The sequence below is a fragment of the Lycorma delicatula genome, chromosome 7, assembly GCF_047948215.1.
Source record: "Lycorma delicatula isolate Av1 chromosome 7, ASM4794821v1, whole genome shotgun sequence".
NCBI lineage: Eukaryota > Metazoa > Arthropoda > Insecta > Hemiptera > Fulgoridae > Lycorma > Lycorma delicatula.
The window spans coordinates 8,543,473-8,687,651 of record NC_134461.1 but is presented as its reverse complement, the minus strand read 5'-3'; the positions used below and the strand labels follow the sequence as shown (position 1 = coordinate 8,687,651).

The 144,179-nt window shown below is 31.1% G+C and overlaps 2 protein-coding genes across 2 annotated transcripts; both read left to right on the top strand.

Annotated features, from left to right (window-relative positions):
- The first annotated feature begins 38,467 nt into the window (after positions 1 to 38,467).
- Polr2G (DNA-directed RNA polymerase II subunit Rpb7) lies at positions 38,468 to 58,465 on the top strand. The gene is made up of 8 exons (XM_075370457.1): positions 38,468 to 38,662; positions 43,403 to 43,512; positions 44,997 to 45,156; positions 48,117 to 48,167; positions 50,258 to 50,323; positions 52,727 to 52,798; positions 56,039 to 56,072; positions 58,345 to 58,465. Exons 1-8 carry the CDS (start codon positions 38,651 to 38,653, stop codon positions 58,356 to 58,358), a joined length of 519 nt encoding a protein of 172 aa, XP_075226572.1. The 5' UTR covers positions 38,468 to 38,650; the 3' UTR covers positions 58,359 to 58,465.
- An 8,719-nt stretch (positions 58,466 to 67,184) lies between these two features.
- On the top strand, positions 67,185 to 137,308 carry trx (histone lysine N-methyltransferase trithorax). The gene is made up of 20 exons (XM_075371707.1): positions 67,185 to 67,481; positions 69,150 to 70,125; positions 73,130 to 73,306; positions 73,757 to 73,977; positions 78,060 to 78,176; positions 80,064 to 80,165; positions 86,661 to 86,786; positions 87,176 to 87,352; positions 89,145 to 89,712; positions 91,403 to 91,597; positions 93,982 to 94,066; positions 104,236 to 104,485; positions 104,827 to 105,036; positions 110,952 to 111,200; positions 114,052 to 114,213; positions 116,582 to 116,694; positions 118,731 to 124,868; positions 129,328 to 129,493; positions 131,591 to 131,737; positions 136,687 to 137,308. Exons 1-20 carry the CDS (start codon positions 67,311 to 67,313, stop codon positions 136,858 to 136,860), a joined length of 10,524 nt encoding a protein of 3,507 aa, XP_075227822.1. The 5' UTR covers positions 67,185 to 67,310; the 3' UTR covers positions 136,861 to 137,308.
- Positions 137,309 to 144,179: the final 6,871 nt, after the last annotated feature.

Below are 144,179 nucleotides of genomic sequence, written 5' to 3'. Positions count from 1 at the left end.
TGATAAAATAAAAATGTTGTAACAGTTTAAATAAATTCTTTTGACAGCTGAAAGGACCTGTCACGTTACCCCCAAATACCAGATAATAATTAATTATAACGTTTATTCATTATTTAATTGCAATTTTTTGAATTTTACGTGTCAATTTTGTAATGTAACGTTCTTATTTTACGAGTTTATATCCTTATATTTAAATTTTGTTACATAAATGTTATTTATTTGTGTTAATTGTTCAGTAACTACCAAACTTATCGTGACAATTCAGTGCACACTAACGTCTACATCTCATGACAAAAAATTCCTTTCGACACGCCGGAAGACGGTGGTAGATTTAATCGGTGCTAAGTAGGGGATAAAAAAGATTTCTACCTTAAAGTTAAGAAAAACTTCGAATTTATTCAATACGACAATGGTTAGGTGTGAAAAACGTTTCACATGTTTAGCATACGGCAAGCTCCATCTTCTTACAATTCCAGCAATATTTTGATCATCCCTTGCCGTAAGGGTAGATCAAAAGTTGTTTCAGACAAAAGTTTTAGGTACGTTTAGACGACTAATTACAACTTAAACCGATTCGATACTGCGCCTATTAAGGAAGGTATGATTTGTTTTTATCTTCGAAACCCAATTTTTTTCCACTCCCTGGGCCAACGGTTGGTGATATCAAAAGACTTTACTTAGATAAGTTTTAAGCCCTTATCCAAAGAATAGTAGAAACTTTAAACGAATTCGATATTTTACTAAATAAGAAAGGTATAGTATTTTTTTCAAAAAGCGCCCCCATTTCCAGTTCCATGATCCGAGAGTTTGGGTGATTATATTTTATGTATCAATTTCAAAGTGATGGGCGCAAAATTACGGAAATTATCGTGTCCAGAAGAAAGTGAAATGTGAGAATGTGTGTGTGTGTGTGTGTGTGTGTGTGTGTGTGTGTGTGTGTGTGTGTGTGTGTGTGTGTGTGTGTGTGTGTGTGTGTGTGTGTGTGTGTGTGTGTGTGTGTGTGTGTGTGTGTGTGTGTGTGTGTGTGTGTGTGTGTGTGTGTGTGTGTGTGTGTGTGTGTGTGTAACATTTTGAACTGGGTGGTTTTGGAGTCTGGAGAATGTGAAACGCGAAGATATGTCGAAATTTTCCGGAAGTCGAATCATGATACCTATTACAATACGTAGCTTTCTTATGAAATCTACCGAAAAAACTCATTGACAGATCTCTGTTCTTCCTTCTGCTGGAAAAAACTAATCGTACAATATTCGTAACGGTTGACGGGAGTGCACGACAAGTTTCAGCGTTTATCACCCGATGCTTTATCGACACCCCACAGAACGGATGATGGCAGACATTGCTGGCCGTTATGCTTGCACTTAGTCGAAATAATCTGCAAAACATTTTCAACAGTTAGAAGGCAATTTTAGTGTGTATTTTGTTTCGTTTGTTTGTTAGTATTATTATATTAACATAGAATCAATGCAATATATAAATTAAAAATTTATTTGCAACGCGATCGATTGAGATACGTGCTATTTCATTCTCTGCTCTGAGCATACTCTACGACAGAAAAATTAAAATTAAAATAGATCTAACAGTAACACGATTTTTTTTTTATTACTATTTAATTACCTCCACGATGTGGAAACCACTATGAAAATAATACCTCCTGTTCAAATAATATACATCAATACTATACTAATGTTTTTACCGAAGAGTAAAACGTTTTGATATTTCATCCGAGTCTACTCTTCCATTTAAAATATACGAAAGGAACAAGCTACTTTAACATATTTAAAATAAACTATACCCGAGCTTATAGCATGCGATCTTACGTTTATGATTCAGCGATCAGTCTTCTTTTACTAAAAAAAGAAATTCTAATAAAATCCACTTTAATCGTCTAATTTATTTATTTCAGACTAAATAAAAAGAAGTTTATAAAAAAATTTTTTTTACTATTTTTAAAATAATACAAAACTGACCGAGCTGTTTTAAACAAAGTTGAGACAAAATAAGAAGACGTAAATGTAAACACGGTTGAAAAAATAAAGCGTGACAATATTTTGAACAAACTGTTATTTTACAGAAATTGTTATTTTACTGTTGTTTTAGTAGAAGAAATTTATTTTATACGCATCGATTGTAAAAGCAACTAATGCTAAAACCGCAAGTAAATCTTTCTAAATGGAAATAATTGTTTCCCGATGAGGAAAAATTAATCGAGGATAATTTTCCAATTTCGTATCGATGATAATATCCGAAACCTTTCTGTTAGAAACCTTATCGACCGGTGATTCCCAAACCTGGCTCCGCGGCGCCCTGGGGAGCCGCGGCCTCTTCGAAATATTGTAAAAGCTTCATAATTAATTGAACCAAGATATTTATAATTATTAATTTAACGTTAATAAAGTAAAAAGAAAATATTAACTGATGAAGATACACGAGTTTAATTTATTTTTATCTCTTACTCACGAGTAGTCATTATTTTACTTAGGGTAGGGCGCCATGAAAGAGTTTTAATTGAAAAAGGGCGCCGTAATTCGGCAAAATTTGGGAACCACTGCTTATCAACAAATTTGTAATAAATTTATAGTATAAAATTAAAGAATCTTTTTACAGGCAACGGCTGTTTTCACACTTACCGACACGATGTCGGCGGTCGTAAGAATTAACTTAAACTTAGGAATAGCTTTCACATTCACCGACATGTCGGCGTCGGTACTGTGTCGCCTCAGTTCGTTGTTTTGTACCGGTTGCGTCTCTACTGCAAGTTTCCAATTTATAAAATAATATTTGGATTTGTAAAAAAGAGTTTTTTTCTGTAAGATACGGCTAAATATGATATTTTTTTTGTCTTCAGTCATTTGACTGGTTTGATGCAGCTCTCCAAGATTCCCTATCTAGTGCTAGTCGTTTCATTTTAGTATACCCTCTACATCCTACATCCCCAACAATTTGTTTTACATACTCCAAACGTGGCCTGCCTACACAATTTTTTCCTTCTACCTGTCCTTCCAATATTAAAGCGACTATTCCAGGATGCCTTAGTATGTGGCCTATAAGTCTGTCTCTTCTTTTAACTATATTTTTCCAAATGCTTCTTTCTTCATCTATTTGCCGCAATACCTCTTCATTTGTCACTTTATCCACCCATCTGATTGTCCAAGTTTCACTTCTATATAAAGCGACACTCCAAACATACACTTTCAAAAATCTTTTCCTGACATTTAAATTAATTTTTGATGTAAACAAATTATATTTCTTACTGAAGGCTCGTTTAGCTTGTGCTATTCGGCGTTTTATATCGCTCCTGCTTCGTCCATCTTTAGTAATTTTACTTCCCAAATAACAAAATTCTTCTACCTCCATAATCTTTTCTCCTCCTATTTTCACATTCAGCGGTCCATCTTTGTTATTTCTACTACATTTCATTACTTTTGTTTTGTTCTTGTTTATTTTCATGCGATAGTTCTTGCGTAGGACTTCATCTATGCCGTTCATTGTTTCTTGTAAATCCTTTTTACTCTCGGCTAGAATTACTATATCATCAGCAAATCGTAGCATCTTTATCTTTTCACCTTGTACTGTTACTCCGAATCTAAATCGTTCTTTAACATCATTAACTGCTATTCCCATGTAAAGATTAAAAAGTAACGGAGATAGGGAACATCCTTGTCGGACTCCCTTTCTTATTATGGCTTCTTTCTTATGTTCTTCAATTGTTATTGTTGCTGTTTGGTTCCTGTACATGTTAGCAATTGTTGTTTTAGCAAATATGATATAGTAACATTAATTGAACTAATAGAAATTAAGTCCTGCTTGTGGGATAAGTTTAATGATAAATAGAAAGAAATTATAATTAAAAAAAATATATCGGATAGTAAAGCACAAGGCAAAAATCAGTGAAACCGGTAGACAACAACTAAATTAAAACTTGTAACGTGAAAATATTCTTGTCGATGTCGGTACTGCGCCGTGTCGGCTTCGGTGTCTTGTCGGAAAGTGTTAAAACAGTCATTCACTCTTGTAGAGCGGTAGCTTAATCAAATTATTTAAATTGTTTCATGTGCAAAATCAAAATAATAAAAGTAATTAAAACTATAGAGCCTAATTTAAATATTTAATTTAATTTAATTTAATTAAATATTAATCTAATTTAATTAAAACTATATTTTTCTACTTTATTAAAAATTTATTTGATATCGCAAAATTAAAATAATTTTAAGTATTGCTCTTTTTAACTCATCGGGAAGGTATCGGGTTCAAATCCCACAAAAAATTGTGGCATTTTTGATGCACTGTAAATTTTCATACCATTCTTTCTCGATGAGGAACAATCCTATTTTATTATTTATTATTATTTTTATTATTACTATTAACGATAATAATTTCGTAACGATGACTTATATTGTTTGCGATATATGTTGTAAGTATCTTTTTTAGTATGCTCTCTGGTTCTCTCAAGAATGTCAAAATTAACAGTTACAAAATTGTTATTTAGTGTATAAGTAGAACTGATTGTAAGATACCGATGAATAACTTTAAATAAACTATAATAGAATATAAATAATTAACAAATTCATGCAAATATAATTCATGCTTGTCTGCTCTTGACAATATTAGGGATAAAAAATATTTATTAATGATAAAGACTGAGTTTGCTGCCGCCATATTGCCGTATTTGTTTTTTTTTATTGATGTTCTAGGATTAATTTAATATTATGATCGACGATATTTCTCGCGTTCACAACTAAATACGTATCGCAATTACGAAACGTAATCTGGAATTTTGGAATCGGTTTCCTGCACGTTACCTAACCGATAAGTACGTGGCGGGCAGATAACCGATAAGAGCAATATATTCGTCAATTCATTGAACTGATAATAGCTTTGACGTTTTAAAGTTTTATAACGATAAGATTTTCGTATCGGACGATATGAATATAAATATTTTAAACGGTAAACTGACTAATGAATATTTAACTGCCTCGGACATAAACGGTTTTAAATCGTATATAAATAAATACACTACGGTTCAAATTGAAAATATTTCATGTATCGACCGTATTTTCCTTAAAAGTGAGAACGTAAATACTATTTTGAAAATGGGAATAACAGATCGCAGGTCGTTAGTGCAGAAATACTGCGCTAATACAATCACACACGCTGCAGTAAAATTCACTGCTACAAAAAACAGCTACGATACCTGATACCCCGAACACAGTATAACGATAAATTTTTAACCGTTGACGTAACTTGCATTTCGAATAGTAAGCGTTTTATGCAGTATTTCTCTACTAGTGGAGCGCGCCCCCTCTAGGAGGGCGTGATAACACTAAACGAGGGTGCGAGCATATCGAAAAGAAAATATTAAAAAAATCTATTAATTTACTGAAAGGAAAGCAAAACAAAATACATTCTGACATAATAAATAATACAGCTAGAATTTGTAGAAAGTATTGTAATGTGTCCGATTTCGGCATATGCGGTTTTCACCGGATGTTGATGTTTTGACGCCTAGGAACCCAAAAAACCGAATGGTAATTTTCCGGACGTTAACGTTCGTATAAACACGTGTCCGGTGTTGGTATATAAATCACCTTATATCTCCAGAACTACTGGATCGATTCAGACCAAACTTGGTCTGATTTCTGATTCCTTCTTCATATGAGGCATATGCCATTAAATTTTCAACTTAAAAGGTCAAGGGGATGAAGCTGTAAAGCAAGGTCACTTTCAGTCTCGACATTTCGCCTAATTAAGGTCATATTTTACTTAGGCGCATTTGTTAACAAATAAAAAATAACGATATCTGCAAAAATAATTTTTTGTAAACCAAAAAAACAACAGCAACAAACAAACAGAGCGACAAAAATTGCTCTAGTTTACTGCTATGTTCTGACGTCACAGGTGAGCGGTAGAATTAAATAAATGAATAATATTTAAAGTGTTAAAGTTAACTCGGTCTGGTGGGGGTGTCTAAATCGATCGCCCGGTCGACTCGGTACCTGGTGCGTTAAGCCTCATGGATACACCAGTCTGCCGACCGTCAGGTGAAATTTTTTCTATGTAAGTTGTGAAATTACATTAGTTACATAATAACTACATTTGGTGATTCTGAGTAATTATTCCCCCAAATTCAATTTTTCCCATATTACAATATGTTATATTGGAGGTCAACATGAAGACGAAATAAGAGACACAGTTTGCCCGAAAGTTCGTAGATAACGTGAATGTGCAGTTGAAGATAACAAAAAGGGTAGTATCCGTGTTCGGTTATGAGATAACCAAATATATATATATATATATATATAAATTTAAAAGCATAAATATAATCTAACCAAACCTAACCTACGCTCACTAACCTTTCGGTAGTCAAAGTTAGCGGTTAAGTTTGGTTAAATTATATTTATATTTGTAATGTTTCGGAAATTTGTTTTGCTTGTTTCATCTTCTTGTTCACATAACATATTGCAATATGGAAAAAATTGAGGTTGGGGAATAATTTCTCAGAATTGCTTATAATTTTAATATTATATTAGCATAAGATGATAAATATTTTAAATAAAATAGTGTGTATGTGTACATCGTAAACAACCACAGTTAGCCGCGTGTCGGGACAACTATTGTCAGCCTGTACTACATACACGAGTGACATAGTGCGTAAAATAAGAGGGGAGGTATATATCATTTTTTTTTTTTTTACGTTATATAGAAAAACCAAAATTTTAAACAATGAAGGTTTTTTTTTAAGTCGATTCATACCTCCAAAGTTTGATAAGAAAAAAATAATTTTTATGTTTTATAATTGACAACCGGTAGACTGAAAAATATATTATAATTAGTGTGTTAAGATAGGCTTGATTTATGAAAAAAAAGTCAAAATCAATTCGTTTAACATTCAGTTAGAAGAATAAATTAAATACATACACATACACAGATGTGTGCAAACTCGCACATAAATACAAACAAACAATCAAAAAAAAATAAATTGATGATTATAAAGGATTTAAAGCAATAAAGGACACACACACACACACACACACACACACACACACACACACACACACACACATACACACACACACACACACACACACACACATACACATACACACACATACACACACACTACAAGCAGGTTTGAAACAAGTTATTCAATACTACTTTTTTTACAAATGGTAATACACTACCATTCTACATTAAGTATATAATTAAAAGCGAAACTAATTAAAACATAAAGATTTTAATTAAAAAATTAAAATCCTTATGTTTTAATAATTATCTATTAAATAGAACAAATAAAATATGTAAAAACATACATATCAAGATGTTAAAATAATGACGTTAATTTTGTATAAATAAAACAATACTCGCTGATGGTACGTGAATTTAAACCTAGTTTATCTAGCTAAGGGATTGAATCGAGTGAGTTAGGCTGTATAAATGTTCGTCCATCTCCGCGTACAGTCGGTGATCTTCGGTGTATCACGTCTTCATAACTTGTACAATATAGATAAATGTTACGGTTGTTGTTTACAGTGCGCGTCACCCTCACATATACACACTCAAGATCTAGTTAAACATAATTTAAAATTAATTCTATACATAAATATTTTTCAATATTATCAAAAGTTAAATAGCTACATAAAGGTTTATTTTTAAAAAGAATAGATTAACATCAAAAAATTAAATTAAAAAACCATTTAGAAATCGAACCCAGGTTTTAGAAAATATACTGATATAAACTAAGCGTACCACTCTTCTGATCACCGTGGCGGAGTGGTAGCGTCTCGACATTTCATCTGGAGGTCTCAGATTCGAATACCGGTCAGGCGTAATACTTTCCGAACGCTTAAAATGTCCATTTTCACATTCCTTTATAATAACTTCTTTGTAAGCGTCTATGGTGAATCATTCATCAGTTTCAGAAAAAAGAATCGATATAACTAAATCGCATTGAATTTCAATTAAATTTTTATCTTTCCGATAATGTATTACCAATTACATATACAATTATTTATTACATATACAAAGCGTATAACGAATTTCTCCCGGGATTTTCACAACCTATTCTACTCGCTAAGATAATGGAAAAAATTCATAATAAAAATTTGTCCTAAAATGCTTCGTTTGCGAGTTACGTCGGATTTCAGCTATCCCTGTGAAATGTCACTGAAATTTTTAAAATGTTAATTAAGGGACAAAATTAGTGAATTGTTTTGTTTTTGACCTGAAAAATCGAATAAAATATATCCCAGAACCGTATCTGCAGTAGTTATAGAGAAATCTGGTGTGAAATTCAATAAATCGTGCTAAAAACCCTGTTTTTTATGTTAGACGTACAATAATTTTGTTAAATAACTTTTAAACAAAACTTGTAGAGGATTTAATTCTGAACAAAATGGTATAGAGTAAGTTGAATCAAACAAAGAAAAACTTTATCACGGCTCTTTCATTAGCCGTAAATCGCAAACGAAGCGTTTTAGGACGTACGTTTAAATGAAATTTTTCCATTATTTTTACGAGTATAAAAGGTTATGAAAGGGCCTGGGAGAACTTTGTGATACAATCTGTGTAAATATATAGTAATTTTTACGAGGCTGTTATTCTTTCACGCAAAATCTACTCGGCCGATCGAGGTGAAATTTTGGACTAACATAGATTTTATAACCGGAAAGAATTTACGACTATTGTTGTAACGAAATATTCCACCGTTTCATGATGGCGGTCGTTTAAATTGCTTGCGGTAACAACCGGATTATGTTCCTTTCCTATATTTAAATTTACTATGGCCAAACCGTCGATCAAATCAAATTCTGACACCATTTACAATTATTAAAATTAAATTTTCTATTAAAAAAAATCTCTCTCTTTTGCGATACTCATTGGATTATCGGTAAATGTACGTTTAAAGGTGCGATGGTGTTCGGCGTACATTCGTTTAGACTTGCCCTTTACATTCAAACACCTCCAGTTTTCAAATAAAGTCGCTTGCTTTATGAAAATGAATAAGTAAAACGAACAGACACTTCAACTGGCCGGTCCCCTTTTGCAGGGTTAATGCTTCTCGCACGGGCAGCTGTATGTGGCTTGACCTAGAGTCTCATGTAGAAACAATGTATGTATGCATATTCCACAGAGAAGAGCTGTAACTCTGTATGCAATTTCAGTGTTTAGATTATGATGTTCGCAAACTTTTTCGCAAAGAAAATTGTTAAAAAGAAAACCGGTCATGTTCTTGTGGTGTTTGTCGGATAACGCTATGAATCGTGCAAAATACATTTTTACCCGTAAGAAAGACGGGTAAAAAAAAAATACCTAACCGAGGATTTAAAATAACATTTCTTTATTTATTCATATATATATATATATATATATAAGGATTTGTCACTATAAACTATCGTTACTGATTTCTTACTGTAACTTATCTGATTTTGTTACGACGACAAACCGATTTGTTGTCGTAAGTAAATTAATTCTGTTACTATAACAAAATCATTTTTCTTCGTGTGAGAATAGTGTGGGAAAAAAATGATGAAAGGAGTACAAAACAAAAAAAACTGCAACACAACATAAAATACGGTTGAAGAAATAACATGAAGAGCGAGCGAATGAAAGCAAAAAGGCGAAGCGGGCAAGATTTGACGAGTTGATTTTTAGCGGGCGAAAGTTGAGTTTTTATTTTATTTTTTTACGCGGCGCTACTAAAGCAAGAAAGAATGAGAAAAAATTATAAACCGATGTGAATGAATCGATAGCGTTTGAACGAACAAGCGAGGGCGGGAGACTAAAAAGTAAAAATAAATAAATTTAAAAAATGGTGTTCTTTTAAAACAAAATTTCTCTAAAAAGTAGGAAATAATTTTTCAGTAATTGTAATATAATCAAAGTAATTTTCAATATTTGTAAAAAAGTAAACCGTTGTGGCTCGTAAAATATTACTGAAGAATTGGAATAGGTGTTCTGCGAGAATTAATAAAATGTACATATAATGTAATAATGTAATAAAATTACATATAATGTAAAAATGTACATTAATTAAACTGCTAAGACAAAGTAATGATTTATGAGCGCAGAATTTTTAAAATGTTGAAAATTTTTTTGAATAACTTAGGAAATGATTATCTTAGATAGAAAAATTATTTTCTACTTCCTAGAGCAATTTCATTTTAAAAGAAACCCGTTGTTTTAGAAGTTTTTTTATTTAGTTTTTTTACGTAAATATATCAAAAATAAGATATAAACCCTTTTGGGGCATAATTCTATATTCCTGTAGAAGTAATTTTTAAAATGTAATCAATATATTTTTATGAAAAATTGACATACACGCGCGCGCGCACACACACACCCACTGTTAAGATTTAGTAAGTAGCATATGTAAGCATTATTAGTGGTATGTATTCCTGGTTGAAGTCTGTTACGTATGTTATTTTATTCAGTTATATTAAAAAATCACTGTTAGCATTTACACTTAACATTGGCTAATATAATATAATTCAGGAAGAATATTTATATGTGAAATAATTATTTTATACATATAACAAAATAAAACTTTGTTTTTAAAAAACTTTTTATCGTTAAGAAATAACTTGTGTGTGTTATTTCTTAATAACACACAAGAAATGACTTAGATGATAATTAGATGTACAGTTAAACCTGAAAAATGTTCGACATAATATTGATATTTTTATTTGATGATGTATTTTAACAGTTTGTTAGTTATAAAGTTTAAGTTTGTGCAAATATCGTTTTATGGAATGGAATGGAATGCAAAGTTGGCAGGAGTCTATTACTCCCTACTTTATCGCAGAACCTGGACAGAGTCCCTTGCTGCTGGATCATTCTAATCGGGCTTGTTTTTAAAAGGGTTATTTTTTTAATCTTGGATCTAATTTTTCAAGTTTTGTCTATTATTAATTTAGTGAATTTAAGACGGATTTAATTGCATTCCAATCCGTTGTTAAACCAGCGTTATCGAACCCATTTCATGGGCCGACCGCGGAAGGCTAGGCTTATAAAGCCTGTCCTCCCGACGTAATTCCCCTTCAGACCGTCCACTGAAGTCCTTTCGGTGCTAACTCTTTAATAGGCTAGCAGGAATACGCCACAACGGGGCACTAGCTATAAGGAGGGAGCAATGCGTCCCCTTTTCCGGAGTAGTCGCGATTGCTGGGATATTTTGTTTTACTGTAAGTTTTTTTAAATTTAGACCGCGTTTTTGTTTTATGCGCGACTTACCGTGTTTGACGTCTTCAAACTATATAACTCGCGAAAACTTTTCACTCGCGACCCCGGAAACGCGTCTGACGCACTATTCCGTTTATGGCTCATGCGATATGGAGGCCCCTAAGCCTGGTTTGTCGATTTTCGGCTACCGCACCGCACCATCACGGTGGTTCGTCCAGTACGGCGTGAGGCCGCTTCCTTACAACTGTCGGAGTTGGGTCCTCTCGGCAGATGTCCCGAAGATGACTGTGTTCGGACACAGCCGCTCTCCCGAACAGTCTGCGCGCCTGCGCCACCCCCACCTCGGACACGGATTGAAATCTCGCATCAGATCGGAGAGTGGCGTTCCTGACGAACCACGGAGCTCCAAAGATCGTCCGCAACGCGATGTTTTGGACGGCCTCGATCTTCTTTTGAAGCGAGGAGCTCAACACTGCCCCCCATGCCGGGTAAGCATATGTTAGAATCGGCAGTACGTACAGCCGAAAAATGAGGAGCTTAGTTGCCAGTGGGTACGGGCTGGCACTGTTCAGCACTGGGTATAGCGAGGCTCTGGCGGCCTTAGCCCTCCGGTTCGCATAATTTACATGTTCGCCGAAGGTAAGCCGCCTGTCCAACACCACCCCCAGGTACTTAACTGTTTTCTCAAAAGGGATTTTCTCCCCTGAGATTTCCAGCTCTCTGGTCGGTTTTCGTGTCTTGCATGTGAACATCACGGCCACCGATTTTTCACCGTTGACCCTGATTCTCCACATGTCGAGCCACGGTTCCACTAAGTCCAGCTGCCTTTGGAGCCTCCGGATCGCGTAATCCACATTTGCGGATTCGTAGAAATATGCCGTGTCGTCTGCGTAAAGGGCCGTTTTGACCCCTTCCGACAGCGGCATATCGTTCACGTACAAAGTGTACAAGAACGGGGAAAGTACTGCTCCTTGGGGAACCCCAGCGGCTATTTCTCTGGTAGAGGAAATCGTGTCCCCTACGCGCACGACAAAATGTCGGTCTAGCAGATATGACCGCATCAGTCTGACATAGCGGTACGGGATCGCCGATCGCGCTAGCTTATAAAGCAGCCCACTATGCCAAACTTTGTCAAAGGCCTTGGCCACATCCAGAAAAACGGCTGCAGTCACCCGTTTCCTGTTCAGGCCTCCGACAAGGTCGTCTATTATTTTTACCAGTTGGAGGGTGGTTGAGTGACCCTCCCTGAACCCAAATTGCTCGGGCCGCACTTCTCCCTCCATGTATCGCCTCAGTTTTTCGAGAAAAATCCTCTCGAACAACTTAGACAATACCGGTAACAGGGAGATTGGCCTATAATTCCGTGGGAAAAGTAAACTTTTCCCCGGTTTGGGTAAACATACGACTTTGGCCGTTTTCCAACAATTCGGGAAATATCCAACGTACAAAATGGACGTGAATATCACCGAAATTGCTGTAATCACGGAGGCCGGTATGTTCCGGAATGCACGGGCGCTGATCCCGTCGACACCCGGGGCCTTGTCGGGGCTTGTGGCCTTAATGGCTGCGGAAACTTCCGCTTCAGTGACTTGGTCAATCTCTAGAGGGGCGTCCTCCACCTGTGAGAAATAATCTACAAGAAAGGATTCCACCTCGGTTGTGTGCTCGTCGTTCGGGGAGGGAGGGGGGTTTGGAGTGAACTGCTCCTCCAAGGTATCGGCGAATACCTCGGCCCTCTCCGCCTCCGAGTATGCAAGAAAACCTCGCTGCCCCACAACCGGATGGCGAGGCTTCTTCCCTTCTCGCAGTCTCCTGTTCAACCTGAACACCGAGGAGATGTCGTCAGAGACCGAGGCGAGGTATTCGTTCCACAAATCCTCTCGATGGCTTGTCAGCAGTTGTTTTACCCTGTCCGTTTGATTATAAAAGACCCGCTTATCAGCGGGGGACAGGGTGATTCGATATCTCCTCCTCAGTCGTCGTTTCTCCGTTATGGCTTCGGAGATATGAGGAGGGAGGTCGTTTCGAACAACTGCTCGAGTTTTGGCCGATGAGCTGCCTGCCAGGGCCTCGGTCATTGACGACGTGACGCGCCCGACAGTGTCGTCGATTTCCTCCGGGGTGTTCAGGAGCTCAGGATTTACCGGCCTGTACTCCCGCTGGAGGGTCTCGTAGAACCTTTTCCAGTTGACTGACCTTCGGGGTATAGGCGGGGGATCTCGGCCACCCCCTGCCTGACCTAGTTCCAACAGGACAGGGGAATGGTCCGAGCTGAGGTCTTCTATCGTTTCAATCATGAATGGGAGGGTACCCCCCTTCATGACTGCGATATCCAGCACGTCAGGCCTAGATCTGCCTGAGCGATGCACGAACGTGGGCACCTCAGGGCCTACGACGACCAAGCGGCGGGCTCTCGCCCTTTCGTACAGCAATCTGCCATTCGGATTTGTCAGAATGCTGTTCCATGACACGTGTTTGGCATTGAGGTCGCCCATGAGTATCACGGGCCCATCCCAATTTTCCAGCACGGCATCCGGTTACCGCGCCGGTTACCGCGTCGTTCGGCTTGCTATAAGCCGAAACCAGCCGATACACCGTGCCCAGATGCTCCACATGCACACACGTTTGCTCCATCACGTTTGTATGAAGAACAACGCGCGTATGCATGTGGCGTCTGTGGACTAAAACCGCAGTTCCACCAGAGGTGCGAGATCCGGGTCGAACTGGCCTATCCGTCCTATATATAAAATAGTTCCGAAGGGTCAGTTGCTTGTTTGGGTTCAAGCACGTCTCAGACAACAGTATCACGTCTATCAGTAGATCCTCGGCCAGACGGCATAGTTCCTCCGTCCGGCCTACTACTGAGTTGGCGTTCCACTGCAAGAGTCTGAGGGTGGGCCTAACCATACCTGGACAGTACAGCCATGAGGCACTCTATTAAGGACTGAATACAGTCCTTGAGAGATTTTGCCTGGAGCAGGCGTGGCAAAACCATCATGATATCTGGCAGGATATCCTTCACTGTCATCTGCGATAGGAAGTCCATGCCAGTGGTCTCCAGCGGGGTAGCCGGTTTCGGATTGCCGCTGGGGGTGCCTTTTGGCGCGGCCGCGCTTTTGGTGGGGCGCGGGGCCACAGGGGCCGCGGTGTTTTTAACAGCCTGCTTGGCCTTCCCAGCCGGAGCAGGCTTTGCCTATCCCGTCGAGGAAGGCTTGGCCTTCTTCGCCGGGGCCGGCTTTGCCTTTCCCGTCGAGGAAGGCTTGGCCTTCTTCGCCGGGGCCGGATTTGTCGCCGCCTTTTGTTTCACCACCTTCTTGGTGGTTGCCGCCGGTTTTGGCTTGGCGGGTGTTGGGGAGGGTACCTCCCCTTTTTTCACGACCGCTTTGGCCACGGGTGCCGGCACCTCCGGTTTGGGGACTGTTTTTCCCCCACCGGCAACACGGGCCCAGCTGCGGCCGTCCAAAGTCGCGGGCTTTTTAAGTCCCTTGACTTTGTTTGTCTGCTCCTTATAATAGGGGCAGCCCCTGTAATTGGCCGGATGTGGCCCCTTACAGTTGACGCATGAGGCTGGTTCCTCACGCGGCTTGACGCAGGCAGAAGTGTCGTGGTTTCCACCACACTTTACGCATTGCTGGGCCCTCTGGCAGTAATTGGACGAGTGTCCAAATTTCTGGCATCTGTGGCACTGGGGTGGCCCCCCTCGTGACACAAATGCAGTCACTGCGACCTTGCAGTAAAAAATACTGCCAAGGTCATAAATGGCCCGGGCCAAAGGGGTCCTCTTAAGGGCCACTAGGCAGGTCGGGGTTTCCCGACCGTCCCTTGTGAGGAGCTTCTTAACCGAAACCACCTCATAGCCAAGGGAGGTCAGTTCCTCCCTTACTTCCTCCGGGGCAGCCCCATAGGGGATCCCCCGTATAACCACCTTCAGCTCCCTGTCCTTCGGGAGCTGAAAGGAGTGAAAGGCGATTCCCTTCGAGTGCAGAAAACTCTGCACCGCCCGGTAATCCGCCTCGCTGCCCAGCTGCAGCCTTATCGAGAGCCCGGTGCTTTTAGCCACCAGGCGCCCCCCAATCCTCGACTTTATGTCCCTCGCCAATGCTGGCCACTCTTTCGGGCAGTCCAGCATTATCGGCGGGATTTTCTCCCGCCTGACGGTAGCAGGCTGTGATGGGGCCCCATCATCAGCCTGCGAGTTGGCGGCTGCTGCAGCCTTGCTGCAGCCCGCTACGGGCTCCGCCTCCATAGGAGGCGCGGATATCGTTTTAATATTATTTTTCATTATCCATCATAATTACTCCCTCCGTTATTTTTACTATACTTTTATCAGTGCTTTCTTGATGAGTATTTAAAATCATAATCCATACATAGTTATACCTGAAACAATATTACCCTAAAATATGTAACTGGTTTTTATACTGCAAGATAAAAATTATTAAAAAAACCCGACTACTCGTGATTGTACACATCTACCTAGAATAAACAATAAAAAATAGTCGAGCGAGTTTTTCTTTATTTTATCGGCATTTTTTCAGATACATTAATATAGTCTTTTTTTTCTTTTTTTTTGTCTTCAGTCATTTGACTGGTTTGATGCAGCTCTCCAAGATTCCCTATCTAGTGCTAGTCGTTTCATTTCGGTATACCCTCTACATCCTACATCCCTATTTTAACTATATTTTTCCAAATGCTTCTTTCTTCATCTATTTGCCGCAATACCTCTTCATTTGTCACTTTATCCACCCATCTGATTTTTAACATTCTCCTATAGCACCGCATTTCAAAAGCTTCTAATCTTTTCTTCTCAGATACTCCGAACGTCCAAGTTTCACTTCCATATAAAGCGACGCTCCAAACATACACTTTCAAAAATCTTTTCCTGACATTTAAATTAATTTTTGATGTAAACAAATTATATTTCTTACTGAAGGCTCGTTTAGCTTGTTCTATTCGGCGTTTTATATCGCTCCTGGTTCGTCCATCTTTAGTAATTCTACTTCCCAAATAACAAAATTCTTCTACCTCCATGATCTTTTCTCCTCCTATTTTCACATTCAGCGGTCCATCTTTGTTATTTCTACTAGATTTCATTACTTTTGTTTTGTTCTTGTTTATTTTCACGCGATAGTTGTTGCGTAGGACTTCATCTATGCCGTTCATTGTTTCTTCTAAATCCTTTTTACTCTCGGCTAGAATTACTATATCATCGGCAAATCGTAGCATCTTTATCTTTTCACTTTGTACTGTTACTCCGAATCTAAATTGTTCTTTAACATCATTAACTCCTAGTTCCATGTAAAGATTAAAAAGTAACGGAGATAGGAAACATCCTTGTCGGCCTCCCTTTCTTATTACGGCTTCTTTCTTATGTTCTTTGATTATAACTGTTGCTGTTTGGCTCCTTTACATGTTAACAATCGTTCTTCTATCTCTGTATTTGAACCCTAATTTTTTTTAAATGCTGAACATTTTATTCCAGTCTACGTTATCGAATGCCTTTTCTAGGTCTATAAACGCCAAGTATGTCGGTTTGTTTTTCTTTAATCTTCCTTCTACTATTAATCTGAGGCCTAAAATTGCTTCCCTTGTCCCTATACTTTTCCTGAAACCAAATCGGTTTTCTCCTAACACTTCTTCCACTTTCCTCTCGATTCTTCTGTATAGAATTCTAGTTAAGATTTTTGATGCGTGACTAGTTAAACTAATTGTTCTGTATTCTTCACATTTATGCCCCTGCTTTCTTTGGTATCATGACTATAACACTTTTTTTGAAGTCTGACGGAAATTCCCCTTTTTCATAAATATGAAATATATATATATATAATATAGTCAGCGATATGAAATTTAATATTACTTTTATGTGTTATCTTGTACTCGGGTATCAGTCTAAAAGTGGAGCCCATTAGAGCCACCACCTCATATAGCCTACACAGGCATCTGACTACATCAAATATAGAAATAATATTAAATTTCACATCGCTAACTTACTATATCCTGAAAAAGTGCTTATAAGAAAAGAAAGAAAAACAATTATTTTTTTTGTCATTTTTCATAATTATTCTGGCTAGATTTGTACAGTTAGAGTAATCAGAATTATTTTATTTAGGACTTTTTTGTTGTTTACATATCTTTACCTGGCGTACATTTTTTGTTTTTATCTCGAGAATGAAGAATTTTTCTTTTTTTATCGTTTTATTCAATACTATCATTATAATTTGAAAATAGCAAAATTTTTAAATCTTGTTCCCTGATATAGATAAAACAATTTAAGATCTGTCTGTATTACTTCTAAGATACAAGTCCTGTTACTACCCAAAAAGTTGGTTGTTGTAATTGTTTGGATCTGTAAAACAGGTACAGAAGGTAACAAACATACATAACAATTAAATATATTTATATAAACTTTTGAACTGACGATGGGGGATGTGAAACGCGAAGATATGTCAATTTTCCGGAAGTTGAATCACGGTACCCATTACATAGGTAGCTTTCTTATGAAATCTAGCTAAAATATTAGGTTGTCCAAGAATGTAATGAAATAAAGTATTTTCTAATTTGGGAGGATTTTACCCATTTACAACCCCTTAAAATTGGATAATTCATTCTGCAAGAAAAATAATTTTACGTGAAAATAAAAACAATAATTTATTTTTAATTATTAAAGATCTTTAACTGATTTTGAATAAAAGTTCATTTTAAACCACGACCTCTTTATACTAAACATCGGACCTTTATTTATTAAATATCCAGTGAATTATTTTCAAGTAATTTAAATATAAAGTGATGCGTTTATATTAAATTGTAAGCTTTCCTATCCTATTCGTATTGTATTATAATAAAATATTAAATTTAACTTGTTCTTCATATTATAATTTATTATAAGCATGTCATTACACGTGTATTATTCATCTTTTTTTTTTAAATAAATTTTGTTTTTATAAGATCGACATTTTTAATATTTATTACGTTCTATTAAACGAAATGTTTAATTATAGACCGGAACACTCGTGTACATGTAACCTTTTACTTCAGGGTTATTATTTTTTTTCTCTTTAGTCTCCGGAACTACCGTAAGGTATTACTTCACAGAATAAGTGAGAATGATATGAGTGAATGTAAATGAAGTGTAGTCTTGTACAGTCTCAGGTTGATCATTCTGAGATGTGTGGTTAATTGAATCCCAACCACCAAAGAACACCGGTATCCACTATCTAGTATTCAAATCCGTAAAGACGTTATTCTTACCTTCGCCAGGACACTCATTCATCCTCTGAAGTAATATATTATGTGGTTCCGGAGGCTAAACAGAAAAAGAAAATAACAATTTTAATGTTTTTTTTTTAATATAAAAAAATTAAAAAAATAGGTTGCGTTTCAATCGCTACCGAGATACATATTATTCGATAAGACTGTCTACTATTCCTTCCTGTAATAATCCGAATGGATTTGAATTCACCTTTGATAAACATGTACATGTACAGTCTGAATTCACATTTATATTATACAATTTTTATAAAATTTCCAATTTTTTATTACTATTTTCATCTAAAATATTTACTTTTTTGACTATTTCCAAATTATATTCTAAACTAGTTATATCATTATTATTTATCAAATGGTCAGCAACATTTGAGAAACACAGATCATTTAAGAATAGAAAGAAGTTTCTCGTAAACGTGAATTCAACCTTATGAATCTGTAAAAAGAATTTGATCCATTCTTATTAAAATTATTTAAGTTGGTATACAAGATAAGATATGATAAATTAATAATTATTGTAATACTTTTTCATTTCTGACTGAACAAATATTTTTTCTAGATTTTAAATGTTTTTAAAATCTTTTATTTTTAAACAAACAATTTTTACAAAATGTAAAACGCTAAAATATTTTTTGTGTGAATGTAAACAGTTTTAAAAATTATAAAAAACCATCACTGAGGATGGGCTTAGGTCCGAAAGAGCTTTGGTGGAATAAAAGATTAAAGGTAAGAATGTTTCTCTAATTCTGTGCTTTGCAGAGGCTGAAAGAATATTACATTGTATATATAGATTCTTATCTATTTATGTATAGAGAAAGAAAAAATGGACTATAAAAAGTTTAACCTACATAAATTAATAATATTTTTATGGGTAAGAGACATTTTGTATTAGCAATTTTCTTTTTATTTTATTTTTAAAATAAAAAGAAAATTGCTAATACAAAATGTCTCTTTTCTTTTTATTTTATTTTTAAAACAAAAAGAGAATGTTACAGTAAAAATAAATATTTTTTTATATGCCCTATAAAGGGTTAAAGAAATGAATGAATCTCAATCATTCAATTCTTGGGTAGAGATATAATGATGATCAAAATGAAAAAAAAAATGATGCGATTGGAAAATCCGTAAAATAAATTTACGTCAGTGAAAATGATTCTGACAAGATGACATCAATTTTGAGCCTTAAAGACTCGTTACAAGTCTTATTAAAGATCTTGTGCGGCTACTCTTGATTTAAAAGTTAAAAATCTTGCGGTAATAAATTGTTAATTAATGATGCATCAAAAAATTTGCGGATATTTCAAATAACTTTTCATTTGTTAAAAATAAATATTTTGTTAATTGTCTATTAATTATGATTCTGGCCATCTAAAAAAACTCTGCTGTTGCCTGCTGTAAGGTACTCCTATGCAATTTATTCAAATTATCAATTTATATTGTTCAAGCTGTAACTTTCTTCTACCCACAATAAAAATATATAAATGACTTGTGTATTTATTGTTTTTTCATAATTAGTTTTAGTGTTCTCTTATAATATCTTATAATAACATGCTGTACGTTCAAATTATCTATGTTCCGATTAGTTTCAGTTTTTAATGTTTAATTATGTATAATCTTTTGTTTTTAATTAAACGTGAATGTTTTTTCTTTTTCCATTTTTTGAAAGCGTTATGTATTATTTTTTAATTTATCCATTAGGTTGAATCGATTACATTTATTACCAAATTACAGTTGAATTCATAACAAAAGGGCTTCTGTAAAAATAAAAATATAAATAAAATTATTGAAAATAATAAATGCTGTAATAAAAGATAATGTTAATTCCTGAATTTAAAAATCGTAAAATCTGTTTACAAACAAAAAATATGTAATTATTATTCAGAAGTGATCCATTAGTAAAAAAAACTGTATAGAATTTTCAGATTTCTTAGTTCTAGTTTGTAAGACTGGAAATGAAATTCTAATGTTGCAAAGGAAGAAAGAGAAGGATAGTACAAAATATGGAACAAATAAACTAAAATTTGAAAGAATTCAGAAAAAATTTCTAACTTGCTTCCTAAGTGATTATTACCCTGAGCAATAAATATAATTCATGCAATTGAGTTTATTCATTTCTTACAGCTTATAATGACTTCTAGTTAAAAATATAAATATGTATTTCTTTAATTTTTTTGTCAGAATTATGAAAAATCATTTTAGGCTTAGATAGGTGAAAATAAATTATATTATTATTATAACAAAGAATCTTCTATTTGAAAAGTTATGTTTTACAAACCAGTAGTACATAATAGTTAATCTGTGATTTAATACATTGTACTTTTTCTTTTGTGCATATTTTTTGTTGTTAAAGTTTGAAGAGAATCTTTAGGAATTTTGAAAATTCAAATTCATAATTATTATATAAACATTTAGAGTCATACATAACTGCATGATTTCAATTAAAGTAAAGATGAAAAATGATTGTAAATCTAACAAGAATTTACACTACAACTGTTGGCAGTCTTGGTCATCACTTCATAATTCTGGGCAGAAAAAAGATTTCTACTAATAAGCATAATGTTTCTAGTGTACAACTATTCTACACAAACAATGAGAGACTACTTATTTTTAACTGATGACTGAGATTGAGAAGGGTTTCTAAGAAAAGCTTTCTCTTTTCCAATACTCTTGAAAAATTTTACTGAAAAATAAAACATTTCTGCTACTAAAATGTAACTAATAATGCACTTACTTATGATCGCAGAACAGTGCACTTGTCTTGTACAAGAACTCATATAATATTAAATAATTTTGCTGTAATCTGATGAAAATTTCTCAAGATTCCTCTCTCTAAAGTTAATGAATAAGAAAAGCTAGAATCATGGCAAACAGGGCTGTAAATAAAAAAAAAGTATATAAACCCCTTAGCATAACTGACAAAAGTTAATCAATTTTATCAGAATAAATTATATCTTAATATTGTGAAATTTAATAATAGATATCTATCACCTTACCTGACAGTCAAATAATCAATACAAAAAAAAATCACACATTTGGTTTAAATAAGCAGAGAGTTTTATATTTACACTTCCTGATAAAAAAAAAAACAAAAAAAAAAACAAATTGCTTTCTTTACCATTATGTAGAGTAAAAAATATTACCATGAATTACACTACAGAAAAATGGTTTTAATACCATGTGTTTTTTGTGCAATTCAAATAATTTTTATCCTAGCTTTCAATAAAGGTGTTACAGACTTGATTTTATATGAAATTTACTTCTATAAATCATTTAAATACATATACTCCTCTTCTAGTGGCAGAGTATTTAGTAACGCAAATTTAAAGAAAACCTGATTTACGAATTATGTAGCCTAAAGTATGAAATTACCTTATCTAATATCTGTTTTTCTTTAGTTTTCTTCTGAATCATGCTCAGGAATATCCGTTTCATTCTGCAGCAGTAATTGGCAAGCATCTTTAAGCATCATTTTCCCTGGAAGCATGTTTCCATCACTGACACATCCTGAGGAAAGTGTCTGTTGTACTTGACAGTTACATCGCTAAAGGTAAGTGGAAAAAATTTCATACGTGAATGTAAAGTATGTAATCTTCTTTCGACATATTTGAAGTGACTTTCTTGCTTATAATTATTTCCTCTGTAAATTTTATCTATCCATTTTTGCAAAATCTGTTTTGTAATAGGTTATGATCTTATGTTTGTCCCAATTTTTATTTAATATTTTTTTTTTTTGGTCTTTATTATCCCATTTTTTCTTTGTTATCTGTACCTCACCTTACATTTAGATACAACTGTATTGTAGTAAGAATTGATGCCTTTTCCTGGATGTAATTTATAATCCATAATTTAGTTTGGAGATCTCTAATAATAATTATAATAATCTTGTTGTAGATGGATTTCACTAATATATAAAACTTCTTTTATGAATTTTAAAAAGAAATCCTCATGATTACCAGTTTACTTTTCTTTTTTTTGTGCAGGAAACAAGACCGTTGCAGCTTGCATTACTGGATGTGTGAGGTTTCCCATCAGAGATGAGGACTCTCTAACAACCTTCTCCTAAGACAACATGCCTCGATACCCGCCTGTTGGCATTTCTCAGGGCATGCTATTTTTCCCGCAGGACACGCAGGGCGGAGTTGGGAGTCCTACACATATCACCAGTGACAGCGACCCAAGGGCCCCTAACCACCCTCCATGCATAGGCTATCCCTATCCTGCTCACCCCGCATGCTCCGGCAAAACACATGGTCATTGGAGCCTCCATTCACAGTGGAACTTCTTCCTCTCTATGTCTAATTCACCCGTGGAGCAACTGGTCCAGTAGGGGTCCGGAGTTTGATCTTCACCACCACAGTGAGAGGGTGAGTCGCTGTCTATATCCAATGTTAGCAATGCTACAGATCTGCTGAAAACAAGCACAGGTCATCGTCGGCCCCAAGCTGATGAGTTGGAGAATCCTGCACACATTGACAATAGTAACGACCCTAAAGGGTCCCCCAACCACCTTCTTGTACAGGCTGTCCCCTCACCATCCGCCATGTGAAGGCTAGCCCTCACGCAATAATTCCTCTGTCATCTTGGTTTTGAGGATGTCATCTGTCAAGGTGCTCACTTTTTACCATGATGTTTTGCTGGTCAACATCGTCTCCAGCAGATTATCTTCATCAACCTTACCAGCAGCAGCAAAGCATCAGGCTCTCTTTCTATCACCAGTTTCTACTTGGCTACTAAAAATACCGAAGGTTCAGTTCTTTAATTTTTTTAATCTAGTTCATACTATCTTCACTATTTTTTCATCTCTTTATTATAAAATTAATACATATAATAAACCTTTGTCAATCGGATAGTCTTGTTTAATTTCCCTCCATATTTGAAATCTGGTTTTTTTAAGTTTATTGGTAAGCTGTAATGAAATCTCACTTATGTTTTACAGTGGTAGTTCAATGTATATTTGAATGCATTTTTGCATTTTATTGTATGACCAAATGAAAATCACTCTTTTGATCCATTTTTGTTCTAAACATGTTTGTTAATTATCAAATCAGTTTATTTTGAAACTTTCAGCCACTTTTAACTTTAAATGTTTATTGTTAAGATTTCAGCCACTTTCGAACTGTTAAACTCACTTGTAAAAATTGCACGATTAAAAACTTTATCACTTACTTAATAAGGTGGTTTTTACACCCTTTAAAACATTAATTTTATCGCTGAATTTTTTTATTAAAAAATGCACTTTTCAAGAAGACTTATTGAATAATTATGATTTATAGATACAAGAGTACTTATTATTCACAGTTTTAACTGTTTACACAGATGCTCTGTCATTTTTCTTCTTTTTTTTTATTTGCAAATGTACTGACTGAGGACCAGACAGACCCACTTTTGAAGCATTACTCAGTCACCACCCAGTGAGAGGTCACCACCTCTGCAAAACAGCCTTACTGACAAAATCGGCCACACAATTGCAATTAATTGCTCAACGCAGTTTCATATACTGAAGCAATCTTACACTCCACACTATATTTTAAGCTATATATGTATATATATATATATATTTTTTTTTTTTAAATATAGCTACTAAACTTACTTCCTAAAGTAATTTCTTACATATAAAAATTGGAAATACCCTTTTAGAGAATTGTACATAATAGTATTGAAAACTACTATGAAAAACTCATGCAACAATAAAATTCACAACAATACTACATAAGCCCCAACCTGAATACTCACCTACATAATGCATGAAGATAAGGTTAATAAAGTACATGTAATACATACATAAAAACTGACAATGCAACATCATCTATATACATAAAAATTAGTACAATTAATACATACAGAAACTAATCTTGCCCAACTACATACATACAGTAGAATAATAATGAAATACACAACAATAAAACACAAGCCCTGACCGAAAAAGAGCACTTCATTAACTGTGACCCGTGCAAGGTATTCCTACTCGCCATCCTCTGCCTCTCTTCCATACACAACAGCTTCAACCAAGGCAGTTATACCCTGCTACGCTGCTTCTGAGGCAAGCATCTTAGGGACTACATTCCCGACCCTAACTCCCCAAACTCATCCACTGCTGTATGTCTTACATCTTGTCATCGACCACATCATGGCACATGTTCTGGAGAGTCAATGACCTGACAATGCTGGTATAGGGGAGAAGCCCTCTTCCCAATCCTATGAAGATATGCCCCAAAGCAGCCATGGCCACTCAAAGACTGTGTCAGCTTCTAAGAAAGATTTCTGAACTTCCTCCTCATCCAGACATTAATTTCTGGGATGAGGGATCTGGTCTATTCACCTGTCCTCGACTCTCCCCATCGCTCCTGCCAGTGGTTGATAAGCCATGTATGTGCGTCACCAGCCGCTACACCCTGCTATCTCTTAGCCCACTCCTCTGCTATGAGACTCACTGGATACAGTCCTGTATGTACAAGCAATTCGCAAGGCAGAAGCTCAAACCAGAGCTCTGTACAAACATACTTGATCACGCCACAGAGACGAGTGTTCTCTTGCTGGTAAATGGGCTGCCACAATTCCTCATTAGCTTGGCTAGGGTACTAAGTGTCCTCTTTGCCTTGCTAACCCCCTCTCGAATGTGCTTAAGAAAAGTCCTCCGCGTGTCCAATCAACACCAAGTTACTTAGCCTTAAGTGGTGGAAATTACAACATCAGTTTCACCGACCCGTAAAACGACGGGGTCAAGCCTTCTTCTGCCAGCCATGACCACTGCCACTTTCTTCTGTTCTGCCAGTTTAAGGATATTTGACTCAAGCCACTCCTTTGTCATGCGAATTGCTGCATTGCCCCGTTCAGTTACTTCGTGTTCTGTATTGCCAACTAGATGACCAGGGTCATCTGCAAAACCTACAGCTGTGACCCCTTCCAGATATCTGATCCTTATTAACCATCATACGTAATGTTCTACAGCAGAGGGCTAAGAACCGAGCCCTGTAGCATACCACACTCCACTTCGTGGGTAATTTGAATTTTTTCCGAGTTGGCGAATACATATGTACAGGATTGGTACTGATTTACGATCAGCCAGAGGAATGCACTCACACCACGTCCCTCCAGTTCATCATGAATCACTTGCCAGGGCAGGCCATTGAAAGCGTTTACAATGTCCAGGAGGATAACAACTGGAATCCTTCTGGTACGCCAGGAATCACAGGCAAAGTCATGACCAGCTTCATTACTCTGTCAATAGCATGGCCACCGTGGACCTATCTTTGCAAAACCTATACTGGTTATCGCTTAAATCTACCCCAGCATCCAACTTAGTTGTCAATCTACCCAGGAAAAGACACTCGAATAAATTGTCCAGGTACTCAGTAGGCACAAAGGTAGCCAGTGATATTCATTACCTTCCTGGTCTCTACCCTTTTCCATTAGTGCCAACCGAGCAACCTTCCAAGCATCTGGCACAAACTCATGTGTTAAGCAGTAGTTGGCAGCATCTTGAAGCTTCTGCGGGACCATGTGGGCCAGGCCTGCACTGCAACACCGATGATGCCATCCAGTCCAGGGCTCTTCCTCAGGCTAACACGCATAGCGGCTGCTGTTAGTTCATCCCGGTTAAACAGAGGCACTGTACCTTCCACAGCGATTTCCTGCCAAGGCACCCAATCAGCCTTTGGGAGTAGTTTTTCGAAACAATCCACCAGGCACTCTCTTGGTAGAATGGGGAGGGAACGAACAAACTTCTTCATCACTATCTTGTAGCTGCTCCCGCACACGCCAACCACTCTGACTGCCTTCAACACCTTAGTGTCAGATTCATACCCCATAGGAGCCACCATCTTCTTCCCCAAATGCTGACTCCTGAAATCAATTAGACCACCCTCCTTAGCGGGTACCTCTGCAACTTGACCACAAACGGGGGACCTAGACAGGCTTGCACGTAGCTTAAAGCCATCATCCTGTGACATTCTGTAAAATACCCAGTGGTCACACGCGAACCATCCGCTGACCACAATCACATTGAAGAACTGGCCAAGATAACCAACCTGACCTCAACTAAGAACACACATCTATTTAGATATATTTTTAACTAAAGGTGTTTGTCTCTTTATATTGAACAATTCTTTATTATAATTCACTGTATTTCTTACTCTTAATTTATAATATTTATATAAAGTATGATGTCAAAAAAATGCCTCCTCTATGAATCATGAAACCTTGCCGTTGGTGAGGGGGCTTGAGTGCTCAGGGATACAGAGTAGCTGGACCGAAGGTGCAACCATATCGGAGAGGTATCTGTTGAGAGCCAGACTAAGGAATGATTCCTGAAAGAGGGCAGCAGCTCTTTCAGTAGTAGTTAAGGGCGTGAGTCAGAATGATTTAAACGGCCATATCAACATCACTCAGTCCTCTGAGTACTGCGCAGCTGAAAGCAATGGAAAACTACAGTTGCTTTTTTTCCAAGAAAATGTGGCTCTGCATTTTCATATAGCAATGATGGAGTTGCCTTCCTTGGTAAAATATTCCGGAGGTAAACTAGTCCCCCGTTCGGATCTCCGGGTGGGGACTACTAAGGAAGGGGTCACCAGAAAATTAAAAAATAACATTCTACGAGTCGGAGCGTGGAATGTTAGAAGTTTAAAAAAGGTTGGTAGGCTAGAAAATTTAAAAAGGGAAATGGATAGGATAAATGTGGATGTAGTAGGAATTAGTGAGGTTCGGTGGGAAGAGGAAGGCGACTTTTGGTCAGGTGATTTTAGAATAATTAACTCAGCTTCAAATAATGGGCAGGCAGGAGTAGGTTTCATAATGAACAAGAATATAAGGAAGAGAGTAGAGTATTTCAAAACGCATAGCGATAGAATCATTGTAATAAGGATAAAATCAAAACCTAAACCGACAACGATTGTTAACCTCTATATGCCTACAAGCGCCCATGATGATGATGAGGTAGAGTGTTTATACGAAGAGATTGATGAAGCAATTAAACACGTAAAAGGAGATGAAAATTTAATAATAGTTGGAGATTGGAATGCAAACATTGGAAAAGGCAAGGAAGGAAATATAGTGGGGAATACGGGCTGGGCAAAAGGAATGAAAGAGGGGACCGACTTATAGAGTTTTGCACGAAGTATAATTTAGTAATTGCCAACACCCAATTTAAAAATCATAATAGAAGAATATACACTTGGAAAAAGCCAGGCGATACTGCAAGGTATCAGATAGATTATATCATGGTTAAGCAAAGATTTAGAAATCAACTCGTTGACTGCAAAACTTACCCTGGAGCAGACATTGATAGCGACCATAATTTGGTGATAATGAAATGTAGATTGGGGTTTAAAAACCTGAAGAAAAGGTGTCAGATGAATCGGTGGAATTTAGAGAAGCTTGAGGAAGAGAAGGTAAAGAAGATTTTTGAGGAGGACATCGCAAGAGGTCTGAGTAAAAAAGATAAGGTAGAAAATGTAGAAGTAGAATGGGAGAATGTTAAAAAGGAAATTCTTAAATCAGCAGAAGCGAACTTAGGCGGAATAAAGAGAACTGGTAGAAAACCTTGGGTTTCAGACGATATATTGCAGCTGATGGATGAACGTAGAAAATATAAGAATGCTAGTGATGAAGAAAATAAAAGGAACTATCGGCAATTAAGAAATGCTATAAACAGGAAGTGCAAACTGGCGAAAGAAGAGTGGATTAAAGAAAAGTGTTCAGAAGTGGAAAGAGAAATGAACATTGGTAAAATAGACGGAGCATACAGGAAAGTTAAGGAAAATTTTGGGGAACATAAATTAAAATCTAATAATGTGTTAAACAAAGATGGTACACTGATATATAATACAAAAGGTAAAGTCGAGAGATGAGTGGAATATATTGAAGAGTTACGGAGGAAATGAATTAGAAAATGGTGTTATAGAGGAAGAAGAGGAAGTTGAGGAGGATGAAATGGGAGAAACAATACTGAGATCTGAATTTAAGAGAGCATTAAAAGATTTAAATGCCAGAAAGGCTCCTGGAATAGACGGAATACATGTAGAATTACTGCGCAGTGCAGATGAGGAAGCGATTGATAGATTATACAAACTGGTGTGTAATATTTATGAAAAAGGGGAATTTCCATCAGACTTCAAAAAAAGTGTTATAGTCATGATACCAAAGAAAGCAGGGGCAGATAAATGTGAAGAATACAGAACAATTAGTTTAACTAGTCGTGCATCAAAAATCTTAACTAGAATTCTATACAGAAGAATTGAGAGGAGAGTGGAAGAAGTGTTAGGAGAAGACCAATTTGGTTTCAGGAAAAGTATAGGGACAAGGGAAGCAATTTTAGGCCTCAGATTAATAGTAGAAGAAAGATTAAAGAAAAACAAACCAACATACTTGGCGTTTATAGACCTAGAAAAGGCATTCGATAATGTAGACTAGAATAAAATGTTCATCATTTTAAAAAAATTAGGGTTCAAATACAGAGATAGAAGAACAATTGCTAACATGTACAGGAACCAAACAGCAACAGTAATAATTGAAGAACATAAGAAAGAAGCCGTAATAAGAAAGGTAGTCCAACAAGGATGTTCCCTATCTCCGTTACTTTTTAATCTTTACATGGAACTAGCAGTTAATGATGTTAAAGAACAATTTAGATTCGGAGTAACAGTGCAAGGTGAAAAGATAAAGATGCTACGATTTGCTGATGATATAGTAATTCTAGCCGAGAGTAAAAAGGATTTAGAAGAAACAATGAACGGCATAGATGAAGTCCTACGCAAGAACTATCGCGTGAAAATAAACAAGAACAAAACAAAAGTAATGAAATGTTGTAGAAATAACAAAGATGGACCACTGAATGTGAAAATAGGAGGAGAAAAGATTATGGAGGTTGAAGAATTTTGTTATTTGGGAAGTAGAATTACTAAAGATGGACGAAGCAGGAGCGATATAAAATGCTGAATAGCACAAGCTAAACGAACCTTCAGTAAGAAATATAATTTGTTTACATCAAAAATTAATTTAAATGTCAGGAAAAGATTTTTGAAAGTGTATGTTTGGAGTGTCAGTTTACATGGAAGTGAAACTTGGACGATTGGAGTATCTGAGAAGAAAAGATTAGAAGCTTTTGAAATGCGGTGCTATAGGAGAATGTTAAAAATCAGATGGGTAGATAAAGTGACAAATGAAGAGGAATTGCGGAAAATAGATGAAGAAAGAAGCATTTGGAAAAATATAGTTAAAAGAAGAGACAGACTTATAGGCCACATACTAAGGCATCCTGAAATAGTCGCTTTAATATTGGAAGGACAGGTAGAAGGAAAAAATTGTCTTGGCAGGCCACGTTTGGAATGTGTAAAACAAATTGTTAGGGATGTAGGATGTAGAGGGTATACTTAAATGAAATGACTAGCACTAGATAGGGAATCTTGGAGAGCTGCATCAAACCAGTCAAATGACTGAAGACAAAAAAAAAATGTCAATAACGAAAAAAAAAAAATTGTTTGGCTGCTTCTTCCTAAGTTTTGTTTATCTACACTATTCCTTTTTTTTCTCTCATGCGATCTTTGTTCTTTGGTATATTGCATTTTACCATCATAGTATATTTTTTCAAATTACAAAAGAATTCTTCATTAAGTTTAAATAACCTTCATTGAGAAATACTGAATTGATTATATAAAATATTATAATCCAGTTAATTAAAATTCTAAAAAAAGGAGAAATTTTTGGATTATTATGATTTTTTTTTTTAATAAATTACAGTAATAAATGTTCTATGTAGAATTCAAAGTTTATTATTATTATTATTCTGTTTCAAAGGATTTGAAATAATTTAGTAAAAAAAAAAAATGCTTCATAGTATTTTGGAAGAGAGAAAAATACAAAATTAAATTTTGATGTTGCCAGGGGAATCCAACAACCTGGTAGATTTTCCAGGTCAATGTGGGGTAAGGCAGGTAAGGAAAATTTCTTTAATGGATATTGAATGCACAGTTGATGCTAAATTAAGTTTGTTTCCATCGAGAGAATATCTTTTAGACTACTTTGAGTCAATAAACAAACAGTGTGTTGATCAAAAGTTACATATTTCTAGATGACCAACAGATCAAGACAAGGGATCTGCTGAACAATTAGAATTTTTCTTGTTATCTCTGTATCAGTAAAATTTCACCAATAAACTAGAATATTTTTCCATTCAATATTGATCCTAAAAGTTTATTAATTTCTTTAGTAAGACCAAAATTGTGAACAAAATCCTTCATCTTTGGGTGGCTATAGATTCTAATCTTCAAAGGCCAGTGAAGAAATTGTATCAATTTTTTCTATATGCTAGGTGGATGAAATTTTATTGCTTGGTAACACAGATTGAATTCTTAAAATAGAAGTATCCTGTCCATGAAGCACAAGTCTTAATGTCAGTGGCAGATTAATGAAATGAATAGCAACTTTTTTTTAACTGCACATATTTTGCAAACAAAAAATTGAAATGATTTTGTTTTTCACACTATACCATTCGAATACTAAACAACATAGATGAATGAATTACTCTATTACTGTATTAAATTTTCTGCTCAAGATATACAGAAGACATGCAAAGCCCATATTTTTTTTTATAAGTTAATTTTAAAATATGCCAATCTAAAATTCATAACAAGAGGGACAATGTTATTTGTCTTTTGCTTTACCTCTGGTATAAGTTTGTTACACTGTCCAAAGTATTTACTTAGCCTTCTGTTCAGATTAGCAATTTTTAATGTCATACAAACAAAACTCGTGTAACGTAATGCAAACAGAAACCGATTACTTATAAGAGGAGGTCCAGTGAGTTTACTAAATAACAGTTAACTTAACAGGTTAGCAGTGCTGTTTGCAAAAAGCAGCCCATCTTTAATAGCCCACCGGGCTGGTCTAGTGGTTAATTTATTATTGCAAATCAGTTGATTTCAAAGTCGAGAATTCTAAGATTCAAATTCTAGTAAAGGGAGTTACTTTTATACGGATTTGAATACTAGATTGTGGGTACCGATGTCCTTCGGTGGTTGGGTCTCAATTAACCGTACATCTTAGGAATAATGGTTGACATGAGACTGTACCAGACTACAACAATTTATATGCATACATATCCTCATTCATCCTCTGAAGTAATGCCTCAAAATGGTTCCAAAAGTTAAACAGAAAAAGAGAGTACCCATCTTTAATGTGACGTAAAATAAAACTGCAAATGCAGATTTATAATGCTTACATTATTAATATAATGTGTCTACAGTGAATGCAGCAACTCTTTTACTACTAAAAATCATCTTTAAACTATTTAAACTCAAATGCATCATTCCATGAAATGTTTTACCATTTATGAAGTCAAACATTAAAAGTTTCTTTTACAAAAAAATCTTCACTTTTTTTGTAAAAGAAATCTGATCATGAGGTTTTACATTGTTTTCCTATAATCTAATTAAATTTAAAATTATACTCACTTATGTCATCTAGATATTGACTGTCTTATTCTTAATCTGATCATCATCTTGACTCTTTTCAAATTGGCCTTTTCATCTTATTTTTTGTTATACATTCATCATCACATGTACAATTTTCTAAGCATCACTTAATTGTGTTCCAGTATTAATTACTTAAAATACCACAATTTTCTGTACCTGAAACAAACTTGAAACACTCAAACAAACATTAATAACACAAATTATTAATATTTCAATTCTTTTGGAATCCATTTTTCCTTTTTTATTTTAGGTGAGCCCCTCATTGTGAGGATTTACCATTACCACATCCTCCAACATATTTAACTTTAAAAGATGAATCTGAATATGAGGTAGCCACTGAAGTCCTTGACTGTGACCTTTTTCAGGATTTGAATTTGTGAAAGAAACAAGTTGAGCTTTTGGGATTTAGGCTGAAAGGCTGGAATCTTCTCCAAACTGACATGAAAGGTATTTCTTTTTATTTTCAGGAAGAGTTCAAGTTTCAAGTTCTGAAAAAAATAGTTTAGTGTTCCGTAACAATATTTTTGCCATGATGGATGCACTGCATAATGAACATAACTTTACAAAAAGAAGAATGTTCATCAATTTTTTGAAAATTAGTTTAAAAACTGTCCTTTTGCGTAACGGCAAAAAATTTCGTTCTGTGTCTTTAGCAGATGCAACTAACATGAAAGAAATATATGAATATGTGAAAATCCCATTAAAAAAAAATTCAGTACAAGTACTAGTGAACTGCCATTTACACAGAGGTAGGAGATTCCAAGTACCACTGAACTATATGTTACAGTTTAATTTATTGTGTTATTAATGGTTTGCAATTTAGCTACATTAAATTTTATTGCTTTCTGTGCAAATGGGGCAGCAGGAGCAAGATAAATCGTTATAAATGAGAAATTAATAACCAAAGCGTGAAGCATTTATGCCTGGACAGAAAAGTGTTGTACATCCCTTACTAGTTAACTTGAAAATGATTTTCTACATCCATTTCACATAAAATTAGGGCTTTTCAAAGGCTTTGTACAGGCAATGGATAAAAGTGGTACTGGATTTCATTATTCGAAACAAAAATTTCTTCGCTTTAGCGACACTTAAATCAAGGAAGGAATTTTTGTGGGTTTCTGATAAAGAACTCTGATTAGAGATGGACAATTTAAAGAACTGTTAAGTGAAGTCAAAAAGTCTATGTGGAGATCAGTTAAAAGTGTCGTCCAAAACCTTTTACAAAAATTATAAATTTCTGAACTACTTTGAACATAGTGGGTGAATTACTACAATCATAAAACATATGTGTAATATGTACCTAAAATTTATTGGATTCACATCTGGATTTCTTTTCGTACAGTCTCTGCACCATCAGTGACAAGCACAGGGTATGCTTCCACCATCAAATTTAAGTCATTGAAAACAGGTACCGGTTAATTTAAGAGGTTATAGGTAAGCGGTACTAGATAAGAACACAAATTCTTATGAGAATACACAAGGATGATATTTTTTGAAAACGAATGCCACTGAAAATACTATTACAAAACATAAAGGTGGCCAGTATGTAATAAACTGGTTAAATCGCTACCGATGAAGACTTTCCATTCACTCAGGTCGATATTAAACTAAGAAAGCAGGCTCGATCAAAGAAATTAGAAAAAAATAATACACGAATTGAATGTAATAAACTATTTAAAGAAAAAATATTTTAGCATATATCCTTTGTTGGAATCTACAGGTTGGATTCCAAATTTAAAAAGATAGTTGGGTTAGGAAGACCTGCCAATTAGCCATGCATTTTTTAAAAAAATATCAACGCCACAAAAATTAAAATAATGAATAATCAACCATCTTATGAGCAAAGGAAAGAAGACAGAATATTAAAATGGACATTTTTTAATGAAAAGAAATAAAATAGTATTCTTTATCACGTCATTTTATGTTTATTATTTTGAATTAACAGAATAGAATTTTCATGTTTTAATATTTAATTATGTTTATTAATAACTTTTTATACATTTTTAGATTAATATTAATAAATTAAAAGAAAAGTTTTCATTACTAAAAGATAAATAAATTAATTAATTTGGTTCTTTATGTTCTGAGTATTTTTGTTTAAATAATTTTAATAATGATAAAAATTAAAGTATTTTTGTAATAAAAAATAGTAACAACAAATTAATGTGTGTGTGTATATATATATATATACACACACACACACACACACACACACACACACACACACACACACACACTTACACCCCCCCCCCCACACACACACACACTTGTTATAATAACTTTATGAATAACATACCCAGATAAAAATCTATTTATTTTAAAAATGATGAAACTTCTCTTACAAAAAAAAGTTATGGTTAACTTACACCATTATGCTTATTTCTCAGCTTGTCTCCACCCCCCAAATTATAATAGTTATATAAATTACCTTGATTTTATTGCCCTGTGGTGGTAGAGGCCTTCAATTGCAGCCACTTTGATAACAACCAGGTTGATTTGTTTTCTTTCTTCTAATTATTCAAACATGATGAATCAGCACTTTTATGAATCATCCGGACATCAAGGTGTAGACTTGCAGGTATCCACCAGTTTAGACTTGCAGTGGTGAATACGAAGCTGAAGAACTGCAAAGAAGACCACTGTACTGCCGAAGTGGATAATGATGCCTTCTTAAAACTAAAATTTCAAGTCAGGGTTTGCTCTTTTTTTACGATCATAGGCAATCCATTTTCATGAAACAACTTGAAAATAATTAGAGGTATGAAAACATAACAGATTTATTGTGAACATATTAAATAATTCAAATTGAAATTATTTTGTTCGTATAGTAATCTTATTTAAAGAAAAAGAAAAGAATTATAAAACAATTTTTCATATACTTTAAATAAATTTTAATATCTTATTTATCGATTTAATTACTGATTTTGAGCTTGCCCTGATTCAAACAAAACAAATAATAAAAACAAAATAATGTTGCAGAAGTACATAGATGATGACTCAAGATCTCTGAAAGGATAAGGGCCAGGGTGGACTATATCCCCCTTAATGAAAAAGTATATAGTAAAAGTTAAAAAGAAATTAAATAATTTTCATTAATTATTAAATTAATCATTAAATTATTTTCTAACTACCACACAATAAACTAATCTGCAAAATCTAAATTAAAAAATCTTTAAAAAAGCAAACTTTATAATTAATTTTACTGTTAAATTTTAATTCGCTTAATAAAATTAGATTAATATAACAAAAAATGAGCTTTTATTAAAATTAAAATAAAAATGTTAAATGTAAATTAAGTTCTAGTGAAAAGAAAAATTAAATGAACAGTCTAAATATTAAAAAATATTACATATCAGCAGATTAAATTAATTACATGCAGAACATGTATAGCAATATTTGTAAGACCATAATTGTGTAATATATTGTAGAGATATATACATTTGTATTCTGTAATCAGAGCACATTTGTGTATTATAAATAATACTGATATGTATTATTCCCTGCAAAGGCAGGAAACATTCAGTTGTCCATTGACATTGTACACTGTACACTGCAAAGCAGAGCATAAAATCAGATACCTGATTTATGTTACATACTCAAGTACCAAACATTTATGCTGGTTACTTTTAATTCAACATTAAATTGTTATCTTATTCACACTGACTGGAGCATAAGACCAGAACAATATTTTCATTTAAGTGGCAGATATGAATGCTTTCACACAGAAGAATGTTGAGTTATAATGAAGATAATTAAATTTAATGCCATGTATTTATCAAATTCATTACAGTAAAGAGTAATAGATATTATTATTACTGTCACATTTTGTGACACTCATAAGAATATATTACACAGAGAGTTCCTAATCAAAAATAAATTTATGTTTCAACATTTCCAGTCACTCTAGAAGCTTTCACTTACTGCTTCATGCTTTGCCACCCTAACCATTTCAACCTTGTCCTCAAATAACAATCTATACAATATATTTTAAGAACAAATGAATTTTTATTAGAATATAATCTATCTATATAATCTAAAATAAGAAAACTAATACTATAAGAATGAAAGCATATTCTCTTCTGAAAATTACTAGGCAAGCAAAGATAAAGGGCAATATAATGTTTTACAGAGAGTCAGTTTACTGGGTTAGAACAGTTGTAGCTCAATGTTATTATTTAAATATCTATAAGAAAAACAAAACCCATACAATCTATAAGAGGGAACAGTAAAACGATAATGTAGTAATAAAATGGCATGAAACAAAAAAGATTTAAAAAAATTATAAAAGTTTACTGAATTTACCCTCAGGATAAACATTTTTGGAAAATACTTTCCTAAAGATTTGGAATCGATTGATTCCAGAACATAAATTCATTAAATTGACTTAAAAAAGAATGAAAGGTAAAACTTTTGAGCTGCAACAGAGTGAAGTTAATAAATTATTAATAAATCAATATATTTAAATTTAAAAAAAGGGCTCTTTGATTGCCAAATCTGTCCAAAACCACGCTGGAAGGGCGAAAGAGAAGGTAATTAGTAAAAACTAATTATGTATTTGTTACTGTGTAAATAGAAATTTAAATTAAGTACCGTTGTTTTAAAGCAAACATTTTATTATGTTATTTAATAATACTAAAAAATATTATCTATAATGGCGTTCTAATATTCAGTTAAACCAAATACGGTTTTCTTGAATGTGATAAAATGTAGAATTAGATTATTATCCTGCCTTCAACAATTCTATTTGTTTCCTCTTTTTTTTCGGTTCTTTTATTTTACAAAAAACTTTAACCACGGCCTTGAAAAGGCCCAAAAAAAATTTCTGGAGGAGGACTCCCACTAATTTTAGTTACGAGCCACCACTGTACAGCATACTATACTTCTTGTCTCAAGCACTACACTTTCTCATGCTAAGCTCAGTACTGCAGGTCTTAAAGAATACTTTCTGTGTAAAATACTCAGGTCTGAGGAGAATAAGTACAGTTACAAAAAATAGGGTTAGCTGTCAGTGCTCCACTTGAAAAGGGTATTCCACTAGCTTATCAAATATCTTAAAAATAACAACGAAAGACTGGTAGGTCTGTAACCTGCAGGATAATAATTATTTGATTTCCAGAAGAATAAATTTATAATTTAATATTAAATATTTTTCTTCATTTCAATGAATCTGATCATGGTTTTTTGTTCATACATAAATATTTCATATAAGGAAACCTGTGTAAAAATAAGATCATAAAACATTGGTGTACTCTATACCCCATTGTACTTGAATTTTTTTTATTAATATTGTATTTAATTAAAATATTCTAATTTAATATTTTTGTTACATGAAAAAATCTAGATTATATGTTTATATACCTTTAATAAGAAAATCTTAAAGATTGCTTAAATCTTGAAAATAATCAGTAAAAAAAATTGAAATAGATCCTAGTAAATAAGTTAAAATTTGTTAAAAGGTAACAAAATTACAGAAATTGATTAAATTTAGAGCTTTTTTTTAATGATAATGAAAAATGACTAGGAAAGAATAAAGTTGCTGGCTAACTTGATCTTTTTCAGACCTATTCCCACCTAATTCTTATTGGGTATTAAAAATACATTTATTTTTGGTGGATTAGTTAAAAAATTAAGTTTTTTTTTGAGGGGAGAATTCCGAAAAGGATATGTAAACTTTTTCGTAAAATCACTAAATAGTGTCTTATAATTAAATATAATTACTAAACATTCATTAGTGTCCCTGTTATCTATAAAAGGAAATACTCCAACTGTACAATGGATGAAGGCAGCGTTAAAGTGAAAAGTAATAAATACTTAAAATCATTTTAATCAACAATATCTGTCATATCAATGACTGCAACTATCTCATTTTGCAAACTGCAGATCCACAAACATTAACAATTATGTTTATATTTTAAACACACACAAAGAAAAGGATCACTTTTCTTAACACACTGAACATCATAAAATATTCAAACAAATAAAAACGATACATTAAATGAACTGACAAAATTTTAATCGAACACTTTCAAGGATATTTACTTGTTTCCCTAATTCAAAAAATACCCGCCATAATAACATCAGCTGACCGCATGGAACAATAGCTCCAATCACTAAAGATAGCAAAAAAGGGAGAATTTAAGACGTTATAAGCTAATACTATTTGATAAATTTAGCTCGCTTTGTTGATAGTTTACATTACTTTTTCTGTAGACCATTACTGATAAAAATATGTTATATTTTTTTAAAAAAAAGGAATATACTGTCCATAATATAATATTTCCCTGACTTCGAGAATTTTACCAAAATTATTTATAGTCTTAAATAAAAAGAGCTTGAATCAGTTTCATCAGCCTTATTTAAAGGTAGTTTTCCGCTACAATTCTTTCGATAACTGCTGTTTTTATTATTTTCTGATAAATTTAATGATTATTTTAGATAAGAAAAGTTTTTAAAAATTGCTATAATTATTCTTTTACCAATTTCAAGCAGAATTTTGTTTCTCTTAAATTAATAGACGATTTACGAATAATCATAAATAAATGTGATTTGTTCATGAGGTAATTCGGTATGTCCGTTCGCAGGGAGTCCCAACAGCCAAATTCAAAACGGAGTTTGAAGTTTAATGTGTGATTGTGTGTTGTTGGTTATGTTTGATGGTGCCAAAATAATAACTTAAGTTATTTGCCTAGTCTAGTATTGGGATGTTTATGTTTTTAATTTAATTGGTTACTCGCAGATTACTCTATATCATGTTTTACCACGTAAGTTTTCTTTTTAATAATGTTCATGCATATCTCAGAATGGAATCTGTTCACTATTATGTTGAACGTCTGTTTTATATTTATATATGCGAATTAATCGCTGATGGCAAAATTGTTTCTAGCGTGATGTCCTGAATATTCTGTCGTGTTAAATGGTTTACACTCACCGTCTTGTTGTATCTATTTCGATTAATTTATTAAGTCGAAGTGCTGTTTAATGTAAAAAAAAAATGTAGTTAATCTGCAGACTATAATGCTTTTAATAGAGCATGTTTCCCGTTACAAAACACACAATATGTATAGGTTAGAGTATCCCGTTACTGTGCGAAATTTTTAATATAAAATGTTTTTAAAAACCGTTATATTATGTGAAATATATACTGAATTGGGTAATTTTTATTTTTGTACCATAAATTTATTTGTTGAATATTTACAGTACAATTTTTTTTTTTAATAACCGCAGTATTGCCTGTTTGTAATATTTTTTTACTTTTTATTTGTAAATTGCATCATAAGCCCCATCTTTGATAATTTTTCTCCTTTAGCACTATCTTGATTGAGACATCTACTAAAACATGAAATACTATTTCAGTAAGTTAAAGAGCTGTAAACATCCTTTCAGGCATATGTTTTGTTCACCTTCTTCATTGGGACTTTTCTCTTACAGATATTAATTTATTAATTCTTCAACATGCAAACCTGGACGCGATTGTCACAACGATAATCTTCATTACCTTTCTGGAGAAGAGTAAAATGATAATGGCTATATGCATCATTGCTAGACCATCTAAATGAATAAATAAAGAAGAAAAAAGTAATTTTATATAATTAGGGATCTCCTTCAACTTTGAGAAATTTTATATATACTGCATTTAGGACCTAAGTTTTTCATTAGAATTATTTGTTTGAAACACCTTTCACCTGAATTATGTCCCTCATAAGATACACAATATCATCACCAAAAGTTTTGTAATTCAGCACTGTACAAGTGCAATATAATTTAATTCAATTAAATCTATTTTCACTATTCTACACAAAAATTACAAATATTTAAGTATATAATAGTTAAGTACTGATGTTATAATATACATAATAATTGTAAAATAAGCGAAATTAAATTTTTTATACAATAAATGGAAAGGTGATTAGGTATCTCATTAAAAGTTTAAATCTTCGTATTGAGATACATCACAACAAATAAAGGAATAAACACTGTGGCAATGCTTAGGCGTAATGATTTGAACTAAATTAAACAGATTATATTACAACATATCAATTTAATACAATCTGTAACCATCATTATAAACCATTAAGATTTTGGGTGCACAACACATGTAAAACACCAGAATGCTTCATTATTGGCTTAAATTTGAGTGACACAGTTTTGTTACCTTAATCTACTAAAATGAACATTTAAATTACATTAAATGCCCACTCACAATATAAAAGGTTCTTGGTACTACTTTATATACATATAAAAGTGTAAAAGGAAGAATGTTAAATTGTAAAATGAAAGGGAATACATGTTTAGATCTTTTAACACCAACTATTACCTGCACTACCTTCTTTTTGAGCAATTATAATTGATTTGACATTGGAGTAATAAGTTGCTCCCCAGCTACAAATATGCATACTGAAGTTTTGAGTGAACAATTGAAAAGTATAAAGTTCATTACCTCTCTCTTTCTTCCTGTTTAGCCTCTGGTAACTACCATTAAGATAATTCTTCAGAGGATAAATGAGGATGATATGTATGAGTGTAAATGAAGTGTAGTCTTGTACATTCTCAGTTCGACCATTCCTGAGATGTGTGGTTAATTGAAACCCAACCACCAAAGAACACCGGTATCCACGATCTAGTTTTCAAATCCGTGTAAAAATATGGCTTTACTAGGACTTGAACGCTGGAACTCTCGACTTCCAAATCAGCTGATTTGGGAAGACGCGAAAGTTCTTTACCTAAGGTGAATTGATACTTTTCATCTAATAAAAATTTCTTAAAACTGTAATCATGTAATTTTTCAGATTATATGTAATTTCCAAGAACAATTTTTATCAATTAATATACTATGAAGTATTATCAGTGCGCTCAGTAACCATACATTTATTACATGTAGAATTTACTAATAGAAGACAACTGACACACTTATAATATAATCCCTCAACATAAAAAGATCTGCCTCTCGAAGAAAGATGAATGTATTTAATTTTCAAGCTTTAATTTAAATTTAATAAAAGTAAACCATATTTTTAATGATTCAAAATCATTTTGCATATCTTGTTTTAATTGTTCAGAAGTTTTAGAGTTATAGCACAGAGCCATATCATCAGCAAAACAGTTTAAAAACCTAGAAAGTACTGAAACATAAATTAACAAATACTAGAAAAAGAATAGGTCCAGGGACAGACCTTGAACTCAAGTTACTGATGTAAAAACAGTATAATGATCTTTGATTTTTACATATTGAACTCTTTCTGTTAAGTAACTTCTAAACCATTCTAAAGTTATTCCCCTAAAACCTGCTTCTGACAAATAAGATAGCAAAATATTATGGTCTACGGCATCAAATGTTTTAGTGATGTCTATGAATATACCACCTACAGAATGTTTTTCATTTAGAACTTTATATATGCCGGATATAAATTTTAATAATGCATCATCTGTTGATTTGCTTTCAGTGAAGTCAAATTGATTTAGTGAAAAAACTTTTTTTTCACTAACAAAAAACATTTTTTTTTCATTATTTTCTCAACTATCTTTGAATAAACTGAAAGCAATGATATCAGAGAGAGAGTAAGTTACAGAGAAATTGACCTTAATCACATCTCCTGTATTCATCCAAACTGACTCTGAAATAGCTGAGTACAGTTTAGGCACAAAAACTAATATTCTATATTAGTTTTTATTTAGTTTCATTGGTTTTACCAAACTGAAAGTAACCATTTATATTAAATCTGTATAGTTCACATTATTTTATCCACATTTCAGATAGTATAAAATCGGCCAGTTTATTTAATGAATTAATGATAATTAAAAAGGAAACAAATGTTTTCTCATAAATTATTTATATTCTGTTGCATTATCACAAACACAAAAATCATTAAGTGAAAATGAACTATTTAATTTACTGCCATTCAGATTGTAGAAAAGAAGTATCTGCTAATAAAAATAAATTATATTATGGCCTATTTATTATCAGTTTCCATGTTAGATTGATTAGTTTATCTAGCTTATAAGCAAGATTAATCATCACTAGTATCTTGCATACTCTTTCATCTTGATGTGTACGACAGACAGTGCCAGATTTGATTTTAAGTAGAAATATAATCCAAATCCTACTTAGTCACGTTGAATCAAATGTGGTGGCAACACTGTTTACTTCACTGAATAAAACTTTGTTACACGTCGAAACTGATTTATTACATATTTTTGTAAGTTGACAGAAACAAATTGCACCAAAAAACAGTGTGGCAAATAAACTTGGATTATTAACACAATGATTCCCACAAGATAGTGCACAAATATATATAGTTTAGCACAAGATTAGACCGGTTACTGATAATGGAGCACCAGGCATTTGCGTCTGCTCACAACAACGTCTTACTTATAACTCATTTACTTATTTATTTTCCGAGTAAATAGTTGGTTATTGTGTATAATTATGGATTCAATCGAACAAAATACCAATTTCATGTTTAAGGTTAATTAGATGATCGTTAGGTTATGTCGATATTGCATGAAGTTCAGTTCACTGGATCATAACCTTAACCTTAGGTTATGTTACCTAACATAATCTTAGCCTTGACCTAAACCTAACTGAACACATTTAAAACTTGGTTTTAAATGTGGCATAAATAATGTATATTACATTTAATATAACATGATTAACTTGCACCTAACCTGCTTATTCTTAAGTGAATCTAATCTCATTGAGATTAGATTCCTAGCCTAATTGATAAACTTTGCCAAATTGTTTTGTCCAAAAATAATATGTATTACACTTGTACAGTACTGATACAAAATTTTTGGTGATGTCACCTGTAACTTATTAGGATGTTAGTTGAGTTAAAGCCATTTCCGGTGAATAATTTCAATTGTAATAAATAACTTAAGTCCCAAACAAGGTACATTCCAAATTTCATCAAATCTGAGGTGAATCGCCAATTTTTTATAATTACCAAGAAAAAGACATGTTTGATGAAAAAGAAGGTTTTTTTTTTCACTAAGACGATTCATCACCTCACTCTTCTCTGATTGTGATTGGAAAATTGTTTGATTATGTTGCAAAGTCTTACTGCATCTTCTCTACTTGCTAGATTTAACACTTTTCGACTATTATCTGTTTACAAATACGAAAATGTGGCTTGCTGGAAAGAGATTTACACAAAATTATGAGGTTATTACCAACATATTTCCCTACTTTGAAGACTTGGATAAATCATACTATAAGGACAGGTTCAAAAAAGTTGAGTATCGTTGGACTAAGAGTATAAACTGGAGAGGAGAAAAAATAATTTTATTTTTTTTTATTTTGCCAGGCTTATTAAACACCTCTTGCATGATGCTTGGCGGATTCTTTCTATGTGAAAACTAATTCCAAATAGATCAGTTTCAGAACCGTGACTGATCTTAATTCAGTTACAGCACAATACAAATGAATACCTTTTTATGATTAGTATACAATTTATACTACAATTAATTATATTGTATTATATTACGGTAAATACAATTTGTTTCAGATATCATTAGAACATGAGATTTTACTTCACCCTCGATATTTTGGAAGACATTTACATGAAACTGTTAAACAAAAATTGTACACTGAAGTGGAAGGAACTTGTACAGGAAAGTATGTAAATTAATTATTTGTGATGCAATAAAGCAAAATTATTTGAAATAATCGTAATAGAAATTATTTTGTAAACCGCTAGAAAGCTGTTTAATTTTTATTCCACATTTTGTTTAGTGATGAAAAGACAGATAAACAGGTTGTTGAAATTTCATCTTCTGATAAGAATACGCATATAAAATGTAGTTCCTCTGTTCAAGATACAAAACACGGAATTCACATGGAAGTGTCCTCTGGCCTTTGGTTTTCTTATGGTTTATTAATGATCTCCCTCAATATTTTTAATCGGTCGCTTACTCTTTTCACAGATGATACATCTGTAATATTGCTAATCGTGTAGATAGAATTCCAATTACGATAACAATAGTACTTATTTTTCTTTTGCCCATAAAGTGAGATTTCCAGGCAATTTATTAGATGACAAATTCAATTGGAATGGTCAAATTGAATATGTTAGTAACAAAATCAAACCGTATGTAGCGCCTTAATAAAACAAGCTTGTCATCATTAAATATATATCTTTAGTATGCTTATGTATTCCCATATAATATCATTTCTTGCAGCTTCCTCAGAAAGAGAGAACAATTTCAAGATGCAGAAATAGATTTGTCACAATTTTTTGGCCATAAATATGAATCATATAGAACAATATTTAGAAAATTAAAAACTTTAGATTATCTTTGTGTTTATATTTATGAATGTTCAATATTTTTTAAAAAGAAAAATCACTTATTATTGAAATATAACAATATTTACCTCTACCAAACCAGCCAACAGAACTGATTTTTTGTTAACTCAGCATAGTACTATAGCTTACGAGAAGTGCCGTATTATGCTTCCGTTGTCATTTTTAATAAATTTCTAAAACACTTCAAAAAATTTTGTATAAAACAGTTAAATTTGAAAATAATGCTGATTAATTATTCCTGAATTTTCTGCATCGTTTCAACCTTTCCAGATATTTGTAAAAATAATTTTTATTGACATCTGAATTGTGAATTATGTTGTAATTATTTGTTCTTATACTTACTTTCTATGTATTTACCTTATTTTAACATTATGTTTTTATATTTTAAATAATCAGCATGGAAATAATCCTACCTATTTTTTTTTTTTTTTATTATTTCAGAATTAATTGTTTATTCTGTGATGCTAGGTTTTATCAACTCTGATCAAGGTTTTATCACAGTTTCCCTTGATCCATTCAGGCAAATAGGTTGGAGCAGATTCTTTTATTATACCTGAAGTATTACATCTATCTATTTCTAATTTGATCTAAATAATGTATTATTACATACCAATCAGAATAAAAGATTTATTTTATCAGTGAATTTGTATAAATGACAAATTTTGGTTTAATAAAACTTGCAAATGAATGAATTTTAATCAGACAATTGATCGCTTAACTATATATTCTATTTCTTCATTTGAAATCTTTACTATTTTACGCTGCCCCATGATAAAAAATTAATTTTTGTTTTCAGATATGGATTTGTAGTGGCTGTTACAACTATTGATAATATTGGAGCTGGAATTATTCAACCAGGACAAGGTTTTGTGGTATATCCTGTTAAATTTAAAGCTGTTGTATTTCGTCCATTCAAAGGAGAAGTATTAGATGCAGTTGTAACTCAAGTTAACAAGGTATTATAGATAGTAGGATATTTTTTTAACTGTTATTAATAGTTTATATACTAAATAACATGTGCTAGCATAAATTCATCTTACGTTAAATATATATTTCATTTAAAAAAAAACAATGACTAATTCTCAGAAAACATTTTAAGATGTACTTTATTTTAATTTACCTGTTTTTTCTCCCAAAATTTAATTTTTTTTTTTTCAATTTGTTGCTCTGCGTGCTTTATTATAAACATGTAATTCAATTTAATTTTTTGTACATTTTATTATCACTATAAAATTAAAAATCTTATATCATATTTACCTAATTGATGTTGATATAAAATAAAAGAGTAACCTGGGGTTGTTGACTCTTATTCAAAATCATCATAGAGTTATAGTAATAAAGAAGATATTGGTGTAATGATGATTGTTGTATAATAATTGAATGACACATTTTGTTTTCTAAAATGTGTTAGTTTTCTGTTGGTTTTATTTACATCAGTTCTCACAGAATTTAATTCTTCACAAATTTTATTAAACATTTTTATTTATTTGTTAGTAATTTAATAAAGTTAATTTAAGCAAATATAAAAACAGGTTTTCTTCTGTTATAGTTTTTTGGGCTTTGCAAAAATCCTCTTACAAATTACTAGAAATACACTGCTGGGAACTATTTCATTTTTTTTTTACACCAAGAAAAATGTAAAACCATCATCAGATTTACCCCTTAATTTGAATCTCAAGAATTTCAGTACGGCTTAATTTTAGCTCTTGGATAAAAAATCAGTGTGAAACATTTCAGTATCCTAAATTTGAAAACAAAGTGTTGATGTATAAGGAACTTTTTTTTACTAATCTGCTCAAATTATTGGCATGGAAGTTTGAATTATCTGTATGTTTTATTTTATAAATTAAATTGTATAATTTTTTTTTTATATAAAGAATGTCCAAAAAAAGACCAAACTTATGTAATAAAAACTTTGTTAATATATATTTACAATTTTATATAGACTTACCCCCTTCAAAGTCATATGCTGCCAATAAACTGCTTCTTCCATTTTTAGAATGTTACCTATAATATGTTTTAGGTGACGGTATGCAGTTGTTCTATACTATTAACATAGATTTGTTTTCTTAATTATAAAACATCCTCAGAAGTTTACCTTCTATTTGTGAAACAAAAAAACTCTGCTGAGGCCAAATCTGGAGATGCCTGAGCAGTGGGAAAACATAACCCAGGCCTCATTCTGGTTGCAGCACCCTTCCAAAAACACAAAACTTCTGTGTAGAATCCTTTTTAATGTTTAACATTGAACAAGTAGCTTATGAAACAAATTCATTATGGACCAAACTTCTTTTCCAAGCAAAAACTATTTGTTTGAGTTTTCTAGTGATCGTAGATCTAGTGGATCTAAACATAATTTACAATCAAATAGTAATATTAACACTTTTTTTTATAAATGCAACAAATACAGCTGCTATTAGTGATAAGCGGCAGAAACATTAGAAATAATTTTTATAACTGCAACAATAATACTCAAAATAAAACTGTTATTGGTGATTCAAATAATCCATACTACAAAAAGAATTTTATACTTCTGAGTTGAAGTGCACGTTCATCATGTGTTATTAAACTAAACAAAAGATCTTTAAATAGAGGTTATGATGTTAGTGTTGGTGCCAATTGCAACAGTAGTAGCAGTGTAGCTGGTAGTTATGATTGCAATGAACATCTTGGCAATGACCAAACTTTGGCTTCAACCAGTTGCAAAAGTTAAACGTTTGTTTTAAATAAATAAATTTTTCAATAATTGGTTTTCATTAAAACTGAAAAAAAACCATGGCTTTTACTTAGTCCCAGTCAGGATGAGCTTAATTTTACTTCGTCTTTCTAGCCAAAAAAAATCCACAAATAATACCATCTTCATGTTTCATCAACTCATGTGGGTTTTTTGGATTTGGAGTGATCCTTTCCTTACGCTTGTGTCTTGGTTTCCATATTGTACCAAAACCAAGGTCTCATCAATTTTAATGAAAACATTTTGAATAAAAAAATGTTTTCATTAAAATTGGCATAGTACTTAACTGATGTTAACAAGATTCATTTTCTTATCATCAGTTAAAAAATGCAGGACAAATTTTGTGAAGATGCGATGTATGTTAAGTTTCCTGTTAAAATTGAATGCATCAACGTTACCATTGTTCATTGAATGTGAAAGATCATTTAGGTTCTTCATCTGTCAGTGTTTTGCCCCATTTAAATCAATTGAACCTCTGTAGTGTTCTTGTAATCCTAGAATTGATTTGCAGCAGTGTACCTTCTCCAGGAAGTTCTATCATGTGCTAATCTCTTTGTTTCTACGTACATTTTACACTCATGATCCCATGTGGTTTGTTCGATGTACCCTAGTCTTGGTTTTTCCTCTTGCATTATTTCCTTCAATTGTGCCCTCTATTATGGTGTGCAACATTACAATCTGCTTATATATTTCCCCAAATGCTTGGTAAAGTATTTTAATATATATACATGGATGTTTTCATCAAGTTTGAGGAAAAATGTAATACATTGTCCTTCCAACATTATTCATTTTCACATTGTTAAAAATCTAATAAGAGGTTTGTATATATGTTATCTCAGATGTTGTAGCTGAAAAATTAATAGTGGTAGTCGATGCATAAAATGGTATTGTGTTTCTGAAAGTTGCCACTAGCCAGCACCAGTTGATGGAACACGCTGCATGCTCTGGTTAGCATTGTATTACAAAAGTTCAGTTTTTTAACTAAATAAATATAAAGTTCAGTTAATAGATCATCTGCTAACTCCCACGATGTAAACTATCAGATATCTTTGACAAAGTTTGTTTCAAACCTGCCATTTTGAGTTGTTTATTTTTTTTGTCTTTGGTATATTATTGATTTTAAAGATATTTTATTTTTCTGCACTTTAGTTTGTACTTTTGACTTAATATTTCTTATTTTAGGTTGGAATGTTTGCAGAAATTGGCCCACTGGCTTGCTTCATATCAAATCATGTAAGTTTTTTTTTGGAAAATTCTGTTACCTTATTTTAATAATTTACTATTTAAATTTTGCTATTTTTTTATTTCCTATGGACATTTGAACTTTTTTGATCTGATGCAGATATATGTATTTTATTTTTATTGGCACGCCTCTGGATTTGCAACTCAAGAATGGAATTGTGCAGCTGCAAGAGTTGAAAACAAGGAAAAGCAGACTGTAATAAAGAAAGGAATTAAAGGATATAACTTTTAACAATTGTTCTTTGTTTGTACATGAAAGGAATAAGTTAACTAAAAAAAAATTTTAGGCAGGAGCAATTTGCCAGGCATGAAAAATAACAATCTACACTGAATCCTCACTACTTCATTAATTCAAAAGAAAGCAATTTTTGACTTACTGAAATCTCAACTTTTTAAGGATTGTAGTGCTGTACAGTGATAAGTACTGTTTCATAAGCCTGATGTATAATGAGAAAAGATTAAACTTTTTTTTTATGGATTCTTTACATAACCTCAAATTTTATGTCATAGGGATACAAAATGGAAATTTTGTAGCATATGAAAATTACCACACCTAACCAGTTCAAACCTGGGACCTCCATGTGAAAAACCAAAATGCTACCAATCCACCATGGAAATTGGTGAACTGGCAATCTGTTATTAGTGCTTCAGAGAAGGAAAGATCCCTCTACCCTTATACATACAACTAATAAAATAAGAAAAACAAGCAGAAGAATAGACTATCTCAGAAATTATGAAACATTTCCTTGCTAGTTTATTGATAATTACCTATACTTTGATATTTAGATTGAAATAAATTAATTTAAGTAAATTAATTATTGAAATAATGTTAGTTACATCTCCAAAAATTTCAGTTTTCTATTTAAATATATGTTACTTCATGAAGAGAACAAGAAATAAAAAATTGAATAGTCAAGTGTTTGAATTAACAAGAGTGGCTATTTAATATAATTTTGTTTTCATATAATTTAAATATATAATCATATATATATGTGTGTATAATATTTAATTATATGAAACAGAAACTCTCATGTAAAAGAACTAAAGATGCTAGATAAATAAAATTTATCGACTTATAAAAGTTACTTTTATATGAGGAGAAATTGATGACCAGTTGTTTTATGAAAATAGAAGGAATTCACCCTCAGATCAGAAAATCCCTTTCAGCACACCGAAGATGGAAAGGTAGATTTCACTAATGCTGAGTAGAGGATAAAAAAGATTTCCACCTTAACGTTAAGAAAAACTTCAAATTTACTCAACACGGCAATGGTTGCATGTGAAAAATTGTTTCAGACAAAAGTTTTAGGTAATGTTTAGAGGACTGATGACGAAGCTGAATCATGATACCCATTACAATAGGTAGCTTTCTTATGAAATCTACCTAATTTCACCCACAACCAGACGTACAGAGAGATCATAAATTGTTCAGTGCATTTTAGGTGTAACAAAGTAAAGTACTTACATGCCTGTTTTATTGTTGAATAAGGCGTTTTAAAAAGTTTTGTTTACGTTTAGGCGCTTGTGTAGACTTTCACAATTGTTGATTGCGGTATTCCCAGCTCTAAACGCACTCGAGTCGATTAACCTGGGCTTCTCTGAAAAGTTTCTCTTACTCAACCTACAACTTCCTTAGAGAGGAGAAGTCTGCTAGCACCTTTTTTGTGAACTATACTTACTGTATCCTTAAACTGCTGATAACAATAAAAACGTACTATGAATGGTACTAACATAATACCCACACATTGTTTTCTCCTCCACGGTAGCCATCGCTCACCTTATGATCTCCCTGTCATTACCTCATGTTGTGATGTTCATTCAAGTTCATTAGTAACTAGTACCTACACTAACGTTTGAAAAAAATCAACTCGTGATACATTGCTTTGTTCATTTTTTATTAACCTTTAAAATGTGGTGAATAATTTGTTTGCTCTGTATATCGGTAAATACCTGTGGTTGGTAAGATTTTAAAATATTTCACAAGTAATTTGAAATTCTGAATCTTAACCATCGACTAAAATCTTACAATTTCTTTGAGTAAATAGAAAGTAGTTTATTTATATTGTTTTCTTTTTTTTCAGTCAATTCCAGCTGATATGCAGTTTTGTCCAAATTTTAACCCACCTTGTTATAAGTCAAAAGATGAGGTAAGAATTTTGCTTATTTCATTTTGTTGTGCATTATATTTTAAGAATTTTAGCTTTTATATGTCGTAAAAACAGTAATGTGTTATTATTTACTAAGATGAAAAATTGTGTTACTTAATTCATTAACACCTATTTATTTTTTTATCAAATCCAGATATATTAGCCAATAAAAAGATTTTTAAAGTGATACAAAAGTTCAGCAGCCTGTTGTGTAAGTTAGCTAGCTGTGAGTATAAATTAAATTTTTGTGCTGTTAATTTCTTGTGTTCTGGTACCAACCATCATTTATTATCTAGTTCTGATTAGTAACACATTCCAAACTGGAGAAACTTAGGCTAAATTTACTTGCAGACTGTCACTTCACTTCAAAGGAATGCAGTAATAACTTTTTTCTATTCATTTTTCATCACGACCAGTTTTTCTTCAACTGGAATACTTTGTTGTTTATTGACTGAAAAATAATAAAGTTTATTGTGATTGTACTGCCTTACAATTATCCCAATTATCATTTTAGCAACTTTAATTGAACCTTAAGGTTATGCACAAAAATGCATTAAAATATATTTTGTAAGATTTCATCCAGGTCACCGAAGAAGCATTGAAAAGCTGATCAGTCTCTCACCTGCACAACTTGTTGGATGAACGGTTAACTTATATTAACTGTTAAAGCTTTTTTTTTAGCAAATTCTAGAGACTCCTTATCACATATGGAGTCCTATAACTCTTAAAATCCACTTTGATCTTAGCTTGAAGATTTTATATGAGACCTGATCAATTATAGTTCAACATTATCAACTCTGCTGTTTGTTTATTATCCAGGGATATGTCAGGCTACAGGTACATGTACTACATAAAATGTATTTACAGAACCAAATACAATAAGGCTGCACAAGATCCTAAAAAACTTTCATAATATCTAAAGAATAGATCAATAAAAATTAATAATAAAAAATGAAAATATAGTATTTATACTAATACTAAAAAATCTGATCTGGACACTACATGACTTCCTTGTACACCTATTTATGACAAATTACATACACACACATATATATATACACACATATATGTTTAATTACATATACACAATTTTGCTGCACTTCACTTAAACTTATTTCATTTGAAGTGAGAAATGATCCTTCAATTCTTCAATAAAGTGGACAGTTACATAATTGCATTGTGGCGCACACCACATTATATCTTTCTTTTTTGTGATGTCATATCAGCATTTTATGTGGTGTAAGTAAGAATGTGTCAGATCCGTAACCATTGACATATCAGTTCGAATTCAACTTCATATACATATTTTTTTTTTTAATATAAATAGATTAATTAAGAGGTTAGTAAATCAATATATTTAATTTTTTTTTAAAATGGAGATGAAGTCTGATTCAAACTGATATACCTTCTGTAAGATCCAAATATTTCATTAATTAAAATTTTATTTGGCTATAACTCGGAACCAATGAAAATAATACCACTTATGATATATTGTTGAAAAGCTCTCAATGAGGGTAATTGTTTTTGAGTTATGCGAGATACATATGTACAGACATGCTGAACCTAGTCAAAATGGATTGAGGGATGGTCAAAATATTTCATGATTTTTGTTTTTTTACTTCGTTCAAGGAAGTAAAAAGAGAGAGAGAGAGAGAGAGAGTAATTCATTTGTAGATTCAAATGAAATTATCGCTTAAAAATATATCTAAAGATGATAATTTATTCACTCTTACAACTTGATTATTCCATAACACCTGGAAAATACTGGGAAGCAACAATCAAGAGATTGAAACATTTGTAAAACAATATCTTTAACAATTATTTAAATTCATTTTCATTTTTTTTACTATATTTGTGAGTTTGTTGTTTTAATTTAGGTCTGTTAAAATAACTGAAATATGTTTATGATTCTTGTCTTATTTCTTATGTTATGATATAGATATATTTATTGATTTTTAAGACCAGAGATTTTATATATAAATGTATATATAAATGCCTGAGTAAAATACAAAAAAATATTTTAACCTGATTAATTTATTTTTTATTTTCTCCACCGAATAACACATTTTCAGAGGTATTTCCTTCATCAATTTCTTTTGTAACAGACACTTCATTTGTTATAAAAAATAATGTTTAAACTTAAAGAAGCACTGAATTTCTTTTATAAATTCTTCCATATAATGTAATTTTTGTTTATTAATATTTGTAATAAAGAATGGAGCAAGCATGATAATCTAAGCTCCATTACCCTTTCTCTATTGATTTAAATAAAATCAAGAAGAAGATATCTAAATTAAGAAGATATCGTAATTGGTATCTCATGTATGCCCAGAAAAGTATAGGAACTGGTGATTTGTCTTGAGAAAACAAGAAATATTTATTACAGATGTGGTTGTTTTTTAGGATGTTGTTATTCAGACTGATGATGAGATCAGACTTAAAATTGTTGGTACAAGAGTCGACGCATCAGGAATTGTAAGTTACTTTTGTATTGTCTTAAATTTACAAAAATAGAAATTAAATTTCCCTCAATTATAGAATGTATGTTTCCTGCCCAGCTTGATCCTAATCCACCAGCATTTTTTTATTTTTTATTTAGTACTGTGTAAATTAATTGGGAAAGTTAATTAGAAAAAGTCATTTTATATGAGATCGGTTACCTGAAAGCAGTTTTTGTTCAACAACCACTTTATCTTGGTTTAGGACTAGATTTTGTAGGAGTTGTATATGTTTACTATATACATTTAGTTATTATTTGTGTTAATAAAAATTTATATTATATTTAAAAAGTGCAAAGATTGTTTGTTGCTTTTAGTGAGTGTACATCTATGACTATTAGAGACATTACTTCTGCAGTTAGTATTGGAAAATATAGTGTATCCAGAATAATTAGTAAACAATGATTATGGGAAAAAAGGGAAAATCTAAGTTAAAATGTAAACCTGCTTGATGGATAGAATTCCACTGCTGAATTGTAAAATTCATTCACATGAGTCAATTAAGGACTTTCAAAGAAATTTATTGGTTACTGGTCTCAACATTGATTCATACAGAATTGTGTAGGCATTTGAAGCAGGGCAAAAGTCCAGAAAGCCAGTTGAAACCAGTTACTAACACTGCCAGTGGAAGTAGTGACAAATTCCTTCATGGTTAATATAAGTGAAATACATAGTTTCTATGTATATAATTTCATTGAAATTATATATATAGAAATTATGTAAAGAAAAACTACCTTTTCAAGCAAATATTCACTGACAACTGCGGTAGTTTTCAATGTGATATTGCTCCATGACATAATTGAAAACTAGTTGAAAAAGTTTTGCAAAAAGATAATATAAATATCCTTGATTAGGCTAGAAATTCTCTAGCTTTAAACCAAATCGAAAATTTGTGTTATATATTGAAGAGGCACTAAGGGTATAGTTTTCATATCTCAGACAAAATTGATGTTAAAACTACTTTTACAAGCGGTCCACAGTGTTTAATTGTCATACTATGTCTTTAAATGCAATTCAAAAAAGTACAGTTTATAATATAGATCACTGCAGAGAGCAGTGATCTATATTATAAATCTATCAGAGATTATAGATCTATCAGAGAGCAGTTGCTTGGGTAAATATAAATAAATTGCCCTTAAATCTTGGCAAAACAGTCGTTGGAATCTGCTCTCCCATAAGACAAGTATTTCCATCTTCAAGTATAAGTTAGATCCAACCCACCGGGTTGATCCAGTGATGAACTCGTCATTGCAAATAAGCTGATTTTGAAGTCAAGAGTTCTAAGGTTGAAATCCTAGTAAAAGCAATTATTTTTATATGGATTTGAGTACTAGATCGTAAATACCGATGTTCTTTGATGGTTGGGTTTCAGTTAACCACACATCTCAGGAAGGGTCAGCCTATGACTGTAAAAAACTACATTATCATCCTCTGAAGTAATACCTTAAAGTGGTCCCAGATGCTAAAAAGAAAAGAAAGATTAAAGTAGATCCATGATATTTAAACAAGGGAAAAAACCATTAAGGATCTTGGTGTATTATTCAATTCAAAGTTTCTCTTCACAGAATCCATAATCCATAAGGTTTCACAGAAACCATAATTTGATTAATTGATTAGGTCATCCCTCAGGAATTATTAACAGTTACAACATTGTTGTACAAGTTGCTTGTTCAAAATCATCTTGAACATGCCTTTGTTATTTGCAACTGTGAGAAAGCATGCAGTACAGAAATAATTTAAATAGAGTATAAAGATTCACAAGAAGTTTCTCAATGATATAAGAATGAAAATTATGAACTTACATGCAGCGACTTAAAAATGTCAACATTGTAAAAACAGAGAATATTTAATGCTTCAGAAGAATTTAATTGTAGGTATTGACCTGAAAACACCCGGCTTGGTTTTAGGATTTATAAGCTTAAGTGTAACATTATAAGTGACTGCACACTTGTTTCTAGATGTACCAGAGAATCTATTATTGCACGTTTCGGCTTGACCAAGATAAGAGACTAACAAACTAAAATCTCTTATAACTACAATATAATTTATTACTCGAAAAACATAGAAAATAATAATAATGAATATATGACATAAAAAATGAAATTCAAGTAAGGATAAGATTTGTTTAAAGACAGTTAAATTGTAAAAACCAGAATTCATTGCAATTTACAAAAAGTGTTATGACTGCTGATGTTAATATCTAATATCGCTTTAACAACAAGATAACACTAGAAAAGTCTAAAGTTTGAACAATTCAATTTCTATAAATATTACTCTTTACTTGTTACCACATGCTTACTGATATCACCTTCACTGCAACCATGTCGAATTCGGGCTTGCAAAATTACTCTGTCATCGCTTGTTTTCACAACTGCACTAAACATGGCCTCGCAGAACTAATGATTATCTCCGTCGGTCTGTGGCAGTATTTATATCTCCTGGCCTGCAGAACCAGTATCCGCCTCATCCCTTAACTGTTAAAGAATAATAATTTTCATTGTCCACACCCTTGCATTTTCCTATAAACTTTTATTCCAGTCTGGTAACCAATCTGGTTGAACAACAGCTTTTGGAGGTGCCATTGTCTATATTACAAAGAACAGATTGTTAAACGGACCTGTTAGTTTGAGAAAAGATTCCCTTTTAGTTCCTTCTGAATTCTTTTCATTATTTTCTCTCTCTTCTTCATCAGAAGAAATCCGTTCCCTGGTCTGTTATACTGGTCCTGTTACATTATTATTATATTGAATAATATTAATCCCTTTTGTTCATCAGCCGAATTTAAAAGTAGTACCTTTCTGTTGAATAATTAGTAACTATTTTTTGCTTGCCATTTTTCAAAACCGTGCATTATTTGTTTAAATATTAGGTTTACATTTTCTTTTTTTATTTCTGTTGTGTTTTACTTCTTTTTTTTAATTATGATTTTCTGTTCTGACATGGACAATATGTTAAAGGTTTTCTCACTATTCTACCCGCTATTTTAACTAGAAAATTAGATAGCAGCTTTTCAATCTGCTGTGAAAGGATCAGTTGGCTGAAAGGGGAATTGGGAGACCATAAAACAAAATTAAACATGTTTTAAATCTATTTAAAACATATTTTAATTATAATATTCAATTCTTAAATTTCCATTTTCTCTGAGACATTTATTTATTATTAAAGTATTTTTATATACATATTGTTTAATATTATTTATGTTTATATTTCTTTCTAGTTTGCAATTGGAACATTGATGGATGATTATTTAGGTAAGAAATTTTCACTTTATTTTTGTAACTCTGAACATTGCATTTATTTGTAGCATCATTGCAATTTTATAACGCTTCATGTAAATAGTTAAATATCAATATGCTTCTCTCATTGAATGTGGATAGACTGCCTTAGTGAAGATTTAAAAAGATGACTATGTTAATAATAGTTGATTCCAGAAATTAATTTTTGTCTGTAAATAATAGTAGTCAGTAATACATGGAAAGAGTTATGTTAAATGGTTATTGGAATAAAATAACTTAGAATGTGCTTAAAAAAAAAAATTTGCTAAAATAAAAACAACTACTAAATGTATGCTTCAGCTTTGTCACTGTTATTAAACAATGAAACGAGTAAATATAACTAAAATTCAGAAATACAATTTTAAAAAATCATTAAGACATTTTTACAAAGCAATATTGCCATGTATAATTTCCAGCCACTAACTGGATCCGCTTGATGAATGAGCCTTCCCCTTCCTATGTTGCCACAACTTCTGTTCCATGACCTTCCAATCTTATCTCCTCCTGTACTCCCTTCACCGCATCTCTCCTTTTTTTTCCAAATTTTTAAGTTCCATGATACCGCTAAGAAACACATATTGCAAGCTTGCATTCTGTCAGTGTCCCTTCTTTTCCTAATTGGTGTCTCAACCGGTTATGTAAATATTATTACTATTATTCTGGATGATTAATTTGTTGTATAAGCTTTCAAAGCTTGCGACAAGGGAATATAAAATGTAAATTTGTAGCGTATGAAAAATGGCATGCCTAACTGGGATTCAAACCCAGAACCTCTGGATGAAAGGCCAAGACGCTACCACTCCATCACAGAGATCACAATACAGTATGCTTGTATATCTTATTCTTCCTTTTCTAGGGTACATCCTAGCTCCTTATCAGATTATCCCACCGTGTTCAAAATTTAATTTAATTGTGTAGCTTTCTCACTGATTTCTTTTTCTATTTACTCCAACCATGATTCTGCTTATTGGTCTTTACTTCCTGGTCATGATTACCACGTCGTCTGATACTTAACACATTAAAACTTTACCTCATACTACTTTACAGTTTTTCTCCACTCGTACACCTTTCCTTACTTATTGCTTTGTATTTTTACGTAGTATCAGGCCATTTGCTAACTCCATTGTTCTATTAATTTTAAAAAAAGTAACACTTTAATTGAACAGTTTATTCAGATGATCATTCAATGTATGATGTGGCATATGCCTTTAAATTAAATGAATTTCATAAATTGAGAATATTTCATTTCTGCTGAAATTTGCCTTTGTGAATAAATCTAGGAGCGAAAATGTTTTCCCAAATCTATGGTAATTATCCACTTAAAAAACATTTATCCACTAAGACAAAAAGGTGATTGTTTTAATACCAGTTTGTTTAACTTCGTAATGAAAACACATTTTGCAAAAAAATTTTAAGATTAAACAAAATACATGTTGAATAATACATTTCATTAAAAATAAGTTTTTGTTAAACCTGTTTTGAGATTCAGTCACTTTTTGATAAACATCATTAAACTCAGAAAATTATGCGTTATAAAAAAAAAATAAGATCATAATGCTAGACCAAAAGTAAAATTATACAGACTTCAAAAACATTTTAAATTACGGTAAAAAACTGGTTCATAATCCCTCATAATATAGTTCACCGATAATGAATTAGAATCAAAATTATCTGTAAACTCCATGAAATCAAAAATTTTATAGCTTTTCTTAGCGGATGTTGAAACCAGTATTAAATAGAAAAGGGTAAGATAAGAAATATTATCAAATGTGTAGACAGGAGAATCAATTTGCTAAACAACTGGGTAACAAAATCCTAGCTTCTTCATTCCATAAGAATTTACTTAAGAAGTAAATTATTTTTTGTCTGGTTGTGCCAAAAAAAAACTAGAAATCAATGCTATTGTTAGTTTCTGGAATAAATTTGCCAACTTATTTACAAAGATGGCAATTGAAAAACATTTTAGTATCTATGCTACCACCTATTGCATATTCTAATTCAGTAGATTGTAGTAGTTGATCGCCCAATCTAATGAGTTTTGTTTGAATATATATATATGATTGATAGGATTACATACGAAATAAAAATACTTTCCAATTTGATGATTGATAATATAAAAAACTGAGATTACCAATGAGTAATCTCCTTTGAATGCCTAGTTGATTTATTAGTGGATAAACTAAAATTGAAAGCATATATTGACTTCAAGTATTTTTAATAACATATTTGTTTTGTTTATTTGTTTCAGGTTTGGTTCTCTAAATCATCTGGTTAATTTAATTTTTATATTAATGTTAAATGATTATTCACAAAATAATAATTATATTTATTTACTTTAAATAAAAATATCATATTTTCATTTTTATTTATACCTCGCCTTTTAATTCAGTATCATTTTGTTCACAATAAACGCCTTAATTTATCTAATAAAACATTATTTGATAAAAGTAATATTTATGAAACTATTAACGATTAAAAAAATTTTAGTGGCTACCATTGGAATTTTCAGATTTATTTATTTTGTAGATATTTCATTAAAATATCTCAGTCTGTTCTCTTTAAACTTATATTTTTATTGAAAAAATAGAAGAGGGTGAGTAGAAGGAAAATGGAGCGAGTTAGGACATTTGTCCAAATGAATTTTTTTGTTTATTTTGATGTTGTGATTAGTCCTTTAGGTTTGGCTATCACCTCAGGAAAAAAATCCTGTAGGGAAAAAAGTTTTAAAAAATATGGATACTGTGAAAATAAAAAATTTTCTTAGTTTTTAAAATTTTTAAGTCTGATCTCATACAAACACCTTTTTTTTAAAATAAAGAAAGTTCCCACGCCGTCTATATTAATTATAGATAGATTTTGATTTTCAATCTTGAAAATTGAGTTTAACAAAATTTTATTTTCAAGTACAGCTTCCACTTAGTCCTTGATTTTTAGCGCTTAAAAGTTTATTTATTGGAGTAATTCAATAAGTCAGCCCAGTTTTGTCCAATGTTATTTACAAGGCTAAAAAATCTTAGTTTACCAAAAAAAAAAGAAAATATACCTATATACCTTTATGCTCTCTTTTCCAACGGAGTCGAGAATTAGACCAAAACTAGGTTATATTTTTATATAGAGCTAAATTTCAATAGTTTATTTTACGGGATTTTGAAATTAGAGGAGAAAACTGTTTACAAATAATGTTGAATATGCTACCACTTCTATTCCTGTATACTCAAAATTTTGAAATTTTAAATATTGTAATAAATACTTAAATCATACTAAAGTTTAATTTTCTACGATCACTTTATAAGAATTCAAAGTAGCAAAACTACCCCATCCCCTTTTTATTTTTTCTGAAAATTTAATGCTGCAGTGTCCCACATATAGAGCTTTTTGAGCCATTTTCAAAGAATTTATATTGAGCCAGTCTGCAGTGTTAATAAAAATACATAAGATTTTCCAGAGATTTCTTTGGTTACATTATTTGAAGTCAAGATCATAAAATGATGATTTTGAAGTCAACAGTTCTAAGGTTCAAATCCTAGTAAAGTCTTACTTTTATATGGATTTGAATATTAGATTACGGATACCAGTGTTCATTGGATTTCAATAAACTACACATCTCAGGAACGGTCAACCTGTGACTGTACAAGACTACACTTCATTTACATTCATACGTATCATCCTCTGAAGTAATAGCTTGTGGTGGTTACGGAGGCAAAACAGAGAAAGAGAGAGAGGATCATGAAATGTTGATATTCATAAATAAAAAAAAATCCAAAAAAATTTTGGACTGATTACATATCTTCCCTTTATAGCTGTAATATGTATACAGCAGCAATAGAGCAATAGCTGGGTAAGTAAAAATGAAACTACTTTGCTAAAATGAATAAGTAACTTAAGTCTACAAAAGAAAGACTATTCAACTCATGTTGAACGTCACATCCATTCAGCGAAGTGTAGACCAGAAATAAAAAATATAAACAAAATGCTGCATTACAGTGATGACAAATCAAGTAAGTCTTCATTTGTATAATAATTCTAAACCTCTATTAGAAAAATGAGCTGGAAAATATGTGTACTCCCTAGTATTGCAGGTATCGATGATTAGTCAGCACACCATATAGAAATTTTTGGAACGCTTTAATGTCCAAATTGCTTGATCAGAACCAGAGGACAAAAAATAAGGTGCATCATTAAAAAATAAATTATGATCAAAAATCAAGGGTTACCTAACACTTTTTTTGCATCTTTATATTGTATAAAGATTTAAAAAGTTAATTTAAATTAGCTTTACGTGATAATTTATTTTGTATTCCAATCGGGGACCAATTTTTTGTCACTTCCTACGTTCTGTAAATAAATAGATTTTTGAATAAATTAACAATTAATATAATCCACCTTATCAGTACATTGATATGTACTCGAGATCTTTCGGCTTAGTTGGAAGCCATCATCAGGAGTTAAAATTAATAAATGTTTAAAAAATCGTTGTTAAAATTTAAAACAGTCATGACTGTCCTGGTCCTACTAGAATACTATTCCAAGTTAGCCGAAAGAGCTAGAGTACATATCAGCGTGCTGGTATGGTGGATTATATTAATTGTTTATTCATTTAATATATCAGCAGTACCATGTTTGAGAAATTAAATAAGATTTTTATTTCAATTTATACATAATAATACATACATAATTATCACAGCCTTATAAGATAAAATGTAAATATAAAAAACAGATTATAAGAAAAAATAGGTAAAAATAAGTCCATTAACTATTTTAATATAAACGCATGAAAAAGATATTAAAGTAAATACATTAAATTTAACAATTACTATAAAATAACTCACAATTCAGAAGCCACTGTTGAAAATTATGCAATAAAACAGATGTAATTTTTTTATATATTGTCTGTAAACTGTATCTAATAGTAATCTTAAATAAATCGTAATAACTTGTTATAAAGATGTTATTTGAAGTGTAGCTAATAATTTTTAATTTTTTTTATGACAATCAGAAAATTATATTGATTTAATTTTTTGTTCACTTGATGTTGGTATCATTTATTATAAATTATTTATTTATTTTTTACTTAAATGCCATATGTTTTTTGTTGTTATTTATTTAATTGTTTTTAATATAAACATTAATTTATTGTTATTAATTAATCTATTTCATATTATCTGAGAGGGTTGATTTACTTTTCCCATTTCATTCATATTTTTGATTAATTTTTTTTATGAACATGTTTATTAATTCTCACATTACTATTAATGTATTATAAATTTCTTAACTTTTATTTTCAATAATTGATAAAGAATTATGCTGATGGATTATTTAATTCTGGTAAGAAGTAAATTTGACCTATATCTACATGTTTTATTCTAATAGAATTATTTTAAAGTTTTAATTTTTTTTTAACACGTTAATATCTTTTCAGTATCGTTTATGTTTATAGTTATATATTGTCATTTTATATAGACAAAAAAAATTACTTCTTGTGTGTTTAACTTCACATCTGTGTTTAACAGGAGAACATAGTCGCTTCCTGAGTTTTTTTATTTTGCTTTATTAATAAAAACATTTTGCATTTTATTTTAAGTATATATATTTTAATTTTTCAATTTATTTATAATTGTTTTATTATAAACATAATTTTTTTTTTGTTGGAGTCATCTGTCTTGACAAAAGTTTTTTATAATCGGTACCATGTATACTTTATTTAGTCACCCTGTTTAAAAATTAAATCATATCAGAAACTGTTCAGTTCAAAAAATTATAATAAATAAACCTTTTTAAGTAAAAAAAAAAATATAATATTTTTTCTGGATGAGCTATTAAGTGCCTTTATAGATTTATGTCAAATATATGAAACATAAAAAGCATTCATATTTTCATTAAACATAACCGATATGTACATGAGAACTACTACGGCATTATATCGTACAATAAGGTAGGAATTCAGGTTTTTTAAAAATAAACTAGTTTTGTATTAATATTACATTTGAAATATTAAAAATTCTTATGAACCATTTAAAATTGAAAAATAAACAATTAAATGACAAGATTTATTATTAAATTCATATTATAATTCTTATTTACATATTTTAATTCACACATATTTTACATATGTGTGTGAAATTTGTTGCGGTTAATTTTTTAAATGTTATTTGATTATCCAGTTGATTTGGAACATAATATATAAGATACATAAAACAATTAATATTTTTCTCTTAATTTTAACATAAAAGTGGAGCTAGCCATTCAAATGTTTCCAGTATACACTAATTTTGTCAAAAAATGAATGATTATGGCTATAAACATTGACAAGATGATACAAAGCATTTCATTTTAGAAATTGATCATTAAAATGAAGATTTTAATGAAAAATCATCTTTATTAGGTCCATTTTAATGTTATAAAATTTCCAAAAGAAAAAAAAATAATGGCTGATTTACCAAGTCGGCTATTTTTTGCATCCTTATGGTACTTTTTCTTCATTCAAATTCCATTTATCCATACCATCTCCAATATAAATGTTAGTGTTTTAGGTCTTTTTCGCTACAATATTTCTGTAGTAGTCTTTTTCAAAGATTTCATTCTTTGAATAATGATCGTCTCTGTTAGTTTTTGAAAAATTAAGAAAGTTCTGTTTCAACAGAATTTGTTGCTGTTTGAAAGCCACCCATCATCTCTCCCTAATGTTATTATTGACTACTTGATTAAGCAAAGTTGATTGTCAGCTTTTCCAAAACATCAGCTGCATCAGTTTATTTACCACCTATTCTTCTGACCTATATAAAATACTACTCTCAATCATAATTATATGTGTGTATATTATATATATATCACTTTATTAGATTCTATATAGTTTTATTTATGTGAACACATATTTACTGGTATTTGTTTTAAGACTCATTCCTCATCTTTAATCACTGCAAGCTAATCATCAGAAAATATAAACAGTCACCTTCTATTTTCACACCCTTTATTTTTCAACTTATTTATTTAAATATAGGGAATAAATAAAATGCAAAAATTGTTTTAAACAAAGAATATAAAAAACACAAAAATATTATAGACATATGGGCTATTAAATGCTAAAGTGATCTATGAATATTGAAGAAATTGTCTGAATTAAAATTTGTCGCATATGTAAAATATCCCCAGATCTAAGGAAAATTTGTCATATTTTTACTAAAATGTATAAGGAAAGAAAATATGCTAGATAAGCTAACATATAATGTACTGTATGTAAATAAACTAATGTGTCCATGATGCAAAACATCTTAAGACACCTGAACTACATGAGATCCAAACTAATCGGTTGACTATATAATGGAAAGTTGACTTTAAAATAAGTAAATATAATTTAAAGAAACAATTATTTAGCTATATGTGGACAAAAATCTTACTGATTACTAAATTTTAAATCATTGACAGTGTACAATAAAATAAAAAGCACAAAATTCCTTCTTTCCACAGCTCAAAGCCTCTCACGGTGAAGAGAGTAAAACATTTCTTAATATTGTGTTCTTGATGATTTTAAAAGAAATACACGAGATAGTTATAATACATTCAATTTTTATAGTACCCACAAGTATTTACATTGTCATAAAATTTGAATCGTTCATTCAAATAAGTATTAAAGTTTAATTACAATTTGGGCTATATCTTTCAGTAAATTTAAAACATTGAGTTTTTTAACTTTATTTAAGTTTATCAACAAAACATGTCCCTTTACCTCAGCTTTATGTTTACAAATGCTGTTGAACTACTGTTCAAAACTAAGTAGAAGAAAAATCATACTTATGCCTATAAATGATAAGTATCCAAAAAGTTAACAGACGTTCATCTACCTTCTAATATGTTCACAATTGTATGTCAATATTTTACACATCTGGTTGCTGTGACGATGTCCAAAGATGACTGTAATAAATGACAATAGACCACTTCTAATTTGAAAGTTACACAACAATATAATTCATTAGAAATGTGAAATTATTTTAAAAATTAAATAGATATGATGAAATTTTTCACACAATATAAAAATTCATATTTCATCAGTGGCCAAAATTGGACAGTTGGGTGTTAGATGGGTATAGGTGGGTAGTTGCTTGAAAAAGGGAATAAAATAAATAATTTAATTATTATTAAATACATTTCCGCATTTAAAAATGTAATATTTTTATATTTATTTTTCATATCTCAATTTTCATGGAATTACCTTTTTTCTATCAGATAAATTAACTTGCAATTGCAATTGATGTATTCTTCAATGAGCGAGATGTTTAAACTTGTTTTCCTAGTTTGATAAAAAACTGGAAGAGCAGAAATTAATTGAGAAACAAAAAAATTAAATACAAACTGCATGTACCCAATCAAAACCTTAACATTTAGTCATTACACGAGGTAGTGCTAGTTTATATACTATCATTATTTTGGGGTGAATCTTTCTTTCTGTTCAACAATCTTTCAGCTGGCTAAATTTTAAAACATCTTTTATAGTGACAGATAGCTTTCAAACTATTAGGGAAGTGAATAGCTACATTAGCTTACACAAGAAATATATTTATGGTTATCTTAAATTTAGAAATTTAAGTTTTAACAAATATCCTTAAATAAATGTTTTTTATATGTAACAGATTGTTTACTTTTTCTTTGTCACTATTAATTTCTTTATTTAAAAGAAAAAACCTTCTTGTGCGTAATATAATTTGCATCTCTTATTAATCACTAAAACTACCAAAGTAAAAATGGACAAATAATAATAGTAAGTTGTCCCAATTTAACAAAACATAAACATATGCAAGTCAGATATAAAAAATAATGTGAAAATAAAGAAAAATAAATATATTATAAAAATTTTAAATATGAAATACAGATTTGGTTTAATAATAATTAGACATTTGATTGCTAAGTACTGATGTATAAGTTAGCAGAATTGTTGAAATAGATTTATCATGATAAAGAAGTGGTTCTTAATTATTACATTTGACCCAACATTTTTTTTTTTAAAGATTGTTAGTTGATGACAGATACTGCTCAGCTATTATCAGTAAGTATTCTGATAAATTTTATTTAATTCTTGGTTTTATAATTGTAAAAAGTTATTAATCTAAGAAAAATTATTTCTACATAATGGCACTGTAATTTAATTAAGGATTTTAATATAGTTTGAAATTTTGGGACCAAGGCTAGTTAGAAGACATATTTATGGATTGTGAAAAAAATTTAAACCCGTTACCCACTCAGTTTATTTTCTTGAGGTTTATTACTAATAAAGGTCTTGTTGGATATTTTCATAAGGCACCTAAAAGTTTGTTCTTGCAGAAAACTAGGCTCTCATATTATCCCCCTACCATTCACTCCCTCTCTCTCTCTGAAAATATTAACAAAACTATGCCAAAGAACACAAGATGGCAAACAGACAGTCATGTTGAGGTGTTTTTCATCATTTTTACCTAGTAATACATGTAAAACTATTATACTTCAATATATTTAGTCATGTTATAACAAAGTAATTATTGAAGCTTTAGCCTGTTTTACCCAAAACCATTTTGTTTTTTTTACAATGTTGATGCAAATAGTCAAAAGAATATACAATTATATTCTGCATATTACAATTTTGAATTTAGGAAGATAAATTAACAATGAAGTTAATATTAACTTTTGTTTATAGATAAAAATTATAGGAATTGATAGTTTTTCTTTTACTTTGTTAGAAAACTACATGTAAAAAAATAATTTATTTAAAATTTCTTTTTCTTCCTCACAAGTAAAGTAACATTTTTTACTCTCTAGTGTTTACAACAAATCAAAAGTTACACAGGTAGTAGCACCAATCAATCTTAAATTTTGATAACTAGTTAATATATTAAGTGTGTTTTAATAATAATAATATTCAAAGTCTGTTGTAAATATACTGTTATAGAAATATTTCATCCAATTAAAAGGAGTTGAAAATCTAGTATTAGTCCAAAGAAGTTAATATTTTCACTTTCAAGTTATGAAAGAATGAGTTTAAATCAGTTATTGAGAGATTAGTGTTTTATTTTACTTAAGAAGTACATTAATCCCAATAATTAGCTGGATCACCTTATTCACAGAAGCTAAACTTCAAAGTTAATAGAAGTTATTATAAAAGAATCATTTTTGCATTTTTAATGTAACATTGTATTTTTTTTCTCCTTGGAAGTAAACCTCTCTGCCTATATGCTGAATAAAAAAGTAAATACAAATCTTAATTGCATTGATCATTAAATTCGTCATTATTTAGATGTCAAAAATTCCGAAATTTAATTTAATCTTTAATTCAAAATGTTATTTACGTGAACAACCTTTAACATATTCATCACATGAAGTTTTTGCAAGTTCTAGTTGCATTTTAAAGGGATAATTAATCATGATATTTTTTTAAGGTTAGATTTCATATTGTCGTTTGATCGCTTAGCAGTACATTAAAATTCAACCTGTTTAAAACATCATATTTTGTTATTCGTAAAAATCGAAATGTTATTTTTATGAAGGCCGAATTCAGAAATTATTTCTTTCTCAGACCGTGTTACATAATGGCATTATGGAAATTCCCAATGAGAGGAGATACTGATATCATTGATTTTAAAATGTGATTTGTGTAATATTCTTTTATTACTGGAAATTGATTTTACCTTATATATATACCCTTTTTGCTGATAACCTTATAGGAACATGATTACTACTATGAGTTTTCAAATTGCTAAACAGGTTGTCTAACGTACTCTGTGAAATTTTTTTGCAGTCTTATTAGACCAGCTGAAATGGAACATTTGGAGCTGGGATTAATGAAATACACATTCATACAGATTTCATTTCATTCATTCAGTTTTTTAAATAATTAGTCTTATCGTAATAATAACTGTTAACTTCAAATATCCGGCCTTCCGTAATATAAGTGAGTGTGTCTAATAAACATTTCCAGTAGCACAGTGTTGAAGTAATAATTATTATTCTAGTTATCAAACATATTATACCAATAAATAATCATGAATACTTAATGTCTTTCCCGCGATTTTCGTTTGTTTGTATTGGCAACTCTGATGTTTTAGACTCGTTAACTGGAATATCTGTTACTTTCCTCTGTCCTTGTCCGAGAAAACATAAGCGATGTTTGGTTATTTTGTTAGTTGTGAATGCATATCAATAGAAATGGTCGTGACACTTAATAAGTTAAACGATGAGTAGTGACTTTTAAACATGGTGAAATCTAAGTTTCCTGGAAAGCCATCAAAGTTTAACAACAGGAAATTAGTGAATGTTTCTAATGCTGCTAATTCAACTCAAGAAAATGAATCTGCCAGAGCCGCAGAATTCATTTGTTATGGTTTGTCGGTTTTCAATGAAACTTTCGGACCAGATGATGACGAGGTCTGTAAACAATATTAAATTATTTATTTTATTATTTTGTATTATTTTGATGTAAATTGATGGCTGACACACTTAGTCAACTGAGCGGTTTGTTGGTGTTTTTTTTTGGGGGAAGTGCGTAATACACTAACAGTAGTGTTATTCATCTTGCATGGTTTTGTTGTTTCGGGAGTTCGAAATTAATTAAATTTTATTTCCCGAATACAAAACAACGCGTTAGTGATTTTTTACTCATTTTTTTTAAAGTCCAGTTGAATTCGGACGTTAGCTGTCGTCTTTGAAGTAAAGCACTCATAACCTATACGCAGCCAGACATGTTTGGTATTCAGTTGGTCTACTCATGTTTACCCGTTTGGTCCAATGATTACAATTTATGCTTATTCCTAAGTGAAGTTATTTTAATTATAAATTACAATGTTCTTTTTTTGTCGTAATTAGTAATGTTTTAAGATCCATTAATCACAATGTTTTTGTGTAATTTTAGTTGCCTTCTATACTTACCGTACCTGACAATTAGGCTATTTAGCCTAATAAATTGATTCAGTTTCATTTATTGTCGTTTTTTTTTTTTTAATATTGTGGACTTTGAAAAAAAAAGTTTTTTTATAAAATATATTTTTAGAATGTATGTTGTAGTTAAAATACTAACTAGAGGATTTGTGTATGGCTAAATTTTATGTTTATCAATAATGAAAAAAATATAATTTTCTTAGAATATCATCTTGTGTATTTGTTGATGAAGTAATCTTAATTGAAAATTAAGTAGAAAAATGAACAGTATAAAAATTATTTCTTTTTTAACTAGTACTATCACTTTTCAGTAGGCATTCATCACCTAAACAATATTGGGTTTAAATTAACTGTCTATAATAGTAAAAAGAATTTACAGATGTAGAAATAATTCTTACAGTTCATGATATACTGCACAAAAATGGTCAGGGTTTATTTACATTATATATATAAGTGATACAAGTTAATATTTCATGAAAACATTTTTGTAAATTGCAAATATAAAAATTATTTTTAATTGAGAACATTTGCATTTTAATTGTCAGATTGCAGCTTTATCTATTCTCTGTTTGATCTTAATTTACAGAAAATGTTCTCGATTAAAAATAATTTTTATATTTGCAATTTACAAAAATACTTTTGTGAAAGATAACTTACATCAATTAACTGACCGATAACCCACAACAAAACTTATTATTTAAATAGGCTTAAGAAAAGTTAGGTATAATTTTTTAACTTTAATTTCATGTTTTTAACTGCATTATTATTTTGCAAACAAATTGCAATAATTATAAAATAAATTTTACAGTAATTATAGTAAGTACACTGTGAAAATAATAAATAATACTCGTAAAATTGTTTTACTTTCTAGATCTATGTATATAATTTTTACTTATATATGTATTGTGGGAAAAAAAGCAAAAACATTTACAATTTGTTCAGAGTATTTGACTCCACTTTTGTAGTACTACTTTGTATTGTGTTTTGTATATGCAAATGTCACATAATGTTTATTTTGATTTGATTATAAAGAGTTTAAAAAAAAATTTAGTTTGCCGTTAAAATTATTTTTTATTAATTTTACTTTGTTTACTTAGTGTTTAAATTATATTTGAATTAACATGTTAAATTATTTTTAGTTCTTTTGTTTTGTTTTAGTCTGCACCATTCCATGGATTCAGTCCATATGACATTGCAAGATCTAAAGAATTGGCAGAAACACGTCTTGCTGAAATTGAAAAAGAATATAAAAGTAGAGGTGTTGCATTTTTGCCTCTCAATAAAAAAATACAAAATAAATCATTGTTATTACCAGAAAGTTTTGTTAATAGTAGTACTAATGAATGTAATTTTGAGTGTGATGAAAGTCATATCGACAGGCCATTTACTCCAATAAAACACGTTGCAGGGAGCAATTTAAAAAAGAATCGAACTGTTACTTCTTCAGTTCTCGTCAAAAACAATTTCTTTGAGTTTTCTAGTGATAGTAGATCTAGTGGTGGCATTAGTAATTTACAGTCAAATAGTGATGATAAACGTTTTTTTATAAATTCAAACAATACAGCTGCTAGTAGTGATGGCAGAAACATTAGAAATAATTTTTATAACAGTAACAATAATACTCAAGATAAAACTGTTATTGGTGTTTCAAATAATCCATATTACAAAAAGAATTTTATACTTCCGAGTCGAAGCGCACGCTCATCACGTGTTATTAAACCGAACAAAAGATTTTTAGATAGAGATAGTGATGTTAGTATTTGTGCGAGTGGTGGCAGTGGCAGCAGTAGTAGCAGTGTAGCTAGTGGTTATGATTGCAATGAACAGCTTGGCAGTGATCAGACTTTGGCTACGACCAGTTGCGGAATAAAATTGAAAAAACCGAGGCTTGTACTCGGCCCCGGTCAGGATGATCCTAATTTTACTTGGTCACGATCGAGAAGAGATGATTCTACTATTGTTTCTGATGTTGAAAGTGAAACGTCATCATTGAAAAGTTCATCTGTCTCTTCAACTAGCGGCTCAAGTACTAGTGGACAAACAAAACGACAACCACCTCCTAAAACTAAAATAGTGTTACGTAAATCTAGGCTTAATATTGAAACTCCTCTATTACCAGATGTGTCAAGACCAAGTAAGTCCTATCGTATATAAACATTTATTTAGTATTACTGTATTTATTAATAGGCTAGTCACGGCTAGATATTTAACTGAAATGTTTGAATAATTCTTCTCTTGTCTAAAGTTTCAATATTTTGTTTTGTTATCAGTCTGAGAATTGTATCACCAATAACAGTTCGCGCTACTTTTTCCAAATGGAGGTTTCTGCATTTGTTTGTAACACAGTGTTTGTGTATTATATACAAAAAAAAATATTTTAATTATAGTCTGTTGTTTGCATCATATTTTAAAATAGAATTTATCACTTATTTTGTTTACTTTTAATTTTTTATAAGGTAACTGTAATTGAGTGTAATTCTGTTGGTTGCTTTGAGAATAAACAAATAAATATTATCACAAACTTAACAGTTGGTATCTTAGAATTGTTAAAATGGTTTCAAGTATAGTTATTTATTTTTAAAAGAACATCAATTAAATTCTTTCAGTTTAAAAAGCTTATGCTACGTTAAATAAAAAGTATAAGAAATGGACCAGTTGATAAACTAAAATCATTGCAGATTTTTGATGGGATATATGAGGGTAAGGTGAAAAGTTCTGGATCTGGATAAGAAAAAAATATTTTTTTGGGTATATTTTGATTTATTTTTCAACATTGTTACCGTTAAGCATACACATAGTCATCAGTGTTCTACAAGAGTGCTTATGTCAGTTCAGTACGTCAGTTTATTAAACTCCTTAAAATAACCATCTATGGCAGCAATAACTTCATTAGTTGAAAATTTCTTCCCTTCAAGCCAATTTTTTAGGTTAAGAAACAAGTGATCAGTGGGAACCAGATTAGGTGAATGGAGAATGTTAGGGCAATCAAGACCGAAATTTATTGATTTTTGCCATTACAATGACTGATGTGCGAGCTGCAGCATTATCTTGATGGAAAAAGCACTTTTTTTTGCCAAATGCAAAAAAAATTTTTAATTTTTTTTTTGTTGTCTTCAGTCATTTGACTGGTTTGATGCAGCTCTCCAAGATTCCCTAATCTAATTAATTAATTGATTAATTAATTAATTAATTTTAATATATAATATTAAAATTATAATATTTTAACTCCTGATGATGGTTTGAAAAAACTGAAAGATCTCGAGGACTTAACACCTATTTGCTGGTAAGGTGGATATATCACTTATTAATTACTTTTAATTATTTTATTAAAATATACTAACAGAACCATGTTCAAGAAATTTATAATAACTGATTATTATTTTGTCTGAAAATTATTTTGCACTTTTAGAGTGCTGAATTACAAAATTTTTGGTGATGTGTAACTTGGTTGAAAGGCATTTACAATGAATAATTTCAATTGTAAGGATAACTTGGTTCTTAAATAAGGTATTTCAAATTTATCAAAATCTGAGGCAAGAGTCTGTAATTGTATACAATTACAATTTTTTCAAACTAAATATAATTCAAGTAATTAATAAACTTTATATCATTGTTAAAATAATAAAAATAGTAACGAAAATAATAATGTTTATAATAATATTTATAAAATGACATTAGGCTTGTAACTGAAAATATTTATTTTTATCTTATAAATTGTTAATTTTTATCTTATAAATACCCTAATCTGAAGCAGTTCTTCCATGGGTTGATGCCTGCTTCCTCCTTACTTTGCTTAAAGTTTAATTTTTCTTCCTTGGATGAGAGCCATGGCAATTAAGTCGCTTACCACCCTAGTTCCATCTATGTCCGCAGCATGCAGACTCTTAATAGTTAGCAAAGTTGCCATTTCTTTAATGGGGCTGTGACCCTCTATGTCTGTATTGTACCAGGGCTTTATATCTGTCTAGGGTCACATAAAAAGCCAAAACTATGACTGAAATTTGTTCTGTATCCAGTAATTCTTGTTTAAAATAAAATCTAATTTAGCTGTTTTGTATCATTGGAATAGTGGAAAGAAGTACAATAATAAAATTGGAATTTTTTCACATGCTACAAAATTCATTTCTCACCATAAAAAAGAACACATTTTGAATTGAATTTGGTTAAATTATTTCTTATAATTAAAAGTAAATATATTTAGTTTATAATGGTTGAATTGTTTTTTATTAATGTTCATATCTCTTGAAGTATCTGAATACCACCAATGTCTTCTTTACCTTACAATAATGAAATTCATTCATTTGTATAATATTTTAAGTGTGAAAATTAGTGAAATAACTACATATGCTTGTTAATCTTAAAAATGAACATTAAGCGGTTTGTCAAAGAGTGTAAACTTGATGATGAAGTGCTATGATCCTATAATTGTTTATCGGTTTAAAAAGTTTTCATAAATTAACTCTGGTACTGTACCCAAATTTAGTTAATCTGCTTCTAATTCAGGAACTTTATACTTCTTAAGTTTTTTTTTAAATCTAGATTTATAAATATGACATCTCACAGTTATTGTTACATGTTAAAATTTAAATCTTAGAATTTAAGTTTAAATTGTTTAATAATAATTTAAAGAAAATATGAAAAGTTTTAATATAATCTGTTAGTCTATAATAAGCTTTCTAGAATATTGTTTTGAAGGGGTAGGTTGGCAGAAGTTGTTAGATGTTGTAGGGAAAAAGCTACATTAAAGGTAGTGTGTGTGTTATCATGGAAGCGCTTGATAGTTGCCATGAAAACTTGTGTTTGCATTTAAGATGTGGGATACAGGTTAACATTTCTAAAATTGGAAGTAACCTTAAATTGTGCATTTCATTAATTTTCACAGACATTCTCACAATTTGAGATCATTATAACAAATGCCAAGAACATTTTTGAAAAACAAACTAATAAACTTAATAAAAATCAATTATTCAATCGACATGGTTTCAAATTATTATTTTTATTATGTTCTTATTATATTTTTTAGCACAACAATAAAGTTATTAGGTATTTTTATTTTATTGAATATTGTAGTAGTATTATGTTAGTAGTAGTTTATTTAGTAGAACTTTTTTTTGTAGCAGTTTTGACTTTTTTTCCAGAGAGTGGTGCTGTTAGAGGTAAAGTTGTATGTGGAGTGTGTGGTGCTACGAGATTTTATCGTTTTGTAAGACAAGCAAGGAAGTTTGGTATTTACAGCTGTGAATCTTGTAGGAAATTCATATCAAAAATGATTAACACTCATGATAAAACACCTCTTAAGTGTTATGGTGAAGGAGGTAAGTTTACTACTTTTTGTATTGTTTTCATTAGTATTATCCTCAGAGCAGGTGTTATCTTTATTTTAATACCAGCAGGCTACGCAAGTTCATAATATGTTGAATATATTTTGTGTTTAACTTTTATTAAATACCTTATAATGTTAAAAGAATAATATCATTTGTTAAATAATGTTATGCATACGATGATGTGTAGCTGTTTTTATTGACTAAAAGTGTAGTGTTTATGCTACTAATTCGTGAAATGTCTAGCATCTAAAGGAATGCATTTTTAACAAATGCATACTTATTGTAATGCTATACTTAATAGTAGAAGATGCTCTAACTTAGAGCAGAAGATGGAAATCTACTTATTGTACAGTAGTTCAAGGCAGGAAGTGTTAGATATTTTGTGTAATAATTCTATGTAATTTTGTTGTAATTAGTTGTGTGCTTTGTTTTTTTTTCCAGGCCAGTGTACTGTACCACCGGTATTAAGAACTGTGATATGGGAGGTCAGGAAGCAGATGATCAGCAAAGTAAGAAAGATGCGTTGTCCTGCTTGTTGGCTTAAAATGTGTATACGATGTTACTGTATGCCTGATATTTTAAAAGTGAGACTTAATAAATTGTTACCAGTTTTTATGCGAGATCCTATATTGTCAGCTAAAAATGTACATAAATTACCGACTGTAAGTAATTTCATTATTTCTTCTTTAGTGTTAAAATTGATAGTTCCATTATTTTTCAGGTTGATTTAATTATTCTTGAAAAACCCTAAAAGAAGCCTTTAATGAAAATCAAGTGAAGATTATGCAACAGTATGGATTTAAGAACAGGTTAAAATTTACCAGCTGTGTGTGTGTGCATGCGTGCACAGTTTTATTACATGGATGTAAAACATGGACGTTGGGAAAGAAAGAAAAGGAGAAGACTGGAACTTTTAAAATATTGATACGTTGGAAGGTGAAGAAAGCAAGAATTGTAAGAAGAGTAGAGGAAGGAAGAGATTGAACTAAAGGCAAAGTACATTTATAAAATTTATAAAATCAAGAAAGAAGGTCTTCATAAAAGACCAAAGTGCAACCGAGAAACAGGAACGAAATATATTTTTACGAAAAAAATATGAACTATATTAACATAGTATTATATAGTACTGGTTTTCTTTTGTATATGTTATGATTTACATAACCCCAAAACTAATTATTAACTATAATACTGTTAGTAACATTACTAACATAATACTAATGTAACATATTAGTTAGTAACATAAAGTATGCTAACATTATTATAGTAGTAGTAGTAGTAGTAGTAGTAGTACTATAGTATACTATGAGGGTTATTTTTTTTTCAAGGTCCAATTAGTCACAAAATTAAAACCACAGTGAAAATAAAAAATTTATTTGTAACAAGTACTTACATAGTTACGCTATTTCTCTACATAGTTGCAACTCCGATTTAGACATTTGTCGTACCATGGTACCAACTTTCCAATACCTTCGTCATAGAATGGAGCTGCCTGTGTTTTCAGCCATGTTTCTACGCCGGTCTGCAACTTGATGTCTGTGCCAAAATGTTGTCCTCCTAGCCAGCGTTTCATGTGAGCAAAGAGGTAAAAATTGGATGGAGTCAAGATCGGGCTGTATGGTGGGTGATCAAACACTTCCCAATGAAAACGCTGCAGGAGCTTTGTTACGGCTGCAGTGTGTGGCCGAGCATTGTCATGGAGAAAGACAAAGCCTGATGACAACATTCCTCTCCGCTTATTCTGAATTGCCCTTTGTAGAGGTTGAAGAGTCATGCAATATAAGGCTGCAGTAATGGTCGTGCCACGTTTCATGAATTCCACCTAGAGAACTCCATTCTGGTCCCAGAACACAGTAGCCATACACTTTCTGTTGGAGAAGGTTCTCTTGAACTGCTTTGGTTTACTGGGAGAGTGAGAATGTATCCACTGTTTGGATTGTTCTTCAGTTTTGAAATGGCTCGTCTCGTCCCCTGTGGCAATTTTGTTCAAAAAATCTTCTCCGTTGTGGTAGCGCTGAAGAAACTGGGAGGAAATAGGGAGGTGTCCATTCTCATTGTTTTGTGATGGTCGGACAGCATCTTGGGAACCCATCTCGCACACAGTTTGCAGTACTGAAGTCTCACTCACAATTGTATAGAGAGCTGACCTTGAAATTTCAGGAAACTAATCGCTCAATACGGAAATTGTGAACCGACGATTTTCTCGAATTGCCTCATCCACTCGCTCAACGAGATCATCGGTTGACACTCGCTTTTTTCCCTGACCGCCTGCATCATGAACATGTGCATGTCCTGCTTTAAAGTTCCTGCACCATTGTTGCTCTTTGCTGTCACTCATTGAAGTTTCACTGTACAGATTACTTATTCGTTGATGAATTTCAGCTGTAGCTGCATTATACCCCTCAGCCTGAAGAAATCGAAGTACCGCACGCACCTCACACTTGGGTGGGAGATGCTATTGTTGTAGACATGTTTATGTGCTAGCTGCATGTTCTGAACTAAACGAAGTGACGTGGCGTGATTGAAGGCCATACTAGATGCTGCGCAACACATGCGCAAAGATTCATCCGATTTTTGCACGGGTTTTTATTTCGCGACCGATCGGACCTTGAAAAAATAACCCTTGTATATATTTATATACACAACAAATTAACCACCAACACAGTTAACAGAAAAAATCTACTTTCACAGGATCCCGCATCATCAGTCTACGTAATTCTGCAATTGCAACAAAAACAAAACAGAAATAAAAACTTAAAAATTAGCGTTAAATTAAAATTAAAAATTAAAACTTCTGTCATTCTAATTGGCAGTGAAGTTGTTTCAAGTTTTATGATTGTTAGGGTTAATGTTTTCTAATTTTTCAAGTTTTTATTGTTTGTTTTTAGATGTAATTGTAGAATTACATTACCAACTGATGTGGGATGCTACAAAAGGTAACTTTTGGTATTAGATTTTTTTAATGTGTTGGTGGTTAATTTGTTGTTGTTTGAGGTTAATTGATACAGTGGTCAGTATATTGATGAATTGTTTGAATTTCTGGAAAGTTTTATACGAGGTGCGACAAGAAAGTAATGAGGCTGATGTGAAAAAAAATGTTGCTTACCGTTTTATTCATGTTCTGTAATATCTTTGAACTCATCTTCTGTAATATCCTCCAAGACCCTCGTCACAGCTTTTTGGACATCTTGTGTTGTTTGAAAATGGTGTCCCTTGACCGCCATTTTGACTCTTGGAAATAGAAAAAAAGTCGCACGGAGCAATATCTGGTGAATAAGGTGGCTGTGGTAGTACTGAAATTTGTTTTTTGAGGTTAAAAATTGCTATACTGACAGAGCAGTGTGGGATGGCACATTATCGTGATGCAGAATCCAATTATCGGCAATGTTGGCAGGGACACGAAGAACTCATTATGAAGTCTTTCTAAAATTTCTTTGTAGAAATATCGGTTAACTGTTTGTCCAGGAGGCACCCACTCTTTATGAACAATTCCCTTGGAATCGAAGAAGCACACAAGCGTGCATTTCACTTTTGACATGCGAGCTTTTTTTGGTCTGGGTGATCCCTTTGAGCATCATTGCGAACTTTGGTGTTTTTTCCCTGGATCGTATTGAAAAAACCAACCTTCGTCACCAGTGATATCACGGCTCAACAAATCTGGATTGATTTCAGTTTGAACAGATCAGCTGCCACATTTTTCCGCGTTTCTCGCTGTTGTGTGAGATTTTTGGGAACCATTTTTGCACAAACCTTTCTCATACCAAGATCTTCAGTTAATATTAGACGAAGCGTTTCTCGATTGATGTTGAGTTCTTCTGCAATCATTTTCATGGATAATCTTCGATCAGATCGTATGATTTCACGCACCCTGGTCAACATCTGTCCGTGAGGTTGATGGTCGTCCACTGTGGTCTTCATCTTCAACATTTGTTCCGCCTTCACTAAAAATTTTATGCCACCGAAAAACTTGAGCTCTTGACATAACTTCCTCTCCAAAAGCCTTCTGAAGCTTACCATAAGTTGTCGCGTTTTCACCCAATTTAACACAAAAAAAATGGCATACCATTGCGCAATATTTTGCGGTTTCATTTCTGTGAAGAGAGACACAAACAACAGGTGTTCACTTATTACAGCGCAACTCATGACTGAGCAGTTGCATCAATGTGCCGCTTGGACTAGAAGTAGCTTATAGACCAAGGTCAAAGATGGTGGGCCTACGCAAGCTGCAGGGTTGTCACATCTTGCAAAGAAAAATCAGTCTGATTACTTTGTCGCACCTCGTGTGTGTGTGTGTGTATACATATATATATATATATATATATATATATATATATATATATAAAATCCTAGGAAAATTGTTTCCAACGAGCAAGTAAATATTAGGGGAACATTGATTTCTTATAAAGCTCAGCTAAAGTGTGTAATACTAACACAAATGAACTTTTGTTTTGAGTACTATACTAATTCAACAAATTGATAATCTAAATCCAACCACAGCGAACAGGAATAGGCATAACAAGTTTGCATCAGTATTAGAACATTACATCCTCTCATGCCTGCAGGAAGCATAGCAATCTGTATGTTCAAGTAATTTATTTTTATTAACTTGAATAATTTGGTTTTCAAATTTGAATTTTATTCTTCTGTGTGTTTTATATAATTAGTTTAGTTTTTTTTTTGTTTTATATGGTAAAGTTTTATTTAAATTTTGTTGATGATTTCTGTAATCCACTTCTGTTATTTTTAGGGGAGGAGATTAAGAAAAAAATACTTGCATGATACAAGCAGTAGTACTAACATTGAAAATGAAACAAAAGAAGAATTAAAAAGTGTTAGACGGGCCAGATTAGAGAATAGATTAAATGTAAGTTTTTTTTTAGTTTATTACTGTAATTATATCAATTTTATCTTTAATACTGAATATTAATTCCTCAATTTTTATGAAAATTGTCTTATATATAAAAAAATTGCTTTGTATTGAACTAGTGATTGGATTAGCCATTGCATTGACCGCATTTTTGCTACCTGCATTCCTTACATTGCCCTTAATTTTCATTGTGGTGATGTTGTCCTTTGTTGTAGTGATGAGGTTGATAGCCGTATTTTGGTAGAGATAATAATCACTATCTTCTGTAAGCTGCAATATTGGCCGGTTTTCCAAATCATTTCTGTAATAGCAGATACTGCAAAGAAAGTGTTCTGTGGTACACCTTGACCTTTGAAACCGAATAAAATAAATTTTATATTCAGCGAATCTTGCATGTATTCAGTAATCATCATAAGAGGATTTTTGGTCTCTATATACATTGTGGAAATTCATGGTCTGGTGGATGTAGAAAGGGTTAGTTAGCTTCATCACTAAAAATGAGGGTAATTAATTAGAAAGATGGCACACATTCAAATATCAGTTACCTTATCATATGCTGTTACGGTCATTGTGTTAATCATCAGTACACAAAAAAGTGTCAACTATTGTAGTTCTTAAATTTTGCCGTCTTTTTGTTGTAGTAATGATGAATTTTTTTTTACTTGTCTTATAAAGATTTTAAAATGAAAAAAACAAAAAATGACATATTCCATAGTTAAGTTACTGGAGTAAAGTTTAAGTCAGGGTTAAAGTTAAGATTAGGCTAGGTTAGTTATCTCGGTCAGGTTGTTACTGTGCATTGAACTTTGTACGATATCAACATAACCTTACCAAATATAATTTAATGCTAGTTTTGCTCGTTAACCTTGTCTAATAATTTGGCAGATTTAAAATGTAAATTGAAGAAAGTATTGGATACAAATTCAAAACATTACTTTCATTGCAACAGGAATATGTAATTTTTCATTTTAAAATCATTTTTAAGTCAAAAACTACAATAAAGTGACACTTTGTTTTTGTATATTTTTGAAGCAACAACATATGCAAAGATTGCCTTTTGAATGCGCATCATCTTTCTAAATAATTATGAAGATATGCGATTCTGTGGAACTTAATTCAGACTCCTTCAACATTATGAAGCAGAAATACACCTACTTGTATTATCAGTAGTTGTACCGGTTGAAGCTGTTAGGTTTCAAACTTCAGTGTAGTATAAAGAATTCAATAAACTGTTAATTGATGACAATCTAACAATACATACACACACATCCACAATATTGTGCAAACTTACAATTTGTAAGCTTATTTGTAGATTAATAAATCCAAATATTGTGGATTAATAAAGCACTATGTATATAGACTTACATGATCCCAGTCTCTTCACTCTGCCCTGGACTTGCCAGGCAGTCTTCATCCTGAAAGTTTTCATACAATTTCATGATATGTTGTTATACTCAGGTGGAATCTGGAGTTCTGTTAAAAATTATCACTGTAGTTTGACCGTAGATGTGGTTCCACATATTCTATCACCCACAGTGCCTACTTAGATCAATTCATTAACTCGTAATGCATTTTATTGTAATAAGCACTCATTTTTTAAAAGTATAAGTTGTTCTTTCCATTATTAATTAAAAAAGATTTTTTCAAACAGCAAACATTTGTATACAGACATCTTTACAAATATATGTATGAGATTGCATGTAGTTTTCAGTATCCTAATATGAAGCACCATACTTAAGCTATTCATCTTTAAAGATATCTCGGCAAAAGGACTTGCTCAGCAAGTAATGAAGGCAGAATTGATTCTACTTTAATAATTTGATTTATGTTACAATCTAATTTTAGATGCAGCTGTTTAAAACTTAATATACTTATTTTTTTCAGAAAAAATTAAAATTAAACAGAAAATGTAGAAGTGAAAGTTCTAGTAATATTAATGATACAAAAATAAGAAGACGAAGAAGAAGGTCTAAATTGAAACAGCAGGTATGTTGTGGTGAATAAAACAAAATTTTTAAGTAAAATTATATAAACAAAATTTTAGTTCTGATTTCAAAATCTATTCCTTCACTCTTTTTGTGTGCATATTATTACTCTTATTGTGTGTGCGCGTGGATATCCCTGAGGGATTTCTCAAAGTCTGTATGACAAGAAGAAAAAGCATCTTACATTTGGTAGTTTTTTGGTCATAAAAAGTTACCTACCTACCTTGTATATAATTTTTTAAATCAAGGTTATAGAAAACTGGTGGTAAGAAAGGACCTCTTTTTAAAGATCTTTGTTTAACATTTACTTATTCTCTGTAAATATATATATATATAACTTCTGTGACTTTTTGCTGTTAATTCATTGGAATTATTAAACCTATAATTAGACAAACATTATGTTTTCTTTAATTCTAAACTTAAATCTTTTTAGTAATACCATTTTAATAAAATGGATTACATAGAGGTTAGAAGTACATCGTTTAATTTAGCATATTAACACCAGAAATAGTTAATTTTAATATGATTATTGTAAAAAAAATATTGTGGTGGCACCTATGTTAAAATAATATTCTAGAACAAAGATTGAAAATCAGTACACTTTCCACAACAGCTGGGCCATACATGTCAAATTTAATGTTCTAATTGTGGCTGTGAATTCTGCATATCTGTAGCAGTGGACCACAATACACATTGACATATATATATATAAAGATGTGTTGTACCAAGATTACCACAAATTAATAACTGAGCTGCAAGATGTTACCATAATGGCATTTTCAAAGCAGTCTGGTATTTCATTATGGTGCTGAGTAAGCACTCTTGCAATCAGTTAGTATTCTTTATTTTCAGGCAGACATTTAATATCACAAACATGAATCAACTGAAATCTCTGAATATCTTCCAGTTTGTCATCTGTTAAAACAAATAGTGAGTAGTGTGTGGTTGTATACTTCATGTTGCAAAATTACGGGAATGAATAATAATGTTAATGTATACTGCTGGAGCCACTTCCTTGATGTCTTTTCTGCAGTAAACATACTTCTTTTATCATAAATATAAATTCCTTATCTCTAAATTGTTTTAGGGATGATTTCTAGTTTATGTATAGAGATAGTCTTTATATTCATAATCCTCAAGCGTTCAGGGGACCGATTACCTATGTCGAAATAGCACTTACTGATCCCAGCATGCTTTGCATTTGCCTTTCCTCCAAAAACAAAAGAGCCATCTTAGAAAAGGTACAAAGTTTAAAAAAAACCATACTCATTCTCTTTAGTGTGTATAAGGACTATATAATGGACAGGAGATGCTGGACTGCAATGAGCTGCTTTCTGCTTGTGAGCCACTCACAAAGTCCCTTCAAGACTGTATCCCTCTTTCTCATTACATAGTTCTGCCTCAATATTTTCTATGAAAGCAGAATAGGCTGTTCTAGCTAGTACAGTTATAAAAAATATTACTCTATAGTGTGCCTGGCTGTATGCGATTCAAATTATTGTTACGTGGTTGACATCAGAGGATAAGGTAAAAGTTCTGACTTGCCCCTTTTAAAACATTCACACTTTGGTATAAAACTGTTAAAATCAAAATGAATCTTCGAAACTTAAGCCACTTCTTAGAACCGAGTGCAAGTTTAGCTTATTTGTTGCTGAGAAATAAAGCATTTGGGTTTACACAAAATTTTATGTATCTGTAGACGCTTCAAAATGCTTTTTCTGGCTATAATTTGGAAAAACAGGTATTCAATCATTGGCTCACTAATTCTTCATTCATAGTGTTCTGTCATTAGGGGAGGTTCTGTTACATCTGCTCTTCTTCACTTTTTTCTATCCTTTACTAACTTGTCTCAGCATATTTTCCTTTTCCATAATCCCATCCGTCATTTGAAATCTCTTCCTTTCCTTACATTCACCAAACCTTCTATTGCATCCACTAAAAACACCTCATACAATGTCCTAGCCAGTTCCTTTTCCTATATTGTCACATTTAGCATTTTCCATCTGACATTTTCACTCTACACCACACCGACATCTCAAAAGCCTTAATTTGTTTTCTGTCTGCCTTTCTCACTGTCCATTTTTCAGCTCCATAGTGCATCACACTTGAAATTTTATTAATCTTTTATTAATTGACATTTTATTAATCTCTTCCTTAACGCTAAATTTAACACACACACTTACACACAGCAGCCTTTCCCTTCTTATTATGCCAGCTTGATATTCTTGTAATTTCTACTGTGCAATAAAGCTTCCCAAGTACTGAAATTCTTCACCTGCTCTAAAACTTCACTGCCTATTTTAATCTAATTTCAGTCTTCTCCTCTTTTCCACCTAATACCGTACATTTAGTCATTTTCAAGTTTTCATTTGTCATCAAGCATTTCAATTAGCTTACTTGAACTCCACCACTACCACCATATCATCAACAAAATGTATGTGTTAAATTTTACCTTATCTATTTTTTCCCTGATCATTCAGCCAGCATTTAATTATTTTTTTCAGATACATACTAAACAGTGCTGGTGACATGCAACATATCCCTACCTCACTCCCCTCCAACCACTATCCTTCCTGTCATTTCATCTCCTACTCTCACTTTTTCTCTGGTTATAGGTATTAGTTTATTAGGTGCCGCTCTTTACAGTCAACTCCTTCTTTTCTAAAATTAGCAGTAATTTATGCCATTGACAAATGCAACATATACTGTAGTGTCCCTTGTTCTAATATCTTTTCTAAATCTATACTGTTCTTCCTCAATACAGCCATCCAATTTATTTTATATAATCTTATTTAGAATTCTTAATAGTACCTTAGCTGCATGTGATATTAGGCTAAATCATTCTGTTGTTCACACTTTATTTCTCTTCTATCGGTACAGTTATTGTATCCCCTAAGTCCTCTAGCCACTTTATTTCAATTATTCCATTGCATAAATCTAGAAATAACAATTCTCTTTTCTCTCCTAGTGCTTTGAACAATCCAATTGGTATTTCATCACATCCCGCAGCTTTTCCTTTTCTCATGATTTTAATTGCCTCATTTATTTCACTTTTTAATATACTCTGTACCCTTTTTTGATCTTTGAACTTTATACTTCCACTCCCATGTCTTTTTCTGTTTGCTTTTCTCCTAATGCATATAAATCGACCATGTATTCTTCCTATTCTTTTTATTTCCTGCTCATTGTTTTCTCATCCTTCCCCTCTATCTGATGTATTTTCTTTCCCTGTTCCTCTTTAAAAATTATTTCTGATGGCTTCTTTATACATTAGCTCATAACTCCCTTCAACAAATTTTCTATCGCTGTACATTTTTCCTCAACCCGCTTTTCCTTAGTTTTCTCAGTTACCCTTCTTAGTTCATTATTCACCCTTCTATAGTTCCTTTGGCCTTCTTCTGATGTACATCTTTCCACTTTTTCCTTTCATCCTTCTTGTCTAACATTTCACTTGTAACCCACTCTTTATATTCTGTTACTATATTTAATTCTATCGTCTCTTTTGCTGTTTCCTTTAAACTCTTCTTAATCTTAATCCATTTATCATCTGCATTACTCTGTTTATTTCCTATTCTCATTTTCTCCAGCATCAATTTTTCCTTACCTTAATTGTTTCCTGTTCCCTTAGCTTCTCTAAATAACTTCTGCTTCTTCTCTTTGTCTTTTCTCCTGCCACTCTTGAGCCTAATGTTCATTTCTGCTACAACTAGATTGTGATCTGAATTTATATCTGCATCTGGATAAGCCTTAGCATTCTTTAAACAATTTCTGAATCATCATTATATCGTAATATAATCAGTTTGATATTTTTCTCTGTTCATTCGTGGTATCCTCCACCCTCTGTTTTTCCCAATATCCTTGGGCAATTCCTTTTCATCTCCTTCCAAATTCCTTTTCCAGGCAGAATCTAACCAGTCTTTCTCTTTCATTTTTAATTCCTAGGCCATATTTTCCCACTGCCTTGCTTTCCCTTCCTTCCCCAGCCACAGCATTCCAATCACTTAGTATTACTACACACATGGCCCCCCTTCTTTTCTTTCCCAATTTAACACTTTTATCCTTTCATAACACTCTTCTACTTCATCTGTGCTGAGTGATAGGCATGTACACTTGATTACCTTATCCTCTTTTTTTTTTTTTTTTTTTTTTTTTGTCTTCAGTCATTTGACTGGTTTGATGCAGCTCTCCAAGATTCCCTATCTAGTGCTAGTCGTTTCATTTCAGTATACCCTCTACATCCTACATCCCCAACAATTTGTTTTACATACTCCAAACGTGGCCTGCCTACACAATTTTTCCCTTCTACCTGTCCTTCCAATATTAAAGCGACTATTCCAGGATGCCTTAGTATGTGGCCTATAAGTCTGTCTCTTCTTTTAACTATATTTTTCCAAATGCTTCTTTCTTCATCTATTTGCCGCAATACCTCTTCATTTGTCACTTTATCCACCCATCTGATTTTTAACATTCTCCTATAGCACCACATTTCAAAAGCTTCTAATCTTTTCTTCTCAGATACTCCGATTGTCCAAGTTTCACTTCCATATAAAGCGACACTCCAAACATACACTTTCAAAAATCTTTTCCTGAGATTTAAATTAATTTTTGATGTAAACAAATTATATTTCTTACTGAAGGCTCGTTTAGCTTGTGCTATTCGGCATTTTATATCGCTCCTGCTTTGTCCATCTTTAGTAATTTTACTTCCCAAATAACAAAATTCTTCTACCTCCATAATCTTTTCTCCTCCTATTTTCACATTCAATGGTCCATCTTTGTTATTTCTACTACATTTCATTACTTTTGTTTTGTTCTTGTTTATTTTCATGCGATAGTTCTTGCGTAGGACTTCATCTATGCCGTTCATTGTTTCTTCTAATTCCTTTTTACTCTCGGCTAGAATAACTATATCATCAGCAAATCGTAGCATCTTTATCTTTTCACCTTGTACTGTTACTCCGAATCTAAATTGTTCTTTAACATCATTAACTGCTAGTTCCATGTAAAGATTAAAAAGTAACGGAGATAGGGAACATCCTTGTCGGACTCCCTTTCTTATTAGGGCTTCTTTCTTATGTTCTTCAATTGTTATTGTTGCTGTTTGGTTCCTGTACATGTTAGCAATTGTTCTTCTATCTCTGTATTTGAACCCTAATTTTTTTAAAATGCTGAACATTTTATTCCAATCTACGTTATCGAAAGCCTTTTCTAGGTCTATAAACGCCAAGTATGTTGGTTTGTTTTTCTTTAATCTTCCTTCTACTATTAATCTGAGGCCTAAAATTGCTTCCCTTGTCCCTATACTTTTCCTGAAACCAAATTGGTCTTCTCCTAACACTTCTTCCACTACTAAGGAAGGGGTCACCAGAAAATACCTTATCCTCAATCTTTGGTAAATCTAGCTAAGACACATCTGTTTTAGTTCACAATAATATAATATTAACTTTACAATAAATTATAATTTATTATTTATCATATGAAAAATTATTGCTATTTGTTATCTATCATTCTTTTTCCCTGTGTTTAAAACTCATCAAATGCCAAGTTCAAAATTTTACTAATTTCAAGCCAAACTTCTATTTTTTTTAAAATTTTATCTGCATAATCATTTGATGATGCATCCCAAATTGCTGGAATTGCTTCAGTAAAATTTTTGATGTTAAGAACTACCTTTGTTTACCTCTATAACTTAATAAATTACAAAAAGTAATAATAAAATACCATAAAAATACAAAACAAAAATAAGAATTAATACATGTTAAATAGAAAAAAATAGTTGCAACTTGGAATCTCTCGTCTTAGTGTGGTCAATAATAAGCTTGGATGTATAGTCAACATCCAGCAATTGTAGATACAGGCTGCTTTCCGGCTCTAAGAGCTGAGTAACAAGCTCATCAGATCTTTTGTACCTATGATCTGTTTGACATAATGTAAAGTAAGTCACATCTGCTTTCTGCAGCCAGCTCACAATCTTTGTCAAGAGCCTTAAATCTACTGAAGTAAGCTATATATGTTAAATTTTAGCTCTGGGTGTAGGTATTTGCAGAAGGGCTGTCTAATCTCTACTGAAATATATATTTTATTTTTTATATGAATGCAAATTAGCTTGACAGATTGGGTCTTTGCCCATTTGACACCCAGTAGTATCGGACCTATAACTGAAATATTTACTAACCCCTAAGATAAAAAAATTGTTATAAAAATTTAGATTAAAACAACTTCCTATCATCAGATATAATTATATTGGTACATTAATTGTTTAGTCCGATGATGACAGTAGTTGGACACAGCTAGTTGCTGTAGTTGCGTTTATCTACCACTGAACAGAGCATCCCAAATTCCATCACAGTCTATAATATGTATACCTGTTTTCTGATAATTGCAAAATATTTAATATTTAAACAGTTTTGAGAAAATTTGTAAAAAAATTAGTAATGAATCCTGAAAAATGTTAAACATTACATTTTTCTAATTACTGAATTAAAATTTTTTTTAGGATGATGATTCAGATGCTACTAGCAGTAATAAATCAGAAGAAGATAAAAATCCAACTAGAGGAAGAAAAGTTGTTAAGGAGAAATTGAAAGCTATTGATAAAAGACATAGTACAGATATCAATTTAGTAAGTTATAATTTTAATCCTTAAAAAATTAATCATTAAAATTTTGTAACTGTTTTTCAATACATTAAATTTGCAATGTCATTACTAATAAATGAATTTATGTTAAGTTCTTTTGTTTCTGTGTTCAGTTTTATTTAATTGATAAAGTTAATTTGATTTTTTTCTAATGTGTTAGAAAATTCTTGGAATGAGACCTTTATTTTCTGAATTAATGTTTGCTGTACGGTTTGCCTATATATGCCAAAATAATAAATTAGTTTGACCCATTGTACTTTAAAGCACTTTGTCGGGTTTGAATTTGTGATCCTCTTTAATTGAAAATGAACACTGCACTGCCAGCCTATTGTGTTCCTTATTGAATGTAATAATTATATTTTGTATTGTTACAGAATAAAACTAGGGTAATTAAAAGTAAACTAAATAAAGATAGGTTTATTGAAAGGAAACACAAACGAAAATTAAGAAGACAAAAAAGAAGAAGAAAGAGAAAACGAAGGAAAGACAAAGAAAGAGAATTAAAAAGAGTGAAAAAAGCAAAACAAGATGAGGATGTGAATGAGAAAAATGTAAGTGTTCTTCATAAGTATTGAATTTATTTAATTAATGTTTAAGTAACATCATGTTATATGGTCCATTAATAAATGCCAGTAGCACTAAGTTAAACTACACAAAGTTTTTCTAACTTCAGTGGTCAGTGGAAACCAATTCAGTTAGCATAATATTAGGTCTGCCTAGCATAGGTACTATACCAGGATAGTTTGAAGTATATTTCTGTTATTGACTCTGGCTAGTTCATTTTTAGAGTTATTTGTACAATTCTTCTATGATTGATAGCATTTTATAATCATCTTCTTGATATTTTTACTTAGTTTTTTTTTTTTTTTTTAATTGTAAGAGTTTAAGAAAATCCAGTTTTGTGTAATTGGCACGTGCATGCGTGTACAGGTACACCCTGTACCTGTATCATGAAGTTCTCGTGAGACTTTAATAACCTATTTTACTCATGAAAGTAATTGAAAAACTTCATATAAACATATTTCCTGAAATGCTTTGTTTGCAGTGAAATGAGGTTTTTTGACCTGAAAAATGAAATAAAATAGGTCCCAGAACCATATTTGCGATAGTTTTTGAGAAATCTGGGGTGAATACTAACTTTTAAAATAAAACACAAAACTTTTAAACAAAGGTTGATAGAATTTAACCTGAACAAAATGGTGCAAGATAAATTGAATAAAACAGAAAGGTTAGAAAAATTTGAATTTTATTTAGAAACTAAATAAACTACATTTGTCAGAAAAGTACTTATTTAATGTAAACAAAAACAAAATTTGTTGTTATTTCTGTTAAAAAAATTAAAAAGAGAAACAAAATAAAAAATTTTAAAATACAATTTATAAATTTTACAGTTGTAAAATAAAAATAAATAAATAAAAGTTACTTAAATAAAAATTTACCAGCTAGTAGAACCTCTATGAACAGTCTGCAGAACCCAATTTCAAAAATTGTTTATTAAATTTATCTAAAATCATTTTCTATTTATATTTCATAATTTTATTGATTTTAAGTAAAATTTAATAATGAGTTATTATTTAAAAACCTAATGGTATAGTTGAAGTAGTTCTATCATGGGCAAAGCCGAGCAAGTTTTGCAATTCTATTAGGTGTTTTATTTGTTTGTAATTAATTTTATTTTATAATTTTATGAAAACTATAATATTAAATGGAAGTTAGCTCAGAGGCCTACTATGATTTGTAACATCTGAAATACTCGAGAAAATTACTATTTTTTAATAGTAAACTCTACTTTTTTATAGTTACTATTTTTTTTAAACTTAAACCATACTTCATTGCAACGATATATTGGTGCAATGTAGTGTTGTAAGTAAAGAGTTGGCTCTACTCATGTTTATATATGTTGTAAAAATCATCCATTCTGCATTAATTGAATTTTTGCAGTACCTGCATCTTCAGTTTGTATTAAATTCAATATCTCTTATGATTAAAACTCTTTTAATTGTTTACATTTTATACAACAAAATTTACCACGTACATTTGTAATGTTTCAAAATATAAAACATAATTTTTAATAAAATGACAAACAATTAAAAGAATATGTTTATAAGAAATATTGAATTTAATACCAATTTGATATGGGATACCATGAAAATTAGTATTGGAAATTTATATGGTAAGGTTTTTTACTTATTCAAACAGTGTTTTGATGGTTTTTATTTCATATAATATTAAATTTTATTAACACAGGTCAATATGTTAATGTATATATAATTAATGCATTATTAATTATAATTAGTATATCTTGATTAAAGTAGATTACATTCGTGTTTTTTTTTTAATTAGAAAATTAATGCAGCTGGAACAAGTTCAACATTAGATGATGCACTTTTAAATGAAGATAAAAATATACAGACAATAAGAAGTGAGAATCCAGTGGTTACACATGCGGTTCAGATTGCAGGAGAAAAAACTGATAAACTGCTGCTGATTTCACAAACATCTCAATTACAGTCTGAACTGCTACCAAAGGTTTCATCCTTATTAGAAACAAACACCCAGATATCAAAAACTATATCGAGTCCATTAAAATATGATGCTTCTATAATAAAATGTGATGAGAAACCTGAAGAGACTGCTGTTGTGCCTTTTGTTCCAAAAAAAAGGGGTAGGAAGAAAAAGGTTCCTGGTGATATAAAACCACCGATGAAAGAAATTAAACCTGTAGTTGGTGAAATTCGACAAAAAAGGAAAGCAGCATTAAATTCTTTAGCGAATATTGCTAGAGTTACCGGGCGTGTGACAGAATTTTCAGTAGAAAATCAGTTGATTGTAGCCAGAAACTTGAAAAAGAAGGCAGCAGCTATTGCTAGAAGAGAGGCAGCAGTAATTCCATTTGAAAGAAAAAATGAAGGTAAGTTTATTTGTTTATTTTTCTTCTTTTGCTATTTAGCGTCAGCACTCTTCATTCTTTGCATAAAAGTGCTACTTCTGTCCTTGGCTTTGTTTCTTATTTGCAAAACACACACACACACTTATACATAATTGACCTCTTTTTAAATTTTCTTACTGAAACGATCCAACATTCAGTCTATATTTTTTAATTCCCCATTCCTTTTAATATACTTTCTCCCAATCGTTCAGTTAAATTGCAGGTTCCTTCAGTCCTCATCACCTTCAAATTTAATTTGAAAGCACTCCACATAAATATTTTCAATAGTTTCTTTCTAGATACAAATATTTGCAATAATTTCTTTCTGATTCTTAGATCTAGTATTTGATTTAGCAGAGTTGTTTGTGTCAGTCTACTTTTGATTCTTATATTACTACCATGAATATCTTGAAAAGCAAAATAAATGCTTTCTGAATGGGAGCTTATGTTTTTTTCATTTTCTATTATTACAACTGCCACCTTATTTTGAATGTCCCTTTTGCTAAATTTAAATTTTGTAAATGTTTTCTTAATTTTTTTATATCATCTAATTATCTCCTGATTTATATAAATGTCATACTGTTAGCCTTATTTTTTTAATCCTGTATTCTAAAGTTTGATGACAGAATGTTAGCTCCCTTATAGCAGATGTTCTTCCTTGTTCCAAATTAATTGTAAAATAATTCACAAAGGGAAATTTTATTTCCCTTTTTTCATTTATGCACTTAGCTGTTTTTGATTCTCTTTAAGTTTTTATATCCAAGAATTTACTAATTATTCAGCATTATAATATTTCCAAATTTACTGATTGCAGATTGTGTTTAGTTGTATGTGTATTACTCATTACAGTGTAATATATAGTTTTCTGTGTGAATGACTTTTTTCACCCAACGCACTTCTGATCTTTGGTCCTTTTCATATTTTGTTAATCATACTTTCCATTATTTAATCCTGCACCTGACTGTCATGGAGATAGCCTTCTTCATTTCATAAACAGCTTAGTTATGTCTTAAGATGTTTAATTTAAACTTCAATTAACCTTTATGTAAATTGGTGTTTTAAGCGATTCAACTCTTAAGTTGAGAATCTTAAGTTAAAATTCTTCTGTTATGCTAATACATTTGTATTTTACCAATTATTATTATTTAAGTCTAAGTTTTACATTGCCACCGTATCTTTTTTCTTCCGGTGTTTTTCTCTTAGCTTAGATGATGGTCTTGTTAACACTGACATAGTAATTTGTTGTAAGATTCCTGTTTTCACGTTAATTTCCTCTTCTATATTTCTGTCTAATGTCATTGATAGTTATAGGTAATTGGAGTTCTGGACTCTTTCCACTTGAAATCTGAATTGTCATTTTCTGTCTGATATTTTTCTCATGCATAACTAATTTTCTTAAAATTCCGTAAACATTAGTTATTCCTATTTCCTTTAACTTTTTTTTTTTTTTATTAGCCAAAGTTTTACAATTATAGTTATTTAATTACTATGAAGTAATCTTGTTAAATTTTCTATATTTGAATGATTTTTTATTTTTATCTGTTTTAAATTGTTTTACGATCAAGTTTTTATCCTTTTGCTTGAAATAGTATATATCAGTGCATATTTTGCTGTTAATTTAAAAAAAATCTTTATAATTTTTTTAGCCGCCTTTTTACAACTTACATTTCAGGTAAAGAAATTTCTAACGTCGGTATGAAACGAAAAAGAAAAGAGAAACAAAATCAGACCGGATTGCTGCGTAATATTAATATAAACGGCTCAGGAAGGAGTTCCAGTTCAGTGCCGTTACAAGGACCTCGTGTTAAACATGTTTGTCGTAGTGCATCTTTAGTTCTTGGTAGACAAGTCGCTACATTTAATACTAGTGAGAATATTATTATTATATAAGTCTTATGTGCATGTTTATATTGTTAATTGTTACATAATCTTCCTTCATATGATTCTTAGTGGAAACTGATGTGGTGTCTGTTTGTGTAGATATGACAGGAAAACTACGCCCATTCTCTCTATAAGGTTATTATTTTCTATCTCAGATTCTTTATTATTCTAGTACTGATGTTTTATTTTTTGGTAATAAATACAGTTTCAGCATTAATTCTAGTTATTGTAAAAAAGTCAGCGTTTTCATAAGCTAGACTTCTTTAAATATATTCATTATCTGAATTACTCGCTTTTCTTTCAGTTAAAAATCATCCACTACTTCAGCATAAATTTTTATCAAAATTTTACGGAATGTTTTGTGCAAAAGTTGATTTAAATTTATTTTAAGAGTTACATCAAAATAACTTTTTCAAAAGAAGGCATAATAAAATTTCTTTTTAAAAAGATTATTTGCTTCTATATTACACAGAGGGGATTGAAGCCTTCATTTAATAATGTTTCCTATAAAATTGTCGCGGAATCTTATTTTTATTTGTTAATGAATTTTAAGCGAGTAAATGTTAGAATCATCATTATGAGAAAAAGATGATTAAAATCATCACTTTTGTGAACATTTTAGGTTAAACATTTCAGCAAATTTATAAGAACCTTATTTGCATTTCATCTCTTGAGTTAAACTCCATTTTCAAGAGCATCACATAAAACTGTTTCATTGGGAAGGGAATCATAGCACCCCTTTGCAGAACAAAGGTGGAAAAATTTTACTAAATATTTGTTTAATGTTTGTTTGTTTAATGAACATAAAAATTAAAAAAAAAAAAATTCATCAAGACTGGTAATGGTAAGAGCTGGCATTCTATATTTGTGAACCTATAACCAGAGGTATAGATTGCCTTCTGTAGGAGATCAGTATTGTATAGATGCTCCATCTGTACTGCATGCTGTTGGCCTTAATGATGGTTGTCTTTCTTCCTGGGAATATCATATCCCTTTTTTCTAGCAATGTTACGCTATAAAGGCTGGTTGATTATTAATAAACTAATGGCTCATAACTGAATTGGTATAGTGTACCATGAGACAAGATCAGGAAGTTCGCAATTGATTTTGTATGGGATCAACAGAATTTCTAGCTATTAAAATAGAGAAATATTCAGAATTAATTTTCTTCTGTTTAATTTTCTTATAAGGTGAGTTTAAATGTAAAATTTGTATTAAATTTTGCACCAGTTTTTCAGTTGATTGTGTTAGTGCATTTGTATGAAGTGTATTCCAGATCTAAGCACTGATTATTAAAATGAGTTTTTTTATTTTAATCAGACATTAAGCTGTTAAAATTATCTTTTACTGTTACAGACATTTATTATAACAAGGTATCGATTTTTTTTGATTTTTTTTATAATTTCTTGTCATTGAATGAAAGTTCTGCAGAAAGAACAACTATTGCATTGATCTCTCTCTGTCATCATTGTTAAAAGACTGGCTAGAATAGAACATCATCAAGTGTAAAAAAAAAAATTAATTTTTACATTGAAGTTGTTCAGTTTACCAGTCAAATACAAGCTATTATAGTTGGGCTTTGTGACTGAACAAAGTCACAAAGGAATGCTTATTAGCAATTAGGCATATTGCTTTTTTTTTATCAGTGGATACATTTTCATAATTTTCCTATGTTGAGGAAAAATCAGTAGTTTTTACTTGTTTTTAGGAAAATTCCAATAATTATTACACACACACATACACATTGTAACTTGTGTTATGTTGTAGGTACAGGTATCTACTGTATGAAGGTTATTTTTTGGTTTAAAAAGTACTGAGTATTGTAATGACTTGTTTTTCAGTTTTATGTGTTACTGCCCTGTAATAGACTTACACTTATTACGTCACATATTAATTTATATGTGACGTTACCAAAAATTTAAATGTTAAGATATTGGTTGAAATAAAAGGAAATTTGTCCATATATGAGTAGAATAATTATAATTGGTTACAAAGCACTAAATTAATGGTATTAAAATTTTATTTGTAGTAATAGTTTTAGTAATTGCTAAATATATACATATACTGACTAAAACAGTTTTTCTCTATACAGAAATTTTCGTTTATCATAATATATGTCTTGTCAATATTATTTTTCTTATGAGACTTTTTTGCTGAATATTGGATGTATTTGGCTGTAATAATTTTTTTTCTATTATTAGCTGTTATTTCAAGATAAATCGTACTTAAAAAAAGAATTTCCTTCTATTAAATGCAAAGAGTATTGTGAGAAAGATATTTCGAATAAGTGAAGCCATTTCTATGCACATAAAACACACACATAAAAACCAGTAGACGTACTTTTTAAATATTTATTATTGTTTTATTCAGATGTTCCAGTAAAGCCACAGCTAAAAGAACTCTCTGTAATAGAACCGGTGAAAGTTGCAGTTTTACCATCTTCTGATGCGCTGAGGTGAATATATTAATATATTAATTTTGAATGCATATTATCATACTGCATTTTTATCATAATGCATTTTTATCAATACCACCAAGTTTAAAGAGCAGTATCTATTATAGAAGTGGCAAATTGTTTTATAAGTTGAAAAAGTGTTAAAAATGTTATAAAGTAAAAATTGAATTATATATTAAATTTAAATGCGATTCAAATTTTTATATTATGCAAAACCATTAGTTGATTATTCATTAAGAGTTTTCTGAATTGTAAATTGGTGAAATTGTCTTAAAATGATCATGGAAAGTTCCCAGTGTTTATCATTTATTTAACAAACCTGTTACTTTGTTTTAAAAATGTATGTACTAATTTTTCTAGTTTTTGAGTAGTAGCACCATCTTTTTGGCAGTTTTTTTGGGGTCACAGGAAGTTGAATATAAAGTCAGCATAACAATTGGATGTTTCAATAACAGCTTGTTTTTTCTTCTCAAAAAAACTTAGGCTTGTAGACTCCAAAATTCACAATAGCACTAATTCTCAAAGAAAGATTATTTTCTGATCGATAAAAAGAACATATATATTTTATTTTGATTGTGCACTCAGGGATCAAGATAAAATTCTAACTGAATGGTTGAAGGGGAAACGATTAGCCCATGCCATGTGCTGTATCAGTTGTTTAGTGTGAACCTAAGGACAACTTCACCGACTGCTACTTTTGTGTGACAAGTATATTTAGATTTTCATTCAGAAATAGGAAGTTCATAAAATATGGAGATATATTCTCAGCTCTAAAGCGGGTACCAGATAGAGATAAGTTACCTGTACTTGTACCACCATCGAATCCAACATTGCTAGAACATTCTGAAAATGAAGTAGATGAGGTAGAGGATGTTGAAAAATGTTCTTCCTGTATCTGATGAGAAATCTCATTTAATTCAACAACATGAACTTATCGAGTCCATGATTTAACGTTATCAAAACGGCAAGCTGAACTTCCGGGGTCTAGACTGCAACAGCGGAATCTTTTAGCGGAAAAAACAAATGTTACCTGATGAAAGAGCTGGTAATTCAGCATATTTCTGGAAAATGGCGTTTTTTTATTGACTTCTAAAGTTACCATGAGAGCAATTTTAATGCATAATTATAAAAAACAGCCATCCATTCCATTAGCTCGTGCAGTCTACATGAAAGAAATGTATTAAAGTACGACATCAGTATTAGAAGCAATAAAGTTCAAACAGCATATGTGATGAGCTTGCAGTGATCTGAAGTTGTTGCGTTACTTCTTTGTCTACAAGGTAGATTTATGAAATATTGTTGTTTTCTTTGTCTTTTGGATAGGTAGAAAAGTAAAGGAACTGGCCATTGTGGCTGGTGAAAAAATGTAAAGCATTTATCATTGATTGAAGCGAGTGGTAAAATCATACTGCCGCCCGCCACTAAGGCATTAGACAACCATGGACCGGGATTTAATCACTTTAAATAAGTATCCCTAAATAAACTTAGCGAATGTGAACTGGCTGCATGAAAGTCCTTCATAAATGTTGGTGGTTTTTAGAAAAGATGAAAACTGTTAGAAAAGAAGGGGGGAGCGTTTCCATCAGTATATTCTGACCACGGAGCATCAGTACCAAGGAAGATGGGATCATGGAATGATGGGTGACTATTTATTGATTTTTGTTTAGAGAAACTGATCAAACTTCACAGAAGCGGAAAAGTTTGTCACATATTCTAAAAATTAAAGGTAAAACAATTCCAATGATTTAAACTTTTAAAAAAGCTGTTATTTTTAAATTAATGTATTTCAATTTATCTGTTTTTAAAAATTTTGTGATTTAAACAAATTTAAAGTGATTACGCATTTATTAGTAAATAGATTGTTGTCAAAATTGTATATTTCTAAAAAAAAAACACGACATCCACAAATTCTGATAAGTTTTGAATTCAGCACCCCAAAATTAGTTAAAATCACCATTTACGATTCCAGATACACAAAAAATTTCAGTTCGATAAACATGAGACTGTGCGTGGAGTAGATAGTCTTATAAAAACTGCAACAGATAGCAGGACTTGTATAAAATAAATCAATACACAATTTTTATTTTAATATTACAGTAATTACAGTACTATATACATAGTTTTTAGTATTTTAATTTTTAATAGGTAATTTAAAATTCATTCTTTGCTGAGGATATGGGATCCCTCCTAGGAACTTTTATTATAATTATTTATCTCAATACCTCTGTTTAGGTGGTTTATATTACTGAATTTAAAATATAATTTAACAGTACTGAGGAATAATATGTATTATTTAAGTAAAATAATATACATATATGTTATTTTTTTTGGAAATTCAAATAATTCATTAACATATTGACACATGTATTTATAAAATTTAATATTACATGAAATATAAACCACCAAAACACAGTAATTAGATAAGTTTATTTCCAGTAATCGGTTTTGCATTATCTGGATCTTCAACTTGTGTTGAATTCTATAAATACATGAAAATATATTATTTAGTAATGTCATTTTATTCTAAATTGTCTTTTGTTTTGAAATCTTGAATTGTATTATGAACGTACATGTAAATTTTGCTGTCCAGTACTGGAATGATTTAATCTGAAAACATAGTACAGCTGGGGCAAATAAAACCGGCCCCAGGAAATAAAAATGTAAAAATGAAAGGCAAAAAGTAATAAGTACTAAGTTCAGTGCGGTGAATCATGTTCAGAAAAACTTTCTGCAATTTATTTTAGAATCGCAACAATTGCAACAAATTTAAATTTCATTTTAGAATTTCAACAATTTTAGAATTGCAAATAACTTTTTGCAATTCTCCAAATGGAATCCTGGTACTTTTCCGATGGATGGGTAGACTATGCCTGTGGGTTTTTGTAGATTATCCCTTTCTTATAGGCCTAGAGGTAAAAATCACACTTGCACGATAGGCTTTCATTTGTAAATTATGAAGTATATGCCGACACAATGTTGAAGAAACTCCTGTTTGTCGGGCTAATTGTCACGTTGACTTGTGAAGCCTCCTTCCAATACTATTTGCTACATCAGTGACAACTGCTGGAGTTCAAACAATCAGTTGTTTCATTCTCTTCGCATTGTTAACAGAGCCGGTTGTTAACCACTTTTTTACTAAATCTTGAATTGTTCATTTTTCAGAAACATTACTTCTAGGATATGACCCTTGAAACTTTTCATGAATCAAATTAATGGAAGTTGTGTGAACATATCTGCTTAATTGAATACACGATGATGCACAAACACTGCAGGCTCACTGAATGGGAGTGGAAGGCTTGTTGAAAGCTTCAGTTATTTCCTCTCTATAATTTCTCCTTACCTGTTCATTCAGCATCTGCCGGTTGCCCTTTTTGGCCATTCATGTCCCCCATCAGGATCTCTGTTCGTTTAGCCTCAGCAATTTTCAACTGAAGCTCATCAGAAAATTCATCTTTTATGTGTGAAAGCTGATCATCAAGAGAAGCGTACATAACAATAAGAGAAAAGTGCTCATCTCCTTCGTTTACTTCCTTCCTCATTATGCTTTCATCCATGTACTTTCACTCCTTAATGAGCAAGTCAGTGACCTTCAACTAATATGCATGTACGACAAAGATAAGAATATGTCTTCTGACACAGTTTGTATGAAAAGTACAGAAGATACTACTGTATCAGACAACTGAGACTGGGTTTATACAACCCACCCGTTCCAACACAGTTTATGTAAGAAGTACAGAAGATATTGTATAAGACAACTGAGACTGGGTTTATACGGCCCATCTGTGTTATTTTCCTTCTTTGTACTGTTATTATTGCCCGCTGTTAAATTGTATTTTTATTATGTTTTTAATTAAATCATCTTCGAATGCGATCTGATGGTTCGTCATTTTATATTTGTAAATGTAATATTTGTAGAGTACATTAATTTTTTTATTGTTATTACACATACTTCCAAAATTTCTAAATTATTTTTGCAATCTGTAAACTATGTTTGCCTTTTAACAAATGGTCAGCTACATTAATTTACTAATATAAATATTATAAAACATTTGTTGGACCTAATTTTGTGTATTCTTCTATTTTTATTTCTTAAATATGATGTGATTATTTGGTTTATATGCTTTTATTTATATATATATATATATATATATATATTTTATTATTATTTATGAAAGATTTGTTAGAACAAATAACTATTATTTTATTAGTGTAATCATATTTTAGGTATAAACTATTATTAATCTTTATGTTTTTGCTATTGTATTTTGGTATAATTATCTTGGTATTTTTTATTTTGCTTTTTATGAACTTTTTCTATAATTTGATAATCAAAACCATTAAATGTTGCTATTTGTTTTATTTTATATATTTCTCTTTTGAGTTTATATATATTAATAATTTTGTGACCGTGGGTGCTTAGAATTTAAATGTATTATTTGTTGTGGATTTTCCACAAATTGACATTTCAATTTCAATATTTAAAAAATGTATTTTTTTATTCTCAAAAAAGATTATTTAAAATGATCAAATGCTTGTTATTTATAGTTTGGTTACATATCTTATTCGCAGTAATATTTTATGTATATTCATTTATATTTCATTTAATATTAAATTTTATTAGCACAGTGGTCATCAATATGTTCATGAATTATTTGAATTTTCAAAAAATTCTAACCAAGCAAATGAGCCATATTCAATACAAATTCTATAAATTATATATTAAACTATTAAACTTAATTCAAAAAAATTAAATTTAAATTAGGTATGTTTGGAATGTAAAATAACACCTAAATACGCATTTATAAATAAATATAAAATACCCTAAAAATTATACACCTCTTAGAAAAAGAAAAGAATGATGTGAAAAGTTCAAAATAAAACAAGAAATTAAACAAGTTGATTAAGAATGGTTGTTAATGATAATAAATTATATTTACTAAGTGAAAACCTTATAAATTAAGACATTACTTATCCGTTTTGAGGTTAGTTTCTAAAAACAAATTACTCCTGCATTATATCATAATGATATTTCATCGAACTCTGTTGCATTTAACGAAAAACATACAGTATAACAATTTAAAATAAAAAGATTACATTGCATTGAATTTTAAAACATTAGAAATACAGTACAAAATGTGGAATACATACAATACATGTTGTAGTTCGTTCTTATTCTGCAGGTAAGGTTTGGTGTTCTTTAAGTACATCTGGCCATTGTTTTTTGCTACATGCATTTATTGTCTTTGGACTTCAATTCATCTAGTGATTGGTTTATATTCACAATATAGTCAGCAGTCGTAAAATTTTTCCAACATAGCTCAAAGTTAAAATTTTTATCCCTTTCCAGGTTGATAAGAATGTCTGTAAATGTTCATCTTATATAATAAGTTTTAAATGTTTTAATTACATGCTGATCTAGAGGCCGTAACACCAATGTTGTATTCAGTGGCAAAAACTTTAATATTTTTATCTGTATCTTTTAATACTTTGGCCAGATGTCCAGGAGGGTATTTAATATCAGAAGAATTAGTTATTAAAATTTAATAGTCCATGAAAAGCTCTGCTGTAACCCTAACTGATGTTAACACATCAGATCACTGGTAAATTTTCCTAATTTTTATTCTTCAAAGCATGTGGATTAAAGGACTTAATTAAAATCAGTTTAATCACCGCTAGCATATGAATACAACAATATTGTTAATCGTTCTTTAGCTGCTTTAAAACCTGATATTCATCTTCTTTTTTTGATAAAAATATACGCAGAGGCATTTTCTTCCACATGATGCCTGTTTCATCAGCATTACAGACCTGTTCAGGAAGGTAACCAGAAATCTTGGTGAAGTGGGATTGGTACACCTTATTTGAAATTCGCTGATAGGTTTGCCCTGAAGTTTTACATTGTGCAGACTGACGCTTAAAGTTTAACGTTTAAAGTTTAAGTTTAAACCAGCTTAAAGTTTTTGAACCAGCTTTTGCTGGCATTAAATGAGATTGTAGGTGAACCTGACATAGCTATGTTATTTACAGTTGTGCTTTTCCACAAATCATTGCTGAACTTAAAACAAACCCTTCTTTGTGTCTGGTCTACTATCCATATGATTAACCGCTTCTCAAATTTTTCTAAGTTCAGATTTCTTGCATACGACTACTTTTGTGTACTGCATAGCACTTGATGCAATGCTTTGTCCAATCTTTTGTTTATTGTTCCTAATGGTTCTGACAGACAATTCATTAAAATTAAATTTCCATGCGCTACCATTTCATTTTTATCTAAATTTAGTTTTTTTCTAGTAGTATAAACCCATTTTACGTTATTTACTTAATGTGGTATTATTACACATTTTAAAATAAGAGAACAATATCTGTAATTTTAATCTTCTTAAACTGATAATAATAACTGAATAAATAAAGCAACAAAAACATGAATGTGCACAATGTCGCGTGTGTTGGTGCTGGTTAGGAGTTAAAATATCATACACATAGGCTTTTACATGTGCTTCTGTGTTACTGAGACATTAAAGATTGCATAGTCATTGCAAAAAAAAAAAACATAACTGGTTTAATATTAATGTAGTAAGTGGTGTAGCAGGAACAAAAAGTTTTTTCCCTAATATCAGTTTTTGCATTACATATAATCAACTGTATATATTGTCATACTGCGTGTAAACAAATTTTTCTCAGTGTATAAAAATATTTGTGACTGGATATAACCAAAATATTACTTGACCGCATGTACCAAAACCGCATAAAATAAGGGCCTACTTTATCTTTTTATAATAAAGAAAAATTATTACAAATGCTTCCAAGTTTAATTTAAATGATTGTAACAAGTTTAATATAATCAAGAACATCACAATTGATCATTAATGCAATATTTAGAAAATAGATGATCGGATAAGATTCAAATAAGAAATACAATTAGTAACAATATAAAAAACAAAATATAAATAATAACCAATTGAATTCAAGGTATGAGGTTATCAAACTAAAAAATAAACTTCATGGTATGATATATAACCCAATTATTGATTTTAATAATCGTTTCAGTTCTTCAAGAAGACCAGACACAAGTTTCCATTTTTGTATTATTAACTCAAATAGAATTTAATTCAAGTATGACTTTCTAACCATTTTTTATGTTTTGTTTATGGGTAAGATTAATTTTATTCTAGTATTTTAGCTATGAAATATACAGTTCTGGGACCTGTTTTATCCCATTTCCCAGCTCAAATTACATAAGAAAACACCAACTTTACTCCTTAAATTGGATCTGAAATTTACAGTAGAGCTTATTTTTATTAGAAGAGGTGAAATCTCTTTTGCTAGCTTAACTAAAAACAAAGTGTTTCCAAACCTATGTTAATATAACTTTTTCATTATTTTCACTAGAAGAACATGTCCAGAAAGTTTTTCCATTTATTTGTGGGGCACCTGTATAATGTTGTTTAAATAATAGTTGAAACTTAGGAGTTCTTTTATAAACATCTGAATATAAATTATACACATTCCACATGTACAGTAGTAGTGGCCAAATGTTTGCTGTATGTTCATATTTAATGTAAAATTTAATCGAATAAATGTTGTAAATAATCATCGGCAACATTAAAAAAAAAAAAAATAGTCAGAATATCATATCAGATATAAATAAATAAGTAGCCATCTTAAATCAAAACAATTGTAAGCGTATGAGGAGTGACAAAAATATAATGAGCACAGCATGCCTAATGTACAAATGACTAGAGATACTGAAATAAAACAAAAAGGCAATGCATAAAACTACATTTTACTTGCTACAAAAAATTACATTTCTATGCGGTTACCATGTACAGTTACATGTTTCTTCTCCCCATGGTTTACCAGTATTCTCATTCGGCTAATGAAGAATGCTGATGGTCTCGTCTTGATTTATAACCTCTCTGTCCTTCAGTTCATTATCCTTGGTGAAATGAATACCTTTAATAACCTTCTTTTAATTGTGAAAAGAAGTGAAAATCACATTTCACCAAATCTAGTGAGATTTGAGGGTGAGGAATAGGTTCAAATTTAAACTTAAGTTGTGTGTGGCGAAGCATTATATTGCATTGCAGAATTATCAACTCTTTGGATTTTCAAACCTGTGACACACAAATGACTGTATATCGCAAAGCATTTACACTTGACCTGGCTACCAGATAGTTTGAATTTTTTTATTACAAAATAATCGTGCAGATATTCCATCTCTGCTATTTTTTTTCTTTTCTTCGTAATGACACAACCATGTTTCTTCTCCAATCACAATATTGAAAAGAAAGTCATCTCCTTCCGAAGCAAAAACATTTCAGAAGCTGTTCACAAGATTCTTTTTGTTTTCTGGAAGTTTGCATGTTACCCACCATGAACAGATTTTACAGTAATCTTTTAGTGCTTCTGATCAGCCACAGAAACCGACCGCTACGAGATTCACTTTCAATATTCCTTTTACCGGCTTCTGATCTACAAAATTTTATTGTCCATCTATTCTCAGTAGTTCGCAAACAGTTTCATTACTGTAAATGACTTAGATAATAAAAGAATGTTACCGATGTTCACTTAATCTATTGTTAAAAATTCAGTTGCAAATGTTATTGAAGACTCTATATAGCAGATATACTTGACTACATAACAATAGCAGCTGCTAGAAAAATAGTCAGTGAGTCTTGGGATGTCAGTAATAGGGGAATAAAACTAAAAGTTGGCAGCACTTATTGCTTAGTGTGGCATTTTGTTCTCCAGTTGCCATTGCGAGTTGTTTTTCAGCTGCCCCTCACACTAATGTAACACAGAAAAATTCATTTAAAGTTCTTTTCTAAATTCATTTCTCTATTTATATATGAGCTAATTTAATGAAATGTTAATTTTTTATGCGATAGTAGTTTTATGTGCTCATAGTTGATTACTATGTGATTTAAAATAATTATTAAGAATGATCCTGCAATTGAATGAATTGAAGGGAAGTTGTGGTTATATGAAATTTATTTCTTCAGTAACTTTTATACAACGGGTCATTCTAGATAACGAATTTAAAGCGAGGGAAAAACCATCATATTCTGAAATTAGTGATCTATGTTAGCAAAAGTATATGAAGTTACCATTCTTGTTTTATCTGGGAGTCTTAAATTCATTATGTAAAAATATATTATTGTACTAACTTTATTGTGATTGTGCTAATTTATTGGTTATATATTTTCATTTTTTAATAGTAGATTTTAATGTAAGATTTTTCCTTTAATGCTTTTAATGGACATTATAATTTGTATAGGATAAAAAAATATGAAAAGCTTTTGATGTCGTTAATAATAAACTAAGAGGAATCAGAGAAGAAATCTTAAAACGTTTTTTCTAGCTTATGTAGTTTTTTAATAGTGGAATAAATATATAAAAGAAACTGTTGTTATCCAGCTTACTATACATTAATCATTCCCAGGCAATGTTTTTTTTTTGGTTTAAAAATATTAAGTTTTGAAAGTAAATCATTTGATTAATCTTTTTATTCATTTCCAGCTGGAATACCAGTTCTTATGTTCTAGATGGAACAATTCACAAAACATATAAAAGGCAGTAGTAACACATATAACGCCTAGCTTTCACCCAAGAATCTCTAACCATCTATAATGGAACTAGCATCCCCTTTGAGGCTTTCCTATGCTATATGCAATGTAGCGCATGTTGTACAGAACATCAGAAATTGAAAATATTTTTTAGTAATTGAGTGTGGGCTGTTGTTCTATTCGCTGTTCACAAGTTATTGGATGAAATAAAATAATTTAATTAAAAGTCGTGTACCCAAAATCAAATTTTTTATGAATTCAGGAGGATATTGAAGTTGTTCAAAGTTACTTTGTCCTCAGCACAGCAAAGTTCAAGACTCCATTTTTTGGCATCGTAGTGGTTAAATATCCTTAATCTTGTTATTTATTTGAATATCTTATTTATTTATTTATTATTTAACTTATAATTCTGTAGAAAATAGACATTTCTGTAGAGATTGTTGTGTGGTTTTTCAGTCAGTTCATGAGTCTGAATGTTTGGTCTATATACACCTGTATTTGACATATCTCTAGAAAATTATTTAAAAAAAGTACTCTTAAATGAAATAATTGAATATAAAATAGATTATTTTATTTATTTGAAAGATAATTTGTTTGTTTCAGTACAAATAGTGTTCCTTTTGAAACAACAGATCTACAGACTGCTGGTACCCAAAAAACAGAATCACCACCACTACCACCATCATCATCAGTATTATTGCAGTCTTCTACCTCGACTTCTGTTTCTTTGTCATTGCCATCAACTCCAAGCACTAGTGGTGGGGGACGTATTAGACAACCATCGAATGATGTCATTCATAATAGAGATAAAGACGACGTTGTTCTAAACAGCAAAGGAAAACCAAAGACATATGTAAGTTTTTTGAGAACAATTATTTTTACCTTCTAGTAGTTAATAATCCTGGAGAATTTATATCCCAACGGCCTCTTTATTTATAGTCAGGATATTTTTATCCTTAATTTCATAAAACATATTTTATATATTTCAGATTAAACTGCAAGTTATTTTCAGTCACAGTTTCTGAGCCAGTAATATAATCCACATCACCAAGGCTACATTAAACCAGTAAGCGAGCATCTACCCGACCGTCAATAGATAAATTAGTAATGGGGTAGCTTAATGTAATACATGTAAACTACGTACATTCTCTTTTTATTGTAATTTAATTAATGTATTACTTTTGTTCATTATAGGCTAGAACTCTACAAGATCTGGGAAGGCAAAACTGTGAACTTTTAGATGGTGTCAGTAGTCAGTCTGAAGATGTTTCAGTATCGATTGACTTTTGGGAAACTTACGACCCAGAAGAGGTTGGGAAAACAGGATTTGCGCTTATCGGTTCAGATTCTTCATTCAGAGTGCCTTCGTTGTGCTTTCTTTGTGGTAGTGCAGGTGCTGATAAGGTATGTTTTATAATTATTTTATTTTTTCATGTACATTTAATATAATTGAGATTCAAGACCTCGCTGTTTATTTATAACAATTTTTTAAAATCATCATTTAATAATAAGATTTAATTAACTTAAGTAAGTTACATCAGCCATGTTTATTTAGTGCTTCATGATATTGACAGTTTAAGTGTATAAAGTGCAATTTTGTGGAATATTTTGCGATTAACTTTTAGCGTTAAGTGAAAGGAATGCGTGGATGTAATGTTTGTTTGAAAATTTGACATGGCATTGGAGGGGGGATACAACCTCCAGGTAAGCTGTGCGATAAATTTTTTAAATGCCATCCAAACAAAACGTTGCAGTCAGTAGAAGTGTGATTATTATATGAAGGAATATGTCATCAAAGTGAACGAGTAAGTAAACCAACTTTTACAGAAATAAATAACAAAATTTAATCTCGAACAAAAAGAGTACCGAGAATTATAATAAAGAATATAAACAAGGATGTTCATACTGACATAGAAGATATAAAGTACGCACTACATGATACAAGATAAATCTACATGAAAAATGATAATGAAATTACCAGTTGTATGAATGAAATTAGTGTATCTACAACCAAAAAAATAAATTAAAGGAAAGAGGATAGCAGCTGATTCAAGTGATTATGGAGAATAGGGTAGATGTTATTGAAAGTATACACCATGACATCTTATGAGAGAAACAACATATTGTGGTCTTGAAACTCAACAGAAGTATGCATAATCATGAAAAACTTTAAATTTTTGTTGAGAGTTTATATCAGCTACGCTTTATATCATTATTTGTACTGAAACTTGGAATCCTGAAAATTTTGCATATTTTTGTTTATCAGGGTGTAGAATATATTACAATAATAGTAGGATTAACAAATTGGATGGTGGTTGTTATATATGTTGGGTAAAGTTAAAAATAAAAAAACACACAGCTAGTATTTGCCAAAAGAAATTGGACTTTAATGAGAACAACTTGATATAAGTTAATTATTATAACCTTAAAAACTACTTAATACATCAGCTGAAATCAGCGTCGGAACAATGATAGTTAACTGAAAAAATACATGAGTACACGCTTCTAAATACAGATTTTTACAATATACGTTTTTGACAAAGCCTGAAGGATAACATGAAACACCTTAGTTTTAATTATAACTTTAGAAAAATATGACATCAATAAACATAATATATCTGAAAACTATTGCATTACTGACAAATGCTGTAATATTGAAAAATTAGTAATGAACAAATGTCATAACCTTAGAAAAATAAATTAAAGTAAATCTTGATTGGCATTGGCCTTTCCTGATTTATGAACCACAAACTTAACGTTAAATAATGTAAAAATGTAATTTTAGTTGACGTAGAAAAATACACAATAATATTACAGTACAAACGAATTAATTACAATATAATCACACTGAACTTAATTGAGCACATGAAATGGGTTGCAGCTGAATTGACAGCCTTCTGTAAGTGACCTGTCGTGACTGTACTAAAGTGAAATTGAAACTTGAACGGCATAGGTAGGATGAACTGAATGTTCCACAAATTTGAATGATAACATAAAGGTTTAACGTAATGAGTAAAGAAAAACTGAACTTGCCTGTAGCACACAAATATTTGCCAGAGATGACCTCGTAACAGCAAGTACGGAAGAATACCTCTGTAGTCCTGGGCGTAGTCCGCACGGTGAATCAGGAATACAGCGGCGTGATGTGGTTTAGTGGTAGAGTGAGGCGCGGAATCTCAAATGTGTTGTGATGAGTTTGAAATTCTGCTTGAGCGTGAATGTTAACACAGATTTTGCAGGAGAGTATTGCCCGAGGCGACTGCAGTGGTGAGATGTTGGAGGTACTCTGCCGAAAAGATGGCGAAAAAAGGCGGGGGTAACCAGATCCAGGTAGTGTACAGGAGAGTGTTTGTGTATGTATTAGTAAGGGGACGAAAAAATAACGGGTGTTTGAAAAGGTTAGTCAGAAATAACTCGATAGAATAATGGGCGCGGTCGCTAAGGATGACGGGGGGAGGGTCGAACAGAAGAACAATAATAGAGACAGGTGGACTTTACGGACCCAGCAATACGAAACCAAGTGGAATTCAAACATTCCTTGTAACAAAGCAACGGGACCTACCCTAGCTGTGAATTCGTAGAAATAACGGAAAAACTTTATGCCAGAATGGCGTAAACAATATATGTGAAGTAAAATTTAATGGATAACATTGAAATTATAGAAATAGATAGACTTAAAGTTCTAATAAAAGTGTGAAAATATATATATATATATATATATAGTGTGTGTATCGGCAATATATGTGTATATATATCAGAAGAAAAGTCTCAATCATATGATCATTGGAGATTATAATGTTGATTTGCTAGAATGTGATATGTCAGGAACTTTAAAACAATTTTCTTGGGAATGGATATATACCTGGTTTTCATGGGGTGGTAACAAGGCCATCCGATAATGAAAACAGTGGATTATGCATTCACAGTATGTTCATCAAAACCACATCATTAAACTTGAGGACATTAACTTGTAAGCTCGACTGACCATTACCTGTTATTTGCATATTTGAATAAATTGGAAACAATAAAAACAACTGGTATACGATATAATTTAAATTACGGCAAACTCAAAAGAAATTATGCTGAAACAGTTAATTGGAACAGCATAAACTCCGGTGCAAGATCCAAATGAAGCAACTGGCAGTAAGGAAATGCGTTGATAATACCAAATATATTAAAGTTAGAAAAGATAGAAATAAAATATCTAGAAAGGATTGGATTACTACAGGAATAATAAACTCCTGTGTTAGAAAAGAGTTGCTATATAAGATGGAAATTAGAGACAATAAAGATACAAATGAAAAATTGAAAACTAAATACAAAAATTATGAAAACTTTAAAGTTATAGAAATGGCTAAAATGGATTTTCATAGTAAATTAGTGGAAAAAATGTGGTATTAGGAATTATGGAAATTTAAACTCAAAACCTAGTAATAAAGCAAATAAAAATAATGGAATAAATTACATTTATGATGATAGCAAGAACAAAATTGAAAAGCCTGAGAAAATTGTGTGTATTATGAATACATATTTTTGTGGAATATGAGATAATTTAAGCAAAAAAACTATATTAAATGTACTGATGAGATAGAAATACAACAAATCATTAAAGATCAATATGGTTTTATAAAGAATAAAGGAGTAATGTAGCTGAGGCATTTGTACCTCAGCTACATAACTAATAAAAATAATCCAACAGCCATTAAATTTTTGGACCTAGCTGAAGCATTTGATACTGTAGACCACCAAATTTTATCAGGGGAAAATTTTGAAACTTGTGAAAGTTATTTATTTAAATAACAGGCTATAGAGAGTTGGAGTAGCCAAAAGTGATTGTAGGACGATATCAATAGGAGTTGTCCAAGGTACAATCTTAGGATCTCTACTATTTATATTGTATATCAATAATGTTCTTATGGGTTTATCTGAAAGTGCGGTTTTGTCATACGCATATGATGCAGCTATAATTGCAACTGGTAAAAATTGGATTGAAGTTGAAAGAAGAATGAATGAATACTTAAACAATGTACAACTTGGCAAGCTCTGAAAAAGTTACCTCTGAATGTAGACAAGACTGTGTTTGTTACCAGTGATAGTGTATCCGTGGAAATAAAATCCGTACAATCGTTGTATCCGTACAAATCAAAGGTGTTAAGCTGAAAAGAGTTGAATATAGTAAATATTCTGAGGCATTTGTACCTCAGCTACATAACTAATAAAAATAATCCAACAGCCATTAAATTTTTGGACCTAGCTGAAGCATTTGATACTGTAGACCACCAAATTTTATCAGGGGAAAATTTTGAAACTTGTGAAAGTTATTTATTTAAATAACAGGCTATAGAGAGTTGGAGTAGCCAAAAGTGATTGTAGGACGATATCAATAGGAGTTGTCCAAGGTACAATCTTAGTATCTCTACTATTTATATTGTATATCAATAATGTTCTTATGGGTTTATCTGAAAGTGCGGTTTTGTCATACGCATATGATGCAGCTATAATTGCAACTGGTAAAAATTGGATTGAAGTTGAAAGAAGAATGAATGAATACTTAAACAATGTACAACTTGGCAAGCTCTGAAAAAGTTACCTCTGAATGTAGACAAGACTGTGTTTGTTACCAGTGGTAGTGTATCCGTGGAAATAAAATCCGTACAATCGTTGTATCCGTACAAATCAAAGGTGTTAAGCTGAAAAGAGTTGAATATAGTAAATATTTAGGAATAATTGATTTTAACTTGAAATGGGATAAAAATGTTGGGTACTTATTTGTAGAGTACAGGGTGGTGCATACAAAACGTACACAAACCTAATACAGTAACTCTACAAAAGAATATTGAGGATAATAAGTAAAAATAATTTTAGTGAGAAATTACCTATGAACATTGAACAGATGTTTTCTTACCGGTCATTTGATTAAAACTACATTGAATTAGAAAATAAATTCATGAATTCCAATAGTATAACAAGAAATAAATATATTCTAATGCTGAGAATAAGTAAGACTATCAGCTTCAAAAGCAGTTATATCAAATATATCAGTTAAATAAAAATATTTAATCTACTGCCAAATGATCATGCACTCAAATGGTCATGTACCTTTTAGTTTTCATTTTGTTTAGTAAGTGTAAGTTCCAGTCCTGCGAATAGGTAATCACTATTACCTCTGCAGGTGTACGGATGTGAATTAACTGATGTATATTGACTTGTGAAATAAATAAACTTTGTAGGAACTTATAATTTCAATAATTACATTAGTAATACATTTGTAATTTCACTAGTCATTTAATTTCTGTGGAGCCACTTCAAAAAATTATTCACCAGTTCTCTTCTGGGAAATAATTAGTTACAGGACAGAGTAACTTTATTAATCTTTTGCTTACAGATGTGGGTTATTTACTGTTGAACTTATAAAAGCCCTGTAAAATCTTTTCTACTGAATGCATTCAGTGCCATTAAGATGTTTTTTTAAATATCACTTTTTAGATATCGCTTCTGATGTATAGACCCAGTTCTTTAATTTTCAGTATTACTTTTTCATAGTTTTTTCTATTGTCGTAACAGTGCTCAGTGGTGCTATGTATATTGGCATCCTCCATGATTAATCTGCCATTGGTAGATCATCTTACTGTTGTTATACATCAGGCAATAGTGTCCACGTGTTTTATAGTATTCAAGCCGGTTGATATTCATGAGCAGATCAATATTAAATTTTGTTTGAAAATGAAATGATGAAACAAGTTTAGATCCTGCACGAGCTGTAAACATTAATACGAGTGGGTTAAGGATAGTGCCATTCAACAGGTAATGAACTCTGCATTCTGGAAAACCCACAATATTATTGTATAATTATGTTCATGTCATATGTTTGTGAATCAGTTCATGTGATTACCATTTGATAATTCAGCAAGATGATGATGTCTGAACATTTTTAGAAAAAAATTAGAATTGTACCGTCAACCACAAAGTATGGTTCCATGATGTGCAAGTTTCAGCTTGGTTACCATTTGAATCTGGCAGAAGCTAAAACAACAGTGATTCTTGAGCTATCAGGCTCATTTCTAGCTCCATCAAAGCCTTTCTTATTTCACAAACTGAAATAAAGATGACAATATAAAAAAAATTACAAGAGTATTCTCAGTTTTAGGAAGTTTAGGAACTCATTGAATAGATCTCATTGGGCTGACCTCATTGCAATAAATTACAGGTCTTTCAAGAACCTAAATTGTGTGTGTGTGTGTGTGTGTGTGTCTTTGTATAACTTTTTTGAAATATTTTATATAAAAACTTAAAATTCTGTGTACTTTTTATGTTTATAGTTAATTCATTGTGCTTGCTGCTGTGAACCATATCATATGTATTGCGTAGAAGGGGGTATGAAAGATTTAAAAAAATCACAGTTTTGGTGGCGTGTGGACTGGGTTTGTCCTCGTTGTATTATATGTAATACATGCGGTAAAGGGGATGGACCGCATGTTTCTTGCCATAGATGTAGGAAATCTTATCATATGGATTGTTTACCGCATGACAGAATAACAAATAGAGCGCATTCATCTGATCGACCATGGGTAAGATTCTTCTCTTACCATCATTTTATGTTAAATATGCATAGATTATTTATAAAATTGATTTGCGATTAATAAAAATTTTCTTATGCTTGTATTATTATTAATGTTGTCTGATGTTTTTTTAATTATTATATTCTATTTGTTAAACTGTTATAAAAAAAATTACATAATAATGGTAATAATTGTAGGCATAAAAAATAAAAATCCTGGCTGTCACTCCATTATGAAAATCAATAATAATATCATTGTTTGTTTTTTGAAAATTATATAAAGTAGTGGTTGAAAGGTATACTTTATTCAGAAATTGAAACTGCCATAAGAGAAAAATTGACAAATTTGTTAATGCTTGTGATGTATAATACAATTCAATATCCAAAAATACATACCAATACATCATCTAACGTGGTGGTGGGCTAACCTATTGTAGATTAATTACATTATTATTTTTTTATTCCTCTTAAAAGATTTTTTTATGTTTAAAAAATTTTGCGCATTAAAAAAAATTTCATCATGAGGTAAACAAAAAAAGTTAATGAAGGTTTTAAGTTTAATTTGAACTCCATTTATATTAATTAAAATAAATAAAATTAATTATATATTTAATTATATTAATTAGTAAATAAAGAGAGTAACATGAAAAACTGTTAGTATAAAAATAGTGTTATACGACAGTGGAAAGTCATTTTTATGCTTCTTAACCTTGAAATAAAGTCGAGGTCAAATTCAAGTTCACTATGAGATGTCCCCCTTCAATCTGAGTAACTTTTGTTTAGTCATTTTTTTGAATTGTGTGTGTGGTTTGAGAAAATCATCTGGGGCGATTTAAGTGAAATATATTATATATATATTATAAATATATTATATATATATATATAATGCTTTATTTTATATTTTGGTGTTAACCCAATTACAGAATTACAAAGTAAATGAAATGACAATATTTTTTATTTATTTCAATTGCACTTTCTCGCAGGATCCCGCATCATCAGTTTTATATAAATTATACAAAATTACATATCAAACACAATTTTTTTTTTTTAAATAAAAATTAATATCATATATACAACAAATGAAAGTCAATTAAATAAAATAACTACATATATTTAAATATAACGTCAATTAAGAATTAAAAATTAAAATTAAATTGCTCTGAGTAATGTAAATTTGGCTGGCCAGGTTACATGATATAAATTTTCTAATTATTTTATTTTTAATTTAATTTAAATTTTTAATTCTTAATTGATGTTATATTTAAAGATGTGTAGTTATTTTATTTAATTGACTTCATGTTTTGTATACATGATGTTAATTTTCATTTTTATTCAAAAAAAAATTGTTTGATATTTATATAAAACTGATGGTGTGGGATCCTGCAAAAGTGCTATTGGAATAAAGAAAAGAAAAAATAAGGTAAGTGCAATTTCATTGACTGCATATGAATATGGGTCTTATAGTATTGACTTATGAATATATTAATGATTTTTCTAAAAAAATAATTATTTTGTAATTTTATAATATATAATGTGTATATTTTATATATATATATATATTTATGAGTATATATATAATATACACTTTACAACAACTTAACCACCAAATGCAGTAAGAGAAAAACTAATACCAATAGTTGGCTTTCACAGGATCCTGCTTCATCAGTCAGTACGCAGTTCTATAATTACATCAACAAATAACAAAAAAAATAAAAACATTGCTGCCGACTGCAAAAAACTGCTATGATTTTAATTGAAACATCAAATATATGATCTTGATCATCATCAATCATTTAATTCTTTAAGTTTATAAATAAAATATTTTTTAGGTATATTCATGTTTTTTTACAAATTTTCAAAATTTCTAATTTTTTATAATGCTGAGCTTTCATTGCAACAAATGGTTGGTCAGAATCAGGAGACTGCACCAAGGCAGGTTTAGTTTGTGCTTTACATGCATATTTGTAAGTTCAGGATACAGTTAGCTTCTTAACTAAAATCTCTTGTCCTAAGTTACAGAAAAAAATTTTGCAAGAGATTTTGCAACATGTGAGAGACATAAGGAAAACCTGTTGATTATGTCTCTTAGTAACATACATAAGGTTTGTTACTGTCTGTTGATAGGGAAGTCATTGTAACCGTAGGTGGGATTTGATTGTGATATTGCAATCAGAGTGAGTAGGGTGGGTAGCATATGACATAATCTAATTTCCACGGACTTGCTGCATATTCTTTATCTGCCTTTCCTGATCTATTGCACTGGAAGCCAACAACAGTGTGCTTACAACTACAAATCTTCTACTTTATATTTAATATATACATGTACAGAAAAAAATTTGTATAGTGATTGTCATATGTACACCATTTATGTTTCCTTTTTACTGTAAGTTATTGATACTGAGTTACTTTCAATGCTTACACAAAAAATCATTTATTGCAACAATAGAAGGTCAATAGTTTGAATATTTGTTCGGTCTGAGGGATTAAGCTTATTGAGAAATCCAGACCTGTCATTTACAGAGGTTATAAGAATGTCTTTTTTTAGACAATTCTCCACTTGAAGCGGTAGGCATTGAATATTTTGCTAATTTTATTGCATAAAAATGACTACCTTATTTAGTTTATTAACTAAAACTTAATTAATTAGATTTTAATTTAAAACTTAATCCACCTTATGGAAGGCTAAGATGGTAATAGTTATTACTTCAGAGGTCGGCAGCAACTCTCATATTAACTTAAAGTAATGTATTATTTTTAAATAATTGAATTATCCTAAAATTAAAACATTACTATGGTGTTGTCTACTGATGAATAATATAATGCCATTTTGACTTGCTTATAATTGGACATTTATTTAACAGGTTTGTCATTCATGTATTCGATGTAAAAGTTGCAACGCTAAATCTGTATCTGTGTTTGTCGGTAACATTCCTCTATGTAATTCATGTTTTAAGTTACGGCAGAAAGGAAGTTATTGCCCAATTTGTCAGAAGTGTTATGATGATAATGATTTTGATACCAAGGTAAGGTACCGTGCTTTTCCATTATTTTATTTATCCATTTTTTAACGATAAGAAAATTACTAATGACAATATTATATATGTTATTAATTTTATGTACTCATACCTGCAATTATCATTCATTCCTTGCTCGGCAGGAATCCCTATGTGACTTGAATGTAGCAGTAATTTGATAGTGTGTGTCAGTTTTTATTTTAAGTTTGAAAAATCTATTAGTAAAAATATAGGGAATTTTTTTTTTAGCATTTTTTTATAATTACTGTCATTTTCGACAATTTTTTGCACTAAATATACATATATAAGTTTAAAATGATCTGTAGTTTTAAAGTAATATTTATTAAAGTACATTTGCTAGACTTTATTATGCTGTTCCTTATAATAAAAATACTGCGCTAATATATTTTAGATTTATTAATAATTTTATTATTAACTAAACGCATTTTATTACAAATCAAACAGAAATTACTTATTCAGAAGGAATGTATATTACATATTTCAACAGAAATTACTTATTCAGCAGGAATATATTACATATTTCAACAGAAATTGGAATTTCTGTTAAAAATGTGTTATTAATAATAAGAATTAAGTAGTTCTTATCATGAACTTGAATCAATGAAGTATTTTAATAAAGATTGCTATTTAAGCTAGGCGGTATGGTACATCATATTAAAAACTAGTAGTTATTGCATGGAAGTTGCCTGTGTATAGACAGATATATGAAGATTTCATTTAACATCCCGGTTTAATGTATTGATTCCTTGCATTAGCTGTTGATGCAACAGTATGGCACTTTGATAATTTCCCGAGAATGTGAGCCACTTCATTTTAAGTGCTATCTGACAGCACAAATTGCAGTCTGAGATTAAATTAGTACTCTCTCAATTGTCAATTTTCAAAGTGATGTGGGTGAAATTGATAAAACTTTTAATTCCAAAATTTGTTTCAGAATTTTAATTTGTCTGAAATTAAATGTTTTTCTTTTTTTTTTTAACTTTTCTTTCCAGCCTCAGTTGCTTCTAATTTGCTTTTATGTATGTAAAAGTGTGTGTATATGTGCAGGGGCATGTGTGCATGTACACATACACACAACCATGTTTCTTTTTTAATTTCTAAATTCTCTTTTGTTAATATTTTTCAGAATGGAGTTTAAACTCACCTCAGTTTAATTATTTCTGTTTTTATGCTGAAATATCAAAATTTGATTATACTACTTTTATATCAATTTTATTTTTACAGCCTTTGTTGGTTCTAACGGTAGGTCAACAATAAGAGAATCATTTGTTTGTCCTGTGTAAAAAGAAATGGATAAAAATTGTGTATATGCGTGTGTGTATAATTGGCAGGTTCCTTTCCTTATAGATGAAATGGTACATTCATCTCTGGTTTTGCTCCAAAACTATTGGAAGTGCTTCCACATACACCATATTTGGCTCTCGGTAATTAATTCCTCTTGGCATATCTAACTCTGTGGATGAAAATACTCTTCAAATGTTGAGGTCAAAGCTGAGACCTCTTATATTTTATAGTTTTGATAATTCCCATTATTCTGTGGGTGCTAAAAAGTTGGAAGGTAAATGTATCAAATTGCAAGGTGACCATGTTGAAAAATAAAATTTCTGAAAAATCTTCTTTGTCAGGTCAAGAACTTTGGACAAATATAAATAACATTCTTGGAATATTATAAAAATAATTCAAATGAAAGATAAATGAAGAATCAGAGCCAATTATTTTTATATTATTCCAAGAATGTTGAATTTTTAAATTTATTATCTTTTCTAATAGTGAAATTATTTTCTACAGGTTTAATTCATATCAATCTAGATCCTACCTTTGCAAGAAATGAATTGTGCAAGTCTTCATGATCCCTTTTTTTGGCTGTTCTTAACACCAAAAATATTTTCTATTCATTTATCTTGCCCCGCACAATTCATGAAAAAATTTTGCGGCGGTAGTTGAAAAAATAGAAAAATCATAGTGAATGTGTTATGTGGAGAGAGAGAGAGAGAGAGAGGGAGAGAGAATTGTAAATTGCTCTAATAGTATGGTTTTATTGTTTTATTTGAACATTTTTTAAATTTTTTTCATAGTCTAGTATTTTAGCATTTTTAAAAAATTTAAAGGCTTATTCTTTTATATTCTAGTTATATGAAAATCTTACGGGCTTTGTGTTTTACAAAAAAAATGTAAGATTTAAAATGGCTACTTTTGATTTAGCCATTAGATGTATCCAAACATTTTTTGTAATTTTTTTAAAGTATGGTTTGTGTATCTTACTAACATATAACAGTTATATCTATATATTGTGTAGACTGTAAAAGATTGTATGGATTTTTTTTTGTCTAATTTAGTCACTCTGTTTTTTTAATAGATGATGGAGTGTGGAAAATGTAACAGTTGGGTGCACGCAAGATGTGAAGGTTTATCAAATGAAAAGTATCAAGTACTAAGCTTTCTGCCGGATTCTGTTGAATTTATTTGCCAGTAAGTATTGAAAAGGCTTTTATGGGTTTATTTGTATTCAGATTATTAGTTTCTTTTGCGTTTTTTTAATAGTTTTAATTTTACAAATGAACAGACATAGATTTATTGTTATTTATTTATAGATTTTTTTTTATATTACTTTTTGATATAATTTTTCTTTAACTGAGTACATTTTCAATTTTTTTGAGCTGCTATTATATCAGGAAAAGAATTGTTTTGATTCTCAGAACTGCATTTTTGCATTGCTGTTTTACTTATAATCTTTTTTATCATATTCCATGTAAAGGAGATTTTAGTAGACCCAAAAGTCAGTAAAATTCCAAAGACACTTTTATCTTTTAGGCCTGTAGGCTGGATGTGGTGAGAGCTCTCAGTATAATTTGATGAGTGTACCGTGTGTCAGTATAAGTGGTATAAAATCAGGTATATGTTATTCTATTGAGTAGTCATTCAGTCCACATTGTTTATTTAGTATGGAGATGTCGGAGACTCCAAATGAATGGTGAAGAATGAGGCCCCTATAAAAGATAAGCGTATCACTTTGTTTGCACTAGTTTGAATTTGTTTTAGATCCTCTGTATTTTTAGCATTATTTCTCAATCTGATTTGTAGTGTGTATGCTTGTATCTAGCAGATTAATGTTCAACTACAAAATGCTACCTCCCTTGTAATTAAAATCGGCCTTCAGTTATGGACAAAATTTTTAATCTGATGCTTTTTGTGATTTGATGCTTCTATAAGCATTTACAGAAGGAGCACCTCTGTAAAAAAAATTTAAATAACTGCAATTTATGCGGTTCACAGAAATTAAGCATTCATGTGGCAACAAATATTGATTGGCTAATTGTATGGCTTCAGATAACAAAAAAAAAAAAGAGTAACTTCTAAGGTGCAATCTGTTAACAGTATGTAAGCTGTGATGGTTATATATTTACAAGATTTGGTTAGAGCGTAGACTTCTTAATCATTAAATATTAATACCTTCATTTAATATAGCAGGAAGAAAGGTGCTGATTTTTTTCAAAACCATTTTACTCCAGGGAAAATGTATAAACTTAACTGAAACTGAGCCCTAGATTTCCTATCTGTTGTCCCTTTTTTGGTCAAGTAAAATTGAAACATTGTGATTTGTAGTCTTATATACAAGGGAAAGTTAGTAAGTAGATTAGATATGGATGATGTTAAAAAACACAGTGTGATAATTGAAAACTAGTTTTATTTTCTATATAATCTCAGATAAAACTATTATCTACTTTACAATCTCATCCGATATTAACATTTGTATCTCATGGTTTTATTAGTGTTCTATCACTAAACGTGTAATAGTCGTCACTTGTAGTCAGCTACATTCACTCCTCATGTTCAGAATCTTCAATTGTAAATTGCTTCTAGTCTGGGTGGGGTTTTTACTACAAAGTAAGAAAGTCGCTTAGGGCTGTCAGGACTATTAAAATAAATGTTGGAAGAGATTTTTACCCTATTTCATCAAATCTCTTTTGGTTATCAGGCTGCACAGAATTTCATAGTTTGAAGTGGCATTGACATTATACTACCTTACTTTTGGAAGTGAACTTACATTTTTTTTTTTAAGAGTTCTAAAACACTGGGCATTACCCAGAAGATTTTTTTTGTTGAATCATGGTTTTTTATGATTTAGTTCAATAATGATATATATACCCATGATTTGTTTCTGATATCTATCCTGTTAAATCATTTACACTACAATGCTTCTGTAGGCTGTCTTTTTAGCCCTTTCAATTAACAAAAATTGAAATATTAAGATTGAAATTGTAATATAAGAACCATTCTTTTTTTTTTAAAAAAAAGACCTCCCTCCTTCCTGTAAAGAAAATTTGTATTTGACCTCTCAAAGAAAATTTGTAGGTTCTCTTGATTAAACACAACTTATATTTATGTTAAAAGTAATATCACGAACTGAAGTATAACTAAGACCAGTAGTTAGCTAACTAACACCAAATGGTGGTTGCATATGCCGCTTATTTTTTAAATTTAATCTATTGTTTTTTCTTTTCCAGAATATGTTGTAAAACACCACCAGCACCGTGGTGGTTAGCGGTTGAAGCAGAACTTAATGCTGGTTATTTAAATGTTCTAAAATCATTAACAAAGAATCGCAAAGCGTGTGAATTATTAAAATGGAGTCCTAAAAAACAGTTGGTTTTATGTTCGTGTCATAATAATTTATCACCTTCATCAAGAAATCAACATGTTATATCATCTCATTCGATGATAACGTTACCTCAGCATCAAAATTTACCAGAAAATTTTGTTGTTGATCAACATGAACTGCCTTCTACCGCCCGTACTTCTACTGCTACTACCACCGCTACTACTATTACCACTACTTCTACTTCAACGGAAAATTTCAAAATACTAAAAGAAAGATTAACAGCGGGAGATGCAAGAAGCGATAACTTTATTAATGATTCCTCTTCATCGTCGTCATCATCATCTTTGTCTTCATTGTTTTTATCGTCCTGCTCAAATAGAGAAGAATCTAAAGAAGATGAGTGCCTTCAAAAAAATTTAGTGAATATACCTTTGTCGGGTGAAAGTTCAAATTCAAATTGTTTAAATATATTAAGCAGAAGTAAACCAAATGATATTAATCTAGTCAATGTTGTCGAGTCTTCTAAACCTGATAAAGAAAGTGATACCGTTAATAATAATGTTAGTTGTGATATAAAGACAAAATTTAATGTTAAAGATTGTACAGTGTCGTTAAAAAATTGTATAGCTTCATCTCCGTCTGCTTCAGAAGAACTGCATGTTAAACTTAATGATAACGATCAGCAGATGTTGTTACCTATGCCACCTTATCAAAGTTTAGAAGGTAAAGCGGCACAATTTTCACCTCATGCTACATCACAGAGCGATTCAGGTATCGGTAGTACTGATGATGAATTAAAACCATCTTCTTCAGTTGACGATAATGAAATTGTAATCAATAATGGAATGGTCGGTGAAGAAGTAAATTCATCTTCATTAAAAACACAGGTTTCATCTTTAAAACAATGCCATTGTTTTGGTTTTGATAATTTAACTAAAACATCGCCGTCATTATTATACATTAAAAATAAAATCAACGGTAAAAAGTATTCCTCGCTGTACGATTTTCACAAGGATATGCAGCATGTTGTTGAGTCTGTACAAGGGAATAAGTTAATGGACATTTACTATCATATTTTACAAGATATCTTTCCTTGGTTTGATCCTAAATACTCACAAGTGTTTGATTCCAGTAGGAACGATTCAAATTTACAGAATAAGACAAACATGAATGTTAATATGATAGAAGCAGAAACGAATGAAGAAACTGCCGATTATTATGAAGATTCTTCTGTGGTGCTGAAAGATCATTTAGGTTTATCAAGGGATTACTATTATTATAATGTAAATTTTAAAGATAATAGAATTTGTGTTCTGTGTAAGTCTATCGGTGATGGTCCTTCTGAAGAAGAAGGACGTTTACTTTATTGTGGACACAATGAATGGATTCATGCTAACTGTGCTTTGTGGTCAAATGAAGTATTTGAGGAAATTGATGGATCACTACAACGTGTACATAGTGCTATTTCACGTAGTAGATTAATTCGTTGTGCATTTTGCGGTAAACGTGGTGCAAGTGTTGGTTGTTGTTATAGAAATTGCCCAGAATCTTATCATTTTCCTTGTGCAAAAATTGGTAGTTGTGTCTTTATGGAAGATAAATCGATTTATTGTAATTTGCATCAGAATGAATCAAAATCGAAGCCGTTGAATAAAGATTCTGACTTTGCTATTACGAGACCTATTTATGTTGAACTGGTGGAATTAGAGAAAAAAAAGAAAAAATTTGTTCCTCATCACCAAGTCAGAGTAATGGTCGGTTCATTATCAGTTGAAAGCTTGGGTGAATTCGTTTCTGATGTTTCCGATCAAGAAGTATCAATTATTCCCTGTGATTTTGTTTGTACACGTTTATTTTGGTCGACTTATGAACCGTGGCGTTTAGTCAGATATCATATTAGAACAAAAGTTATACAATCTAGTCATGATTATTTGATCGAAGATGATGATAATTTTACTGTAGATCACTCTTTGGATACTAAAAGCAATCAACTTATATCAGATGATAATAAATCAACATACAGTCAACAGAACACCACAGCCAAAATTCCTGAAGTTACAGATACGGAAATAAAACAAGTTTTAAACAATTTGCTTGATATTGTTTGTGCAAATAATAAAGATGATGATAAAAGTGAAGAAGCTTTAGGAAATCTTTCTGATCCTCAAAATCCAGCAGATTTATTACCACCAGAATTAAAAGATGCTATATTTGAAGATTTACCACACGATATACTGGATGGTATTTCGATGCAGGATATTTTTCCAAAACTTATGAGTTATGATGACATTGGTGAGAAAAATGATAAATTTTATACAAATTTAGATAGTAATGCTGATATTATCGGTAATAATAATTTACTTTTAAAAAAGAAGAAATTGAAACTTGACGATACAGATTTTAATAATTTAAGTAGGAAATCTTTAAATTCAAAATATTCTAATAAAAGTGATAATACTGTAGTCGATAACTTGAAACAACAGAAATTATTTATAAAAAATTCTTTATCTGTTAACGATGATAATAAAAAACCAAAAGCTGTTGTTAAACCCGATATCAATAAAACCCTTTTAGATAAGAAATTACATTGTAATAATGATGATGATAGTAAGGGAAAAGTTGTTAAACAACAGTCTTCTGATTGGAAAAATTCAACAATATTACAAGTAGATGGTGCTGTAGATTACAATAGTGGGGATAGTGATATTGGTTCACCCGGTACCAAAAGTAATAATGATATAGAGCAGAAAACATCCATATGTAATCCTGTTTTATTTGTTACTATACAGGATTCGAATCCAATTAACAAACTTGATGTGATCAGATCAGATGGTAATGTAAAATTACACCGGTTGTTACAGGTTGATGGCTGTGCCGATAGTAGCGGGGAAAGTGAAATCGGTAACATCAGTCCAAGAAGTAATTATGATGATTATGAAAATAGTGATACAGATTCATTTTATTTTAATTACAATGAACATAAATGGAAATGTGTTATACCACAGTTAGATGGTGCATCAGATTGTAATATTAATGAAAATAAAGATACAGATGAAAAACCAGTAAAGTGTTCGAGGTGTCATCGTACATATAGAACAGCTGTCAGCTACGAGCGACATCTTCCCACATGTAACACAGACTATATCTTATCGTGCAGTGAAAGTGATTCAAGTGAAGAAGAGAAAGCATCAAGCCCTGTTAATGAATACTGTCCATCGGTGATTAGTAACGGTGAATTTATAACAACTACTAGTGATATGATTGATTCATCGTCATCTTCTACGATATCAGCCGATTCAGCTTCAGCTAATAGCGAGTGTAATGACGCTACAGATACGTGTACTTCTTCTTCTCTAGTTGAACCAAACAGTGATTTTTGTCAAGGTGCCGAAGATGTTGTCGAATATGTTGTACAGACATTGGAATCAACAGATGGTGTTCAGGAATCTACTTGTATTAATAGCGCGTTATATAAAGAAGATGATTGTGATCAAAATGAACAGGGTTTATATATGTACACAGCCCATGAAAATCATCTTGAGAAAATAAACGATGATGAAAATAAAAATACTACAGAGTGCATTATTCAGAGTCCAATAATATGTAATAACACAAATGATAGGACGATCGAATGTGTTGAAACTATAGAAGATAGTCGTCACATTAAAAATGTTAATATTCTTGGCAGTAGACATAAAAAGGTTAATGAACAGACTACAACCATATTATTACAGCAACAGCAGTCGCATATTCTTGATTTTTCTCCTCAGTTTCAACCTGCAATAATTGTACCTGTACCAACGCAACAAAATATAGTTCCAGTTATCGGTACATTTCCACAACAGGCGACAACTCTGCAGCCAACACAAAATATACAGTATGTCACAATCGATTCTGTCGATAAAAGTTCTGCACAGTATCAAACTGCAGTTTTATCGAACGCATATCAAATTCCTTCTCAATCTCCGACAGTACAGACTGTTGCATTTGTTGGTACAATTGTGTCATCTCCGAGTAGCATTGATCAACAGTTAATTTTAAATGCAAACCATACAAATAATATTGACATATTTGGTCAACAACCCGGCAGTGTTTATATTCAAAGCCCTCAGCAACCGGTACTTTTGAGTTCTATGGAAACTGTTGTGAGCAATACGGTTATGTCACAAAGCCAGTTTTCTGTTCCGGGTTCTGTACCGGGAATGCTCAGCACATATTCTACTACGACGCAAGTAATTCAAGCTACAAAGCAGCCGATGCTTGATATTATGGTCATTCCACCCGTAAATAATACATCGACAGCAGTAGATAATGCAATGCAACCGGTTAATGTATCTTTTGCCACGAATAATCAGTTACAGCAAGTACAACAGGAACAGAATCATTGGTATAGATACCCACAACAACAACAACAACAGTGTCCTGATACTTCATTGTATAAAATTAATGAAAAAACAGCAGTTGTGCGTCAGATCATGAATAAACAAAATAGTACTGATTTTACTGGGAAAATGGTCAGTTTAAGGGAGAAAAAGTTTTTTGAACCGACTGTCATCAGTAGTAATAAAAGTAATGCGCATGAAAATGATCAGTTAAAAATTGTGCAGAATGCAAAAAAAATTGGTCCTGTACATCATCTTGCTCAAATGGTCAGTAACATTCAATCGTCAGCTAAGAAAATATGTTTAAATTCTCCTCCGACAAAACAAAAACCTCCTGAGGCAAAAGTTATGCCTCAGCCAAAAGTAAATGTTACTCAACAGCAAAGTCCATTTAGAGAAAGAGTGTTTCATAAAAAAATGAACTGTTTTCCTTTAAACAAACCATCCAATACAAATAATTACAATAATGTTAATAGTAGTATTAGTAAAAAAATTATTGATGATGTAATCACTAAAGCCATCAACAATAATAATAATGATGGTTGTGATAATAGTAAAGATAAAACTAATATAGATGATAAAATGAGTAATATAAGTTGCTCATCACCACCACCAAAGAAAAATGTTGACGTAAAAAACGATGATATTTGTGCCAATCGTTTTATTAATGAACCAAACGATAAATCATTTGTAAATCGACAGAAAGTTATCGTTGAACCTGTTATACCTGTTAAAGATAATTCACCTGGTAACAGCCTTAATGTGAATACTGAAAATAAAATTCGCACTTATATTAATCCTAAGAAAAAAACTGCACCAATAATTCCATCTCAGCCTACAGCACAAGTTAAAGAACAGTTAAAATCACAGATATGGAAAGATTTTGTTAGTCGCAATAACTTTGACGATTGTAATAATAGTAGAGTTTTACAGCCAACATTAAAAGAAAATAAAATATTAGAATGTAAAATGAAAGCTAGATTGCATGAGAAAATTACAGATACTAATAATTGCATGAAACGTATTAAACATTTTGATAAAAGAATCAATGAATCTTGTAACGTTAATAGAAGAGAAGTTACAAAAGCTGCTGAAAAAGTTATTAACGGTAAACAGAAAGTAGAAAAGTTAAAGCGTAAGGATAATACTGACAGCTTAAATTTGGATGAAAAAGTTAAACATGTTAATGAAAATTCATCTTCAAAAAATACAAATTCATTGCCGAACATGGTTTTTGAAATAAATTCAGAAGATGGTTTTACACATTCTGCTGATAATATAGTCGATGGTTTTAATCATCTTTTTAAACAAGTTCAAAAAGCTAGAGCTTCATACAAACTACCACCACTTCCAAGAAATCCATATCAGTCAGCAGATGCACTTTTAAAAATGTTAGGATTAGGTAATAATAGCGTTAAATACATGATAGAACAGTTACCTGGTGTCGGTAGAAGTGTAAAATATCATCCTGTTTATCACAAAAATCGTCATCAGTTTGTTGGATGCGAGTTTGAAACAAGAGAGAATCCATCTGGCTGTGCGAGAACAGAACCATATGTTACCCGTAATAAATATGATATGTTCAGTTGGTTAGCTTCCAGGCATAGAAGACCTCCTAATTTTCTTGTTACATCTGACACAGATATTGTTAATGGCAACAGGTGAGTTAAAATATTAAAATTGTCTTACTTTTAAATCAACTGTTGATTCGGGTCAACAATTTCTTTAAAGATTCATTCAATTTAAAAATTTCACTTGAAAAAGAATGCTGCTGGAATCCAGATCATGCGAGTAAAGTAAACGAGAAAGCACAATTTTTTGTAGTTTTCACCAAAATTTTGTGAACCAAGAGTGATGTCTAAAGCCACTACCACTGTGGAGAATACATTCTTCTCAGTTTGGTTCTTTTTCTCGAAATATTTTCTTTCTTAGATTTTAATATATCTTTGGTTTCCTCATCCAAAGTTTCATCATCAAACTCTGCAGCTACTTGGTGCATTACTGACTTTTTCATTATTATGTAGTAATATGAACCGTAGGTATATTTCAGTATTATGTTACAGTTCTGTTAAATGATGATCAGAATGCATGATTTTCTGAAGTTGTGAATTCATATGATGTTGAGGGTGAGGGCTGTCCTGCGGTCATACTCAAGAATCACCTGTTTTCAAATGCGCATTCATAGATCATCTGTTGACTGATAACCACATTAATATTGTTTAATCACTCATTTGAACTTGTAAATATATTTTGTGATGTGTATAATTTGTCTATTGATCATTCTAACTATATTTTATTTTCTTGTGAATCTGTTTTCCTAAGCCTTTAAAAAAAATGAATTTGATTTACTATTGAACATACTGAAATTTTGGATCTTGAAAATTTCATATAGTTATTGATCTGAAAAAATTGAATAAAACTTACCCCTGAGATATATCTAGTAATATTTGAGAAAATTGTTATTAAACACAAAAATTGGTGTCGCAATAACCCCAGTTTATGTACGTTTGATGTAATAACTTCAGTAAATTGCTAATAATCAAAAAGATTTTGTAGATATTTTAATTCTGAAAAATCTGCGGAAGTATTGTAATGTGAACATGAAGATTTTAAGAAATTTGATTTAAAAGAGTTGTATTTGATTAATATTTTAAACCAAAATGAGAATCATTTTAATAATGGAATATTTAGAAACTTCTATAATTAAAGTAAGTAACTAAAAATTAATTACAAACTTACTATTAAAGGAACTGTTCATATTGTCATCCATCGCAGTTTACACAATATTCTGTTTGATATAAATTCCTCCTTGGGTGTCTCTTCTTAATGTATCAGGATTGTTTTGTCAATAATCCTTTTATTTTAGACACAATTTCATACGACCCCACAGATAAAAGTTTTCTAGCGTTAGATCAGGTAGTCTAAAAGATCAATTAATTTTCCCACCTCTTCTGACCTAGCTGGAAATAAATCTTATATTCAAATAAATCCTAACATGACAAAAATGAAGAGGAGCCGTGTTAATGTTGAAAAATTATTTCCTGTCTCGTTATTAGTGAGGAAGTTCTTCTAAATTACTTTCTAAGAAATTTTAGTACCCATTTCTTGTAAGATCTTCAAAAAGAAATTGTCAAATACGAGGCTTGCTGATAAATTTTGCACACTAGCGAAGAGTGGCAGCATGTGATAGCTAAAATCCCCCTCTACAAACCTGCAATAACATGTTGAAATTTGTTTACCGGTTTGTTCAGTAGCAGTTAAAATTGAGTCAAGTATGGCCAATATGTAAACATGGTTAAAACAGTGTGCAGTGAACAAATTTTTATCAATAGAAAATGTGAATCCTATGAATATTTATCATCGCTTTACTGTTGACAGGAGTACTGTGAATAGTGTAAATTGAAATTTCATATATGTGAAGCAGGTAAAGTGACAATTGAGGATGCACCTCACAGCAGACGACCAGTTTCTGTGACCGATCAGAAACATCGAAAGGAGGTGCACAGTTTGCTTCAAAGTGACGGGTGAATCACCCAGCTACTAGTAATAAGTTGGGCATATTCAGTTAGGCATATCTAAAGAACGAGTTGGCCATATTATCAAGCAAATTGGGTTACCGTAAAATCTGTGCATGATGGGTATTACACAAGCTTAAGTTTGAATCCATTCCGCATCCGCCAAACTCGCCAGATTTGGCTTTGTGTGATTTCCAGTTCTTTCCTCATCATAAGAGGGATCTCAGAGGTGATCATTACAGCACTGACGATGAGGTGAAGGAAGCTACGGGCACTTGGATCGAGAAAGACCACCATAATTTTTCATTGACGCAATGCAAAAACTAGTTTCATGTTGGGAAAAGTGTATCAGTAAAAACAGGGATTATATTAAAAAATAAATACTGCATTTTGTAACTAAGGTATTGTACTTTTTATTCACATAAAATTTCAGCCAAGCCTTGTAATATGCTTGTCAATAATACCACACCAAACATTAACGTAAACCTTCATTGGAAACTACTTTCTACTATGTGGAGATTGTCAAAACTTCAGTGACGATTATTTTGCTAATCATTAATTCATTTCTGAAAATTAGCTGATAAATAATTTGTTTTGAAGCCAAGGACAGAAATTTAGATACAGCAAGAAGTGTCCAGGTGGTAAATTTTGAACCTGCTACAAGTGGTAGGGTAGAGATTTTCTTTAGAAATTATTTACCATACAAAATTGCATAAAAAATGTCTGCTATTTGAAGTTCATCTAATATTGAGCCCCAGGCAATTTTGAAGTTGCTGACAAGTTCTGTTCATCAACACAGTGCTGTTCTTGCCATTCAACAAAATTTGAACATGATGTAAAAATCCAGTTGTGCATAAACAGTAAAATAAATACTGATGCAAGAAAAATATTTATTTGGTGTGGTATTATTGACAAGCATATTATCTGACAATTTCTTTTGAAGATCTCCTTATGAGATGTGTACTAAAATTTCTTATATAATAATTACCACCTCTTATATAAGTTAGAAGAATAATTTTAAATTGCCTTAAAAAGGCATTCCTGTTAAAAATATTGTTAATATTTATAACGAGTAGCTAGCACATTTTCCATTACAATACTTGTAAGCAAAAAATCATATTTCTTATTCTTCATCTGAAAACTGAAAAGCCAGTTTTAGAATGTGATATTCAAGCTTTGTAAAAATTTTGAAAGCGTACTGTTCAAATTTAATACAATAATTTCAGTTTCCAACAACTGGCAGTAGTATGCTGCATTTACTGTCCTTCGAATTTGTGCAGGAAATCAGTAAGCGCACACCTTTTGAGTTCCAAAACACAGTTACCAGAACTTTTCCAGCTGAAAAGCATTTCTTGGCCTTGATCAGCCCCCTCTCCACTTTTCCTCTGCGCCATACTTTTCTTGCTTTTTGAGGTGTAGTGATGGACCCACGTCATGATATGGTTCAGAAATGCGCCCCTCCTTCTTCCTCAGTGATTTAGAAGCCACTGACTGATCTCTTTTCAGATATTTCTCTGTGAGAAGATGTGAGGCCCTCCTCGCGGACACTTTGTGTATCTGGGAATGATGACAACATTGGACGCATATTCCTAACATTTTGCCCATCTCTGATGCAATTTCAGCAACAGTTATGCGGCAGTCACCTTCCACAAGGTCATAAAAGGGTGGTGTTATGTCATCATTGACGCTGATCTGTGAATGTTGATGGCTTTTATTCTCCACTGCATCATGGCCACTTTGAATTTTTTTGGCCTAATCACACACTTGAGTTTTTGACAGGGTAGCATCTCTGAACTTTGCGTGGAGTAGATATAAAATTTCAGAGAATTTGACAACTTTGTTGGTTATGAATCAGATTATAATTCGTTGTGCATTGGACAATGGTACCTCTTGCTCAGAAATTCTGCTATTGATGTGGGAACATGACCGAGCAAAAGGGGTGGCTGGTCAGTTGCTCCCCCTCCACATACATCCAACTAATTACCTACTGCATCCTACCACATTCACTGCTCTTCTGCAGTCTGCACAGCACAATTCTGGTTTATATTTGAATATCCTCATACTAACTTAGAAAATAAAAAATTCTCAGTTTATTTTTTTTTCAAAACTTCCTAAATAAAATGAAATCCTTGTTTATTAATATTTTTAATGTAACAATGAAGTTATGCAGATTTGAATACACTAGATTGTGGATACCGGTGTTCTTTGGAGGTTGGGTTTCAATTAACCACACATCTCAGGAATGGTCTACCTTAGACTGTACAAGACTACACTTCATTTACATTCATACATATCATTCTCATTCATCCTCTTAAGTAATACCTTATGCCGGTTCCAGAGGATAAACAGAAAAAGAAAGCTCTATTAGTGAGGAATGATCAACGAAACCAGCCTAATGCATAATATTGAAAGAACAAAATGCACCTCGTAATTTTAGAGTAAAGTGCACAGCGACTTTCTGAATATATTTTATCACTATTTGTTTTAAATCAGATTCTATATCAGTTTTTAATTATTTTCATCTCTGTTGTATTTTTATGATGTGATTTAAATCTTCTTTTTTACATTTAATATTTATTTTTAATTTTTTTATTTTGTTTTATAGTAGGCGAGCTACTAGCCTTAATTTACCTATGGCTATGAGATTCCGTCATTTACGTGAAACTTCTAAAGAAGCTGTGGGTGTTTTTAGATCTGATATTCATGGCCGTGGTCTGTTCTGTTTAAGAGATATTGATTCTGGGGAGATGGTCATTGAATATGCTGGAGAGGTAATTTATTTTACTACTCAATAATGTTTTGTTTCAGCTTATACTGTTTTATTGTTTTCTATAAGTCCACCTCTATTTTATTAATTTTTTTTTTATGTGACAACTGTAGAGGAATGAAGGTACTTTGAAGGTTTTGATTGTGTGCAAACATGCTGAATAGTGGGTCTGTGATTTAAAAACTGTTGCAGTGTAAAATATTTAGTGAGAAATTGACAGTTTCTATAAGCTAAACCGGCAGATTAATTTCTCACATTTTTTACCTTTATTCAAAATTATATAAATAAAAATCTAGTATTAATAAAGTTAATAGTTGTAATAAATAGTCTAGTCTTTCGCCATGGTTGATTCCATTTGTTTAGGGTGATGTAACTATTTTAATTCATTAATGTTTTAATTTATCGATTGGATTTAAGGAATAAAGTTTTTTGTTTGAAAATGGTATTTGATACTATAATTTTCAATTTTTAATTAGACCGGGAGCATTCAAGAACATCTACAACCGAATCATAAACTTAAAAATAATTTGTAATTCAAAAAAAGTTGTTACACCCTTGTATATCTGATAAAAAAAGATGAACTATTAATTTTTTATTTAAATCTTTTTTTTTAATGCGATTGAAACAATAAAAGGGCTGTCTAGATTAATTATAACGTTTTACCTCTGCGGTTAAAAAAATGAACAGTTTATAAAATTTATGTATCGATAAAGATGGTTGGTGGATTCTCTAAATGTATTTAATTACTTTCTATCATTCTTATTGATTTATCCATAAACATAACAGGACTGCATTATCAACCTTGAGGATAAAAGTGTAATCAATGCACCTATGTTAGGCTCACCATAACTTGTCTCTTTCTTTATTTAAAATTTAATCCATTTTTACTTTAAATTATTTGTAGAATCAGTTTAAACATAGTTTTTACAGGGTAATAAAAACTTAAACATCTTAATCAGCTATTTGGCATTTGTAATAGTACTACTTTGAATTCAACTGTTTTTTTAAAATTAAAATAAAAAAATTGATATTAAAGAAGAATTAAATGGAAATATTATGGTTATCAGATACCTATCAAGGGCAGGTGGTGGATAGCTTATGGCAGATTTATTGATGGTCCTTTGCACGGTAGGAGTGGTAGAGCGATAGCTCACCACTTTGGCTGCTGCCACTGCTGTGATTATAACCGTCTATTGGATTGCTCTGATGGCACCTGGTACCTTATGAACAACCTAGTAGCCCAAAAAAGGGCTGTTTAAAGACTATTTGTGGTCCTGAAAAGGGCCATTTATGTGTTTGATGAGGCTAAAAGTGACAATCATGTCTAATCGCTGGTCTTCGGCAATGTTGGCTTGCCTCAACCGGTTTCAGTCAGGGAGTTGCGGTTTATCCATTGGAATCGGACTGAGCTTCCCCTCAGCGGCAGTTGTGTCCTTGCTACAGTGCAGCCCCCAGAGCCCCACAGGGTTGGTTCAGCGTCAGTCTTTCACTGCTATGACCAATTTGGTTTTCCCTGAGCAGCGCTCGTCCAGCTCAGTCGTCACCGCTATGTCTCCTGGCACTAGCAGGCTTTGTGCTAGGCTGGCCAGGCATACTGTTCTGTTGGGAATGTGGCCCTCAGCTGGGCGATACCAAATTGGGCTGGCTTGTTGGCCTACTTAAACAGCTAGAACATTTATAAATAGACTTAACTCAGAAATGAGGTGTAGTTGAGGAAACTGCTATTTTGGATTTAAGGTAGTGTTACACTTTCCTCCTACCTCCCTGCAAAAGGGACATCAATAAACAATGTTGTAAGCTGACTGACCTCCTGCCCTTGTTAGTCTTTATGTGATTGATGCAAAGATCTTTAATATTGGTATACCTGTTTTCTATCGTTAAAAGTAACAGAACCTGTATAATATTTCTGCCTCAAATATTTCTTAATTTTTCTTTATATTTTACACAGTGTCATCAGCTAATGTGCTATGTACAGTAATTTTGAGAGGTTTGATGTTTATATTAAAAAAAAAATTAGTCTGTGACGATATATAGGTTTGTTTAGTGTTACCTTTTGGTGATCAGTTTTTAATAATTTTTTCCTTTCTTTTCTTAATTTAAGGTTATAAGATCAGCTTTAACGGATAAAAGAGAACGATATTATACATCAAAAGGTATCGGTTGTTATATGTTTAGAATCGATGACAACTTTGTTGTTGATGCTACTATGAAAGGCAATGCAGCTAGATTTATTAATCATTCCTGTGAGGTAGGTCATATTTATTATTTTTCAATATTAATTATTATTCAAACAATATACAATCAGAATTATTATTCTTTTATCTAAGATACATAAATTAGATGTTAAATAGATACATAAGTTAGATCTTACATTTTTTGTAGTTAATCAGACTATATGATTATCATCACAGTTATAATAATATATATATATAGTAATAATATATATATATATATTTATTGGATTTTCAATCTTGAAAATTAAATTAAAAAAGTCTTAAATAAAATTTAAAAAAAATTGATATTTATAAACCAAAAATCTTACATAGGTCACATTCAGCCTTCTTGGTATTTTTTGGGGCTTAAAAGTTATTTATTTCAATGTCAGTTCAATTTGGCGTAGTGTCAACAAAACTAAAATTAAATTAACGTTACTAAAATTTAAAAAAAATATTTGTGTGATGTCCCAAGCTTCAATTCAATGTATATTATATTCCTTCAATATATATATATATATATATGATATATATACCAAATAATGACTTGTTGGTCAACAAGATTCTGAGATGAAGCAAAAACTTTATAGAAATAATGTTGAATATTCCTGTACCCTAAATCCAATAGACATAAAACTTCAGATTTTAAATAACTTAAATACTTTTATCACACTACAACTTAATTTTCTATGATTATAAATTAAATTACTAAATTTTCAAAATTATACCTCCCTTTTTTAATCTCATAAAAAATGTAATTAATGCTCCATACGTAGAAAGTTTTTGACCACATTCAGTTAACACCACGGAATAAAAAAGATTTTTTTTTGTCTGGAAGTTTTTTCTCCTGAATTAAAATATATCGGTTTTTTCCCCATCACGTAAGGTTTCTGAGAGACAGGCATTTATAATTTCATACATTTTAATACTTTCTGCTTTCTTAACTAAACAATATTTAAACATCTGACTCTCTAGAAAGTAAGATATGATGATTTTCTGCTATATTTCACCTGTGAAGCACTCTCTTGATGGTCCAACAATAATTGACCAGCATATTAGGATTCCATTTGCTTTGGTACCTTTTTTCCATATCTGAAATCTGAGAAAGTGTTCCCCATGCTAATCGCTCACAGCGCCAAGATTTTCAGAGAAGAAATCTAGGTCGAGTGCAGGAAGTGTACTTTTAAGGACAAATTACAACCCAAATTTTTATAAGATTGTTGACAATATCACTGTAATTTTCCACCTTTCAATTTCCCAAAAAAACTGAGTAACTTTTTGAATCCTTGCCAAGCTGCTTTCTCCAGCAGATTCAATAGTTCCTCAAACTTTTCATCATGCATTAGTGATCTTATTTATGGACCCACAAATATTTCTTCTTTAATTTTTGTGTCACTAATTTTAGAAAACTTAATAAGTACATGAAACCAAGAAGTATTGTCCATGGCCTTCACAAAATTCTTCATTAATCCTAGTTTGATATGAACAGAGGTAGATGCACATTTTTAGGATTACATACTGGGTCATGTTTCACATTTTTCTGTTCAGGAATGAGTGATTCGCGTTTAGGCCATTCTTTTCTAATGAAATTGTTTTTTCTGTCCCTATTATCCCATTCTCACAAAAAAACAATAGTACTTTGTGTAACCAAGCTGCAGACCAAGAATAAGTGCAAAACACCACAAATATTCCATTCATACACTGCATATTGAAGCTTTTCCAATATAAATTTAAAGTTTTCATATGTTTCTTTCATATTAGAGTGAGCAACAGGTGCTGATGGGAATTTATTGCTATTATGCAGAAGCACAGCTTTTAAACTAACTTTAGAAGAATCAATGAATAAGCCCCATTCTGTTGGTTTGTGTTTATTGTAAAGTGTGTCCATAAGAAAAGAAGTGTCAATACAAAACACTAAGCCATTTTCTTCAGATAAATTCTTCAGATTAATGATTATGATAAGTACATATCTTGAGTTTCTTTTGAAGAAGATTCCAACCTTTTAGCCGGGAAGCAAGCATTTCAGACTGTTCCTTTTGGATAACTTTAAATCTTGTATCAGATCATTAAAATTTTCTTGAATCAGTAAATGAGGCTCAGATGAAACTACTTTGTTTAAAAGTTGTATCACCAAAATCTGTTTCTTTTTCTTCCTTACTTCCATCAGACTCTGAGCTCTCTTCATCTAATGTCGCATGTTGTGGAGGCTTTGGTATGGATAATTCTTCACAGTGTGGAACTGGTCTCATTACTGATTGCAGGTTAGCGGTACACCATTGTGTGTTTTGTTTTTTATATAATCCCTTTAACATTTGTTTAGCAGAAATAACAGTCAGAAGAGTGATTTTTGGGTTCCTCCAAATCATAGGCATAGCAAATTTCATGTGGCGTGAGTCATTTTTCCATGCAGTGAGAAGCCTAGAACACGATAAACAGATATGTGGGGCCCAACAGGTGTGACTTTACACCCAAAGTAAAGTTCATAACTCTTTTTTACTAATACATACCACTTTTTTCATCATACACTTTTGTACACTTTTTTCAACACATTCATAACAAAAATTGTTAGGATGATTTACACAAACTCTAGACATTTTGTAACTAATGACTTATTAAAAGAAATAAAATTGGATATGTAATACACAATAATTCAGACACACAAAGCACTCACAATGACATGTTTACTGGTTCACTCCTATCTCACAACTGTCATTGTTCTGATGAGTGTGTGCTACACTAGATCATGTTTGTACATATTTTACACACGTCTGAACCTGCACAACAGTAGTAGTGCCGCCCTTTGAGCTTTTACTTGACAATGGACAGATGGACAAAAAAACATTTAAAAAAATTAAAATAACAATAAACTGGGCGATGGAGAAACTCTGAATAGATGTTTGAAAACAGGGTAAAAACTGCATTAAGTACACCTCTTGGTACTCATGAGACAAAAATCATGTTGACCTGTGTAATTTATGTGGAGCCGTTGTAGATATTAATCTAAAGCCCAGTATGTTCATATTAGAGGCCAACAAGTATATATAAAGCTTTGGGAAATTTTTATGGTGTTTCCAAGGGATTTCAAACCTTTTGCTTGATCTATATACTTTTCCTTTATAGCAGCTGCAGGTGGTGCTGTATTGCAGAAATTGAGCTATAGTCAGGAAATTAAAATATTGAGGTTGAGGATTAAGAATTTTTCTATTGTAAAAAGAAGAGTGGTATACAATAATCATACAGTGAAAATTAAAAACTTCAGTACTTTCATTTTTTGGTTACATTAATTAAGTTTGCAGAAAAGCGTAAGAGAAGCATTATGACAAAAGCATATCTTAGATCTATTAAAAAATAGTAACTAAACTTATATGATGAATCAGGAGCTACTTACCATCAGGGTGGTATTTCTCTTCTCTGTAGTCAGAAATAAAATAATTAAGTATTCAAGACTTGTTTTTATCAAAATGGTAGCATTGATTGCTAACAAGTAGCAATTTAAGAGACATTGCCATTTGAGGCTGTGAGGATGAGGCAAAAATTTCCACTTAAAAAAAAAGTCATACATGAGCAGTGAGTGGTGGACAAATATTTTCATTCATTCAGCAAACCACCTCATATTTGTTATATTATCCATTGAAGTTTTCTCATTGATTATTTAAGTATCCGTATTTATAAAATAAATATTGAGCAACTTTGCCTTGAAATTATACTTAAACCGTACTGGTTTTAATTAAAATATGTAGATTAATGTTGAGAAATGCGGTGGGAAATGAGTGGGCTCAACACATTATATTGATGTACTGTAATTGAAATCTTATATTAAATAAAGAGCTTAATCAAATTTTTACTTAATCAAATTATTCTGTAGAACTGTTTACAAGCGGGGTTATTTTTCCTACTTTTAAAGCTGTATGCTAATAAAACAACTGAGTGCTTAAAAGCATTTATGAACTGAAATGAAATTTATGAAAAATATCTGTAAACATCAGAACGATTTTTTGTGAAATGATTTAGAGAGAGTTTTATTATGAAATATGCTGGAACCAAAAATGCTGACAGACAATGCAAATCAAATGGGTTCAGTAAGGGCATTCCTTTTTATGAAAACAACAAGGTAAAAAATGTCTGAATTACAAACTGCAAAATGGAAACAAACTACATTGACATAAAACGCAACCATTCACTGTCAGTAAAAGTCATGACAAGGAAAGCTGCTTGACAAAGAATATCGGTTGAGACACACCATAAGATGCAAATATGCTTATGGTGCGGTTGAACTTTTACAAATAAACCTAAAGATAATACATCAATATTCATTATCTTTGTAAAATGCATTGGCACATATCCGTTAACATGTATATCCACCATTGTTTAGAAAAACCCTGAAATATAATAATCACATTATCTTCAGTTTTAAAGTATACCATGGTCATTACAGATACCACAAGGTTATTTTTCACTGTTATCTGATCCTTTGTTACATAAATGATGTATTAAATAGTGAAATTATCCTCAGTCAGTTCTATATACTACATGTATAGTAATTTTTGAGGGCTCAGAAAATACATGATTTTTCTGAGAAGTTTTCAACATAGTCGCCTTACAATTCAGTGCATTTAGACAAATAACTTTCCAACTTTTTAATATCCTCATTATAATGCGATTTGCCCTACTTGGCAAAATAAGTGGTTTGACCTAATCATTTGAAGTGAATCCCTTGTCCAACAAGTTCTTTGGGAAAGTAAAATCCAGTAAATACAAAAGCACTTCAAGGGATACTATCTAAAGTATAAAATCGACGATTATATTCATTCGGTCATACTTGTCAAATGTATATCAAGCTGAAAACTTTTCTGAATGATCCTCAAACTAAAATTACTTGTATTTTTTTAAATGAAAATTTATTTTTTGTATTATTAGTCTGAAAAGTAAATTTTCTTAGCGAGACCTTCTCTTGTGTTATTTTGAAAATAATTTTTTTTTTCAGCCAAACTGTTATTCAAGAGTAGTCGATATACTCGGTAAAAAACATATTTTAATATTCGCACTCAGACGTATTCCACAAGGAGAGGAGTTAACATACGATTACAAGTTTCCATTAGAAGATGACAAAATAACTTGTCACTGTCTTTCAAGAAAATGTCGGAAGTATCTCAATTAATTTATTAAGATAATCTTATTAAATAAATACCATTATTATTTTTTTATTACTATCGGTCACATCTTTCTACTAGTATTTAATAAATTTATGGCTCTTGTAATTGTTTAATAATATGTATTCCTTTCCTTTTGCATATGAATTCTTGAAAACATTTACTTTTTTATTCCTTTTCTTCCTTCTCATTTTACCTTTTCAATCGATCTCTTGCCAGACATTCATGTGGATCCTTTCTCAGCAATATATTTATATATTATATATGATTAAAAAATGTACTGTATAAAATGTAAGAAAATGTTATGTTTTTAGTATTATTAGTATTAATATATTTGAACTGAATAATTACCAATATAATAAAATATAATTTTATATAATAATGTATATAAAATGTATTTAATAAAAATGTGAATAAAAAATTTTATTTTGTAAAATAATGTACAGATTTTATTTTTTAAATAAAATAGTTTGCATAATAATATACATTTTGTATAATATAAATAATATAGTAGTAGTAGTTCTTTTTTTTGTAGTTTAGAATATTATTTTACTTTGTTGTCTATAATAATTTGCTGTTTTATGCTTTTTTTATTTTTTGTAAGCATTATTAAATACAAATAAATTTGCTTAATCACAGATTTTTTTAAGAATTAAAATGTATTTAAAATTATGTGTAAATTAAAAGTTGTGATCGAATTCAAAATTATGAAGTTTATCTGATTAAAAAAAGTTGCATATTTATATTTAATTTTATTATATTCATTAACACATAGAAGATACCATCTTCTGTAATGTATAATGTAGATTTTGTTTAATCTTAAAACTTTTCTTTAAAAGCTTCTAAGAAGAATACTCTGCTGAATTTGGTTTTATATTTTCTATAAAGTCACATATTGTAAGTATTTTTTCAATTAAATTTATTTGTAAAAAGCAAAGAGATTAATATTCTCTCAGATTTACTGCAGTTTTAGTAACTTAACATTTATGCCATCACACCTTTGTAAAAATAGATTTAATATATTTTTAATAAGTTTAAATATATTCATTAGCTAGCGTTAAATAATTATGAATTAAATTGAAGAGAAACGAAATACTCTTTTTTTCTGTAATGAGTTTTGAATTTTTGATTTGTTTGAAACCTATGTAAGAAGCTAATCTTGAAGGCTTCAAAGAAATACATGAAGACTTGATAAAAAAATACATGTCATTCATAAAACAACCAATGTATTGCAACATAAAACCCATGTATACATATATGTTATTTTTTAATAAAATATACTGTCTGTGTATAACCTAAAATAAAGGGGCGCTATACAAACCACTGCCTCGTGGCTTATATGTAGACATCATATTGACCTAATACACACATCTTTCAAATATCTGGCTACTGCTTGACAACGAGTATTTTATGAATATTGCTTGAAACAGAAATAAACTGTAGAAAGATTGTGTTCATACTGATAAAACATCTTATGAGCTGGATAGTTGTGATTGAAGGTCCGGGAAAACATTAAACTTTTAATTGAAACGTGAGTTGTAAGAGGGGGGGATATTCCATTAAAAGTGGGAGAAATTTCATAGGACAGGTGAGAATTTCTATTAGTTTTATGAAAAAAGGAGTTCAATAATTGAATAAAGTACATTATTAAAAATTCATTATCATCCATCATTATCACTATTATTGGGTCTCAGCCTGTTGTTACTTTTTGAGTAAATATAATAAAAATTTCTTGTCACGGTCATTTATTGAATTATATAAAGATGAGATGTACGGGTTGAGCCAAATAAAAATTAGAATAAAAAGCAAAAAGTAATATTAAATTTATTGATTCTCGATTTATCACGCTTTTGAGAAAAGAAATATAAGAGTATATAATGTTGCAATGTAATTTTTAAAGTTTCTGTACTAAACGCTCACCACCAGCTGTTATTCAAAGTACAGTGCAGTGAATCATGTTCAGAAAAATGTTTTGTCATTCTTCAACTGAAAACTGACAATCTCTTGTATTGTTTTGTCTTTCAACTTTTCCAATGTGTGCTGGTTTTTAATAGTATCTCTTTCAGATAAACCCAAGGTAAAAATTGCATGGCAAAAGTGCCACAAGTCCTTATTGATTGTTCTATCCTTTGTGAAATTTTGTTGAGTGAGAGACCAGCAGAAGTATGGCAAGTCCGCTATCCATAAGAAACATCAATCTTAAAGCACGCCAAACATCAATCTTTAAATGATCGGTTTCATTTGGGTTTTGTGTAGCCCAGTGCCACGTATTCTGAGAACGTACCATGATAAATGGAACCGTGCTTCATCTGCTGAAATGAAGAGAATAGGATCAAGGAATCCTTCACTAATATTCTGTAAGCGCCACTGGCAGTAATTTAATCATTTAAAATTACATGTTTTAATTCACGTGCAACACTCACACGATAGGCTTTCATTTGTATGTCGTAAAGTACATGCTGACACGATCTGAAACTCCTGTTTTTCAGGCTAATTGTTGTATTGACTTGTGAGGACTCCTTCCAATACTATTCACTATATCAGTGACAACTTCAGAGTTCAAACAGTTGATTGTTTCACTTTCTTCGCATCGGTAACAGAGCAGGTTGCTGCCACTTTTTAACTGAATCTTGAATTGTTGATTTTGCAGGTATATCGCTTTTCATATACATTCCTTGAAACCTTTAATGAACCAAATTTATTGAAGTTGTGCGAGCATGTTCCTCAGCTTTAAAATACTGCTGCTAAATTGAAAACACCGTGATGCACAAACAGTCGCTGAATGGGAGGGGAAGGCTGAAGGCTTATGAGTAAGTCAATGACCCCTAACTAATATGCATGTGTGACAGATGTAACAGCTGTGACACATTCTGTGTCAGACGGCTGACACCGGTTTAATATAGTTCACCCAGTATTATAGATATATTACCTTACAAGGGCAGGCAGACAACTTAGAAGTTTATTTTTGCCCCTTTGCAGGGCAGAAGGAGAGGAATCCCTCCTTTAAATCCAAAGTGGCAGCTTCCAACTTGGCCTCAATTCTAAGTAAACTCTGTTTAAAAGTTTTAGATTGGTTCAAGAAGCGTGTTTTGTATACCTACAAGTCAACAGCAGTATTAGCATCCAATCAGCAAGCATTCCAACCTCATAATCGAAAGATCTTGGGTTTGATTCTGTGACAAATTTTAAAAGAACCTTCTGCAAAATTTAAATATTTTAATTTTCAGCTTGCCTAGTCACAATCTGTACAAGTGATAAAACATAATGAAGCTCATTATTTGTATTAGCTCTTACTTGTGCTATTTCTTTCAGCTGGTTAATCTTGAATTAACCAGTTTTTTTTGGCAGTTAATCTTGAATAATCAAGGCTGGCTTGATAGTTGCTCTAAATCATTCTTCAGATGGAATTACCCGGGTTACTTCTGTTAAGAAGACTTTAATTATTGAATTTATTGAGCCATGATTGATTGCTAGTTAGTCTTTTTTAAGAAAATACGGGTCATTTTTCAAATCACTTGTATGTAATTTCACCATAAATGTTTCTTGATCTTGAAGAAAGAACATTCCCTACCCGATCTAAAATGCTGGCATTACTATTTATTTATTCATCCCCAAATATTTTAATTTAGTCATTTTTGCAGATAAATCTTTAAATATTGATGTAAATCATTTATCATCAGACTGCCAAGGGTACTAGACCCCCTAATAGAAGAATCATTCATATGCTGTAAGATCTTCTTTACCATAATTACCTTACAATATGCTTACAAAATTATGTAATTAATTTTGAGATATTCAGTTAAGCAGTTGAAGTTTTTTTAAGTATGTAGATTTATGTTCAGCTCTTTGAGTTTTATTTATAAGTATAAGTACATGAATATTCCTGTTGAATGTTTTTTAAGAATAATATTATCTAACTAATAGTTATTCTAAGAGTTGGTGTGTTATCTTTATTTACTGTTTGACAGTTTTTAAATTTTTTTAATATTAATGACATTATTATTATTTATTTAAAATAAATTTATTGAATTTCTTTATTGCAGTGGAGCACAACTATTTTAAAAGTTGAACTCATTTGCTTCTTTTAAGATTATGTTCATAAGTACAAAAAAAACAACTGCTGTTGGTTTCGTTTGTCAGTTATACTTCAAACTTACTATTGTGTCCAAACATATTACTGGTTATCAATAAACAACTTAGAAGGCATGAGGTAAGAAAATGATCCACCTTCTATGAGAGTGGCGATACTTTTATTTGGATATATTTTAAGAGATTTAACATTTCAAAACTTTTTATGTAACCATATGCATTTAATAAAGCTTTTAGATGTTTGCTGTTGATGAATGTAAACTTACATAATAGAAATAAAAAATAACAATTTTATGTTAAAATAATTTATCAAAGTTTTATGGGGGAAATTTATATAAACACAAATATGCATTTGAACCGTATTAGGTGTGGCTATTAAATAACGAGAGAATGCTGTAAAATATTTCATTTTAAATTAATACATATTTTGTTATTATACGATTGAATAATACACCTCCATGCGAATTTTCCACTGTTGTAAACAGTGCTGGAAGTCTTCTGTGAGCTCTTTTATGATGCGTGCAACTTTTTCTTTCACAGCTTCAACGGTTTGAAATCTTGTTCCTTTTAATGCAGATTTGACCTTGGGAAGTCGCATGGTGCCAAGTCAGGCAAATAAGGCAGATGGTCTAACACTGAGGTGTTATACTTGGCTAGAAAAATATTGACAGACAATGCAGTTGAAGCCAGTGCGTTGTCCTGATAAAGAATCGATGTATTGTTCTTCCATAATTCAGGTCGTTTTTTTTTCTTATTTTTTCAGAGTTGAACAAGGACCTCAAGGTAGTAAATGTTGATTAATAGTTTGACTTTCAGGAACCCACTGACGATACACAATCCCATCAATATCGAAAAAACAATCATCGCTTTGAATTTTGATTTGCTCATTCAAGCTTTTTTACCTCTCTGTGATGTTGGGGCCTTCCAATGCACGGATTGACACTTAGTTTCTGGATTATAAGTGAAAAACCAAGATTAATCGCATGTTATCAGTCTTTTCAAGAAGTTTGGGTTATTTTCAATGGCATTCAAAGTGTCAGAACAAACATTTTCATGAGCTTCTTTTTATTCGATTGTGAGAATTTTAGGCACCGTTTTTGCACATACTTTTTGCATGTTAAAATTGTTATGTAACATTTGACTTGCTCATTCTTTGTCAATTCCTGCAGTTTCAGCAGTTGCACTGTAGATATATTAGTCTGGTTGTGGTCTTTGTGTGGATAACATCTGTTTTTTTTATTTTGCCGAAAAAATGATATTGGTTTTGTTAGAGTAGAGAATTGCCGTGAAATTTCATAAGAAACTTGGAAAAACCGCTACTGAAACTTTATTAAAAACGTATATGGCAATGAATGTTCTTCACATGTGTGGGTTTTTGAGCGGTTTAAGTGTTTCCAAGATGGCCGAGAAGACGTTGAAGATAGCCGGGTTGCCCTTCCATGTCAAAAACAGATAAAAATATTGAAAAGTTTGGTAATCTGCGTCAGTTAACTTTCTATGTATGTCACTGTAAAAACTATTTTTTCAGTTTTTACTGCATTATTTCATTGGTCTTGGCTTTTGATCAGTAATAATCCTTGTGGTAAATCTAGTCTTGTGATTAAAGGGATTATTCAGATTAAAAAATGTATGAATACCCCTCTCCTACCCATTAATCTTATTTATTACACAGTCTTGAACTTTTGTAATTTATATGCGATTCTCCAGATTTTCCAAGCTTTAACTTACTGTGTGTCTGATTATTCTCTTGTACAACTGGCATTCTGAAAGACTTCAAGAACAATTGAAAAACCCACTAAAGAAAGTGTTTTTAACCAGTATTCAGTTTTGAACATAGTAATAGTAAACATCAAATATGTATGATTTTTATTGCCATTAGGTTTATACCGCATTAATCGAATACGAATAGGAAACTTATTCGATCTATATTTAAAAATTTTTTTTGTTCATTATAACTTGTTTGCACAATTAATTTATACTTTTACTCTTTATGATTTTAAAACTATTGCTATTTAATTTTTTTTAATATGTGGAATTCCGCATCAGAGTTTAGAAAATTTTCTTGTTAGTGTCCCTTTATAATTTCTATGTTATTTACACATAAGTATTTGATTGTTTTGGAAACATTATTGCTTATATATTTAAAAACTATTTTTTATATGCTACTAGCTGGTCTGGGCTCTCTTCGCTTGTCCTTCCAGGCTAGCCAGGGGAGTTCACTCCCTGGACTCCTGTTCGGTTTGTAATCCTAATGGTTGTGAAAATAAAACCTCAAACCGATGTTAAAAAAATAATAAGGTAAGAAGCATTATTGAATTCTGTACTCTTGGTGGTAAACTGTTTTTATACTTTCGTCTTATATGTATATATATATATATATATATGTATAATATATCAGTGTGTATGTGTGTGTTTTACTGAAATTAATTTTTTTAAGATATTCCTTTGTACTGTTAATTATATTTAAATTTATTAAATAAACCATTTAATACAGAATATCGAGATAAGACATATAAGTTAGTTTTTCATGAAATTACTTTTACAGGAATCCCATATGGTTGAAATAATTTTGCTACTGCGTAATAAAAATTATGTATTAATTTAAATATGTGCTGCTATCTGCTGCAGATACAGTCTTATAAAACTACAAAAAATAGCATCACTGTAAATTAATACACAATTTTTATTTTTAAATCGTTATGCAATAATGGAATTATTTCAATTATGCAGGATGCAGGATCCTGTGAAATTACTATCTCAATATTTCATGCTAGAGAAGATGGTTTATTAATAGAATTAATATATATATTTAATAGGTGTTGCTGAGTTAGTCTAGTGGTTAAACTTATCACAAAATCAGCTGATTGTCAAAGTTGAGACAGATTCAAGTCCTTATAAAGGCAGTAGCTTTTGTATGGATTGCTAGACTGTGTATACCGGTGTTCTTGGATTTCAATTAACCACAGGTCTCAGAAGTGGTCAATTTGAGTCTGTTCCAAACTATCTGTTTACCAGTACATTTACGCTTACATTGCACTACATCAGGGCAGGGAAACCGGTAGCGGTAATTGCATTTGCCTATACACACTTGCCAGACTCAGTACTAGCTGGTAAACTGGTTGGAACTATATATATATATATATATATATATAGTTATAGTATACATATAAAATCGATTTCATTATTTTTTTCATAAAATCTACAAAAGCGCAGCAACCAGCATCTTCAGTTGTAGATT

Excerpts from the sequence above, each read along its gene's own strand:
- Polr2G (XM_075370457.1), top strand. Across the intron at positions 43,513-44,996 it reads GAAGGAACTTGTACAGGAAA|ATATGGATTTGTAGTGGCTG; the intron begins GTATGTAAATTA and ends TTTTGTTTTCAG. Across the intron at positions 45,157-48,116 it reads TTGTAACTCAAGTTAACAAG|GTTGGAATGTTTGCAGAAAT; the intron begins GTATTATAGATA and ends TTCTTATTTTAG.
- trx (XM_075371707.1), top strand. The coding sequence starts at position 67,311 with ATGGTGAAATCTAAGTTTCCTGGAAAGCCATCAAAGTTTAACAACAGG. Across the intron at positions 73,307-73,756 it reads TAAGTGTTATGGTGAAGGAG|GCCAGTGTACTGTACCACCG; the intron begins GTAAGTTTACTA and ends TTTTTTTTCCAG. Across the intron at positions 111,201-114,051 it reads ATTCATCTGATCGACCATGG|GTTTGTCATTCATGTATTCG; the intron begins GTAAGATTCTTC and ends TTTATTTAACAG.